This window comes from Tasmannia lanceolata, unplaced genomic scaffold, assembly GCF_043159265.1.
Source record: "Tasmannia lanceolata isolate RefF3 unplaced genomic scaffold, GAP_Taslan_0.1 ptg000034l, whole genome shotgun sequence".
In the NCBI taxonomy this organism is placed as follows: domain Eukaryota; kingdom Viridiplantae; phylum Streptophyta; class Magnoliopsida; order Canellales; family Winteraceae; genus Tasmannia; species Tasmannia lanceolata.
Genome location: NW_027518711.1, coordinates 1 through 114909, shown reverse-complemented (window position 1 = coordinate 114909; position 114909 = coordinate 1). Strand labels below are relative to the sequence as shown.

Genomic DNA, 114909 nt, shown 5'->3' with positions numbered 1-114909 from the left:
TGGTATAAAAAATCATAAACAAGTATCTAACAGCAACCAAAAATCTTGAAACATTCACAGGAGATTAGATCAAGTCTTAGTTACTTCTCATCCAAATTTCATCTTTAGAAACTCTATATATTTTTCAAAAATTAGTTTTTTCCAAAAATACACCTAGGATTAAATAAATTTTTAAACCCCTTAAATAAAATCCAAAATTCTTCAAAACATTCGTACTGTTTCAAAACCTCGAAAGTCTATTATGTTTAAATTTTTATTGATTTTTTTATCTGTTTTGACATCTTTTTAAATTCGATCTTTAGAATTTTACCTATTTAAGGGTAAAGTTCAAAAGGTCAAATCATTGTCAAAACGAAGTCAAAATTTTTGAAAATTCCAGATTTCTATACTTTTTAATACACAAAAGACTCAGAGATTGAAAAATTCAAGAAATTTCAAAGGTTTATTAAAGTTGCTTTGTAAAGTGGATTTAAACTCTCTTAATTTCAAAAATTGGATTTTATTATTAAAAAATAGATTTTCCAAGAAAAAATTTAAATTATGAAATAACTTAAACCTGACCTTATCTCCTCAAAACTTCACATGCAAACAATTTCATTTTCATAGCTTTTCAAAGAAAATCACAAATTCAATCCTATCATGCTTCTAATTTAAACTAGATGAAAAAGGGTTTTGGAAGACCAACTTTGCTAGCTCTCCTTGTCTCTAGGGTAAGTAATCATTGGATATACGCTTTGACTTAACCTTTTAATCGCAAAAAAAACCCCAAAGAATCATAAACTAGCCTCCAATATGTTGAATATATTGAATATGTGGAAGCACTTTGTGAAGAACCAAGTGGAAGAGATGAACACCAAGGCACACAAAACAATGGAACAATTTTCAAGATAGAGGAGAGAGAGGGATGAAAATTTCTATAGAAAAGCCAAAGGTTGTGCTTGCTTTGTTTTTATAGGAAAAGTTTGGGTTAAGAGAAAAATAGTAATTTCCCATGGGAGAGCTCTCATCTTTAGTTTCCAATTTGTGCTTTGACTTTCTCATTCTTTAATTTCCATATTGAACTTATTTCTAAACCATATTTCTTGCAGGCTAAGCAATGCTAAATTACACAATGGAGATTCTTCAAGATCAATCTAGAAGCCTTCTCACATAGGAAATTAGCTTTTATGAATGATTTTCGTCCAAAAATGATTGCTCGATGTTTGAACTCATTTTTGACTAATTTAGAAGTTGATTCAAGAAAAGTCATAAATTAAAAAGTTGTAGATCTTTTTGAGACGTTCGAAACAAGTATAATTGTAAAGTTTTTAGAGGAGAACGTAAAAAGTTATGACTATTTTAGTAACCTGATCATACAAACCCTTTCTAATTATAACTCTTCCTTTCTTTATTATTTTTTCAAAACAAATATGATGTCACCAACCACCTCATCCCATGTTGGACGTTTTTGCATGTGGCCTTCTCATGTAGGGCACCCACTTATGTGGCCGACCCACATGGGTGGGTCCACGTGGACCCCCACCTTGTGAGCTTTAGCTCAATGGGCCTTAAGACATGTATTTTGGATTTTTTTTAATGAAAATTCAATAAAATCCTTTAAATTTAAATTTTTTATTGATGAACCCAACCCATATGACATTTATGGTGCATCATCGACTTATGGTCGAACCATCCCCTTTAGAAAAAATAATTTTTCGGACCAAAATACCCCTATTCGAACATTACACATCCAAATGCGACCCAAAATACCCTCAAATTTGTTCACCCCTTAAAGGGGAAATTTAAAAATGGAAAGTTTTTGTGGTCAAACTTCAAAAATAGAAACTTTTAAAATTGGGTCCTTTTGATAGGCAATATTAAACATGATCATTTGGTACCTCCTGAAAATACCCAAAATGCCCTTGACACATAAAATTTTCAAGTCAAACGAAACCCTTGAGAAACTCTAAATTTAGCAGGCTTTCCAAAATTCATGAAATGATTTAAGATTCCTTAGACACACCCTAGAGGTCAAATGAAACTTATTGGAAATGACCAGATTACCCCTAAGGTACAGAATTTGGTGAAACTAGGGAAAATCCTTAGAAATTCTAAAAAGAACAGTTTTTTCAAAATTCATGGAATCGCTCAAGATTCTCAGACACAACTCGGGGTTCAAACGGGACACATCGGGATGACCAAAATACCACTGTAATGAAAAAATGGGCCCAAATGAGAGAAACCCTGAAATTTCTAAAAATAGCAGGTTTTTTCACTTGCTTGAAAACTTGTATTTTCATCTTCCAGATACCATGGGAACACCCTAGAAACCTTTAGGATTGCGAATCAACTTCCAAACACGTAAAATGAGATGAAATCTACCATAGAATGCATGGATGCCTAATCTATTGCGAAATATGGACTCGAGACTTGACAAACTACCGAATCTTTTGCTTTTTAAAGTGTAACAAAATGGGGGTGTCTACACCCAGAAGCTAAACCGAAGAAACAAAAGCACAGAAAAATAAGACCCGAATGGCTCCTCAAAATCAAGGACGAAGTAGAAAACCAGTTAAAAGCAGGATTTCTAGAGGTCGTCACATATCCCGAGTGGTTAGCAAACATTGTCCCAGTACCTAAGAAGGATGGAAGAGTGCGTTGTTGTGTCGATTTCAAAGATCTAAATAAACCTAGTCCAAAGGATGACTTTCCCTTGCCCCACATTAACGTTCTCGTCGATAGCATGACAGGTCATGCCTTACTCTCCTTTATGGATGGTTTCTCGGGGTACAACCAAATAAAGATGGCTCTAGAAGACAAGACCAAGACAGCGTTCACTACGCATTGGGGAACCTATTGCTACAAGGTAATGCCATTCGGTCTCAAAAATGCTAGTGCAACATATCAAAGGGCTGCAACTACCTTCTTTCATGACTTGATTCACAAGGAAGTAGAGGTATACGTTGATGACATGATTGTCGAAGCTAAGTATCAGACCATGTCCATACTCTGAGAAAATTCTTTAAAAGAATCGTAAAATATAAACTCTGACTTAACCCAAACAAGTGTGTTTTCGGAGTCATTTCTGGGAAACTGTTAGGTTTTCTCGTCAGCCACAGAGGAATCGAAGTAGATCCTGCCAAGTAGGGGTGGCTAGAACCGAACCAAACCCGAAGAACCGAACTGGAACCGAACTGTTTAAAAATACTTTGGGTCCTGTTCGGTTCCACTAATGAAGAACCGAACTTATTTGGTTCGGTTCCGGGTCTAATGTTCTTGGTTTGGTTCTGGAACCGAAGAACCGAACTTTTGAATATATATATATATATATATAATATTTTTTATATTTCTATTATACATATACTTATTAATATATATTACTTATAATATTAATAAGTAATAGTTAATACTATTCTTATAATAAGAAAGTAACTTATATTTATAACTTTAATTAAAAGTTTTTATAAATTATAATTAGTAATTACCCATTAGAACCGGAGAACCGGACCAGACCGAACTGATTATGTTCGGTCCGGTTCGGTTCGGTCCTACTATGTACTACGGTTCGGTTCGGTTCTTACGGTTCATGGAACCGGGAACCGAGAACCGAAAAAAAAAGTAACCAATGACCGAGAACCGAACCGGTTGGCCACCCCTACTGCCAAGGTCAAAGTGATCCAGAAGACGCCCTCTCCCCATACAGACAAAGAAATTAGAGGATTCTTGGGAAAAGTTCAGTACTTAAGCCGTTTCATCACTCAGCTTACCAGTACGTGCGAGCCAATCTTCAAGCTTCTGAAGAAAAATGTGTCCAAACAGTGGAACCCTGAATGTCAGCAAGCTTTTGAAAAGATCAAAGAATGTCTGTTATCGCCTCCAGTTTTATCACCAGCAGTCTTTGGGAGGCCTTTTCTCCTATATCTTTCAAACACGGATACGTCTCTCGGATGTATGTTGGGGCAAGAAGATCCAGAGACAAGAAAAAAATGACAGTTTATTACCTCAGTAAGAAATGTTAGATTATGAACCAAATTACACTCAACTGGAGAAAACTTGTCTAGCACTGGTGTGGGCCATTCAAAGGCTTAGACACTCCTTGCTATCACAAAGAATCTACCTCATGTCTCGTATGGATCCGATGAAGTATCTGTTCGAGAAACCAGCCCTCATTGGCAGAATCGCACGCTGGTTGTTGTTATTATCAAAATTTGACATCACATATGTCACCCAGAAGTCTGTTAAAGGCAGAATCATTGCAGAGCAGCTAGCTGATGCACCCACTGAAGATGCGGAATTAAGTCGTGAGTTTCTAGACGAAGGAATCATGACGATCAGAGATGTGCCTAGTCTTACAACATGGACCATGTACTTTGATGGAGCATCCAACTCGAAAGGCAAAGGGAACGGTATTGTCCTTATTTCACCTCAAGATGAGCACATACCAATCTCTATCAAATTAGACTTTGACTGCACCAGTAATGTGGCTGAGTATGAAGCCTGCATAGCCGATCTGGAAGCAGCCCTATCCTTGGAGGTACAAGACCGTGATGTATATGGAGATTCTCTGTTAATCATCTGTCAAATAAATGGAAAATGGCTCACCAAAGAGGATAAGTTGGTTCCATATCACACTTACCTTACGAGCTTGATGAAGAGTTTCCACAATATCAGCTTCACCTACATCTCTAGATTGAGAAACATGTTCGCTGATGTGCTAGCCACTCTTGCATCTATGGTTGATATCTCGGTTGGGGTTAAGGTCCGTCCTTTGGCAATAAAGCGACATGTCGTCCCGGCACACATACACATGGTTCAGATAGCGGCCAGATGTCCAGATGGAAAATCTTAGTATTTCGATATCAAAAATGTTATCTCCGGTAGGGGACACTCCCCAGAAGCCTCTTTAAAGGAAAGAAGAGCGTTACAGAAACTGGTGTCCATGTATGTCATTTGTGGAGGAGACCTCTACCGCAGGTCATTCGATGGAGTCTAGCTCCTTTGTGTTGATATAGATAGAGCCGCAGAAATCTTAGAAGATGTTCACTCCGGTGTCTGTGGTCCTCATATGAATGGCAAAATGTTAGCACGGAAGATCCTTCGTCTTGGTTACTTCTGGACTACCCTCGAAGCAGATTACTTTTCGTTTGTCAAAATATGTCACTTGTGTCAGATCCATGCTAACCTGATACATGTGCTGCCGTCGGAGCTTCACTCGCTCAAATCTCCATGGCCATTGTCAGTCTGGGGTGTTGACATCATTGGTAAGATCTCTCTCAAGTCATCCAGTGGGCACGAATACATACTTGTCGCATTCGATTACTTCACTAAATGGATCGAAGCATAGTCGAACACTTCAATATCATCAGCATCAGTCGCAAAATTCATCAGGGCCAACATCATCTGTAGATATGGAGTCCCTCACGAGATGATATCAGACAATGGTTCACATTTCAAGAAAGAAGTAGCATCGTTGTGTGCAGAATTCAGAATTAAACACCATAAGTCTTCTCCATACAGACCTTAGACTAATGGTGCTGTCGAAGCAGCTAATAAGAATATCAAGATTATTCTTCGGAAAATGACCCGATCGTACAAAGATTGGTCAAGTAAACTTCCGTTCGCACTTTGGGCATACAGAACATCTACCCGCACATCTACTGGAGCCACTCCTTTTTCACTCACATATGGCATGTAAGCTGTCCTACCCATCAAGTTGAAAATTCTGTCACTCAGAATCCTGATGGAAAGCGATCTACCAGAATCTGAATTGGCTCGTATTCGTCATCAAGAGTTGTGTCTGATGGATGAGAAAATGTTGAAAGCAGCGTACCATGTACAAGGCTATCAACGCAGATTAGAAAGAGCTTTCAACAAGAAGGTTTGAATCCGTGAACTCAGAGAAGGGGATATTGTCACTCCCCAAACCCCACCCTGGGCGTAGGACGTGGCAGCGCCGTACACCTGCAAGACAAGTCTCACAAATGCACAAGGCTACAAAGCAGATAACAGAAATAATCGGACATTCCATAACTAAATATCAAAGTTCAATTTAATGCGGATCCATCAGAGTCAAATCAAATCTCACCTCTCCCCCAAGGGTCAAAGCAAAAAATAAACGATACTGTCTTTGGGCTGCACAAGTAAAAAAGGGAATACATTCGGTCATTTTTTAGAAAGAAGGATTATGCTTTGGCTTATATCCAATTGTCACTATCCCTATTTTGGCTTCTTTCTCTATATTTTAGCAAGTAAATGCAAACCTTCTTTTATTCATACGTGAGAAATTGGCAACCTTTTTGGAAGTACTGACGTGCAATGTTCTTTTAGTTGGCAACATATATATGTGGCTTAGAGGTGGCAATAGAAAGTGGGACCTACTTTTGCCAATTTACAAGTTATTGACGTTTATACAAAAGGGTGGAAATGGCAACTTATTTTTTCCCAAGTAATGAAGATGGTAGTAGCTACCGACGATGTTTGATCTCTTGGGAAACTTCTTGTATTTAGCTTGCTAATATGGGCAGTTTTCTCTACTACTTTATATTGAAAGCCCAACTCTTAACCTCTCTTCCTCTCTCACTCTTTCATCTTATTTTGGTTCTCATAATACTTGGAATTTTCATCAACAAAGATCTCTCCCACTTGGAAATTTGGTTCAACACTATTCTTCTTCAAGTAACGGCACCGTCATATCTCTCGGCCAAGGATTCAATCATTGTGAAAAGACTAAGTGTTCTTTTATTTTTGTTCTTTCTTCCAAGAATTAGTTCAATGTATTTTTGTTTCAAATTCAATTAAAGTAGAGCTTTCTTTGTTTATTTAATGGCAATTACAATTCCCCTATCTATTTTCTTTCTTTCTTTCCCCTTCTCCATGAACAACTAAACCCTCTTACTCAGGATTTAGATGAAACCATGGGGAAGGAGAAAGATGATTAATTATAGTCAATGATATAAAATCACAATCATATATAAGGGTTTAGATTTGTTGGATCCCAATCACTCATGCCATTGGATTCCTTCCTTTCGTATGCGTAATTGTTGATGAACAAATATAAACGCTTATATAACTTTCGAAATTGGATAGTGTATATGATCAATTACTCATGGGTAATGACATCCATTGATCTTATTTCCCATTGACCGGATTTATCAAATACACTATACAATACAAACATTAGTTTGATTAATGATCCAATCACAATCCATGGTGGATTCTAACCCTAAGTACTCTTTAATATTGAATTAAGGTTTTTACACTATTCCAAATTACTTTCGCAGTTTTCCAATTTACTTAAGCCCTTAGAATTTTGATTTTCTAATTAGATTAGATAAGTAGTTAATAAAGATCATTAGAATTTTGGTACACTTTGCCTAAATTAAGATTTTCAAATCGCAATCTTATTTGTGTTCAATTCTTAGATTGTTTAGAATAAAAATTTATAGATATTGTTGGCTCCGAGGTACGTCCACGGAAATCCTGAGTAAATGCCAGGAAACATATATCATAGTTTATATTCTAAGTGATACAAGAATAGGATTCACAAACAAGATTTCTCTTCCCTGAGTTCGACCCGTGACTACACGCGATCCGTGCACTTGCGGTTATTTAATAAATCTAACAAGTTTTCGGCGCCGTTGCCGGGGAAGAGAGTTGCATTAGAATCTTAATTATTCGAAATGTTAGATTAGTAGTTATTTTTAGTTTAGTTATATTTTTGGTTTCTTGCCTATCCATCTCTCTTACTTGGTTTTCTTGTGTTTATGACCGTAGGTTGGGTGCAGAACTCTGCCAATCGACTAGAAAGAGCAAACCGGTTAGAGACGGGGGAAGACATCGAACCAAATCCAAATCAAGTAGTCATGGCGGAAGAACAAGAGCAGCCCAAGAGTTTGCGCGATCGCTTCTATCCGGCCCAAACCGCGCAACCTTCTTGCATTAGATTGCTGATTGCGCAGGGCAATAATTTTGAGCTAAAATCGCAATTTATCTCTTTGCTTCCTCATTTTCATGGCCTCCCTTCGGAGGATGCTTATTTATTTTTGTGTGAGTTTGAAGATGTATGTACTTTGATTAAGTTGCAACAACTTACCGATGATGCGGTAAAGTTGTGGTTTATTACGTTTTCACTCAAGGATGGAGCCAAAAAGTGGCTCTATGGCATACCAACTAACTCCATCACCACTTGGGAGGAGTTCGCCGTCGCTTTCCTTAAAAAGTTTTTTCCATTACATAAAACTAATAACCTTAGGAACGATATTTTACAATTTAAACAAAAGCCATTAGAGTCATTTTCTAAGTTTATGGAGAGGTTCAAAGACCTATTCCAAGAGTGTCCTTACCATGGAATTGATTTATGGCACTTATGCCAAATTGTTTATGAGGGTATAGATTACCAAACAAAGCAACTTCTTGAGTCCATGTGTCCTAATAGTTTTACATCTTTCATGGATGAGGCAGCAACATGGAACTTCTTACTTGATTTGGCGGAAAAAATAAGAGAGTGGGAATCCACTTCAAGCAAGGGATTTCTAATAGAGGGTGTCATGGCAAAAGAGGCCCATCTTGATAGCCTAATCAAAAGGCTAGAAGCAATAGTTGTCAAAGGACCTTCACAAGTCAATCAAATTGCACATATTGTTCCCATGTGTAATTGGTGTCGAGCCACGGACCATTTCATTGAAGAGTGTCCAATTCTTGCTAAATTTGGTAATTCTAATGAGAATGTGAGTGCTCTTTATGCTAATAATCCTTATTCTAGCACTTATAATCCAGGATGGAGAAATTATCCCAACTTTTCATGGAGTCATGGTGGGCCATCCAATTTCCAAGGCCAAGGCCAATTCGGCCAACCTAGGCCCACCTTCCCTCCCACTTTTGTTCGTCCATCACCTTCTCCTCCTACTTTTCAAAACCCCATTTTAAACAATGTCTCAAATCAGCCCCCTCCGGAATTTCAAAAATAAGGGGAGTCGGCACGAATTGCATCTTTAGAGAAGAGCATAGAACTCCTCACTAGTACCTTCATGACTAGCCAACACAACTTGGAGAAGCAAATCTCCCAACTCGCTACGGCCCTAAGTGAAAGCGAAAAAGGAAAGATGCCAAGTCAACCCATTCCTAACCCAAGGAATGTAGCCATGAATGGGGAATCAACAACCACAGGTGAATCAGTTGAATGCCATGCAATCTAGTTTGCCGCAGCAGGACCCTGCGAATCAATGTAATGCGGTTTATGCTTTGAGAAGTGGAAAATAATATCACAAAGAGGAGGTCAGCAGCGAACCTTCTAAAATTGCGCAAGATCTTCCAAAAGATGTAAGTGAAGAACCTCCCTCCACAGGCTCAGAAGAGGAGCCCAAACAGGTAAGTCCAGAAGAGGTAACTTCTCCCCCTGCACGAGATTTGATTCCTAAAGCTCATTTTCCAAGGAGACTTGCTAATAATAAAAAGGTAGATCAAATTGATAAAGTTTTGAATATTTTTAAACAAGTACATGTGAATATTCCTTTGCTTGATGCGATTTCCCAAGTCCCCACATATGCTAAAGTTTTGAAAGATCTATGTACACAAAAGAGAACAACGAATGTGCCCAAGAATGCTTTATTGGCCACAAACGTTAGTTTCATTTTGTCCCATCAAATGGTAGCAAAATATAAGGACCCGTGATGTCCCACTATATCATGTACTATTGGAAACACTCAAATTGATCATGCCTTGTTAGATTTGGGAGCTAGTGTAAACCTCATACCGTTTTCGGTTTTCAAGCAATTAGGACTAGGTGACCTCAAACCTACCACCGTCACACTCCAATTGGCGGATAGATCAATTAAAACACCAAAAGGTATGGTTGAGGATGTCCTAGTAAAAGTAGGCGAATTCTTATTTCCCGTGGATTTTGTGGTTTTGGACACGGAGCCGGTTGTTAATAACAAGGACCAAATCCATATCATTCTTGGTAGGCCGTTCCTTGCTACTAGCAATGCTCTCATTAATTGTAGAAATTGATTAATGAAATTGTCTTTTGGAAACACATCGGTTGATTTTAATGTCTTTAGATTGGGTAAGTAACCAAATTTTCATGAAGAAATCAATATGTTGCATTCCTTTCCTGACGAAATTGTTTCTAATTTTGAAATTGATTTTGATGCAGGATTCCAAGAATGCTTAGACGAACTAGGAAATGATGGAGATGATTTCTTCTCCAAAGCTTTTGCCATCCAAAACGTGGAGCCTGTGGGACCATTAGCAACATCTCTTCCAAAGCCATCAATTGAAGAGGCGCCACAACTGGAGTTGAAGCCTTTGCCTTCTCATTTACGTTATGCTTTTTTGGGTGACAATTGTACTTTGCCTGTAATAATTGCTGCGGACCTAACCTCCACTCAAGAGGAGGAACTCATTAAATTGCTAAAAGATACAAGGAAGCCATAGGTTGGACAATGGCCGACATCAAAGGAATTAGCCCATTCGATTGTGCAACATCACATCCATCTCATTGAGGGTGCCAAACCTTCAAGGGAACATCAAAGAAGGGCTAATCCTGTGATGAAGGAAGCCATCCAAAAAGAGATTTTAAAATGGTTAGATAATGGGATCATTTATCCCATCTCTGATAGCCAATGGGTGAGTCCCGTCCAAGTAGTGCCTAAGAAATCGGGAGTCACGGTTATACAATCCGCCACCAATGAGCTTATACCTACTCGTATTCAAACGAATTGGCGGGTTTGTATTGACTACCGAAAGCCTAATGCCGCTACTTTGAAGGATCACTTTCCTTTGCCTTTTATTGATCAAATGTTAGAAAGCTTAGCGGGTCATGAGTATTATTGCTTTCTTGATGGATATTCCGGTTATAACCAAATTCTCATAGCTCCTGAAGATCAAGAGAAAATGACATTCACATGCCCCTTTGGAACGATTGCTTATAGACGCATGCCTTTTGGCTTATGCAATGCTCCGACAACTTTTCAAAGATGCATGATGAGTAGCTTTTCTGACATGGTGGAGACCTTCTTAGAGGTTTTTATGAATGATTTTTCTATTCATGGCTCCACCTATGCCGAATGTTTACATCACTTAAAATTGGTCTTACAAAGGAGTAGAGAAAAGAACCTTGTCCTGAATTGGGAAAAGTGTAATTTTATGGTCAAAGAGGGCATCGTGTTAGGCCATGTGATTTCAAAAGGAGGTATTAAGGTTGATAAAGCCAAGGTGGACCTCATTGTCCATCTTCCACCGCCCAAAAGTGTGAAGGATATTCGATCATTTTTGGGCCATGCGGGCTTTAACCGGCGTTTTATAAAATATTTTTCTAAAATTGCTAGGCCTCTAACTAACTTGTTAGCAAAAGATTAAAAATTTGAGTTTTCCAAAGAATGCTTCGATTCTTTTGAGTGTTTAAAAAATGAGTTAACTAAAGCTCCTATCATTCAAGCACCCAATTGGACCGAACCGTTTGAAATTATGTGTGATGCTTCCGACTTTGCAATAAGAGCCGTGTTGGCTCAAAGATTCAATAAATTACCGCATGTAATCTATTATGCAAGTAGGACTCTCAATGATGCACAACTCAACTACACCACTACAGAAAAAGAATTCTTTGCGGTTGTGTTTGCATTAGAGAAGTTTCGGTCCTACTTGATTGGATCACATGTGATAATTTATACCGACCATTCGGTAATCAAGTATCTTGTTGGAAAGAAGGATGCTAAAGCTCGCTTCATTAGATGGGTTTTACTTCTTCAAGAGTTTGATTTGAAAATTAGAGATAAGAAAGGTTCGATAAACTTGGTTGCCAATCACTTGTCTAGACTTCCTAATGAAAAGAATGACGAAGGTCCAATTAATGAAAACTTCCCTGATGAGCAATTGTTTGCTATTTCTAGTGAGCCATGGTATGCGGATATTGTGAATTACTTGGTAACAGGTGCTACACCGGATCATTGGTCCAACCAAGACAAATATCGGTTTCACTCACAGGTAAAGTATTTCTTTTGGGATGATCCCTATTTGTTCAAAACTTATTCCGATCAGATTGTCCGACGATGTGTGCCCGATCATGAGCACCAATCGATTCTATCTTTTTGCCATGATCAAGCCTGTGGTGGCCACTTTAGTGCAAAGAAAACCGCGCACAAAGTTTTACAATGTGGTTTCTATTGGCCTAGTCTCTTTAGGGATTCTTTTGATTTTTGTCAAGCTTGTAGGTCATGTCAATCCTTAGGAAGAGTTACAAAGCGAAATATGATGCCCCTCAACCCGGTCTTAGTCGTAGGAATCTTCGATGTGTGGGGTATTGATTTTATGGGTCTGTTTCCCAACTCTTTTGGCAACTTGTATATTTTATTAGGTGTAGATTATGTGTCAAAAATGGATTGAAGTCATTGCTTGCAAATCTAATTACCACAAGGTGGTGGTCAAGTTTCTTAAAGAAAATATTTTTTCGCGCTTCGGTACACCTCGTGCCATCATTAGTGATAGGGGTAAGCACTTTTGTAATAGACCGTTTGAAGCTCTTATGAAGAAATATGGTATTACTCATAAGTTGGCCACCCCTTATCATCCTCAAACGAGTGGTCAAGTAGAGGTTTCAAATAGGCAAATTAAGTAAATTTTGGAGAAGACAGTAAAGCCAAACCGCAAAGATCGGTCAATTAGATTAGTGGATGCCTTGTGGGCTCATAGGACGACATTCAAGACTGATCTTGGTCAGTCTCCTTACCGCCTTGTGTATGGAAAAGCTTATCACCTCCCGGTTGAATTGGAACATAAAGCTTTTTGGGCTATTAAGAAACTAAATTTTGATTTGTCTGATGCAGGTAATCATAGAAGACTTCAACTTACCGAGTTGGAAGAGTTGCAGAATGATGCCTATGAGAATGCAAAAATCTACAAAGAGAAGACAAAAGCTTTTCATGACAAACATATTTTGAGAAAATCGTTTCAAGAGGGCGAAAAAGTGCTTCTCTACAATTCAAGATTGCATATCTTTTCAGGTAAGTTAAGATCCCATTGGGATGGACCATATGTGGTTAACAAAGTTTTCTCTCATGGTGCGGTTGAGGTTCTAAATCCAAGCAATGGTGAGATTTTTAAAGTTAATGGTCAACGTTTAAAGCCGTTTATTGAGTTGTCAAAGCCGAATATGGAAGAAGTCATGGATCTCCATGAACCTTCCTATTTGAATCCTACCTGAGGGAATATGGTACGTACCCTCATTTCTATTTTTAGTCCTCATGTTTTTATTTCTATTTTTGCATGCATTGAGGACAATGCATAATTCAAGTATTGGGGGTAGCTTTTAGAAACTTTCCTTTTCTAGTCTCTTCTATAATTTAAAGTTAGAAAGTTTCTTTTCTTTTTCTTTTTGGTATTTTTTCTCAGATTGGAAAGAACTTAGTATTCTTAGAAAAAAAGTTGTTTTCCTATTTTAAGAAAGAAAGTTAGTGGATATTTTAATTTTAGAATCCGAAAAATTTAGAAAGAATACTTTCCTTTCTTAGTTTTGTTTTCTTTTGAAATCTTGCTTTTAAAAGGATTTGAATAAGAAATAGAAGTAGAAACTTGTTTTTTATATGGTACAGTGAAAGTGGAAAGAAAGGTTGAAAAAAAATGCCATTTTAAGAAAGTTTACCTTTTGATTATAGTTTTGATTTGTAGCCTTTTTTACTTGAGCTATTAAGTCTGAAATGTTTTTATGCCTAGTTCCTTAAAGCCAACTGGCTTGAGAGCAACTCACTGAAAACTCCATACATGGATCAATTAGAAAGCTTAATAAATCAAAGCATTGCACGTAATCAAAGGTAAAGCTTGAACTCATATGCATCAATGTGTATGATATATGCAAAATCAAAAGATTAGTCGGACACTGCTAAGTAGCCTGGGTGTCTGGTGCATGCCCTGCATGTCATTCATGCCAAAAGCAGTAGAGGATTACAAAAAGTGAGTTATATTCTTGTAAAGTAATGGAAAAGTGGAAAGGATGGTAGACCATATAAGATTGCAATTTTTCTATTAAATTTCGAAATCAAATTTCTTTTATGGTACGATTACATTAGAGGCAAGTTTAAGGGAGCAAAGTAGGACAAATTCAAAAGAGGATTCCTTGATTAAAATATTTGTCTAATTTTCCAACTTAGGATGAGATGACAAAATTTAAGTATGGTGGTATCCTAGTTATTCTATTTTGAGTAATTTATCAAAGAAAATGATTAGAAATTTTTGGCTTTATTTTATAGTGAGATTTGGAAAGAAAAGTTTATTTTTAGAATTTTGTGTGTATATTCACTGCAAACACTCACGAGACAAAACTCGTCCACTAAGGTAACCTAGGAGTTTAAAGGCTTGCTGCACTTGCTAAGTGCAATCGTGATTCCTACGAAAGTGAGTTAGGTTGTTTTTGTTTAGTTTTTGTGTTTGTTTTAGTTTTTCTTCTTGTTTGCTTGAGGACAAGCAAAGCTCAAGTATGGGGGAATTTGATGAACACATTTATATGTGAAATTATAGGAGCATAAAGCATGTCTATTTTATGTTTAGAGCATTACTACAAAGGTATTTGTTTGTTTTTGGCGTTTCAGGAGTATTCCTAAATTTTCAAGGAAAATGGAGTTAATGAAAGGAAATTTCAAAGAAAATTTAAAGTTTGGAAAAGTCTTGGCCAAGATCCTTGTATGGAGTTGATTCACATAAAATTAATTCACACTTTTGGCCCATTAAATGAATGGTTTGGATCGTCCATGGAAATGAATTTTTTTGGCACAATTTATCCCATCAAGTGGACAGTTTTGATCACCCAAATAAGTGTACTGTCACACCATAGGGCTAGTCTAAATCATTCAAAAGATTGTTTTTCATAAAAGAGAAGGCTCCAAATTGATTAATTAAGCTTATTGAGGACATGTGTGGACCCACTACTGTTGGCATTTCTCATAAATTATGGAGTGGAGTTCGGTCAAATTTTGAAGTGGGGCCTACTAGCAGTTAACGTTTTGAATTTTGAGGGTATATAAATTTGTCCCAATCTGAAGTGGGATCCACCATTGTTTCATTCAAGCTAGGGTGCAGCCAGCAAGGATATAGTTGACTTTGTCTCTATCTTACAAGAATTATATTTGAAAGAGTATTAAAATAATTAAACCCAATGGAGAGAACTGCTATGCGGACCCACTTGGAATATCTCTTCACGCCCATGCATGTTCGGCTATCATTTTTCGGAATAGACAACAATAGTTTCTAAATTAACCTTGTTGCTATTACATGCACATGTCGGACCCACGTTTGGGATATGGAAACTTGGAAAATAATGCAATCACCTCCAAATTTCGTCCATGTATATTTTGGTTTCTTAGGTAGAATTTGCTTTACTTTGGGCTGCACAAGTAAAAAAGGGAACACATTCGGTCATTTTTTAGAAAGAAAGATTATGATTTGGCTTATATCCAATTATCACTATCCCTATTTTGGCTTCTTTCTCTATATTTTAGTAAGTAAATGCAAACCTCCTTTTATTCATACGTAGAAATTGGCAACCTTTTTGGAAGTACCGACGTGCAATGTTCTTTTAGTTGGAAACATATATGTGGCTTAGAGGTGGCAATAGAAAGTGGGACCTACTTTTGCCAATTTACAAGCTATTGACATTTATACAAAAGGGTGGAAATGGCAACTTATTCTTTCCCAAGTAATGAAGATGACAGCAGCTACCGACGATGTTTGATCTCTTGGGAAACTTCTTGTATTTAGCTTGCTAATATGGGCAGTTTTCTCTACTACTTTATATTGAGAGCCCAACTCTTAACCTCTCTTCCTCTCTCACTCTTTCATCTTATTTTGGTTCTCAAGTTTGTAATACTTGAAATTTTCATCAACAAAGATCTCTCCCACTTGGAAATTTGGTTCAACACTATTCTTCTTCAAGTTTATGTTTCGGCACCGTCATATATCTCGGCCAAGGATTCAATCATTGCGAAAAGACTAAGTGTTCTTTTATTTTTGTTCTTTCTTCCAAGAATTAGTTCAATGTATTTTTGTTTCAAATTCAATTAACGTAGAGCTTTCTTTGTTTATTTAATGGCAATCCCAATTCCCCTCTCTATTTTCTTTATTTCTTTCCCCTTTTCCATGAACAACTAAACCCACTTACTCAGGGTTTAGATGAAACCATGGGGAAGGAGAAAGATGATTAATTATAGTCAATGATATAAAATCACAATCATATATAAGGGTTTAGATTTGTTGGATCCCAATCACTCATGCCATTGGATTCCTTCCTTTCGTATGCGTAATTGTTGATGAACAAATATAAACGCTTATATAACTTTCGAAATTGGATAGTGTATATGGTCAATTACTCATGGGCAATGACATCCATTGATCTTATTCCCCATTGACCGGATTTATCAAATACACTATACAATACAAACATTGGTTTGATTAATGATCAAATCCCAACCCATGGTGGATTCTAACCCTAAGTACTCTTTTATATTGAATTAAGGTTTTTACACTATTCCAAATTACTTTCGCAATTTTCCAATTTACTTAAGCCCTTAGAATTTTGATTTTCTAATTAGATTAAATAAGTAGTTAATAAAGATCATTAGAATTTTGGTACACTTTGCCTACATTAAGATTTTCAAATCGCAATCTTATTTGTGTTCGATTCTTAGATTGTTTAGAATAAAAATTTATAGATATTGTTGGCTCCGAGGTACATCCACGGAAGTCCTGAGTAAATGCCAGGCAACATATATCATAGTTTATATTCTAAGGGATACAAGAATAGGATTCACAAACAAGATTTCTCTTCCCTGAGTTCGACCCGTGACTACACGCGATCCATGCACTTGCGGTTATTTAATAAATCTAACACTACAGATGCAAGAAACTTGAACACATCCGTCCGGATTGTCCATTCAATAATGAGCCTACTCCAAACAATCGATTCAAGAGGAGAGAAGGCAAGAAAGGAATGACCGCCACATGGGATGAAGAAAATGAAAGCGAATGTGAGCCGGATGATGGAGAAGATTGCATGATTGCAAGAAACGTGTGCTTCATGGCTTCAACAAATGACAATCAAGAAATAAGTACGTTAAATGATGTTATTACTTTAAAAGAAGTTCTTGATTCTTTACAAAATGCACATGATCAAATAGAAATTGAACTTGATAAGAATGCATCTCTTGAAAACTCTCTTTCTAGTTTGACAAAAGAATTTGATTGGTTAAAGAAAGATCATGATTTTCTAGAATAAAAAAATGAGAAATTTAAACTTGAAATTCATAATTTGAATGCTACCATCAAGAATTTGAATAAAAGTAGATAAGTGTTATCCATTGAAAACAACAAACTAAAGTATGAAATAGTGAATTATCTCACAAATATGATGATTTGAAGAAACTATTTGAAATGGTTGAGAATGATTCACTAAAACTTGATAGAATTGTTAACCTTCAAGATAGTCACATGATAAGAGTGGACTTGGACATAAATGGGATACTACAGTGTCAAACTATAAAAATAAATTTGTGAAAGCTTCTTCTAGTGGTACTAAAACTTGTTTTTATTGTGGTCTAGAAGGACATTATAGGGTTGCTTGCATGTATGCTAAACAAGACAAGATCAAATTAAATGCAAAAGTAACAACAAATGGACATAGCAAAGATTTGGATACCTAAGGGATCTCACTTGCCTATTCATATGTAGGTATGTCTTAGAAGCCACAATAAAAAGAACACATGGTACCTTGATAGTTGATGCTCTAGGCACATGAGTGGAAACCTCACTCAATTTGCATCCCTTTCACTCAAGGATGGTGGAGAAGTTACCTTTGGAGACGACAAGAAGGGAAAGATTAAAGGAGAAGGCATCATAGGTAACTCTACCTCACCCATTCATGATGTACTTTATGTTGTTGGCTTATCTCATAATCTTATTAGCATTAGTCAACTATGTGATAATGGGTTTGAAGTATTCTTCAACCCTGACAAATGCATTGTTAAAAATAAGATAGATGAAAATGTGCAATTCATAGGTTCTAGAGACAATAACATTTATACCATTGGGCTAAATGATCTTAGATTACAAAATGTAACATGTCTCAATGCCATTAGTGACGATTCTTGGCTATGGCATAGGAGATTGGGTCATGCCGGAATGGATCTCATTTTAACCCTCTCCTCAAAAGACATAGTTAGAGGTTTGCCTAAGCTTAAGTACACCAAAGATCACATTTGTAGAACTTGTCAATTAGGAAAACAATTAAAAAAATTCATTTGCCCCTAAAAATATGATCTCTACCACTTACCCCTTGTAACTCCTTCATATGGATCTCTTTGGACCAATGAAGACAAGTAGTTTAGGTGGAAAGAGGTATGTACTTGTTATTGTGAATGACTATTCACGATTTACATGGGTCATATTTCTAGCACATAAAGATGAAACCTATGAAATTTTTTCTAAGTTGTGTAATCAAGTCCAAAATGAGAAGGGTATAGCCATATCTTACATTAAAAGTGACTATGGAACGGAATTTGAAAATATACACTTTAACATTTATTGTAATGATCATGGCATCAAACACAACTTCTCAGCACCTAGGACACCTCAACAAAATGAGATTGGAGAAAGAAAGAACCAAACCCTTCAAGAAATGGCTAAAACAATGTTGTATGAGAATAATCTCTCTAGACATTTTTGGGCCGAGGCGGTTAGCACCGCTTGTTATATCATAAATAGGGTATATATGAGGCCAATTTCTAAGAAAACACCTTATGAGCTTTGGAAAAACTTGAAACCAAATATAAGCTGCTTTAGGGTGTTTGGTTGTAGATGCTACATCTTGAATATCAAAGACAACTTGCATAAATTTGATAAGAAGTCGCATGATGGCATATTCTTAGGGTATTCTACATATAGCAAAGCATCTAGAGTGTTTAATAGAAGAACCCTAATTGTAGAAAAATCCATGCATGTTACATTTGATGAGAGAGAGCCAACACCTCAAGAAATGCCACATGATGAGGATGAACCTATTGAAAATCCTTTGCCTAAAAAGGGTGTACCTCCCCAAGGAGCTACAAGTGACACATTGCCTATTGTGGAAGTTGAGAATGAAGAAAATGACTCATGACCTAGGGATAGGAGAATATTGGTAGATCATACGGAATCCCAAATCTTAGGTGATGCCACATCGCTGGTAAGAACTAGATCATACTATAGAAGTGTGGGTAACGAATTGGCATTCCTATCTGAATTGAAACCTAAGTCCATCAAGGAAGCCGAAAAGGATAAATATTGGTTGATGGCTATGCAAGAGGAATTGAATCAATTCGAAAGGAACAAAGTGTGGAGGTTAGTGCCTAGGCCTAGTGATCATCCAGTTATTGGCACAAGATGGGTGTATAGAAACAAAATGGATGAAAATGGAATAATCACTAGAAATAAAGCTAGGCTTGTAGCCCAAGGGTACAATCAGGAGGAAGGGATAGACTATGATGAGGCATTTGCTCTTGTTGCCCGTATGGAAACTATTAGGATACTTTTGGCATAGCTATCTCATAAAGGATTTAAATTATATCAAATGAATGTCAAAAGTGCCTCCCTAAATGGCTATATCTAAGAGGAAGTGTATGTTGAGCAACCTCCAGGTTTTGAAGACTACAAACATCCAAATCATATCTTCAAGCTTGATAAAGCTTTATATGGATTGAAGCAAGCTCCTAGAGCTTGGTATGAGAGACTTTGTGCCTTTCTAGTAGAGAAAGGTTTTGAGATGGGCAAAGTGGATAAAACATTGTTTATCAAAAGAGAAAATCAAGATATCCTCCTTGTCCTGATTTATGTAGATGACACCATCTGTGGCTCGACTAATCAAAGGATGTGTGATGAATTTGCAACCCTAATGAAAAATAAATTTGAAATGAGCATGATGGGTGAGTTAACTTACTTCTTTGGACTCCAAATCAAACAATACCAAAATGGAATATTTATAAATCAAGAAAAGTATACAAAGGAGTTAATGAAGAAGTATGGGATGGATAGCAGTAAGACATCGAGAATTCCAATGAGTACAGCTGCTAAGTTAGAAAAAGATGAATTTGACAAATCAGTAGACCAAAAGATGTATAGGGGTATGATAGGCAGTCTCCTCTATTTGACAGCCAGACATTATGTTTACTGTCTGTCTCTGTACTCGTTTTCAATTGGATCCAAAGGAGTCTCATCTATCTGCAGTCAAGAAGATCTTTAAGTACTTAAGAGAAACCCAAAGTCTGGGACTATGGTATGAAAGATCTAGTGACTTCACTCTCACTGGATATTCAGATGCAGACTTTGCTGGATGTAGAGTGAATAGAAAAAGCACTAGTGGGACTTGTCAATTCTTGGGCAAATCACTTGTTTCATGGTTTAGTAAGAAACAGAATTCAGTCGCCCTATCCACAACAGAAGCAGAATATGTGGCAGCTGGGGCTTGCTGTGCACAGTCATATGGATGAAAAGCACATTGATGGATTATGGAGTTAAATTGGAAAATATTCCCATCCAATGTGACAACACTGGTGCTATAAACTTGACAACTCTAGGAACAACCATATTGAGATTAGGCACCACTTCATTAGAGATCACTCACAAAAAAGGAACATTTGCTTAAAGTATATCAATACTGAGGAACAATTGGCTGACATTTTTACAAAACCCCTCAGTGATGATAGAATATGTTATATCAGAAGTGCCTTAAACATTTGGAGTACAGATCAAGTTAAAGAAATTGCCAGATAAATACTTTATGCCTTTCACCTGTTTATCTATATAGTATATATGTATCATCCTTGTTTGGTAGTATCTGCATGAATGAGATGACAAACCTTAAATCTTTAAAAGTCACTCAATTGGTACTCGTAGCCTTCTTAGTTCTCTAAGAGGGAGAGGTACTTTCACCTTAATTACAATACCTAACAATTTGGCATTGTGCCAGCATCTCAATCATGAATAGGTATATGTGCATTAATTGGCTATATACTCATATCATATGCATTTCTTCAAGGGGAGTTTAAACTGTATGAATCACTTGCTTATCATGATATGTTTACTTATTTTTTCTTTAGATTTAAAAAAAAAGACAAAAAAACAATAAAAAAAAAACACAAAAAAATAATGGTTGAAAGCTTAGTTTCCTAGCACTTGCTCTATACATTTTTGTTTCTCTCATTCAAAATCTTAAGGGGGAGTTTTATAGCTGATCAATATGAATCACTTATTGGATATATCCTTGTTCATGTATACGCTTAAACTTAATAAATTCTTCTTTTTGTCGATGACAAAAGGGGGAGAATTTTAAAAATTGATTATCTATTCATGTTCCATATGCACTATCTGTTTTCACTTGTTAAAATTCATTTATGCATATGTTGAGGGGGAGTATGTGCATTCACTTGCATCTTATGTCACTCCACACACCTCATAATCAATTTTGTTTGTCATCATAAAAAAGGAGGAGATTGTAAGCCCAATGGCTAATCTTCTTACCTTGTTTTGATGATTCTCAAACTAAATTAATTATGTTTTTAATATTAATCAATTTGCCTTGAAGTGTTACTTTAAGACAGGACAATCATGGAAGGAACCAACACACCACTTGATCGTGCTTGAAGATGTACCACACAGGAGTCAAAAGAGCTAGAGATCACATGGGCCAACTTACCTTGGAAGAACATTCAATGTGGATTTCTAAGCACACTTAAGCAAAGCAAGCACACAATAGAAGATTTATGAAGACCAAGACCAAAGAAAAGTGTAGTTATACTTAGACTTGTTGTACATCCTTTCTCTTTGGATTTCAAAGTCAAGGTAAGCTTTTCAAAATATGTTTTCAAAAAGACTAACACTCCCCGTATTAAACTTAATTGGTTAAGTGAATGTTTGTGTGGTGGACCAACATGTTTGGACCCCCATAACATTCCAATTTATCATATAAATATGAGTTCTAAAAGCCCAAAAGAAATCAGCAACAAAAAACTGGAAATATGTTGTTTATAGGCTTCTCGGAACTCCGAGATTTTTCTCGGAGCTCCGAGCTCGGAAATCCTAGATTTGTCTCGTACTCCGAGAAATGGTCCATGGATTAAATCTATTCTCTGGCCATTTTCTCGGAGCTCCGAGAATGGTTCTCGGAACTCCGAGAACGTCGCGACAACAAAGAAAATAGCCATTGTGTTTCAAACGGATAATTGATTTTTGGGGTGTTTTTGTTACCTCCACCCCCAAACTGTCATATATTGATGTGGGCTTATAATACACATGTAACTCTCTTGAATGATTTACCAACTATCCTAAGCATTCAAAAATACTTGGAAACCCTTTTGGCTTAAGATTTTTTTCTTCTCCACCAAACTTGCCTCGCACTTGCAAATCTTTTGAGTTTGGACTTAGGTTTTCTACTTGTTATCTTGGAGAGCATTCAAGGGGACTTCATTATGCATCGACCTCTAGAGGAAGGCATAGCAGTCTTCTTTCTATTCATTGTAAATGTGGTTAGGGCATCCTATTCTTAATACCCTAGGGAGAAGCGCTTAGAACTCTGCGAAGAAGGAGAGTCGATGTAAAGGTTGCAAGGGGATCCTCATTTAATACCCTTGGGATTGTAATCGCCTCGGAGCCGGGTATCGTGGAGGTCTCATATAGTGAAAATCCTTTAGGACGATCTCAAGAAGAGTGGAGTAGGGCTTTGCCCGAACTACTATACATTGGTGTGTTCTTTTCTCTTCTTTGCACATTCTTTGTTTTGAGTTTTGGTTGTGCATTGTGTAGTTTGATACTTCTTGAGCTAACAAAAAACTAAGCAAGAAAAGATAATTTGAATTAGGTTTAATATTTGAATTAAAATGAGATAAATTTTTGAGAAAATCAATTCACCCCCCTCTTGGTTCCCTAGACCTTAATTTCATATGATATAATCCCCTCTCCCTTATTTTTACTTTCTGTACAATCATTTTTCGTTTGATTTAAGTTAACCTTATCGTGAGTAGTTGCGAGTTCCATTTGAGCCGTAAACAACTTATAACACCAATCAGGTTAATTATCGTTTATTTTTGTTTTCTTTGGTAAATTCATTCCATTTACATTCGGAATTAAGCACAATCTAACAAGGGAAATAAGATCAAACCTTTTATTTTAAATCCTTCCAAAATGCCAATCTAAGTTAAGAGACCGGATTAAGCCGGTGTAAATACCCCCATTTTGTTGCACTTTGAAAAGTAAATGATTTAGTAGTTTCATTGAGTTTTGAGTCGGTCTTCCGCGTTAGGTCAAGCGTTCTTGCATTTTAGGTGTTTTGAAGTTGATTCGTAATCCTGAAGGTTTACAGGGGGTTCCGTTGATCTTTGAAAAATAAGAATTCGAGTTTCCAATCAAGTGAAAAAATCTGCTATTTTTAGAATTTCTTAGGATTTTCCCCATTTTGAGCATCTTGGGGGTATGTTGGTCATTTCTGATGTGTCTGAGATTATCCTGAAGGTATGACTGACGAGTCCTAGTTGATTCCAAGTATTTGAGAAAACCTGCTATTTTTAGAATCTCTCAGGGTTTTCCTCATTTTTATCATCTTAGGGATAATTTGGTCATTTCCAATAAATCCAAGATCATCTCGAGAGTATGGCTGAGAAGTCATTTCATAAACTTTGGGAGACCTGCTAAATTTAGATTTTTTAGTGTTTCTCCTATTTTTTGCACTTCAGGGGTATTTCGGCATTTTCCAGTATGATTCATTTGATCCCTACATCGTGTTTGAGAAATCTCGAGTCGTTTCATGAATTTTAGGAAACCTGCTATTTTTTAAATTTCTCAGGGTTTTCCTTATTTTTTAGCAAATTTTGCACCTCGAGGGTAATTTGGTCATTTCCAATGTGTTTCATTTGATCTCTAGAATGTGTCTAAGGAGTCATGAGTCATTTCGTGAATTTTGGAAAACCTGTTAAATTTGGAATTTCTCAAGGGTTTCCACTTGATTTGAAAATTTCATGTGTCGAGGGCATTTTGGGCATCTTTAGGAGATTCCAAGTGATCATGTTTGATATTACCCACCAAAAGAAGCAAACTAAAAAACTTTTTATTTTTTGGGTTTGACCATGAAGACTTTCTATTTTTAACTTTCCCCTTTGAGGGCAATCCTATTTAAGGTCATTTTAGTCGCCTTTGGGTGTGTAATGATCAAACAGGGGCATTTTGGTCCTAAAAATTATTTTTTCGACCATATGTCGAGGGTGTAGAATTGAAAAATTAATAGTAAATCATAATAAAAATCAATAATTTTTTTACAGTCAGCTTATTTTATGATCCTAATGTTACTGTAAAATTTTAAACTTAATTTGAATAGATTTGCTATGTGTTGCTTTATAAATCACCAATCTGGCCTCAAATTGATAAAATCCTTTAAAAATTGATTTTAATTCATGAAAATTTTCAAAACATCTAAACTTTTTAGTAAGAATGTAATTCTTAAACCATTTAAACAGAAGTCATAGATGTTAGTAGTTTTCTTTGGAATTTAGAGTATTAGGTTATTCTAAGTGCAAAGGTTGAATTCATAATCATTTATTAATTGCATCCATCTTGTATAGTCTAGGCATCTAAACTATAGCATGTTGTTGGCTTCTAGGTCTTCTGTCCACGGAAATCCTGAAAACATGCCGGCAACAAGGTGTTATAATTTATATGCTAAATTGTATAAGAGTGGAAAGCACAATTCCCTTCCATGAAGGCAACCTATGCATAAGAATATGTCAACCCTTAGAGCCTTAGGTTTCCCTTAAATTTTAGATATTAAAAACCCCTTTAAAAATAAAAAAAAAATCAGCAACTTAACAAATTAAGTTCATTTGATCCATGCTTCTGGAACTGTTGGATAACGGTATCACCTCGTAGGAACAATTAGAGTTGATTAAGAACACTTACGTTACGTTGTGTTCTAGGTTTTAGGTTGTCCTAGAGTTAGGAGTCCGCCTCATCACGACCGTTTGCTATGGATAGCAACTGTGTCTTAGATCTAGTTACACTAGTTAACTCATATCCTTATAGGACAAGCCTAGTTAACCTAAGATGTAGGTTCACCTGCATTAATTTAAGGAACGTTTTGCACTTAGATAGGACCATATAGCATCTTAGATGAAGTCCTAGGATAATAAAATATATTCAACTTGAACTAAATAATCTCTCTTAAACTGTTGAAACAGTCAATTCAGTCTAGATCCGTGTCCTAGATGTCTTAGGCATGTATCTTAGTTTAGGTCACCGACTATGATCGACTCTGATTCCAGTGAGGCTTGGATACGTAGGCAGCTTTGGATTCTTTGAATGGCATACCAAGCACGAGTCGACCCACCACAAATGGTGGGATTTTGTAGGTTAATTTTAACTAGTTTAATTAATTAAAATATATAAGATTTCCCACAAATTAGAATTTTAGGAGAACATTCACTTAGATTGAATCCAAACAAATCAAAAAATCAAGATACACATTTAGGAATTACATTGAAATTAGATTTTATGATGCATGTCACATAGTTCGCACATTAAAAGAGTTTAAATGAGCTATTTAAAAGAAATTCAAGCGAGTTAACTTTTGGAATTGAAGACCGGATTATCGGGCAAGAATGGTGCATGTGGTGGTAATTCTCCATACCTTCCATTCTCGTAATCAGGTACGAATCTAGACTTCTGGGACTGCAGATCATTGGAGTGTCACTTATGGGTCCTAGGTCCCTTACCTAGGTGGCGACTCTAGTCATTCTCTTTTGCGTGAAATTCGGATTGCTTTAGTGATCCCAAATTCACAGAAAAGATGAATTAAATCAATAACAAAAAGCATACGCCATTCGTGTGGGTACGAGAGACCAAGAGAGGGAGGCGGGTCGTGCCCCTCTTACGGGATCGGGTCTCAGAGACTAGCGACTCTGCTGGGGACCACCTAACTTCATTAAAATTTTAAAGGATAACTCATTTGATTTTATATTAATTTGCTCATGAAAACTCTATCTTATATCTTATATGCTTAATAGATTAGTTTGTCTGTTTTTCTTTATTTTCTCATCACTTTATACTGCAAACTTAATCTAACAAAATCTGAAGGCATCTTAGATTGCGCAAACTTTTTGCACACACTTACATCACTCGCATCCAAACCATGCATCTCACATACACACGTCCTATTTAGGAACCCAGAGTGTTATCTAGCATAGTTGACTGAGATTTCATCACTTGGTGCCTTTGTGTTAGAGACGCATTCTTGTAGACACCCCATTTTGACCGGACCCTAATAACCTTGGTTTGATTAAAACCATAGTAAACTAGTGTTTTAGTGTCCCATATTGTACTTTAGAGTAGCTTAGGATCTCATTTAGGTCCCTTTAAAATTTCGTCGAAATCCACCAAGAAATGGCAAATAAGACGAGCGTAGTTAGAATAGTAGTGTTGAAGAGGGGAATGTATTATCCAGGCTAGGGGGTTGTCTGGAAGAAATGAAATGTGAGTAATTTGCAGTGAAAGGGTTGTCCTGGGGCAACTAAAGGACCTGGGTTTATTTTCTAAATTTTCATTAAACACTTTTCTTGCAAACCGCCCAACCCATTCAAAACCAAGTTAAAATGTACTCAAAGGGGGTTATTAGACAACTTAAGGGACGACAAATTAGGGGATTTTTCTCTAAATAGAGGGCAAAGACCCTCATTTTTGCTAATCTAGGGTTTCCCTAATTTCTAACAAGAGAGAGAGAGAGAGAGAGAGAGAGAGAGAGAGGAAAAGAAAAGGGTTTTTCATCTTCTCTGATTCAATTCTTGCCAGATCTTGGTCAATTTGGCCAGATTTTTCATCTTGTTCACTTTGAAATTTTTGTTTTTCTTCCTCTGATCTTAGTTCAAGCTCTGTAGAAATCTCAATAGTCATAAAAACCTTTTTGCCTTATATGAAACCCTAGTTTTACACAGTTGAAGTTTAAACCTACGCCTTTACTCCATAGATTGAGAAATTTTGGATCTAAAATTGACTGTCTTTAATCATTAGCTTTGCGGTTTTAATAATCTTTGTTATCATCGACAAAATCTCTGGGGATTCAGCAAGATCAATAGTTTTTTGGAGCATTTTGAAGCAATTTTAAAAAAATAAAGAAGAAAGAAATAGTGCAGAGGAAGAAATTTTCATAGTTTTCTTCTCCGGCTAAAATCTCCGGCAAAACATTACCTTTTCTGGTTTATTCTCCAAAGTTCTGGTTGATTCCTTTCATTTCTATCATCTGGTCCAAGATCTGAATCAAAAAATTCTAGTCTGGAATTTTGCCTCATCAAGCTCCGATCAAATCCGCATTATTAGCAAGCCTGCAATTATCTTAAAGATAATAAAAGATTAAAATAGCATAGTCTCATTCAAGGTACTTTCACCTCTATTTTCTTTGATTAAAATGTTGGAATGAAATGAGAATTTATGTGTTTTATATGTTTTGAAAAGTGGATACAAACGTATGAATTCAAACAATTGTTTTTTTATGTCTGTGCTGTAAACTAATTCACATATGTATTCCTATGTTTTTTTTTTGGATTTATTAGCATTTAGCACTAATTTGTGGCTGATTTTTTACTTGAAAGAAAAGAGGGCTGGAATATGATTTTCTTTGATGTATGATTATCATTATAAGTTGATTGTTAGCTACTAGATATTTATCTTAATGTTTTTAGTTTATGACAAAATGCGTTAAGTCAAATTGTGTTGTTTTAATCTGTTAGTTGCCATGACTTGGACTTGATGAACCTTGTTGATTTGTTTGTATAGTTTGAGTTTTGAAAAATGGATCTAGAACAGTTCGATGTATGATTAGATCATTTTTCTTTTCGGATGAGTTCATATGTTTCATTTGTGTAGTTTGAGTTTAAAAAAATATGATTTTAGCACAATTTATCATATTTCCTGTCCAATTCTTTGTATAAGAGTGAATAGGTTGAGGTAATTTTGTTATTACAGGGAATATGTTAAAGGAAATACATGTTCAACTTGTGTCTATAAGAGTGTGAATGTGTGTATACGTGTGTATATGCATGAGTATATGCTTGTAGATGTATGTGTATGAGTATGTATATACACGTGTGTGTGTGTGTGTCAGTGAGAATGTATGTGTGTATATAAGTGTGTTTTTGTGTGTATGTGTGTGTGTGTGTGTGTTTGAGAATACCTCATGTTCTCGAGTCATTATTCTTGTTGTATGCCTAGCACTTAGGCTATGTCCTTTAGAAAGAGAGCATGCATATCCCCAAATCATAACTTCATGTCCTCATCATGAGTAAAAGGAAATGTAATGTTTTTCCAAAGTTTTTTTTTTTTAAAAGGGTTTGTTGCATATATTTCAGTAAAAATTTTTAGCTTCATATAGATATCATTTTCAATTGAATCAATGTAATGGTTACATTCTCTAGATGAGCAGGTGTATGATTTTTTTTTTAAAAAAAATGTTATATATGTTCATATTTCTTTAGTTGTTAGTTACTTATATGATGGCTTTGGTTATAACGCTATATATATTCATCTCATTATTTGCATGAGGTTCACAGGTCAGTTTGGACAATTGCACTATACACATGCTGTTTGTTACTTGTACAATAATCCGCTTGTTCTAAAATTGCCATGCACATGGTTTCACCATACAAAAGTAATATGACTAAAATAGATGCTTGTATGTTTAATATTTTTTGCTGAATGCCTTTTGTTTAATTTCTTAAATTAAGTAGAGGTGTTAATATTATTTTAGTTGAGAATGGCAGTCATAGTATAGGTGTGTATACTCCTTTCTTTAATTTTGTGTTAATAAGCTTGAAAGTGTAGTTCAAGCCTTTGCATGAGCCTATGATTACAAGGTTGTAGTGATCATGGTCAAAAGTTTGAGATAAGCTAGGTTTAAAAAATAGTGTTCACTAGTAAGACTCTTATTAATGTTGACATCATTTTTTTTTATGGCATAAGCTTAGCTTGTTATTGGTAGCCCTTATCATTTGTCCAAGAATTAAACAACTGAACTACCATAGGTTTTTATGACAAATCAATTATAAGCAACTGACCCCCCCTCTATTTAAAAAAAAAAATGTTTTCTCATATGCACAAAATAATTTTGTGTAAATGTACAAATATACCAGTACAATGTTTCATCAATAAGAAAATGAAAAGCTACTTTAAAACATCACCATACTTCAAAAATAAAATGATAGTTACTACTGACATGACTATGCTTCGATCAACAAAATAAGGGCTAACAATAACATCTCTATTTTAATGTTGACATCAGTTGCTTATAATTGATTTGTCATAAAAACCTATGGTAGTTCAGTTGTTTAATTCTTGCTTTGAGCTTAGAATTTTAGTTCATTATCTGTTTAGTATCATGTGGGAATTAGTCTCAATTTATGCTTAAGTCATAGCAGATTCTCCAATTAGTTCTGTTTGTGTTGATGGTCAGTTGTTGTAGCTTAAAATGTTCATAACAGAAGTCCTTCCATACATGCTAGTAATTTCATGTTGTGGTAAAACTTTCAAAGACCTAGCTGAATTGCTATCAGTACATGCATGATGGATTTTTCATCTTTAATTTTATGCGTCTCAATTTAATGTATTGCTTTCCCTCCTGTATGCCTATTATTGTATATGCCATTTAAAATACTGAATTACAACTGATAAGATAGGTAAAGTATTTTGAATACTGCTATTATTATTCATATGTTTTGATTCTTTATTGGTTATAGATCTTCAGTTTGAGTTTAAATAAGTACAAGGGTTAAAGAATGGCTTATAAAAGATTTCAATTGGAAGTTCATTTGAATTGCTATGGATGTTGTTATTAGAGGAAATAGTTTGTTTAATCTGAGATTACCTTATCTTCTATTATTCGAATGGCTTGCAAGAATCCCCAAGGGAGTTGCAGGAAATTTTTAGCAGACTTTTTAGAAATTAAAGACCAGTTGGTACAGTTGTGGAAACAAAGTCATGTTAATTTCATTTTTTCAGGGGTTGTTATAAGAGGTTTCATAACTATTACATATTGATGAATTCTTATAAGCCCGTTTAAAAAGAGAGAAAAGAACAGATTGAGTTTGTTCTAATATGGAGGTATAATATTGTAAATGTCAATGGTTTACCTTGTCCTTCTGTTTAGATGCTCTGCTCACACTTCTAGTTGGGGTTTTTACTCATGATATTCTCATCTTAGTATTAAGACTTTGAATGTAACAGTAGACAATTGAACCTACTTAATGTAGCAACTCATTTGTCGAGCATGCCTTACCATTATTATTTCATAACATGAGTATGCATGAAAGTGTGTTGTAGTGATGTGAAGTCTCTTTATGGTATACTAGTATAGAAATATGGTCAAATTATTGAACATTCATTAGCTTTATGGATGGTTTATGTACAGGTTGCTTCATTTACATATTCAGTAATATTCAATCAGATGAATACGTAATAGTATCAACAGTAGGTTTGGTTGAAAATGGCAGTGTAGATAATGACTGTAGAACGTTAGGCTTAGTACTATATTATGATCTTGTTAAGATCATTTTTCTGTTTGAAGTATCTTTATTTGTTCTCATAATCGATAGGTCATCTTATCATTGTCATATTCTTGTTAATTTATAAGGATAAATTTACACTCATTTTTTTAATAACAATACCATAACTTTTTTTTTCTCTGCCTTGAGGTGTCTTCAGGATAAGAGATCATTCTTTTACAGCCGTATTTTTAGTGTTTTAAATTTTCATTGGTTTTTATGTTATATCCCTTAGTTAGAAATCTATTCCCTACCAAGGGCCATGAAGGCGTTAGCCCAAGTCCATCCTTATAGGACTTGCTCGGTCCTAGTAGCCATCCCCCCTTTATTTTGTAGACTTTTCTTAGTCTTTTAGACACCTTTAGATATTAGTAGCCTTCTCATTGCAAGGGCAATGAAAGATTCATCTAGAGCCCTCACTAGGAGACACGCTATGTCTCATTAGGCCATGCTCCTTTGGAGACAAGCCTTGTTGTTTAGAGCCTACCCTTTGGGAGTTTACCTTATCCTCATTTATAGAACCATTTCCAAGTTGTATCCTAACTTATACCCCCTACTAGTTCGAGACCGACTTGGTCTATTAGTTGCCTTAGCCCTACTCATTCATTGCAAGAGCAATGATAAGGATACTTAGAGCCCACCTTTGTATATAGGAGACATGTCCAGTCTCATATACATCCCCTCATAAAGTGTTAGATGTGCTTTGACGTACTTGCATCCTTTTTAGTATTAATTATTTAGGAGTCTATTTCATAGACTGTTAGCTTGTCCTATGGCTTAGGAGTTAGTCCTTTATAGTCGTTGTCTACTTCTTTGTTATTAGAGCCTTGCTGGCTTAGGACCTTAGATCATTTCTCACTGTTCTTAGGACACTAGTTTACTTGTTGTGGATCGTCTCTTTGAGACACTAGTTGCTTGTTTGGGGTTTCCCCTTTAGATATAGGGCTTTGCCCTAGTTTGTGGTTGTGTTTGCGTGTTCCCTTTAAGAGTGAAAACATTTAAAGGTCCAAAAATATTAAAAAATTTTAAAATCCAAAACATATTGGAAGACTTTTAAACTCTAAAAACATTTGAAAATCAAAAACATTTGAAGACTTTAAAAAATCTAAAGTGTTGAGTTTATGAGTGTAGTTAGGAAGTTTGTTTCCGAACTATGTTGGCTTGATCCTCTTCACGAGGTACGTAGTGCAGCTAGGGATCTTTATCCCAAGTCCAGCCAAACTTTGTAAATAAATCATTTAAATTCTTTAAAAAGCACAAAAATCTTTAAAATCTTGTTTTTCAAAAGATCTTCCTCTAGAATTAGGAGTTTGTCCTAGATTGAGAGTTTTAGATATAGGAGTTTGTCTTTGATGTGTAGTGTGTTTTGTTTGTGTTTGTGTTAGAGTTAGGAGTTTGTCTAGCTAGAAATGCCTCCGTCCGGTCAGTTGGCGATTCACATCGCCGACTGATGACTAGGTCTAGGATGCGTTAGTGATCACATTATTTTTCTTAGGACACGCAGCCTAGTTACACATATGTTGTAGGAACCACCTGCATTAGCTTAGGGCTAACCTACATTTAGTTAGGGCATATAGGGTTCCTAAAATCCACAATCCACTAGAATTTAAATAATTGCACAAGAAGCTTTAATAACTAGTCCGGTTTTTTAGGTCGAGTCTAGGATAGAGGTCTAGATGTCTTAGACATCATAGCTTAGAATAGGTGCGAAGAACTACGTTGCTTTGATTCTCGTGGAGGCGGGGATACATAGGCGGCTCGAATGAATACCAGACCATCTGAAGAATCGGGCAAAAACGTTTAGAGTTTAGGGTTTGTTGTTAGCATTTTAGGGTTTAAGTATGTTATTTTGTATTATTTTTTGCATAGGTACATGCTAGTGTGTTTACTCTTTTCTTCTGGTTATCTTTATTTTTACACAGCCTCTGTGTTTACATACGCTTAGCTGTAGTGTTGAGGTATTTTCTCTATTGCTCTTTACCTGTTTAGATGTAATGATCTTATTCTTTACTGCTTTCTTTATTGCTATTTTACATGTTTAGTTGTAGCTCTTTACTGTTTTCTTTATTGTCATATCGCATGCTTAGCTGTAGTCTCTTTACTACTTTTCAGTTTTTTATTCTTGATTATATTGCTTAGCTGTAGTTCTTTCATTGTTTTATTATTTTTTTTAGCCTATCATATTTGTTATATACTACTTAGTTATAGCTGTGCATGCGTTTGTTACTGTTTTCTTAGATGTGATGATTAAGGATTAGATGTGTTGAGTTAGGATTTGGATGTTTGTTTTCTTTTACCCATCCCCGGGTCATGCATGTTTAGGTAGACGTCCTTCTAGGGGATATTTGTTCCCATTTCACATTATTTTTTCCCAAAACTCTTCATAGTTAATAATAAATGGCATAGGAGACCAAGTGCTTACACTCGGACGAATTGGGGGTGCTCTTCAGACCTTCTCCATTAGTAATCAGGCATGGACCCATATATATTTCTGGTTATCCATTGTACAGAGGATTTTATTTTTTGGGTTCCATGGTCGTATACCATGGATGGCGACTCTGAGTTTGTTTAGATACGTCTCGAATTTGGACTTGTTCCGGAATCGAGAGGTATATCATTTATGTCACCACTCGTGCTATGCTATGAGGGTGGCATCTGTTTTGAGGGTTCCTTGGTAGAGCTCTCTTTCATGTGGATGATCTAGAGGATGTGGGGGCTAGTCCCCTATCTCTCTCGGATCGGGGTCCACAATTCTACTCTTAGCCTAGTACCTTTATGGTGCGTAAACGGATCTACTTGTTTAAGTACTGATATGCCGGACACTGGCACAGTATATCGAACACGGATTCATGCTAAGGGAACTCTTGGCCTTCCCCCTGGATTACCCCACACTTGCATATAGTACGAACATGCGTGCATCACGTGTGTGAGCCTATATTAGGATATCCTACCCATTTGTGTCTAGATTAGGCCATAGTCCATCTTTCAATGGCTACGATCGGTTTTAAGTACACAAATAAAGTCAGGAGTCGAGATCCTTTCTCCACTCCGGTAGATTTGGATTATGATTGATGCCTTCAGGTAACACCAATAAGATGTAAGAAGATTAAAAGCTTTCCCTTTGGGATTAGGATATAAATTTCATCTTTCCTAAGATCTCATAGGATTAGTTCCTTCTTAATCTACCCGTTGAGTCCAATCTTAAGCAATTTCGCTTAATCTTTTGATCATGCTTCTATCGTTTTTCTCTTATGAAATTCAATCATGTCTTCATTCCTTCTATTAATTAGCAGGAAGTGTGTCTAGATCCTATAATTATGTAATCCTGATCCTCCTTTTGAAATGATCTGATCTTTCTTGTATGCTTGTCTCTTCTTACTCAAGGGGTGACCTTTTTCAAGATTACTTTACTAAACTCCTCAGAGTTTATTCTCATGATCCTTAAACTATGGGCATTCCCCAGCACGGTTGTGCCATCATTGTTATGTCTCAGTCATTAGGGTTTCATTCTATCATCCCAATTGCTTGCTTAGCCCATAATCATCTTACAGTCATTGAATAGAAAGCACTCCTTGAATGTCAAGCTTACGCCTCGTGTTCATTGTTTCTATTTCAAGAAGTTGACACCATAGATTAACCCACTTCTGGGGTTCGAATTTCTTCACAGCTGGAGAGAAGATCTGTTTCTCCACCGCCCTCTGTGATAACCCCAGCATCTTCACCTTCTTTTCTGTCCCCACCAGTGGCAGAGAACTCAGATAACCCTTCACTCATTTCCATTACTGATACTCTTGCATTGGTTCTCAAAGCAATTGCAAGAGCTTAAAGAAGATAATCAATACATCGAGGCTAAACTGCATGAGAAATTTGGTTCAACCGTTGTTACTTCTAAAGACAAAGGTCCTAGCTTCCTCGATACATTGGAGCCATCACAAAATCCAATGGCTATGAGAATGTGAGAGATGATTATGAATCTCTCTAGACAAATGGCCTCGCTAACACAAGAATTTCATCCAATGAAGCAGGAAACGCAGACGAATTATTCCCAATCTCAGGACTCCGACCACCAGGGTGATAGAGCACAAAGTTTTGTTATATGGAGCTCGGTCGGTCAAAGGTCAAAAGAACCTCTCAGGCCTCTAACTCATGAACATGACCACAGAGAATCATTCAAAAAACCAAGAAGGGAATTCATCAACCTCTCCAAACCAGATCCGATAATTGAACTCAGTAGTAGCAGCAGCAGTGGCAGTGATTCAGATGACAAAGGAAAATTGGATGTAGTGTTGCTAGATGGATTCCTCGATCCTTGTCATCAGAAGAACCAATGAAATATTATTAGAATCATCAATGCGTTGTAAACGCTGCAAGCCTTACCTCCACGGGTCAAAAAATCAAAGAGGTCGCAGCATATGGGGCGCAGCATATGGGGCTTATACCAAAGGCGATTTTGCTTCAAAACATATCAAGGAGCCTACACCAGCTCAGATTCTCAAAATAAGTGATATATCGAGTACTAACCAATCGCAAAACCCGATGGTATTCAAATACGATCAGTCAGGGGCTACACCTAAGCAAAAGCTCAATAAGGAATTTACCCCTCTCCAGTTTCCACCGTCTGTCATATTACAACGAGAATTGGCTTTAGGCAATATTTATTTACCTCCCATTAAACGTCCTCATAATCCACTCCCCAAGACATGGAGGGCGCAGGATTACTGTGATATTCACTGAGGACAGGGGCATAGCACTGATCAATGCATAACTTTGAGGCATGTAATTCAAAAATTGGTTGATGAACGTAGGCTAGCATGCCAACAAGCGCCGAATATTTTAGATAATCCCATGCAGAACCATGTCGTGTCGCCTACCAATCTCAATGCTTAGAAGGCCCTATATTTGAGAAGCACCGGTCCAGGTGCTGTGAAGAAGAATCAGAAGTTGAGAATACTAGACATGAATCAACTTTCGTCAGGCCTCCAAAGCCAGACAGTTGCAGCAGTTGCAATTTTAGTCCTTCACTCTTTTATTAAGTCGAGTCATCATGGTTAGTCTAGTTATTGAGTCAAGTCTTACAATTCTACAGTTCGAGGTCAATGCCTAGTCCAGGCAAGTTGTCTTTTGCTTTTCCTTTCATTTTGAGAGTTGTGAATTCTGAGCATGTTCAGGGTAGGTCATTTGATGTAATAGCCTTTCTTTAAATAAAATTTCAGTACCAATAGCTCCTTTGTGTTTATTTCTCAAGTATGCTTCTGATCTTGATAACAATAACAATAAGACTCCCTCCTCAAATGAGGAAGAAATTGATGAAACTCCACTTGATTCACAGCAATTGCTTGAACAAAAGGAGGAGCGTCGATCCCAACCTTTCAAGGAAGAAATTAAAATGATAAGCATTGGCACTAAAACTTTAATCCAGTAAATGCCAATTGGAAATGCATTACCCCCCAAAAGAGCGCAAATAATTAATAAAATTATTTCGAGGATAACAGGATTGTCTAGAAGCGCTATAACCGATACCAAGTGCAAGACATAGATAGAAAGCTAACGAGAATGAAGGAAGTGAGACATATGCTATACAAGGGACATGGATTGGAAACAACTTTCATATCTCTAGTCAATGACCTTGGTTGCCAAATTCATAATATGAAGCCGACAAATTCAAGATAGAAAAGTTCAGAGCAAGTATTGAAAAGCGATCGTCAAATATCAAGAGTTAGTGATTCATGGATGAAGGATGATAGAGAAAGAGTTCGCTCCATCAAAGTCAAAAAGCATATATCAGAATCTTGAAAGAAGAAGACCCATTATCTCTTACCTGAAAATGTCGTCAAACTCTGTGAAAAAAAAAAACAAAGAGAATTTATCAACCTAGATCAACTTCAAACCTGAACATTGGAAGGCCTCTTTCAGCCGAACAAATCTCAAACTCATGACCCAGTGTGAAAAAAATACTCTTTTTGTAAACCCCTTTGAGCCTGAATAATATTTTCTTTGAAAACCCATTATACTAGGGGCATCCACCCTGAACTACGCAAGACCTGATCCCTACACTGGTGGTACGTAGGCAGCCCGGTCAAGCCGAGTTCGGTCGTTTCAAAAGAAATAATTCAATCGTTCAAAAAGAAAAAGAAAAAGTCTATCAATCAGAGAAAAAGAAATCAATCGAAAAAACAAGAGTGAAAAAAAATCAATCGAAAATGAGAGAAAAAATATAGTAAAAAAAAAGAGAAAAGAAAATTCAATCTACCTTCAAACTAGGGGCATTCGCCCTAAACTACGCGCGATCTGATTCCTACACTGGGATACGTAGGCAACCTGTTTACAGGTTCGGTCGAAATCTTTGCAAAGCCAAAGCTGAAGAAGAAACAAAGAAAATAACGGAGTTTGAAGATCTACCAGACTAAAAACCTGAAAGGGCGGTCTAGGCAAAATTTAATATCATTCCCTGCTAAGTTGAAAATCTGAAAGGCCGGCTTAGGCTAAAGTTAAGAAGATAGCCTGCTGAGTTGAAAATCCAAAAGGGCGACTCAGGCAAAGGTTAAGGCTAACACGGTCCGCCAAGTTAAAAACCCTGAAGAGGTGACTTGGTCACGGTAAGAGAATCATTATGCGAAGGCTACAACCAGTATCAAGACTGAAGATTGAAAGGAAGTTCAAGCGAGTTCACGTTACGTCCTAGAAACTGGGGACATTGAAACCAAGCAATCCTAGGAATGCTAATCAAATCCTTGAGGCTTTACCGTTTTAAGGAAGAAGTCCAGTGTTTATCAATTGAGAAACTACTCTTTGAAAGGATAGACTTACAAAATAAAATGTTAACTAAATCAAAAGCATCACTATGTTTGTCAGTATATTTAGTTAATCTTTGTTACTCTAAGATTCATCTTTTCAGAGTTCCTCAGTCCTTTGAATAGTGTCTTTTACCCCAATTTCCTCTTTAAGAAGAGTCAATCGCCGTCCTTGTGTCCAAATGACGCAACTATCTCGGAGAAAGAGGCCCGGTGTCGTCAGTTCCCTACGATGGTACCCGAGCCAAGTTAATCCTGAATGATAGACTTCGAGAATCTAGTCAAAGAGCTTCATTCCAAAGAAGATCAACTCAGAAGCATTCAGAAGTAGAAACATCAGAAAGTGCAGTTTATATAAGAAGACCATGGCCCAGAAAGGCACCTAAAAGCTTACAAGAGCCTTGGATGCAATTGTGGTTGAGCCAGATTCTCAGAAAGATGAACCATTAAAATTCTGAATTTTCTTCCAGTTAGTTGAATACTATCTTGGTCAAGAAATGTTTATCTAAACACCTGTCAAAGGAAAAATTCCACTTTCCAATTTCAATATCCAAGAGAGCCATTATTCTAGGTTACAATATCCGGGTATTTAGATCAAGGTTTCAGTTATCAAAATCCCCAGCAGAAAATACTAACAGTCTCTTTGCAAAAAAAAAAAAAAATCTTGTCGAAGCTTCCTGAAGGCGTTCCTAAACCATTCTCGTTAGTCATACTTCATGGTTCTTAAGGTTTATTGTCTCGTCACCCCTCGAAGTCCTAGTGTCAATGTCTTCATCGGGCACGATCTTTATCGTCCCCGATTTCATCCTTCACTAGTTTCAAGAAACTAAAGTTCATCAAATTCAACTTCGCATCAAATTCAAGTTCATGAAAAAACTCCAAATTCTTCATTATCGAATTCATCAATTCATCTCAACCGAAGTTGTCTCATTTTTCGAGTCCATTTGTGAATGGCCTCGTATCCTCTTTAAGCCCGTTTGTGAACGGTTTCTCATTTTCCGAGTCCATTTGTGAATGGTCTCGTATCCTCATTGAGCCCGTTTGTGAATGATGTCTCATTTTCTGAGTCTCTCTTTTCGGAAAAGGCTGACTTGATTTGAGCGGAGCTCGGGTACTGTGACCATAACAATGGTCATGATAAGAATATCTTCGTACCAGAAGATGGGTTTATTTGGGCAGAGCTCCGCCGCTTTTGACCATAACAGAGGTCGGGGAAGATCTATCTCTATGTAGAGAGATAGATTAAAAAGGAAATTTTGACCTTGATGGTTGGGACAAATCTATGGATAGACTTATTCAGGCAGAGCTTTGCCGTCTTGACCATAATGATGGTCAGGACAGGGCTAGACTCGAAAAGCAATAGAGCCTAATAAGGCTGAGATCAAGACGGTCTGGACAATTCTACCCCTATGTGAAGGGACAGATTTATTTGAGCAGAGCTCCGCCATTTTGACCATAATGATGGTCAGGACGGGTCTAAACTCAGTAAATAGTAGAGCCTAATGAGGCTGTGACCGGGTTGGTCAGGATTGGAAGATGATTGAGGGGTTGCAATAACCTTTAAAAGATGGTACCAGAATGAGGGTCTTTTGGATAAGCGTGTTAACCGTAAGAGGAACATTCCTCCAGGGTACAATAGTTGCTTATCCAAGGAATGTGATAATATGGGTTTGCAAATACGACTCTGGACAAAACTAAAGGTTAGGAAATAACCTCTAATCTGAGCTGCGACCGTTTGCGCATCGGGCTAGGGTAATGACATCCCTAACAAGAAATGGCAACCCGGGGACACCTTTCTAGATTCGTTCGACATGCCCGAGATGGGCAAAAGGTTTAGTGTAATCCTATTTTGGAAGACGTTCACATCTCTCGAGAGTAACTGGTAGGCTTTGCCACTCTAAGCTCAGCATGCCATATGCGAGCATGGTAACATCTACGTGCCTATGCTGGGCTTATGCATTGTGATGAAGGCTTGAAGGTTCCTCTTGCCGAAGTGATTAAACAACCCTTGCCATGTGTGCCCCAGCGCGGCGGGAAGTTTAATACATCATCGTTTTAATGCCACCACAAGGGCGACGTGCAAAGAGGTGGTGCTTTCACATCAAATGGAGGCGAGACCAGCGGCACTCGGGTGATGAAATCCCAAATGTTACTGAATTCGTTCCAAGTGCTAGTCACTCCCGAGGGTAATAGGTATGCAAATGGGTGATGAAATCCCAAATGGTGTGTGCGTGTTTGCAAAAAATAAATGGGCAAACCAAGGTGTCTCCCATGGCATTTTTGCGCAATTGGCGGCTGCGGTAATTTTGAGCATTGGCTCTTGCAATCCCTGTAGAACAAGCATATGATACTGGAAAGTAAATCTAACACTTGTTTTATTTCGCACGTTAGGATGCGTCCGCAACTTGCGAAGTGTTCGCAACTTGCGGATACTCCTAAAGGCTACATCAGGTTAAGGATAACCCTAATAAAGGCGGAAAAAGCCAAGTTATTTAGTTGAATTTTTGAAAATGCCAAGTCAATTCAGAGCTATAACCTTTTTTTAAATTTTCAATAAATAAGTCTGCTGAAAGAAATTATCATGTTTTTCCCCAACAGAGTCACTAGTCTGTGGGAGCAGGTATTTTCCCTCGCGCGTAGGACGCCAGGGGATCACCAAATCGGGTTTTCTCGAGAGTGTATATTTGATCTGTGGTTTTTTGCGGACTCGGGACCGAAATTCTAACTTCGCAAGAAAGAGAAACTCAAAGTCGCCACCTAGGTCAGGCCCTAGGACCCATGCCTGTTCTTCTAAGGAAATGAGTAACAGTATTCGAATTTTGTTAGAGGATTAGTAACCAAAGGGGTTCTTTTTCTCTGAGCCTAGAACCTTATATGTTGCTCTGTTTGTTTAAGACATGGTCCTTACAGATAACTGGGTAAGGGTTATGGTTACAATCGGGGAAAAGATGTTAGGCACTCCTCTTGCCCGGACAAATCCGGTCTCTTAACTTAGATTGGCATTTTTTGAAGGATTTAACAAGGATAACTTATCTTTTTATCCTTTACTTAGGTTATACTTAATTCTAGGATGTAAATAAAGGTGAATTTACAAAAAGACCAAAAATAAGCTGTAGTTATCCTGATCGATGTCGTAAGTTGTATACAGATCTCTGAAGATCTCGCAGCTACTCACGATCAGGTTAACTTAAAACAAATGAAAAAAGACAGCGCAAAAAGAAAGGTAGAGGGATTTATAGTATAAAATCTGGGCAACGGGAGCCGAGATCTTATAATGTCACCGCCTCGTACCTTACATTGTAAAGAAAATTACAGAAAGTAAAAGAAAGGTAGAGGGATTTATATTATAAAATTCGGGCAACGGGAGCTGGGATCTTTTAATGTCACCACCTCATACCTTACTTTGTAAAGGAAATTACATAGAGTAAAAGAAAGGCAGAAGGATTTATACTATAAAATTCGGGCAACGGGAGCCGTGATCTTATATTGTCACCACCTCGTACCTTTCTTTGTAAAGAAAATTACATAAAGCGGTTAAATAAATGTAATTTTAACAAAAGCTGAGGTGGAATAGGCAGAGTAGCTGAACTATTTTTGAAAGGGAGGGTTCCAAGGCTGCGGAGATTTCAGCGGCGTAACGATGCTGTGTTGATGAAGAGACTTTGGATTTGCCGTGATTTCGGCAGAACAACGGTGCTATTTAGATAATAGGACATCGGGTTCTCCGAAATTTGGCAGCACAACAGCGCTGTGTTGGCGAAGGGGCTTCGAGTTTTGCCGAGATTCCGGCAGAAAAACGGCGCTATTTTGATAATAGGTCCTGGAGTTCTCTGAAATTCGGCAGCGCAACGGCATTGTATTGACGAAGGGGCTTCGGGTTTGCCGAGATTTCAGCAGAACAACGGCGCTATTTTGAGGATGTCACTCTGAACCTTCAGAATTTCGGCAAAATGCCGACGCCCAGTGTGAGCTATCCAGAGTTTCTCTACTTTCTCTCTTCTAGAAACAAATATACTAGGGTTTTTTAGAATTCAAAAGGGGATTTGGACTTGGCTGGCCAGAGGGGGTTGAACCAGGGGTTCGACTGAACACAAAAGGAGGGAGAGAGAGGGAAAATCAACCAAAAAAAAACTCTCCTTAACCCTTACCCCCCCCCCTTTTTATAGGTTTGGGGGGGGGGGTAAAATTTGTTCATTTCGACCAAATTTTGCTAGGCGAAATTGTGATGTCAACTAGATGACATCACATTTTAAAAGGCGCGACGTTTCGTCTTTTTCTCGTCTCGATAAATGTGATTTTTGTCTTTTATGGGTGAGTTTCGAATGTTCGTAACTCCTTCGATTGAATTCCGAATCACACGCAGTCAGATCCATTGGGCTTTGTTCACTTGTTTTCCCGCTGCAGGAAAAGAATCTGACGTGGCAAAATGGAAAGGATTGGAAATGAAACTGTGATTTTCCCTCGCTTTCTCGTTGTTCACTTGCCCAGAAAGCTAGGGAAAATATGCAAGAAACTTGTTTTCTCGCTGTTCACTTGCCCAGAAAGCAAGGGAAAATATGCAGAAAATCATATTAAACATATTTTTCACCAGTTATTTTTTGCAACAGAAGCTTTCACGGAACTCCGTTGATACCCACGGAGTTCCATGAAATATTTTTTCCGACATAGCTTTCGCGGAACTCCATGGGTATCCACGGAGTTCCGTAAAAGCTTCTGCCGGAAAAAAATAGTAAAATACAATGAAAAAAAACATATTCTTGGGCATTACTTGCTATCACATAAACAACATGTACATAGTATGATCTACCAACAGAAATTAAACATAAGTTATAACATTTCCAACTAATTCATACACCAAAAATATAGATAAACATCACATAGTTCATATATAAACGATTCAACAAAAAATAGATAAACATCACATAGCCAAACGGCACATTCGGCCCAGAATGCGCCCCAAGATCTCCACTCGATCCATCTCATCCAGAGAAGGAGAGGCCTCAGCTTCCTTGTGATGCCCGTGCAGGCACACATAAGCATCAATGAGCTCACCTCTGGCAAAACCATCAATGTTCAGCACAACATCTTTGAGGTCAGGGAGGCTATGTACCTCACCAGTAGTAATTTTGGCAACATCAACCATTTTAATGCCCAGTCTGCATATAAAACCATAATGTGAGTCAACATACCTCATAAACAAGTGAAAAAATGTCTAAAATGCTAATTTCATAGGTACTAACCCCACACCAATGGCTAACCCTAAAAATTAAGGAACACTGTGGATGTCCTCTTCACGCTTGTCTTTCAAATGCTCCTCAAGGCGCTCATTATATGCATTCAAGGATGCTTCTGCCTCCTTCCTTGTGGCATAGGAGCGATAAGATGCTCCACTATACTTGTTCACTTTAAGGTGACAGTCTGCCCAACTGTCGAATATGCCCACCTGTCGTCCCTTGAAAACCACATAAAACTTATCCTTCGCCATTACCCGGTACCACAAAACAACACATACATAGTTGCAACAATAAATGATAGATAAAAAACATTTACTTAGACCCATAAAACCCATCCACCCAAAAAGAGCATTCAACAACACATACATAGTTCCATAAAACCCATCCATTAAAAAGAGATACAATGATGCACTAACAAACCCATACACCCAAAATATAGGAATAACAATTCCATCAAACCCATACTAACAAACTCATCAAACATCACATAGTTATAAGAATTCCATCAAAAGTAGGTCATATATAAACTGTTCAACGAAAATACCCAACAACCCAAAAAACCATCCAACCATAAAAGCTACTCATAACTGCATAAGCAAGCACCGCAGAATGAGCCCCAACATCTCCACTCAGTCCATCTCGTCCAGAGAAAGGAAGGCCTCAGCTTCCTTGTGATGCCCATGCAAGTAGACATAAGCATCAATGAGCTCACCTCTGGGGAGACCACCAATGTTCAGCACGGCATCTTTAAGGTCAGGGAGGTTGTGCACCTCAGCAGTAGAAATTATGGCATCAGCAACCCTATTAATGCCAGAAGACACAACCTGCAACTCTGATAGAACTGCAGCATTAGGATGCTTCTTTGACTTCTTCCCACCACTAGCAGAAGTTGGGCCCCTGATAGTAGAGGAGTCACTAAAGCCCATGCTAATATCTACGGCAGGTGTAGATGCAGAAGTTGTAGCACGAGGCAGAGTACGGAGGAAGCTGTCGTCCATACCATCGAGCCTAACCGGAAGGGTCGATGAAGAAGCACCCAGTGTGTCTTGCGTCGCGTGAGTGGGGTCCGCTCTCCTATCTATCACCTCCTCCCCATGTGTGTAATCATCATCGCAGACAACTTTCATCTCTTCGTAGAGTGGATACCGTTTCAAAAAGTACCTCTGGTGTTCTGGATGCAACTACAAAAAATAATTGTCATTGTCACGAAGAGATGATTTAAACACGTAACTTATAAATGACATGCAGCGATATACGAAAAAAAATTATTACCTTCAAGTAATCATTCTTCACTTCTTCGTCAACCGATACCTTGTAAAAGGTTTCATCCCAGCCAAAGCCACTGAGGTTAATAATGGAGCTCAGAATCCTGTTGTAGACACGCCCATTTTGCTACGCTTTGAAAAGCAAGAGATTCGAAAGTTTCATCAAGTCTTGAGTCGGTCTTCCGCATTAGATTAGGTATTCTTGCATTTTTCAGGAGTTTTGAAGTTGATTCGCAATCCTAAAAGTCTCTAGGGGGTTCCATTGGCCTCCGAAAAATGAAAATTTAAGTTTCCGATCAAGTAGGAAAACCTGCTATTTTTGAAATTTCTCAGGGTTTTCCTTATTTTTCATCAATTTTTGCACTACATGGGTATTTTGGTCATTTCCAGTGTGTCCCATTTGACCCCCAAGTTGTGTCTAAGAAATCTTGAGTGATTACATGAATTTTTAAAAAACCTTCTAAATTTAGAACTTCTCAAGGGTTTCACTTAATTTGAAAATTTTATGAGACAAGAGCATTTTGGGCATTTTCAGGGGATTCCAAGTGATCCTGTTTGATATCACCCACTAAAAGGAGCCAACTTAAAAACTTTCTATTTTAGAAGTTTGATCATGAAGACTTTTCATTTTTAACTTTCTCCTTCAAGGGCAATTCGGTTTGAGGACATTTTGGTCACTTTTTTATGTGTTGATCAAACGAGGTTATTTGGCAAAAATGATTTTTCCAAGGGGTGAATGAGGTTAGGCCATGTGTGTAGGACCCACCATGTACATCACATGGTGTGGGCCCACCATTATAAATTTTGAATTATTCTTTGAAATGGGTTGGATTTCATAAAAGATGAGAAAGAGAAAATGGCTAATATGGTCAGGTTACTAAAACGGCCATAACTTTTTAACCACGGATCCAAAAAAATTTGTAGTTGTACTTGTTCGAAACGTCTCGAGAAGCGCTATAACTTTCTAGTTTACAACGTCTCATGATTCTTCCATAAAACAAGTCACAAATGAGCTTTAAAATCAGGCAGTCATTGGGATTGGAATTCTATCCCACTAAAATTGTCATAACTCTTCAACCGATTTGCCAAATTTAAAGTGTAAATATGCATTGGAAAGGTCTTTCAAAGGGCTACAACTTTGTATTTTACGACACTTTTCCTAATTCTGCCTCTAAATAGGTCAAAAATGAGCTCCAACGTTGGGCAGTCCTTTTTGGACGGAAATATTTCATAAAAGTGTGTGTTTCCCATATGTGAAAGCTTCTAGAATAATCTTGAAAGATCTATTTTGGTATAATTAGAATGGAATTCTTGCTTAGCAAGTAATCCTAATTAGAAAACAACTCTATTTTAGAAAGTAAAGAAAAGAAAGAAGGAAAAATATTGGAAACTTACTAAATATGGAGTCCTCACAAGGAAACTTCTTATTCAATTCAAACTCTTGATTTTCTAAATAAACAACACACCAAACCTTAGATGGGGAGCTTGTAAAAATGTCCAACTTGACCTCCTTCTTGGAAAAACGTCCCATCTTGATTGGGGTGTGGAGATCACCTTCTTCAAAGTTCGATATTATTTCTTCCATCCTTCTAAATTCAAGATATTGGAGATTATTGGATTGCTTTTCGGGATTTTTCTAACGTTTATAAGGGTGTGACAAAGCGAATGTCCCTGATTTACACACCCTAGAGACAAGGATTTGCGATCAACGGTAGGTGTTCTTTTTCTTTTCAATCTTAGGTTTAGAAAAACATGTTAGATTAGATTTTTAGTTTTCTTTGGTTTCATGATGCTTATGGATGTGTTTCTAATTGAATTTTTGATATAATCTAATATGAATCATATTCTTTTTAAATCCAAATTATTGCTGAAAAATAGTTTTTCTTGATTTAAAATCAATTTTCTATCAAATTTCTTTCGATATAGGTTTAAACTCGATTTTTAAAGCAAGTGGTTTCAATTAATGGTTTTTTCCAAACCTGATTTTTTCTGAGATTAAAACTTAATTAAAAACTTCTGAAAACTAAAATTTCAAGCCAAGTTTGATTCGTTTTGACGCCGATTTCACTCTTCGAGCAGTTGCCTAGAAAATGGGGATTTTTCGAAGAAAAAATCAAATAGACAGCAAAACAAGTTGGAATTGGCTGCAATTTTGACTCCAGTAGTTTTTATTATTTCTAGGTCACTCAAAAAAAATTGATATTTTTTTATTTAATTTAATACCTTAAAAATTTATTTTAAAATTGAGTAAATTATTAAAAATACCAAACAAATTTGAAAAGCAACGAAACTTTCCAGATCAATATTTTAAACATACTTGGAGGTTTTGATGAATTGTTTTTTTTAAAACTCAATTTTCTTCATGGGTTTCCATTCAAAGCATCGTTCTACGTGCGATTAGGGTTTTCCATGTAAAACTGAGATTTTTTAAAAAAATTCTTTTCAAACCAGTTATTTATGTCACTGGGATGATGTAGAAAATTTTAATTAATTTTCACAAAGTTCTGATTTAGATTTCGAATTTTTATAGTATTTTGAGTTTAAAGTTCTTAGGAAATCATTGATATTTCATTAAAAATTGAGTTTTTAAAAATCTACTGATTTTAAAAGGCTAAAATTTGGAAAAAAAATAATATGATTCATATTTGATCATCTCTGAATTTTTCATGATTTTAGGATTACAGTAATTAATTTTTTGTTATTTTTCTTTCAAAACAGCCAGATTTTATTAGATTTAGCAAATCATAATAAAATTTCGTGAAATTTTCACAGTAGAATTTTAATATTATTATTGAATTACTGTAAAATTTTGAACTGATTTTGTGCACGTTTACAATGTGATGTTTTGTAATGTTAACAACCTGGCCTGATTTTGATTAAATCATTAAAAATTCATTTTAACTCTAAAAGTCGTGAAAAATTTCAGAATATCATAACTTTTTAGAATAAATGTAATCCTTAAGTTCCTGGAACAGAAACCTTAAAAATCATTAATTTCTTTCATAACTTACTATTCTAGGTCATCTTAAATGTGAGGGTTATATTCATAATCGTTTCTTCATTGTGATCGAACCTGGACTTTTTAGCATCTAAATTTAAATATATTGTTGGCTCCGAGGTCTTTGTCCACGAAAATCTTAAGAAAATGTCAGGCAACAGTATATCATAATTTATTTGCCGAACTGTGTAAGGGTAGAAAGCATGATTCCCTTTCATGGATTCAACCCAAGAATGAAAATAGCCAACTCTTAGAGCCTTAGATCTTTCCTAAATTCTAGATGTCAGGAACCCTTAAATGACGAAAAATCATTAACTTAGTAACTTGGATTAGTCTAACCCATATTCAAATCAATTTTAGAACCATTGGATCACGGTCCCACCTCGTAGGAGCCTTTAAACCCCCTTTAGGAACACTTACGTCACATTGAGTTCTAGGTCTTAGGGAGTCCTAGAGTTAGGAATCTAGTCAGCCTCATCACGATCGATTGCTATTATTAGCAACTAAGCCATAGATTAGGTTTCACTAATTAACCCATTTTTCCTATAGGACATGTCCAGTTAACCTAGGATGTAGGGCCCACCTGCATTAGTCTAGGGAGCGTCTAACACTTAGATATGATCATATAGCATCTTAGATGAAGTCTTAGGATAATAAAACGTAATCAACTTGAACTAATTAATTTCTCTCAAAATTGTTGAAACAGTCTGTCCAGTCTAGATCGGTGTCCTAGATGAGTTAGGCATGTAGCTTAGTTTAGGCCACCGAACTACGTCAACTCTGATCCCAGTGAGGCTTGGGTACATAGGCAGCTTGGATGCTAGGATGGCATTCCATGCAAGAGTCGGCCCTACACACTTCAGTAGAGTTTTTAGGGTTTTATTTTGTTTATTTCTTTATCATTATTCAAACCTTAAATCAAATTGATCAAATTACTTAGGATTTTCCCTAAAATTAGATTCTAGAAGAACCTTCACATATATCGAATTCAACACAATTTAAGAGAATCAAAAGCCCATCTAGGAATCACATCGAGATTAGATTTTAGGTTGCATGTCACGTAGATTACATCAAAAGAGTTTAAATGGGCCTTTTAAAAGAAATTCAAGAGAGTTAACATTTGGAATTGAAGACCGGATTATCGGGTAAAAATGGTGCATGTGGTGGTAATTCCCCATACATTCAATTCTCGTAATCAGGTAACAAATCTAGACTTCTGGGACCGCAGATCATTGCAGTGTCAGTTATGGGTCCTAGGTCTCTTACCTTGGTGGTGACTTTGACTATTCTCTTTTGGGTGAAATTCGGATGGCTTTAGTGATCCCAAATTCACAAAAAAGATGACTTATATTAATAATAAAAAGAGCACACGCCATTCGAGTGGGTATGAGAGACCAAGAGGGAGGTGGGTCGCGCCCCCCCTCGCGGGATCGGGTTCCACACCTGGAGGTTGTTTTCAGTGTCTTTAACCGATTCTTGACATTATCTTTATTCAAGGTCTTGTTCAGGACAGTAGACACTTCTTGCGCAACAGCATTGTAATCACAGTCCTTGAACCCGGCAACAATCTTCTGCCCCTCAGCTATCTAATTGTTAAAGGCTGCCAAGAGAACCCCATCCATAGTTCCATTCCACGAGACATTCCCCTTCTTTTAGGTCGTACCTGCACTTGTTGCCATCCCGCCTGCAAATTTCTGAAAGCCTTCATATAAAAAATATTCAATCAAAGAAGTATAGATAACCAGTACTAATGCAAACATAGAACTAACATTAACCAATACTAATGCAAACAGGCATCTCCCTCTTAATGTGGTTGTGGATGCAGCAACAGGCCAACACTATGTCGATCTGCTTAGAATATGAGTACATGGTGCTGAATTTAATGTGTTGAATCGCTTCTTCAAGACACCAAAAGTTCGATCGATTACATTCCTAGCTGAAGAATGCCTTTGATTATACAACTCCTCGGGTTTTCTAGGTCTGCAGCCTCTAATCTGATTAAGATGGTAACCAATACCTCGGATTTGAGTTATAAATTAGGACATGCACGGATATCCGGCATCACCAAGGTAAAACTTTCCTACAATCAAACAAAGGATTATACTCAAATTTTATAACCCACGAGAACCGCATCGATACAAACGGAATAATAAGCTAACTGTTACTTGGCAAAATAGGAATCCCGTTTGGCTTTGATATGGCAAATGCTAACACCCTTGAGTCTGATGCCGACCCCTCTCACTCAGCGAGGACGTACGTAAACTTGAGGTCAAAGTCGCAACAAGCTAACACATTTTGGAATGGGAAGTGCTTACGACAAATATATCTTTTTTGAATATCTTGAGATACTTTTGCATGGATGTGTGTCCCGTCAATTGCACTGATACAATCCTATAATATAGACATTCAGATGTCAACCATCAGTGTAAACATACCGGCCACAATTACTAACAACCTAACAGTCGAAATGCATAGCTATCGTAAACGTACCTTAAAGTAAGGCATAAAATTAGGTTATCAAGGATTGCCCGTGGTGTCTCCCTTGATGGACGTAATATGAACATGTCTTGCAGAATGAGAACAGCATCGAGAACCTTATTAAAATACTTTGAAACAGTTGCCCCTGACCTTCTTGTGGTTGCTCTAACAGTACGATTCCTTTCGTTGTGTGCAATCACACTTAAAAAAATAGCCACTTGTTCCTCAACGGTGCAGTGAATTGTGTCTTTCAGTAATGTCGTGTTTCTAAAAAGGCCCACGAAGGTGCGGAAGCACCGGACATCCATACGAAGAAAAGCAACACAATGGTTCTCTGCATGCGTGATACATCTAACAAAAGTCCTACGGGTTAAGTTCCCGCTTTCTAAGGGGCTCTGGTAATATTCTGCTCAAGGCATATTCGAACTCTAAGCGTAACTACGGCCGCCGCAGAGATTACTAGAGCTGCAACTCGAAGGATAAATATTCGCCTATCTGCTGGTTGTCGAGGCATGATGGTAGCCCTACCAAATACTAAAAAAACACATAATTGAAGATAAGAACCCAACAACAAAAAACAACATAGAAGTCAGAAGCATTGGAACAAAACATCCACAACAATTGAAAAACCACCCACAACCACCCAACAACCACCAAAGCTCCAAACAACCATCAAACACCCAACTACCATTGAAACAAAACCATTGGAACAACCATCAAAACTACATATCCACACATTCAGGCCAATTGCTCAAGCAATACACCACCCAAAATCATAACTCCATTCATAACACCCTCCTTCATAAACACTACAACTGTCAATCAATCGAGCATCACCACCCCAAATCCACCACCAGAAATCGAAAATTAACAGATGAACAAATACCCCCCATCAGAAAGAAATATTGATCCATTTAGAAAACCCACATCTTAAACAAAAAAAATTGGAAACCATAAAAATTCAGAAATATTGATCCATTCAAACAACCATAGATCCATTCAGAAAACCCACATCGTAAACAAAAATATTGATTCACAGGCAACTAAATAAACCCACATCTTAAACAAAATTATTGATTCACACACAACCATAGATCCATTTAGTAAACCCACATCTTAAACAAAAAAATTGATTCAAACAACTGTTCGTCGGAAAATGGCAAAACTGAACCGTATGGTGGATTTCTGGACTAATTGGCTTACATGGTTGGAAAGTATACTCGAATACGAATCCAACGCATCAAGAATCATCGAATTAGGAGATATGATATTTCAAAGTTTGGAAAAAGTTGCTGGAATTTAGGAAATTAATTCCAAAAATTAATTTGGAATTTTGTTTCTCCACCCCAAACGATTTGAAAAGCTTATAACCCAGGCATAGACTTTTCTAATAATGTCTTAGGATGTATGTAGCATGATCAGATCCTTGAGAAACCATTCGAGTAACTATATCTCACTCAAGGTTACTCGAAAGGTCATGCTATCCAAATTGTGTTCCTGGTATGGAACAATTTTATTTTTCACAAATTAAAAGATCTTATTTTCGCGCAAAACTTTGTACGCTGATTTATTAGAGCATATAAAAAGGTTTTATGATGTTTCTAATTAAAATCAGAATGGTTGTGTGTTAATCAAAATTGAATTAACCTTATTAAAAACGCACAAAGACTAGGAACCTCGGATAACCGGGATAAATGTCCGGACTCACAGTGGATCACTGCATGATCTATCTTTGGTTCGTTAGCCTCCTAATTTATTCCCTACTTAGCTCTGATACCACTTGTTAAATTGGATGTAAAACCCTGAGCAAAAACTATACACGTTGCGGAAGAATAAACCATGTAGAACAAAAATTTAGTGAACGTGGCTCCAATAGTTGATGTTCGTGACCATTGATTTGACCTTTTTCAAGATGTATTTATTGCTTTATGGGGATTGACCTACCTTCCTTTTGTCTTTTAGTGGACGTGGCTCCAATAGTTGATGTCCGTTTTTTTTTCTCACAAAACGGATTCCCGTTTTCCTAGCAGTACTTAAATAAATATTAAACTATGAAATGATACTTTCACTCCTCTTGTTTGTCTTTTTCTTCATTTTCAGGAAAAGACGAACAAAAGGGTTGGAAATGCTAAGAAAGGGAGCGGTAATATCATTCCTTATAGGGGTGGACATGGGTCGGATCTAACCCGAAGAACCGAACCGAACCGGCCTATTCGGTTCGGTTCGGTTCTAAATTTTTGTGGTTCGGTTCCGGTTTCATTTTTTGGGAACCGACATTAGCCGGTTCGGTTCTTGGTTTGGGGTCTTGGGACCTAGAACCGAACCGAACCGGTCCGGTTCACAGTTCTTTATATTTTAAAAAACTAACATTTAACAAAAATTTTAGAAAGGGCAGTGATGTTCCCTCCCAGACGGATAAAATCACACCCTACCCCCCCCCCCCCCGGGCTTTATTTTAACGTTTTGACTTTTGCATTTTTACCGAATAAAAAACTAATAAAGGCACCCGTTTTAACTTTTAACTTACGTAAAGGGAGGAGAAAATTTGAAACCCTAGATTGCTATTTGCTAAAGAAGTGAAAAGCAAACCCTGATCTCATCTCTCTTTGTCTCCCTTCCCATGTCTCTCAACTATTCAAGCATTAAGATTTAAAGAGAAGAAGAACAAGAAAGCCCACTGCTTTTTTCTCTTTCATTGCAAGGTATGGATTTTTTCTATTTCTTTTATGTTTTTTTTCTCACAAAAAACGTGAAAGGGGTGATTACTTGGGCCTGTTTGTTTTGGATTTTGAAAATCGAATGTGATTCGGTTCGGTTGTCACTTGTGAGCCCTACGATTATTTGGGCCCTGTTATTATTGGATTTTGAGAATCAAATGTGAGTCCTTTAATCAGTTCAAAAGAACAGGGCCTAAAGATTATGAATAGGGCCTTTAATCAAACGAACATGGCCTTAATCAAACGAAGATTTTTGGATGCCGGAAAGATTTACTTGGGCCCTGTTATTTTTTGTTGCCGAGAAGATTTTGATTTGGATTTCTCACATTTGCAACCCTTTTTGCATTGCTATTGGGATCAGGATCAAATTCTTGGATTTTCAATTCAGCTCTTTTTGCACTGTGAATTGGGTAAACCCAGAACCGAACCGATCGAGTTCGGTTCTGGTTCGGTTCGGTTCTGTGGAACCATGGTTCGGTTCCGGTTCCCAAATTTGGGAACCGATAGGGGATCGGTTCGGTTATGGGGGTACCCCAAAACCGAACCGAACCGACCCATGTCCACCCCTAATTCCTTATTCAAATAAATATGAAAACAATGTAAATGATATTATGGGATGTGAGATTGCAGGAAAGCCGAATCACCCGGCTGATCAGTCTAGATCATGCTGGATCACTTGAGCGGGCCGGTTCACAGCCTCTCTCATTTTGATCCATGTCATGGTTTTGGTCTCCGAAACAATTAGCAACTTCATAGTTGGCAAAAAACATTAGGTTGACTCGGTAACCACCCGAATTGACAGCTTTAATCATGACTCAGATTAATCACAACACTCAACTCATAATAATAAAAAAGGGATTTTCTAGCATCCATCGAGGCATTTCGTGGTGGGCTGTTGCATGTTAGAGCAGCCACTTGTGAATGAAGACAAAATCTGCTGAAAAGCGAGCCTGTGTGGCTGCTCTCACCTGCAACGGCCAATCCACGAAAAAAAAAAAAAAATTCATTCCGGTAGGAATTTTTTTTGTTTTTCTGATGAGTAAGCCGTGGTTTGGCGGGACCCCTACCAGTTTATTAGGTAACACAACATATATTACATTCGTGGCTACCATCCCTACCTCAAAAATACATATGGGAGCAAACAGCTTGGGAAACCCATGAACATGACTGAAAACTAACAAAATAAAGGAAAATATAAGAGCTGACTGGGAACTAGGCAGCCCAGGATACTTTCTTCTTTTGAATTACTTACCGACGCTCTTTGTCGATCCCCATCTCATCTACAGCAGAGGATTTTGCAGAATTGCTAGGTTTCTTGTGAGCAATCTCCCCTTCTTCAGCTTGCTTCCCCAGTTCCTGCTTCAGTATTTGTGGCCTCATTTTCAGAATTAGAGCTTCCTTTTTCAGAGATGCTGCTTTCGCTGGTGAGGGAGTCTGTGTGTCTGGAAGAGGTGTATCTTCCATATCTGAGTCCTCCCCTGTGGTTGAGTCTAGCATTGAGAATCTGTTCTTCAGAGGAGGTGTTCTTTGGATGAGGCCTCTTTGGAGGGTTCTTTTCTTTGTCTAGAGACTGCATCTTACCCTTTGGTTTGATTTCCATAACCCATTCGGGTTTTGCCTCCGGATGTTTAGGGGCATCTTCTCTTTCTTCTGGCTCGGTTTGGTCTGGTTTTATGTGGATAATTGGCTGATACACCTTTGAATCGAGAAGCAGAGTCTGACTCAGTTCAAGAACTCAACACACCAAAGAGAGTCGAGCTTCAAAGAGACAGGGGTAGCCCAAGTGGTTGTTTGACTATGTAACCAACTGTATTAACCAAGAAGGTTAATACCGTTGTAAGAGTTGTTAGAAACTTAGAACTATAGTTAGTTGGTAATTATTGTGGTAACTGAATTGGGTTAACGATTGTAACAGATCCATCATTAGTATAAATGTACCGAGATAGTCTGATAGAGAATAATAGAAATTACTCAATCAATTTTCTTCTCTCGACTTCTCTTCTTCTTCTTTTCCTCATTCCTTAGAACAGGGTATTAGCAGTACTCTGTAAAACAAGAAGTATCATTTGGTGCTTTCATTGAGAGTAATAATTCACGGCGGAGGCGACTCAATCTCGGAAAAACTCCCAATCGGATGTGGCGGCGGAAAAATTCTCCGCTCAAATGGTTCTTTTGCAGAAACAAATGCGTGAAGATTTCATGGCTATCCTTCTTCCGATGCAACAAAAATTAGACAAATTGTCTTCGGAATTGGAATCCAGCAAAAACCAATTCAATTCTACCTCTTTTTCTAACCATGACGAGTTGAATTCTACTCTTCTTCCTACCTTATCTTCGAAACACATCAAGCTTGAATTTCCGAAGTTTAATGGAGAGATCTGACCGCGTGGCTTTTTAGAGTTACACAATTCTTCTCTTTTCATCAGATTCCAGAGAATCAGAAACGTCCAATGGTTTCTTTCCATATGGAAGATCCAGCTTCTAGTTGGTTTCAATGGATGTCTAATAGCAATCATTTGCGTTCTTGGCAAGAATTTGAATCCGCACTCAAATATCGTTTTGGTCCTTCTCCTTTCGACGATCCGCAAGGTGCGTTATCAAAATCACCTCAAACTGTCTGTTCTTGATTATCAAGCTAAATTTGAAGAATTATCAAATAAAGTCTATGGTCTTTCTGGTCAATTCTTGAAAAGCTATTTTATTTCTGGGCTTAAACCTGAGATTCAACGAGAGGTAATAGCACATCAACCATACGGAGTGCATCAGGCAATCGGTCTTGCTCGTTTACAGGAAGACAAAATTGCTGAATCTCGTCGGACGGCTCGACCATGGAATTCTAATTTGGGAACTCAACCCTCAGTGTTAGGCCCTGCTCCTACTCCTTACAACAAAAAAAACTTCAACAATTCTCCCTTTTCTACTTCCAATTCCACTATACCATCATTCAAACCCTCTTCTTCTGTTGCCCATCCAAGTACCTCGAAAATTCTAATCAAGAAATTGTCTTATGCTGAAATGCAATCAAGGAGAGAAAAGGGGCTCTGTTTTAATTGTGATGAAAAATTTCTCTTGGGTCACAAGTGCAAAAATCAGATGTCCTTGTTGCTTTTAGAAAGTGAAAATAGTGAAGATGACCTGTTTAATTCGGTAGAATCTGAACTCCAGCCAGAGTTTGTGAATGGTTCATCAGAGCTTACTATTAGTTTTCATGCATTAATGGGTTTCAATGTGTCAAAAACGCTGAGGTTAGAAGGTGTTATTGCCAATCATATACTTCAAGTATTAGTTGATGGAGGCAGTACTCATAATTTCATTAAAGAAAGAGTCGCTAAATTCTTGGGATTACCTATTAATCACTCCCCTCATTTTAAGGTTCAAGTTGGTAATGGCCAATTTCTGACTTGCCAAGGAATGTGTTCCAACATTCCAATTCACATCCAACACCATTATTTCTCTACAGATCTCTTTGTTCTTTCTTTATAAAGGGCAGATGTGATTTTGGGCGTTCAATGGAACCAGCATTTAGGCCCTGTTACCACCGATTCTAATTCCTTAACTATGGCATTTGTATGGCAAGGGAAACCAGTTCATTTCCAAGGGCTTAAAGATAAGCAATCGGATATTATCTCGCCAACACAGTTGCATAAATTGGCGGATAATGGGGGGTTAGAATCGTGTTTCATGTTATTACCTGCGTCCAAGAGAGTCAAGCTTCAAAGAGACAGGGGTAGCCCAAGTGGTTGTCTGACTATGTAACCAAGAAGTAGAAAGGTCATTTTCAAGAAGGTTAATACAGTAGTAAGAGTGGTTAGAACTATAGTTAGTTGGTAATTATTGTGGTAACTGAATTGGGTTAATGGTTGTAACAGATCCATCATTAGTATAAATGTACCGAGATAGTCTGATAGAGAATAATAGAAATTACTCAATCAATTTTCTTCTCTCAACTTCTCTTCTTCTTATTTTCCTCATTCCTTAGAACAGGGTATTAGCAGTACTCTGTAAAACAATAAGTATCATTGGCCTACATTCTAGGTAAGTTTTATGGGTTTTTGTTTTTTCTTTTTCTTTTCGGGCTAGCTTCGTTGGAATGACTATAGTTTTGGCATCTGGAGAACGAGGATGGTTTCCATTCGTAGACAATTTGTTGGGTTAGGATGCCATTCGGGATTTGGATGGCGATCATTTCAAGGAGGGGAGCTCTGCTTCTATTTCTACGCACAGGCGAGCGTAGCTGAGTCTTGAGCCTTCCGAGGTTTGGGATCCAATGCAGAGTTGGGTTGCCGATTTTGCTAACCCCTTTCAGATTCCAGAATTGAAGGGGTCTCAAACAACCAATTACTCCGAAAGCTTAAGTTGCTGGAGATAGCGTTCTTTAATCTTTTATACTTTAACACCCCCCCTTCACATTTGGCCCCCACTTTTTAGGGTTGGCCTACACGTGGCACATGACACCTCTCTTTTGGGTTGGCCATTACATGAGGATTTTTTAATATTAAGGAGTTTGGAAACCAGGTCATTTGCTCTGATACAATGTCAAACAACCAATTACTCCAAAAGCTTAAGCTGCTGGAGATGGCGTTATTTAATCTTTCATACTTTAACGAGGGGACCTAGGAGCGGGATCCAGATGGGAACTAAGGTGAGGTTAAGCCCCTCCAGAGTAGTAATGTTGTCTCCCAGCGTAGGAATGTTGGGTATCGGTCTTGTTTATTTTTTGTGGCTTTTCATGCCTTGTGATGTTTGTAAGGTTTTGCCTTGTCATGAATATTTTGGTGGTTAGGAAAATTTGCAAAAAAAGTTGTTTCTGGTGATGTATAGGGAGCACGAAGCACGAACTCACTGCTTAAGTAAAATTCTTGAATGGCAATTAAAAATTATTCTCCAGGTTACTTGCCATTTTCGCCTTTACAAGGGTTTCTGTCGGACAAAACTTTGGATTTAGAGAGGCCGAGACAAGAGCTTTGGACATGAAGCTTCTTAGATTCATAGGCTTTTTTTAAATGGATTCGTAGGCTTTTGTTAAGGTTCAAGTTATGGTTTGGTCTCTTCAAATGATGGAGAAAAGAGAAAGTCTAGTTCTTTGCAGGGCTGTTTGGATGAAAAGAGGGTGTATAAACTTCCTTCGTTCTTGGAAATAGCCTAGAGAGTGTTTCCCAACTGGTTAAAAGGTCAAAATGGGAGGTATAAGGACGGTTTCCCAACTGGTTAAAAGGTCAAAATTGGAGGAATAAGGACGGGAAGGGGCGAATCTATCAGCGCCCAATAAGAAATGCTATTTGGTGAGATTGTCCAATAAAGGTGCTTTTGTAGCTGATTTTTTGCAAGGGACGAACAAAACAGGCTTCATACGAGCATCAAAGCTCAGCAGCAAAAGTTGACGTAGGTGGGCAGAGTTTCTAGCTTTGACTGCAAGAGCAATGTAAAATTTTCATTTCACAAGTAAATACCTTATAAATGTAAACATTTGTACCGCTTTTAAATATCTTACACGTGAAAAAAAAACCTAGCTCACTCTTTTTTCTACCTATCAAAATTTAGTCATACCCGCATGTATTTTTTGCATGAACAATGTGTTTGGAATAATTTCTACAAACCTAGGTATATTAGATTCAGCCCATAAAGAGGATACAATGCACCAGTTCTAGAATGACTCATTCGGGACAATATTTTGCAATTTTGGCGAGGTATGTTCTGTTTTCTTTATAGGGCAGAGTGAATGTCACCAGCCTGTAAATCAGCAAAGAAACCCAATTTGGCACAAACGGAGGCATAGCTGTTCACTTTAACAAAGTCTATTTCAAATAGGTATTCAGTCTACCCTTGGAATTGGAACTGACAGAAAGAAAACAGGGATCTCAAAGTCGAATGAGACAGCCATGTTCATCCACCAATCTCACAAGTTAGTAATCTCAGTAGAATCACTGTCAAGGAAGAGCAACAAACACCATCTCCTCTATAAAAATTATAGCACCCAAATTGTTCTAATATACTCTTCATAATACAGATAACGAGGAATCATGGGTTCATATCATATTTTGGAAATGGATTAAATGAGACAAGTAGTTGAGCTAAGTGACTAAGAGTAAAAATGAGCTTATGAATGGGAGATCAAACTATTCAAACCAAGAATCACTTTCAATATAAATCAGTAAACCTCAGTTTGTGCACAATTGGTAGTAGTAGAGAGTATGAAGTAGCTTATTGCAGATAATAGCTGTTAATTATTTTTCATTGACAACAACACACCAACAGTTATTTCATAAGAGAAAAGACAGTTGGTAGATTACATGGAATAGATATTACGAAGTGCATGGTAAACTCAGTGGTCCCAGTGTCCGCTTTATTTATTCTTCTTCCTCAGCTTCCTCCAGCCAATTAACAAAAGGCTCCAAAGCTTTAACGAAAGTTTGCCTGCAGCATTTCACAAAAAGATCGAGTATGGAATCAAACTGCATTACCGGGTCAGAAATATACAAGGCAAGATATAACACTCTTCGGGATTTCTAATTGGCAAAAGCAAGAAATCAAAGCATGTAATGACTGAAGAATTTACATATTGGTCAATTTCTGCTGGTGGAATTGCAAAAATGTCAGAAGCCTTAAGCTCCAACAAGCACACCCGCATATGCATGCAACAACGTATGCAAAGTGGAACTACTCGTGTTATAAAATAGCATATGGTCCAACAAGAACATCCCTACTCACTGCTGGAATTTCAAACTTAGGGAGGTGACACAAAATCGTTCACTATGAGGACACCTTAACTAGAAGGGCTAAGAAATTTGTTATAAACAGTTCCAGCACAAGTAAAAGTGGGTGTCACTCCTCACTTCTACAACGGTTTCAAAAGATCATTTTTTTTCAGTTTATAAGGTCATTCAAATTCGAGCAACCCCAAATATTACCATAGGAGAATGATATCTAAATGAATTAATCACCAAGAGAAGAAAATAAAATGCGGCTACCGAACTTGCATACCTGCCCTTTGGGTTTGTTCCTTTACGGAACCAGAGAAGAATAGTATCTTCTGCCAGCACATCCTGGTAATAAAGTGACTTTATGATTTCTGGAAACAATTTCATGAGTTTGGCATCCTCGTAGCATTGGATCTGAACTTTATAAATGAGTTCAAGCTCCAATTTCCCATTTGTACAGTAAGAATTTAAGAGTTTGGCCCATGTTTTCACCTGCAAATAAAGGGCACAAACAGGAAATGTCACAGCTTTGAAATCAGCAACCATATGCAAATGAACGCGTCTTGGACAACTCAAAACCATACGTGCGTACACCTACATTATACATGATATAAAAGGATTATAACATGTGGTCCCTTTCTGTGACAAAAAGGTAATAAATGGATGAATTATTTATGAAAAATAGATGTGTGGTCCATTGCCTCTTTGCCATCTCAAGAAAAGGCAGAAATCATGCATGGATCATTAATTCTGGAGCAACGAATCATAACCTAATAAGAAATGGTGCAAATCATGTTAATTGAATGAATTATTTATGAAAAAATAAATAAAAAGAAAAGACCTCCATTATCCTCCCAGTCTACTCCTCCAAACTAGGTAAAAGGCTACAATCAATACCAGACAAAACTCCTCAATAGCAAAATTATTCCCATGTATCAAGTCCCCAGAGATACTCATGGATCTACAATGAATTTTTATTTTTCCTTGAGAGAGCACCGCTTAAGATGGTTTGGACATATCCAACGTAGGCCTTTGGATGCTCCGGTGAGAAGAGGCGACTCGTGCCAAATTGATGGAGTAAGAAGAGATAGGGGCAGACCGAAAACAACTTGGGTAGAAACATTGAGGAAAGACTTGATAGCTAGGAACATAACAGAAAACATGACCTTGGATAGGATAGAATAGAAGAAAATTATCCACATAGAAGAACCCAACTAGAACCAGGATAAGAGCCGGGTAGATTCCTTTTACCTTCTTCATGAATCTTTTCTAAAGGATTCATTTAGCCGACCCAACTAGTTTGGGACAAAGGCTTTGTTGAGTTGAGTAAGAACAGCAAGCAACAAGACACACTCGCATGGTCAAATTCCAAATCTAAATATCATTCATGTCAACTACCTCAACGAGATTCCATGGCTTCAAGGAAATCTTGAATGACCTATTGTTTTCATTCTCCAACAGCTCTACATGTTGATGATACAAGTGCAACTAAGTTAATAGTGGCAGTCATTCCATTCTTGCGGAAAAACTGGCATTGACTGATGATGGTGCACAATAATATATTGAGAGTATTTCTTCTCATAAGCTGCCATAAACCTTCCAAATCTCTTACTAGAAGAGACTGCCTCCATGGTCAAATGCTCTGATAGCATCTATGCCATGTGGAAAGAAATGCAGTGCTTTAATATTGTGCCTATCCCAGTGATATTCTTGTTGGTGAAAGTACCTTAAGAAATGCCACGTCATGAAACTCCCCATGTAATTGATGGGACCCAACCTTGTTAGTGCTTTAGTTTTATTATTTACCAGTGATAACAATAATAACGTTAATTTATTCAAAAAATGAAGAAGAATATGAGGGATAGAGAACCAAAGACAAGAAACAATGTAGCAGAACAGTCCATCATAAAAGTGATTAAAAACAAGCAACTAAATGGAACCGACCCCTCATAGCAAAGTCATCAAGGCAAAAGACCTACAAATACTAAGCTAAAGTAGTTCACAAACCCCCTCTCTTGCTATTCCATCTGCTTCACCATTTGACTCAATTAGTATGGATATAAGTGACATGGATAACCTTGCATCAACCAATGATAGCCTCAATACTTTTAGACAGCCTCCATGGGAAAGAAACATTGCTTCTCATTTACCAGATCACATTGAGCCCCCTTCAATCACCACTAGTTTCATATCTTGCTAAAAGAAAAGGGGGGGAAAGCCTCGTAGAAAGGCAAAAGAGAGAAGCACAAGAGAATACCAGCCAATCCGACTTTTTCCACTGATTCAGTTACCTCATTCTGAAAGCTTATACAATCCAAGATTATCCTAACAACAACAAAGAAGCTTTGGTTAGAGGCAGCAAGGATAGGAATTGTCAAAAGTTCCAAGGGAGAAACTTTGGAAATTCTCTAATTGACAGCATTTATCAAACTTATTGGGCTAAATTCCCTAGTACCCTCTATATTTCTAACATTGGGAACCAAGGCTACAAACAAAATTTGCGTTAAAAGCCTCTAAAGTTTGATGTTATAAGAAAATCAATCCAACAACTGCAATATATTTTTGTTCTCCCAAAATTCCTGATAGAGTAAAAATCAAGGAGAAACCATTAGGACCATGACATCCTTCAAAAAAATAAACATTAGGAACTTGATAAAGGGCTGAGTTCCATGCTAGAGAGGACTGATTTCCAAGAAGTCATACTCATTTGGCATGAAGATGAAGGTGGAGAGTTTTGATAAGAATGGGTGTCATTATCAAATTAGGTATTAAATTGCCTTGGGTGCCATTATCAAAATTAGCCCAAGTGTTTTTGACACTTCACCCATTCAAGTGCACATGGGTTCACATACCTATTATTTTCGTTGAAATTTTTTTATGGAGTCCTGGTTAAGTATCTAAAATGGACTAGTTGCTTTAACGCTGTTATTCGAGTCTTAAAATGAGTCTAGCTTAGGCTAGGGATTAGTTCTTGCAACAACAGGACGCTTTTACTTCTCTATGTAATGTAAGGTCTATGGCCCTTTTGAGATATGATTTGATAGCTTTGGTGTTTCCACACCAAGGAGAAGAATCCAGGCACGGATTCCCACTGGTTTTCTTCCTCTCTTCTTCTCCTCAACCCCTCCAAATCCGTATCAGTTACCTGCCACTCGCTGCCAGCAGCGATCCCCAACCTCAAAACACCGTCACTCGATCCCCTCACCTACAACTGCTAGCTGTCTACTTACCTACAACCATCCACTACCTACACATCAGTAGAGAAATTCCTTCTTGAACCCGACTGCCCAGAACTCCATCCCATCAAACCACCAAGAACACTCCTTTGTTCCCCTGCACTTGCACGACCAGTAAACACTTCCTCTACCTCCAAATTTCACCCACGGAACCCTGCAACTACCATTCTTTTCTCTCCTTTGCCCTATACCTATCAACAACCTCACTTACTCCCGGTGCATTGCATCAAACCTGCACCACCCATCATTAAATTTCAGGCCGTGAACCTTTCTCAGGTTCAAGAAACCTTGCCAACCTCAAACCTGCCAATTCAAGCACCCCTAAAGCACAACTCCTATTCATCAACCTTCTATTAGCACATCCTAACAAAATCAAACCCTGCAGTCCTTTTTAAATGAACTGAACCTGCACCTAATCCAAAAAACTACCATCAAAACATCTATGAATTTTTCTAACACCCTACAGCCAGTTACTGTTGACTGTAAGACATCTCTAGCCTACCATACCCAACAGCCCTGCAAAACCTTGTTATAGTCTGAACCCCAATAAAACCTCCAGTCTCATTCCCTATACCCAGTCAGTCCTTAATTCCTTACTGCAGAATATTTACAGTCCTTCCATATTTAATTTAACCCAATACCAGTCCCTCTTACACTCATTACTAGTCCCTAAACTTTACTTATGGAGTACAAACCCCAATCAATCCCTTTCCTAACCTATTACCATCTAAGTTAACATTAAACCTCACGAACCCCTCTCAGTCAGTTGTCCTACGTCAATTGCTATCAAAGAAAGGTTTCTACTACGGCTACTAGAAGTGGTAGGAGTTACTAACAATAACCATCGTCAAATTTGGAGTTAGCAGAGATGATTCACAATATATTGCACATCATGAAGCAAAAACTAGGAAGGCTTATGAACCCTCCTATTCCTGGGCATGACCCCGTTGCAGAAACAGATAATCTGATTGAACGCAAGACCGATCATGATAGTGCCCAAATGCTAACCAACGCGCTTATCTTTGAGGCGGTGATTATTGGGACCGACCTAGAAGTGGTTAAGGAGATCGAGAGTATGATATCCCCAAATGAGTCTGCATAGAAGCACCTGACTTCGGAATTCAAATCAGCCGCCATGCAATCTTCAAGTAAAGTACCTGAGCTCGGCTGCAAACAAATATTAACTAATGATGGGAACCACATGTAAGTGAAATTTAGGTGGGCAACTTCAAATTAATGATAGGAGGATAGAGGGTGGCAATCTATCTATAGCAGAGTCTCCATGATTATTTTAAGAACGAAATAAGGGACTAGGGACCAGTGAGAAAAAGGCCCACATGAAAGGGTTTTTCAGCACACCTTCAATCTTCTGCATTTAGAAAACATAGATGGCAAGGATTTCTAGTTCTATCTTGAGAGTTGGGATGTAGGGAGGAGCTTAAAGTTTTCATCATTGGATGCTATGGATGCCTCTGGCTGGAGGCATCTTAGTTGCTTTGGACGGGGTGTTGTTTGCTCTAAGGAGCTCATTGGTGTCTAGATGGTCTCAATCCGTATCATGGGGTTGGTGGACGATAGGGCGTGGATCTTCTATACAATTTATGGGCCCGATATTGCTAATTTATGCAATGAGATGTAGGTGTGGTTGGTCTCTCTCTCTCTCTCTCTCTCTCTCTCTCTCTCTCTCTCTCTCTCTCTATATATATATATATATATATATATATATATATATATATGGGAAACTTTTTCTACGCGATACCTCAGATAAGTTATCTGAGCAAGAGCTCAAAAAAACATGTGGGCCCACATTATTTGGATGATCCAAAGCATTCATTTGGATAGTCCAAAGATAGATAGAGTGTGCACAAAAAATCTGTTCCACAGGATTATCCTAACCCTTCGATTTGTGGAGGTTAAAGTGGACGGGTATAAACCTCCAAAATTCGAAAGGTTAGGATGATCCTATAGAGCTGATTTTTTGGGCACACCCTATCTATGTAAGGGCCTATCAAATGAATACTTTGGATCATCCAAACAATGTGGACCCACATGATTTTTTGACCTCTTGCTCAGATAACTTATCTGAGGTATCACGCAGAAAACGTTTCCCCATATCTGAAGTATGTGCAGCTGCACATACTTCATTTCCTCATATATATATATATATATATATATATATATATATATATATATATGAGCAATGATAGATACAAGGGACCCCTTGCATAAAAAGCCAAAAAAGGGCTCTTCATTAGATCCACGTCATTTTCAGTTACAATTTAAAATTGGTTGAAAAAGTAAAATCAGTTACATTTGATGATGTGGATCCAATCAATAGCCCTTTTTGGCTCTTTATGCAAGGGCTCCCTTGTATCTATCATTGCTCTCTCTCTCTCTCTCTCTCTCTCTCTCTCTCTCTCTCTCTCTCTCTCTATATATATATATATATATATATATATATATATGAGAAAAGAGCTCCTACACCCTAGTGTAGATAAGTTATCTACACCCTACGCTTAAAATACAGTGGGGACAATATTGTTTGGGTGATCCAAAGCATTCATTTGATGGGCCCTCACATAGATAGGGTGTGCCCAAAAATCAGCTCCATAGGATCTTCCTAACCCTTCAAACTATGGAGGCAAACAATGGACAGATTTGTGAAGGTTTATACATGTCCATTTTTACCTCCACAAACCATAGGGTTGGGATGATCCTATGGAGCTGATTTTTTGGGCACACCCTATCTATGTGAGGGCCCATCAAATGAATGCTTTGGATCACCCAAACAATGTGGCCCCCACTGTATTTTAAGCTCGGTTGTAGATAAGTTATCTCTCTCTCTCTCTCTCTCTCATATATATATATATATAGAGTGAGGAAAGTGTTGGTGAGCTTAAGCGCCGAATCACATTGGGGCCTACTTTGTTAGGATGATCCAATGCATTCATTTGAAAGGCCCTTACATAGATGGGGTGTGTACCAAAAATCAGCTCCATAGGATCATCCTAACCCATCCATTTGTGGAGGTCAAAATGGACAGACATTATTTGTCCACAAATCTGCCCATTTTTGTCCTCCACAAATGGAGGGGTTAGGATGATCCTATGGAGCTGATTTTTGGTACACACCCTATCTATGATAGGGCCTTGCAAATGAATGGTTTTTTATCACCACAGAAAATGTGGGACCCATGTGATTGGGGCGCTTAAGCTCACCAACACTTTCCTCATATATATATATATATATATGAGGTTGTTCTTGCACAAGTGTGAGGGTAAGCTTACCTGCACACAAGTGCAGAAACAGGGTGGAGGCCCACATTTTTGGGGGGTCCAAAGCACTCACTTGAAAGGCCCTTCCATGGATAGGGTGTGGCCCGAAAATCAGCCACATTGGATCATCCTAACCCTGCCATTTGTAGAGGGGAAAAATGGGCAGAAACATGGACACACGGTGTCGGTCCATCCCCCCCCCCCCCCCCCCCCAAACAACCTTTGATTGGGTTAGGATGATCCAATGGGGCTAATTTTTGGGCCACACCCTATCCAAGGAAGGGCCTTCCAAATGAATGGTTTTGATCCCCCCCCCGCCAAAAAATGTGGGCCCCCACCCTGTTTCTGCACTCGTGCGCAGGTAACTTACCTGCACACTTGTGCAGGAACAACCCTCTCTCTCTCTCTCTCTCTCTCTCTCTCTCTCTCTCTCTCTCTCTCTATATATATATATATATATATATATATATATACTTACCTGCACACTTGTGCAGGAACAACTCTCTCTCTCTCTCTCTCTCTCTCTCTCTCTCTCTCTCTCTCTATATATATATATATATATATATATATATACTTACCTGCACACTTGTGCAGGAACAGCCCTCTCTCTCTCTCTCTCTCTCTCTCTCTCTCTCTCTCTATATATATATATATATATATATATATATATATATATATATATATATATATGATTTATGAACACGGACACGAGTGTCGACACTGACACAGAGTGTCGAACACGGCAAACCCCCAAAATTTAAAAACAGAGACACGGCTAGAATAGAAAGTATATTTAATCATAATTTGTCAATATGGATTCGTGTGTCGAATTCCGACACATATATGAGTTGTCTGACATTAAAACATCTAAAAATCTAGAAAAGGTGACATGTATACACACAAAATTATTGATTATTACACAAACACATGTCCACACGCCCTCATTAACTCTACACTCCTAGCAATACATTTAAAAGTGTCCAAAGGAGTGTCGGCACGTGTGGACATGCGTGTCATATCGGACACGGCAAGAAACTGAAGGAAGGTTATCCCCTTCCGGTAAGATCGTTATGCGCAACGGAACAAAAATCGCATAGAATTTTAAATTTTTCTTTTGATCTTGCTTTTGCCCAAGATCCTAGAGTCTAGATTAGTTAATTAAGTTAATCAAACAAAAATAAATACCTCTTTGAAGAAGAAATCAAGGAATCACGCTGCTTGATCTACTCCTCGAACAGTTGCGATCATTCTAAACGCCGCGGACCCCGCAAGTTGAACTAATGGATTCTTTTTCTTTGCTTAGACTATTGTGGATGTGAATAACTCTTATTCACCTATTTAAGGTCTGATCTAATCAATACCTTTGTTGTAGAGAATAGAGAAATTGATTTGAAGCCTTTCTCTTTGAAACTAGTTCAATTGGAAGAGACATAAAGACAGAGAGAGATGGAAAACTATTTTTCCAAAGGGGGAACAAGGGAGAACGAATTTTTTAGTATTCCACACTTGAAATTTTGTTCTCCCCTCTCTCCTTTATATAAGTAGAGTTTTGGTTTGATACATCCTTGTTTCTCTCTCCCAATTCCAATCTAATTGTGAAACCAACTTAAATTGAGACTTCTTGAGTGAATGGGACTCTCAAACCTCCAAGGCTGTGTGAGGACACTCAAGATACATGGGAGAACGTGTATGGAGGCCTCCCTCCAGCCCTTGTGGCCTTATCTCATAAGAGTTGGTATTGGAAACAAATTGCTTGCTTTGTAGATCCTACAATTTAGCAATTCTTATCCAACAAAGAGTTTGAGTGCAACTCAAAGTCCTTGAGCAATTGGGACTCTTTTCCCCAGGTCTCCAACTGATTTAAGAGTGTTGTGGGCTCCACAAACCTTATCCAAATGTGTAGTCCTATCCCATATTTCCCAATTCCGTTCCAATTCCGCAACTTTTGCAAAATCGATTTGGGAATAACTATCATCATTTGGATTACACATTATTCTGATAATTATTAATCAAATTAATAATACATAATAATGTATATTAATTAATTAATTAATTAATTAATAATTTAATCGATTAATAACTCAATCTAATGGGAGTTATTTCGGCTCCAATTTGTCTTCAAAAAATTCTCTTACTGTCTTTTGTTAATTTCTTAACAAAGACATGTGTATATATACATATATATATATATATATATATATATATAATATCCACATTAATCTAACAGATCATATCCGTCCGTGCAATTACATAAAATGCGGAACCCTGATCCAATTGGATGTTACCGGGTCATTCGAGTTGTGAGTGGGATCATCGCAGGGATCCGACAGTCAATCCTGCAGAACCCTATGTGGGCCCCACTGCGATCTCGCTCTGTAGTTAAACTACACTCGTATTAGGTCAGTGGCCTCCATCGAGACGTAACCTTGAAGATGATCGTCAGATCATCTTACCCTAATCACATCATGTATGTGCAAATCCTTTCTTCGTAACCACATCTACTGAGTTGAGTCATATGGGAGGTGGACACCATTTACCCTTGGCCCACTCTTGGTATACCATTTTGATCAAGCGGTGTTCGGCATCCAAATGCATTTGCAAAATCCTTTGAAAACAATTCAATGTTTCATAAAATTTTCCGATAAACATTTTATCAAATCCATCTGGCCAGGCTATTTAATAGGCCTACGGCTCTAACAAAATTGTAGATGTCAATCCTTAAATTTTAGGGTGAAGAATCCCTTGTTGAGTATCACTATTGGTCTCGAGGGTTTGCTCTACGATATAGCTCTATTCGGATGTGACTCTAAAATAGAATCACTATAAGATAGACTAAGACACACCATTTACCCTTGGTCCACTCTTGGTATACCATTTTGATCAAGCGGTGTTCGGTATCTAAATGCATTTGTAAAATCCTTTGAAAACAATTCAATTTTTCATAAAAAATTTTCGATAAACATTTTATCAAATCCATCTGGCCAGGCTATTTAATAGGCCTACCGCTCGATGTCAATTCTTAAATTTTAGGGCGAAGAATCCCTTGTTGAGTATCACTATTGGTCTCGAGGGTTTGCTCTAGGATATAACTCTATCCGAATGTGACTCTAAAATAGAATCACTATAAGATAAACTAAGACCCTAGAACGGGCGGACAGACCAATAAGACTCCTCAGGTCTAAGGACATGTGAAAGGGTCCTGTCTGGAAGAACAACTTTATACTTTCTTGTTCACAAGTTGTTCTTTATTTGATCCGGTTCGGTTACGCGATCCAATCGTCGCACCCACTCTTCTTGCTTAAGGTCCACCACCCAGATGACCGAGATAAGTCACTTCACGTCACGTGCATGTAGGCAAGACTGGTGCTAATTGTATACAGAAAGAGATGTCCAGTCTCTTTCCCAACTAGGAACTATTAAGGCTTGCATAGAACCGAGATGTCATATCTTCTTGCTCCCTTGAATCTGTGAATCCTTTGAACATGGCATTTCTACTATGCTACCTAAGGACGAACACGTATCTATAAACAAGCACATCACACACATTCATTATTATAATTACCCATTCATGTCATGAAATAAACCTTTATTAATTTATAAATGTCATTCTGCTGGCTTTTCAGGGCATATAGTCTAACAGAAACGTGTGTCAGCAATAAATCTTAAGTGTCAACGAAATCATAGATATATATATATATATATAAATATACTCTCTCTCTCTCTCTCTCTCTCTCTCTCTATATATATATATATATATATATATATATAGAGTTAAGTGAAGCTACACGTATGTGTAGCTAACTTAGCTACACCGACTGCTTAAAATACAGTGGGCCCACATTATTTGGGTGATCCAAACCATTCATTTGATAGGCCCTCACATTGATAGGGTGTGCCCAAAAAATCAGCTCCATAGGATCATCCCAACCCTTCAAACTGTGAAGGCAAAAATTGATAGATTTGTGAAGGTTTTTACACGTCCAATTTTGCCTCCACAAATCGTTGGGTTGGGATGATCCTATGGAGCTGATTTTTTGGGCACACCCTATCTATGTGAGGGCCCATCAAATGAATGGTTTGCATCACCCAAACAATGTGGGGCCCACTGTATTTTAAGCCGTTGGTGTAGCTAAGTTAGCTACAAGTATGTGTAGCTACACTTTTCTCATATATATATATATATGTGTGTGTGTGTGTGTGTGGGGGGGGGGGGGGGGGGGGGGGTGGGTAGGTGGGAGGGAGGAGGTGAGAAAGCTTTGATGTCACTCGTTTAATGATAAGAGTATTTTTGTAATCTCATCTCTTCTAGCATGCATGCTTTTTTGTAGTTTTGGAGGAATAAATGAGCTGGTTGATTAATCATTGATGGGTGCCTGCTTCAATTGGGAAAGAAATCAAAACATAAGTGGTTTGGATGTGTTCCTGATTTGTCCTTTGTAGTGTGCTTCATTCCGGGGATTGTGCAGATGGCTCTGCCTGAACCAATTTCGGATCATTGTCTGATCCTTTTGAACTTGACGATTGGGTCATGGAGACACTCTCTGTAACAATTTGAGTCCATGGAGCTCGAGGAGCCAAACTTGAAGGAGAAATTGGTTTCTTGATGGAATGACGCCTCAGATCACGAGTCTATGGATGTTTGTTTGGACCAAAGAGTTAAATCTAAGTTAAGGCAGTGGGCCAGAGAAGAGAAAGAGGTGATGGGTAATAGGAACTTTGACATCTGAATGAAGATTAATGAGCATGACAGAAAGAGAGTGGGCCTTTGTCGGAAGGTGACTTGGTGAATAGGGTCGGTTTTTAAGAGGAAAATAATCAGAATATATTACAAGAGGAGTTGGGTGGAGGGAACGTTTGAGATTTAAATGGTCAGGGCGTGGGGGTGTGTGTGTAAAATAGTGCTTACTTCAATGGCATCGCAAGTGCGAGAAGGAGAACTGATATGATCCAATCTTTGGTTACAAATGGGGATTGATACAAAGGTCGGGATAGTATCTCTGAGAAGATATTGTCGTTTTACCAGTAGTTGAATTCCACCAATATTAGATCCCTTCACACTTCCATGGGGATTGATTTTAGGTAGCTTCATGAGGCTTCTAGAGATGGTATTGATTGTCAATTCAGCGAAGAGGAAATGCGGCTTTACCAGTAATTGAATTCAACCAATATTAGACCCCTTCACACTTCCATGAGGATTATTTTAGGTAGCTTCATCAGGCTTCTAGAGATGGTCTTGATTGTCAATTCAGTGAAGAGGAAATGTGGATCACTCTCTTTCCTTTAAAGGGTTCAAAGATGGTTTTCGTTTTGCATTTTAGCAAACTTACTAGAAGTTGATTAAACGAGATTTGTGAGTTCTTTGATGTGTTCAATGACAGCATATCTCTTGATACAGGCACTGGTTCACCTTTATTTTGCTCATCCTCGGGAAGGATGGGGCAGAATGCTTGTCTAATTTTCGCCCTATCAGTCTGATGGGTAATGCGTACAAGATTCTTGAGGTGGTCTTGTCTAACAGGGTTAAGGAAGGTATCGGCATGTTAGATTTTGAAGTTTCAATGTGTGTTTACCCAAGATAGACATATCTAGGATGGAGCATTGATCAAGAAATTGAATGAAGTTCTATCATAGGAGTGGGATACGGGAGTTCTTTGTAAAGTAGATATTAAGAAAGATTACAACAGAGTGGAATGGCGATGGCTGAACAATGTTTCGGTTAGGACCGGATTTGGAAAGGTATTGAAGGAGCTAGATGAGATGTGTACTTCATCACTTTGTGTTTGGTGCTGGTCAATGAGTTTCCCCAAGGGTTTTCTTCCAGACCTCTAGGGGGCTCTGTCAGGGAGACCCCCTGTCTCCCTTCCATTTTTACTATTATGGCTGATACTCTAAGCAGGATGTTGGACAAGGCTACCGCTTACGAGCTTATTGGGGGCTTTAGGGTGAAGCCAGAGGAAACAAAAACCACTCATCTTCACTATGCAGATGATACCATTCTGTAGTGACGAGGAGAGGAAAATAAAGAATCTCAATATGTCCGTTTTTAAATGCCCCTATATGTCCATTTTTATATGCCTCGACAGGGTGGCCAAGCACATTGAACAGACAGAAATTTTCAATGGGATGATTCTGAATGAAGGATGGAAAGATGCCTGCTAATCAAAATTTATAGGACTGTGCATGAGAAATCTTAGGTGATGAATAGGACCCTTCCATGCAAGTGACTTTGGAGATTCCAATGTCACAAATATCATTCTCGGGAATTTCTCAGCAAGGTAAAATCTTGGGCTATATTAAGTTTTTTTTTTCGGGTTTATAACAGGAAAAAATGGTAAAAATAAAATAATTTAAATATATAAAATTTTAAATTTTTTTTAAAATATTTTTGAAAATATATAATAAAGTCGCGATATATTTTCTTGCCAATTTTCTTCTATTCTTTTTCTTCTTCTCCTCGCTGGAGGTCAGCAACTTATTCTGTGGTTGCTCGCACGAAGAGAGGGACGTGACAAGATTTTTTCGTAGGAAAGTTCATGGGTTACGTATTTTTAGTTGACTAGGTTTAGGTTTTAATGTTTTTACGCGAGAGGTATTTTTTAAGTTGACAAAAATTTATAATAAAGTAGCGAATTTTTCAAAAATTCCAACTTTTTTAACTCAAGCAGTATTTTCTTTGTTATCGTGTTTTATATGCTATTTTAAGGTTTAGTAAAAAATTAAGGATTTTATCGCGAGATTTTCAAAATATCGGCGAATTTTTGCTATAGGGTTCAGGGAGGATAGAGAGCATTTTTAGACGAAGGTGATTGCCAAAAAATAAGGAATTAACTTTGGGGAAGTGAAATATCCGTGCCTTTTTTATCACTAGGGACACCCAGCAACGTTGTACGTGGCAATCAGCCCCCTTGAATCCTTCTGATGTGAAATACATCAGCCCCTCTGCAGTCATTGACACACTGCTGCTGGGTGTCCCAAGTAATCAAAAGGGACGGATATATCACTTCCCTTAACTTTGGAGATTGGTACCCTCTTGATGAATAGAGAGATATCATGAATGGCTGAGCACTTTTCCAAAGAGGAATTAGGTTCGGACCTTGTTTGGGAAACAATCAAATCTAGACAGGCATTTGGCATGGTCAGGGGACTCTAAAAGATGAATTTTCCAACTTAATTCTTGCCGGCTTCAGAATGTGAATGCTCTATTAAAGATTCTTTCCTTAAGAGAAAATAACAGAGTTAATTGGTGGATTAAGTTCTACAGAAACTTCTTTGACGGAGAGATCAACGACGGGGTTGCCAATTTAGTCTGACTTTTATTAAGCGAAATGGAGAATTTGGACTTAGAATACGGATGGAGCCTTCTCTGTTCATTCTTTCTACCATCATCTTCTACCAGAGTTGTCTTCTTCGCCAACCAACAGAGCTTGGAGAATTGCAAGCAGCCCCTAAAGTTTGTGGCTTTGCCTAAACAGCTTAACTCAACAAAAATCCGCACGCTGGATCACTTTTGGAGCCGCAGGATGATCGGCATACACCTTGAGCCAGGCGAGATTGTCGATAATTTATTCATCCACTGGAGGTTTACGAGCGCTGCATGGGCCTTTGTTCTTCAGTTTTTTGCTATCATGTGGGTGTTCCCAGATTGCATCGACAAACTTTTTGAGTGGTCATAAGCTCCCTGGCTATTAAGGAGATGGAAACTTTGGTACCTTGCTCGCTGGGTTATCTGGAAGGAAAGGAACAAAACTAAATATAATTTGAATTAGCAAATTCTCTTTGATTTTTTTTTACCATTCAAAAAACAAAAAAACCCAACATCGCAAGACTCCGGAACGAATCAGATCTGAGTATACAAGCAACCAACCAAGGAAGACGTACGAACTAGGAACTACATAGTCCCGGAGCCCACAACAATAAGGGGAAAATATAGGGAATAGACTTCAGACCACCAGAAGAGGAGGGGCAACAAGGGAGAAACCCCAAAAAAGATGGGTTTCAACTAGAATAGGAAGGGGTGTTGGGTGCGGCGCCAAGGGGAGACCCAAACAGTGGGTTTGGGAGGGTGAGGCAACAAGGGGTAGTGGAGTTGTGTTGTGGGAGGGAATGCAGCAGTAGGGTTTTTGGGTTTTTGGGTTTTGGGAGGTGGGCGAAAGAAGTGGGACGGATCATTTGGGTTTCGGGATAGGGTAGGGGTGGGTGGAAATAAACGTGAAAGAGGAAAGGGTGGCGGCAAGGTGGAGTGGGGAAAGGGGCACAACAAAAGGAGGGGGAGGCACGACTAGGGTTAGGCGTAGGGCCGGCTAGGGTTAGGGTTATGTTTTTTATGTTGTTGTTGTTGTTGCACCACTACGGAATCAGAACTCGGAGCTCAAATACCAGGTTCGACGTAACCTAGTTTCCATGGAAGAAGTGGAAGAGAAGAGGAGAGAAGTGAGGGAGAAAATGAGAGTCAGTAAAATAACCTCTCACATAATATGATATATATGTGTGTGTGACTACTAGGGTTACATATGTAAAGACCGAAATTCCCTTCTTTTTTTCTTTTTTTTTTGAATGGTAAAGACCGAAATACCCTTCTAACATATCCAATAGGAGTTTTGTGACTTTTGTCTACCATTGTTCATTGGGATGCTACCCTTTGGTTGATACGGAAGGAAAGGAAAAACTGAATGTTTTACGCCACGTCTAAAAGAGTGTGATCTATCCAGGAGGACATTTTGTCAGCCATTGTTCATTGGGAGGCCTAACTTCCACGGCATCTTTAAATTCTCCATCAAACGTTCTTGGGATGAGGTCTCGCTTCGCAAATCCAATGTTGATAAACCTTTTAAGGTGCCCCCAAGCTTCTTCAAGCTGAATTTTGATGGCTCTAGTTTGTGGAATTGGTGCTTCGCTAAAGTAAAGGATTGTTTTATTACTTAGTCACAAATATGGATGATATATTGGAAAAGAAACTCATAAAAAATCATGTGTTTTTACTAGAAGTGAAACCCCTGATTAAAATGTGATATTTATTTTCAAAAAAAAGAACACATTTTATTGGGATTTTCTCACAATATTTGTGCTTTTCTCTCCCAGGATAAAAAATTTGAGAACACAAAACACCCTTAACGCGACATTTAACTTTTCATCCCTTTTCACTCAAAACCCCTTATGCGCAGAAAACCCACCTAACCCTAACCGTAAGCCCTACTCACAAACTTGATTCGGAACAAAAAGAACTAGCTGAACAAGAAGGCGAGCTACCTTGAGGAAAGTTTTTTAAAAAATAAATCTCTTATTTTTCTTCATTTTCCCCTTGAATTATTCTTATGTATTTGCAGAGGAAGACAACGAAGAAGCAGAAGGTGAGGGTTTTCTTTTTTAACAAAACCAAGCAATATTTAAAGAATAAATAAAATTTCCATAGAATTTCAACATCACAAGGGAAAAAACTTAGATAAATAAGAGATAATGTGATAAAAAAAACTGCCTTGGACATACTTAAGTGACTACCATGATCACTTCACAAAACCAAGGCCACATTCATAGCCTAAAGATAATAATTTGAAAAAAAATTGAAAAGAAATCTAAGAAAACAGAAAATTATAAGAAATCTAAGAAAACAGAAAATTATTAGTTTCTTTCTGCAACAGCATAATATACGAACTATACTTTATGTGGTTGACCACAAAATGTAGAACATTAGCAAACAGTGTAAAACAACAACTTTGAAGACTGGATCTAAGTATCATGTAAAACATCGAGCTACACAATGAAAATGTGAATAACTCCATTTTGAATCTCTTTCATTTATTGAATCATTGATAAGAATTAATCAATCAAGTTTCATTCAAATTAATTATTTTGACCAACTGTACCAAAAAAATCAGGAAGGGGATATGTACAGAATAGAGAGGTTCCACCCGCCCAAGTAAAGAACTTGTTTTTTTTTCTTTTTCAAAAAAAAAAAGACAATACTAACCCAACTCATGGGTGGCTCAAGATAATATAATTGGGGAACATGATGGATATCTACAAATATGGTATATACGATTTCACAGTTACCTGACGGAGGGCCGCATTAGCATTCTGCTGCTGATTTTTCCCAGACCACTGAACAGCGTCCATTATAACATCCCACAAGATGCGCACAACCTCAAGATCAGGTAGCTTAGCATCCCTCACACGCTGCTTCACCGTCTCTATGACTTCAGATATATCAGCCTCCTCAGCTATCTGGGCCGTCAATGCCAACTTCATCTCCTTCAGTTTCACCTCAAATATTTTCTTCTCATTGTATTCAACAAGGGCTACCAGGCCTTCCTTGCTGCACAACATATAAAGTCCAAGGGAACAATGGGCTTCAGCTTTACCATTTAATGAAAACAGGACAAATAATTAACTCCGGGTAGAAATGAAATCCAGAGACTGAATAGTACTTAACCAGCACTTGCAACCCAAGTGAGATCCTTGGAAATTTTAAAATCCAACTATGACATGGACAGATATTACCCTGATTTTCTAACCTTAACTGTCCTTCATATAATTGTTAAGAAACTGACAGAGAAGAAACCATAACAGTATTCAGCATGCACATGCCAGCCATCTTCGCAATCATAATGATCCTTGATAATTTCCAGTAAACATGATAAAAAAACTTAACGCTATCAATGAGAGAAATAATAAGTAACAGCCGTTATTAATTTTCACGATGAAAACATAGAATATTTTTGTTTCAGTCACTTTCTTGGGTGCTGGATAATTATTCAAACAACTTTCATTTTTGCAACTTGACAAACATCAGGATTTCATGTATGTGCAACAACTGTAGTGTCATATTTCTATTAGTCGTGATTTTTTTTTTCAACAATTTAGGCAGAGTATGGTATTTTAAATTTTTTTACTAAAAGTAAATGCATAACCATTGAAAGAAAACACCCACGTGAAATGCTCAGCAAAACCTTCAGCAGAACGCTTTGCAGTAGGGAAGAACTCCATGAGATTGTCCTCCATTTTACCCCGCTTTAGGAGCGATATAAGATCATCAAGACTATTATCAATAAGATATTCCTTGAAAAAATCTGTTATGAATGAAAGCACTATCCCCTTGCCCACAAGATTGTCCTTGAGCAGAGGCTGGAAAACTGTCTCTGGTGGAAGCCCCGACAACTTCTGAGAGAATGTAAGGGCTGAGAAAATCGCAAGCTTCTTCCTCTCATTCTCCTCAAAGAGCTCCAATGACTGTAGGAACCTCCGCATAACATTTTCAAGATTCTTTATCAGGAACGGCCTCCGACGCAAGATCTTTTGTATGTAGAGTACAGATGGCAAAATAGCTTCGCGTCTTGGTTCACAATCTATAACAGAATAAGTATGGCGCTCCCCTTCATCAGACTTTGTTGTGCCTGGTTGAGTGCGCCCTCCTATGAAAACCACCTGCAGTTATTATAAAACGAATTAGATATTTGCTAATGAAGAAAAATAGAACAAAATCACGATTAAGCTACTTGACAATGAATGTTTCCAGAAAAGCAAGGAAATGATAAGAATTTGATGTGTGTATAGTTCATACGTAACATCAAAGATTGTTTCATGTGCTCCCATCTGGGCCCATTGTTTTTTTTCCAGAATGGTCTGGGCCCATTGTTAAAATCTTAAATTTCGCAATTTAAATCATAATAAATGAATCAATTTGTACATAAAAATAAAGATATATTCAACTGCAATGCATTCAGATGCAATATCTGTACTTTGAGAATAGCTGGGAGGATTTATAGGTGAAAGTATTGCAGTTTCTTTGACCCCACTTATATTTATTTGACCCCACTTATATTTAAAATTGTTAGCTAGATGGCATTATATATTTTGCTGTTCGTGAGTAAGCCCCAGGCAGCCGTTGAATATTTGAAGAATTGGTCTTTCTTGTTGTTTGATAAGCCAAGAGGTATATCAATGAAGGGCTTTCACTTCAGCTCTTCCAGGGCTTCAAGATTTCAAAGTTGAACCGACGGCTGAAGTGTGAGAAGAATCACAATAATGGTGACTTAATAGGTGAGATGTCGTGAGCTATTGGATATCAAGGTTGACATAACATTTAAATATTCCAGAACCATTATATAGGGTCCAATGAGGAGGAAACGTGGACCTTATCATGACATTAACCCTATTTAGGAGCTTAGGCATTCTTAAGTTAAAACTTTGGCCTGAGTTGAATTCCTAATGCAGATTTCGAGGGAGCTAGAATTGATAGTGTAATGGTGAGCTAGCCTTTCAGAGTCCCCAAGGTCAAACATTCGAATGAGTAGAGGTTCAAGAGCCCCAAGGAGGACAAAAGAAAACACTCATTGTACTATTTACTGGCCATCTTACAAAAGGAACACAATGCACCCAATGTCGTCAGGTGAGCAATCAATATGGCAGACTTTATGGATATCATGGCTTAATTTTTTTGCCAGAACATGGTCATTTCGGTCAGCTAACCTCAAAATAAAACATGCCTAACATTTTCAAGAATATTTCAGCTAACCTCGAAATAAAACAAGCCTCACAATTTCAAGAATATTTCAACCAAAACATTCGAAATTGACTCAGTTCGGCCCAACTTTTTCATTTCCTGAAACCAAGTTTTAACCACAAGTAGACACAAGGACTTTATGGACGAGATGTCTGGTAGATGTCAGGCGTTCTCTACTTTCCGAGATTCCATCGTAACCTTTTTTTCATATCATCCGTTAAAAATCGATTCTGGCCTACTCCAAAATGAAACATTTCCAACATTTTCCTTAATCTTTTTCTTTTTTTGAAAAATGACAAATTATATTTATACCATGAAAGATTACATTGGGGACCAAAGGTCCCGCCTTGCATTTACATAGTATTATGGCAAGGAGCATGCTCCTGAACCATCAAAAGAAATAAGTAAAAAGTAATCCTAAATACATCAAGATAGAGTATAGCTCATCCAACCTGTCAATTCAAACTGCTCCTTACAAAAATACAGACCCCATGACAACCCCAATCAGAAGCTATTTCCATACCTTCTCCCCAATTAATCAAAAAGAATGCTTCATCTCTCTGAATCGTCGAGGGACGAATACATGTAGGAAGGGGTATCTCCCAAAAAACTGTAGTCTCTCAAGATAAGGTGAGTCAGATTCGATACAACGACTCTACTGCTTCGGAGTAGTACCTAGGATAACCCTGCCTAAGAAGTTGAAGCTTGAGTGAAGATCTTCATCATTCCATACGCTTACTTCCTCTAAAAAACTCATCCAGACGAACTTAAACAAAGCAAAACAACTTAGAGGAGGGGAACACAAAATCTCTATCAAACCTAATCTAAACCTTCCACGCTAAACTTCCTCCTACGTCCTCTTCCGAGCATTTTAAACAGGCTTCTTTAAACTACTAAATAATCAACACCAAAGTTTTCCTTCCTTTAATCCGAAACTCACAGCAGAAGTTTATGAAAATTCCGAGTTGGGATAAGAACTTACTGTCTAGTCCCCCTCCCCAGTCTTCTTTTCAGTTGCTCTCACTTTTTTCTTCCTTGTCTCTTTCCGCCAGTGCTAGAAACATGTTTTTGGTGGCCCCCAAGTCTTCATCATACTCAATTCGAAAAACGTCCCCCATTGTTAGCAAATCATTGAATTCTTCCAAAAACAATCCACGACTTCCTGGGTCTTCTGAGCTATCGTCAATCCGCTTATCCTTACCTTTAGAGTCCCCACTAAATCGTGGTAATTCCCCAGCTCGCTGATCAACTTCCTGCCCCAACACTTCCAAGGGGTCAGGAGCCTCAATAATCGGCCGATCTCGACTATTCTCCAAATCCCTAATTACGGCCTTTTTTCCTCCTTCCAAAGGCGCCGACGAGTTCGTCTCTCCTTTTCTAAAACTTTACTGAACATTGGGAGGTCGAGGAGAGGTATATGCAATTCTTTATCACTTGTCATCTCAGAGGAGTTGGGATCGCTGCTGAGATTGCTAGAGGATTCTTTCCAAATGTGTGCCCATCGCTTTTTCAACGGGCTAAGGGAAACCTCGCATGGGGTGGGAGATTCCTTCCTTGCCACTTTTTCATTATAGCGAAGGTCTTTCAGGAGTTCAAGATCACCAGCCTCGAAGGAAAATTCCTGATTGTTGTCACCCTGAGTAGCTTCCTTCTCTGGCATAGCTGGGTCAGTGAAGTTGTCAAAATTTCGAAAGAGCTTTTGAGAGTCAGCAACAAGTCTTCTCTTTCTGTGATCTTCTTTTCTAAAAATACCTTTGAGTTTCCTTGTAAAAACAAAGAGACCACCTCGGGTAGCTAACACCCGAGCTTCCGGATTAGAATTTCTACGGGTACAATACCTTTCCCTATACGTAAGCGTTTGTCCTTGGGGTTTTTGACTTCCTTATTAAATCTGTTTTCTATTTTAAGGCCCTTTTCTCCTTTTCTGAGATCAAAATGCAGTTGTCAGCTGTCAACATTTTCCTGAATCTTTGAACTAAAACATTCCTAAAGAACTCAGTCCGTCCCACCTAAGGGATACACTGAGACCAGGTTTTAATAACAGGTGGAGATAATCAGACTTTATGGACGAGACAACTGATATATGTCATATATTTTCTACATCTTTCCATGTTAAAATCATAATTTTTGTGAGGCAAAGTAGATGTATCGTGTGCTAGGACCAATATTTTTTAAACAGTAAAGGAATATTTTGTTAAAGAAGAAAAAGATACATAATGAAAAAATAACCATAACCAAGACAGACATTAACATCAAAAAACAGGTTCAATCACAGTTTACCAACCAAAACGCCATTAAAAAAAAATAAAAATGAAAACATTAACATTAAAGAAAAGGAATTGAGTGGACACGACTAATGAGTCCCTTCCTCCCCCTTTCTCCTAATGAATCAAACTCCAGTTCAAAATTCTCTATAATATATTGAACAAATAATTGGAATTTACAATATACAGTGCTCCAACTAGCCTACCAACCTCCACGGAAATATAAGCACCGTCAAATCACACTCAACAAATCTACTTTGACATAAACAAACACAAATTCGGTAATAAGATTATCAATCCTTCTCTTAAAAAAAGAATCCCTGCTTCACTATAACCATTTAACTGCAATAGACCGAAGAATACCAGTTTTGTCTCCATTGCATTATCCCGTTTAGACGCCAACCGTTGGTTGCCTAAAGAACATCAATCAGCCTTGAGGTTAAGGAGCTAACCGAAGGAGTTCTTTGTATGCTATTAAGAACGTACAGAGACCTTCACAGTCCAATTAAAAGGCAGATGGCCCTATTAGGTCATGTAATAGACCAAGTTCATGTAACAAACCACAGCCTACTAGAGGCCAAATAAGGATATTGACCCCATCAGTGAATTGTAGGACTAACATGAGAACAGAGCAATAAGACTCCATTTCCATACCCTTAAGTCACTACCATCCTTACGAACATTGAACCAAGCTTAGAACTAAACAACTTCAAGTTCAAACAGACAGAGAAAACAAATAAGTGGTTAACTTTAAAACGAACATTAAAACATTTTATTTTATTGAACAATAAAGACAACTCATGTCTTCTCATATGTTTATATTAAAATGCTATGCCAAAAGGTATTTTCTGCAAGAAAAAAAGACAAATAAAAAATGGGTAATTCACACCCGTATCACATTGGTCGTGAGCATAACCAGTAACCGGGTTCTACTTATTAGAAAAAGAACGTTCAGGGGTAGGGGCCCTCTTAGCCCTTATTAGTTCTCTTGCTATCCCTCCATCTCTTTTCTCTCTCGTTTTTATTGACTCCGTGCGTATGTTGCGGTGATTCAAGATTCATAATAGTAGCTGCAGTACAATCCCACACACCCTCCTCTGTGACGCTGCTGGTCATGCTATATTACAAGCGCGCGGGGGGGGGGGGGGTGGCTGGAAAATCCATGTTGTGTTGTGCAGTGTTTAGAAGCGAGGCTTCAAAGAAAAATGAAGCTTCCAATTTGGATTGCACTTAGATGATGCCACAAAAGCCTAGAGTTTTACGGATATGTGAAGCAAAATCCCATCCGATGGGATTTTGCTTATTGGAGTTTTCGGGATTAAAGAAAGTAACTGTAACGACCAACCCTTTCATTGGGTTTGTATATTAAAAGTTTGATAATTCCACCCCAAATTTTAATAAAGTGGGTGTGACTAAATTACACAAATAAGTGTATTACACTAAGTGTTAGTTTAGGGGTATTTTAGACTTGTAAAGTTAAATTGGAATTCACTTTTAAGCCTCCAATTGATAGCCGTATCCCAACCTCCAAAATAATAGGCATGCTCCACTAAATTCTCCCAAAAATAGTATCGTGATTTCAAATCCCTAAAATGTAGGTACATTCCCATATTTTCTCAAAATTTGGTCGTATATCCATCTTTCCCAGAAGTATACCCCCCCATTCCAACTTTGGAATGCGTACAGCAAAATCGTCTCTCTCCCCTTTTTGGGCATCCCATGCGGGCCCACAAATTATATATATATATATATATATATATATATATATATATAGAGAGAGAGAGAGAGGAAAGTGTTGGTGAGCTTAAGCTCACCAAACTTATGGTGAGCTTAAGCGCCCCAATCACATCGGTCCCACATTTTCTGTGGTGATCCAAACCATTCATTTGCAAGGCCCTATCATAGATAGGGTGTGTACCAAAAATCAGCTCCATAGGATCATCCTAACCCCTCCATTTGTGGAGGACAAAATGGGCAGATTTGTGGACAAATAATGTCTGTCCATTTTGACCTCCACAAATGGACGGGTTAGGATGATCCTATGGAGCTGATTTTTGGTACACACCCCATCTATGTAAGGGCCTTTCAAATGAATGCTTTTGGATCATCCTAACAAAGTAGGCCCCAATGTGATTGGGCGCTTAAGCTCACCATAAGTTTGGTGATCTTAAGCTCACCAACACTTTCCTCATATATATATATATATATATATATATATATATATATATATATATATATATATATATATATATATATATATATATATATATATTACATGAGAAAACGGTTCCTACACACTTGTGTAGATAAGTTATCTACACACTAGCTTAAAATACAATGGGGGCCCACATTATTTGGGTGATCCAAACCATTCATTTTAAAGGCTTCACATAGATAGGGTGTCCACGAAAAATCAGATCCATAGGATCATCCCAACCCTACGATTTGTGGAGGTAAAATGGACGTCTTTAAACCTTTAGAAATTAGTCCATTTTTTGCCTCCACAGTTTGAATGGTTAGGATGATCCTATAGATCTGATTTTTTGTGGACACCCTATATATATGAGGGCCTTAAAAATGAATGGTTTGGATCACCTAAATAATGTGGGCCCCCACTATATTTTAAGCTGGTGTGTAGATAACTTATCTACACAAGTGTGTAGGAACCATTCTCTCATATTGTAACGACCCGATTTCCATGACCGGATCGCTACAAGCAAACACCTGTCAGAATACTTATATTTTTTTTTTTCTTTTCCTTAAACCATATATGAAAATTAAATAGCCATCGCTCTTCATTGTAAGAATGCAAGATCTTTTTTCTCTCTATTTTTGACAGATTATAATCAATTTTGTATGATAATCAATTCCAGAATTTCTTGTTTTCTGTTGGTTCTTGAATTCTATCTTCATAAATTACATTTTATGCGTTCTTTTCATCCTAACCAAAATTCGTTTTCTGCTTATGATCTAATCACATTATTGTCATGGAGATTTAAAGTAAGATCAGACCTGCTTTCTAAGGTCAGAACCTGAACCTAATTGCAAGTTCCAAATGCTTCTGACAGCAAAGTTCAGTAGCTGAACCTGCGGCCATAACCAAGTGTTCAAGTACATTTGCTCCATGTTCTTTGCTCAATCTTCAACAAAACTTCCACCAACCCTCATCTGAGATTTCCTCATTCATAGATCTATCAGATTTGTAAATAATTTGCATAGATCTGGTCTAATTCCACAGATCAACAACTTTCTCTGTTAGATTGCAATAAAAGAAAAAACCCGCAAACAATGTATTCAACTCTCGGTTTCTTTTGGAGTTTCAAAACTTTTTTTGTTTTGGTTTGAATTCGGACATTAGCTGAGAAAAAACACGGTTGAAAGGTTAGCGACATCTCATAACCAGATTCTACAATTACTTGAATCCATTTCCAATCACTTGAGCTCTCAGCTGAAATTCCAGAGATTCCTGAAGCAAATTGATACTCCACTGGCATGAAATTCAAGAATTTTGATCTTTAGCTCTTTCAAACATCAGCACTTCAAGATTCTGAATGAACTTTGGATCTTAACCAAAGATGTGCCACAGAATCTACAATTCTTGAGCGAGATTTTTGCTTTAATGTCATGGGATACTCAGGACTAAAGTCACACTGCGGAAATACGATTACTCTGTGTTTAAATTGGAACTCCAGTCCTTTTTCCATTTTCTTCACGTCAATTACATTTTGTAATTTGCTGAGAACGATTTGGATCTACTAATTCACAGTTCTCTCAACAGTTTTCCAATTTGAGTCAAAGGAACAAAACAATGATCGTATTTCCAGGCGGTTCACTAACAATGTGCAGAACTATCCTTGTCCTCGATTGGGGCTAGAATTCTAAAATCTGATAGGATTTTTCAGATCTACTCCTATATTCTAGCTTCCTGTAGATATTAAGATCTGTCTTTCATGTCACTAGGTGTTTGATGTGATTAACACATTATAGATGGACTTTCTTGCTTATGTGACTGTTTTTAAGTATGTATTTGTGCTTATTCTAGCATTTCCCGAAGTTTCATCTTAAAATTTTATCATTTGCATATGTTTCCATTTGTGCTGCATGGATTCTTTGCCCCCCTATGCCGACTCCGTGTCGACATGTTTCGACATGCGTTTCTGTTAGGGGTTCCATGCAAAAGCATATATCCCACCTCGGACAAATGAAATGGATGTGAGTGGTTTATAAGGGAATGGGCACCCTCTCCTTAATGGCTAGCTTTTGAGGGTGAGTTCCACCCGGGTCACAACAAGTTGTATCAAAGCTAGGGCGTGGTAACTCCGTTGTTGCCTCCGAGGACGGAAATGTCCTTCGGGGAAGATCTCGAAACCCCAGTGTGCCTTCTAGGATGGTGAAGTTCCCTCGGAGAAGATCTTGTGGTTCCCATGTTGCCGCGAGTGGAGGGGCGAGATTGTCCACGTTGCTTCCGCGTGGAGGGGGGAGATTGTTGGGGGTTCCACGCAAAAGCATATATCCTACATCGGAAAAATGAAATGGACGTGAGTGGGTTATAAGGAAATGGGCAACCTCTCCTTAACGGCTAGCTTTTGATGGTGAGTTCTACGCAAGCCTAAACAGTTTCAAACATGGATTCGCGGGTAACACAACTGGATTCTTGTCGTAGCCGTGTTCGACTCGAGTCATGTTTTGCAGGCGAAACTGACACATCTTCTCTCTTTTAAAATGTGAATCGTGTATATTTCCCCTTTAAATGCATTTTCTTCTTAAAAAATTTTAATAAAAGCACAGCCAACCATCTCTTAATAAAAAATTTAGCGCCCCGATAGGGGTGCGCATTATTCGGTTCGGTTCCAAGTTGTTTCGGTTTGGTTATCGTTACCTTTTGTATCATATTTCGGTGTTCGGGTTCAGTTTCGGTTTTGGGCAAAAATATTTCGGTTTGACCGAATAACTGAAAGTATAGAAATGATGCGACTATTTTCGGACTCATGAGTGAAATATGCTGTAAGCGCTATACTGTCAGTTCTGCCAGACATTGAAAAGATAGCCTAACATAAAGTAACCATTTTTAATTAAAAAAACTTATTTTCCTAAATGCCAACTGTCACCAACTTCTCCTTTGACTAGAAAACGGCAAACTCTTTGCAGCCACTAACATGGGGTTCTGAGCTCTGTTCTATGTGCGCCCCATCACAATCATGACTCCCTTCAAATACCCATAATACCACCGACTATCTGAAGCCTTTATACATACATTAAAGGCTAGTTTCGTCATTAAGAAAAAGCTGTTTTTCGGAATCTGTTCTCGCAAGTCTATCTGTTGGATTTGCGTATCGTGGCAAGATGCTCATACAGTTTTGAAGAAAACAGAGAGAGAGAGAGAGAGAGAGAGAGAGACAAATCGATTCACATCGCCGGAATGTCAAGAACCGGCGTGTTTTTCCGGCGATCGAGGCTGGAGCTGATGGAAAATGCTTTCCTTGGCCTTCTCCATCTCAAGAACTTCACGTTTTTGCTGTTGATGATGGTGTCATCGATCAAAAGGTGATCCAACGGTTGTTAAAGATCTCTGCATATAAAGGTGCCTATTTTTTTTAGATTTTTTTCTTCTAATCTTTAAATTGTTAAAATGAATTAGAACAGATCTGACCGTTGGTTTATTATAGTGGGATTAGATCGAGAGAAAGGTTCCCTTGGATTTGACGTAAGAAAATTATTTAGGGTGTTCATTATTCGGTTTTAACCGAACAACAGAAATATTTATTCGGTTTCGGTTTACAGATTTAGATAACCGAATTTTTTCGGTTAGTCTTGTTCGGTCAAATCGGTTCAATTAATAACCGAATGAAGAGCCCTACGCACCAACCCTCTACCCTCAAATTTTTCATATATATAAATTTAAATATTTAAAATTTATTGATTATTTTATTTAATAAAAATTATCGAAACCATAAATCCTACTTTTTGGGGTTTGCCGAATCCAACACCTTGAATCCATGTTGAATCACGACACCTGAATCCGAATCCTCACCACAAGTTTCATAAATTTCTGTGCTTTTACAAGATTTCCACCACAATTACCAACCGAAGCAAAATGTTTCCGTTTCCATGTTGCCAAAACCAAAACCGAAATTGAAAACTTTTTGGTTGAGCCTCTAGCTCAATTGGTAAGGATTCGTTCTTCAACCTTTGACGTCAAAGTTCAATCCCAGCTTGCCAACTAAAAAAAATACATACAACTCTCAAATCCTCCCGATTAGAATTTGTACTTCAAGGTTTCAAGTTTCAATACACATTTCGGCCATGACGGAAATGGAAAAATGTCAGTTTCGGATGAAAATTTCAGTAGAAATATTGTAAAATAATGGAAACAGGTGGAAACATATGCAAATGATAGACATTTAAGATGACACTTCAGGAAGTGCTACAAGAAGCTCTACAAAATCAAAAACCATCACAGAATTACAAAAACCCATCCAGAATGGTTTAATAACATCAAACACCTAGTGGCACGCATTTTCGCGCATGTATGATAATTAAATATACCAGATTTCACATATTCATGCAAATATTTATACATAATACATGCACTGCATTTCACATGTAATTCATATAATTAAATTATGTGATAATTGTTATTAATATTCCAACTGATTAACACCCCCCCGCCCCCTCCAAAAAAAAAAACACTCAATTACGAATTAAGATAAATGGTGCATTGGGCATCCTCTTCCATAGTATGTTTCCTTTTGGCACCAAGACTTTCCAGTTTTGACATACATACACCACAAGTTGTAACAAAAACATGCAATCTCAAAATATGTTAAAATCCCCCCCACGCACGCACCCACACCCAAAATCTTATAAGTACCCTCACTATGTAGGGAAAGGTGATCCATCATTAAATATTCCTGTTTACCAAGGATGCGTTTACTACGGAAAGAACTTTTTTTTTTAGCATGTCACACATATTTATCTTCACCACACAAGCAATCATTACAAGAGTGGGATTAAAAAAATTCTAGTGCTAAAAAGCAACCAAACATGGGATGGGACGAAAATTTTACTAAAACTTCCTAGGACAAAAATTTTACTGGCAACCAAACGGAGCCTAAGGCTCTGTTCACTTCTTTTCCCCGGAAAGGAAAGGAAAGGATTTCGTTTTCCTTTCCTTTCCAGGTCACATGGCAGAAGGAAAAGGAATCCAGAAGAAAAGGCTTCGTTTTCCCTGGAAAGCCTCTTTCCGATATATTTAATCGGAAAGCAAATCTCAAGTAACAAGGAAAAAGTCAATTTCCACGTCATTTTTAGCTTTTAAATAAGAAATTCCACATCTGATAATAGTTTTCCCTGGAAAAGAAGTGAACACAGAAATTCTATCTTGTCAGGGAAAAAAAAGGTTGTTTTCCAGGGAAAACAACACCAGGGAAAAGAAGTGAACAGAGCCTAAGGGAAAGGTATGCTCTTCCTATCCAAGGATTCTACTAAAAACTAGTGACTAAACATACATAAGGCCCAACTCATAGAATTTGTTTATATTGACCTCTACCAGTATCAAGTATAGAGTCGAAAAGGTGTAGCTTATACACAACTCACACAACCAGATATCTTCCCAAACCCAATCCACTCCCACGCACCCTCACGACCACTGAAAAAAAAGAGCCTAATTATCGATTTAAAGGACTCCATAAAGAGACCAAATAGACTCTCGTATTCCAAATCCTTCCGAAAGTAGGGTTCCTAAAGTCCCATCCACACCAACGTACAATAGAATTGTCCCCAATAATCTTTTCCCAAGGCACTTTTTTTCTTTTGAGGACTTCCATAGGCAATTTTTCAAAAGACCCATGTTCCTAATTTTAATGTTGAAAATTCCAAATGCTACTTTGGCTTTTGATTCAAATACTTCTTTCCAAGATTTTTGCACTCCTCCTTCCCATAAGAATAAGGAATACCCCTTGGACCCTCTGATACATTCTCTTGGATAAGTGTAATGACTGTGATTATCTTCTCTTTCAAAACCCTAAGATTTGGGCCTTTGGATCAGTGGATCTATTTTCAAGGGTGGGGATCAACGATCCATCGTTGATCAACCCTTGATCTTAAATTTTAATCACTCTTTTCCCTTCGATTTGCTTGGATCCATAGATCTTAGAATCTATGGCTATTGAAAGTTATATCTAAATTCTCTAATTGAGAGAAGAAAATAAGTCTTGTAAAAAAATAATTTCCGTGGAAAATATCACTTAAAAGGTGGAAAAATTTTTGTATTAAAAGTGGAGGGAAGAAACCCACGTTTTTCCTTGTATGGAAAAACGTGCACATGGTGTGGGTCCACCTAAAAAACTTCTCAATGATCCATTGAATATTGTATACTTTGCTTTTAATTAGTAATAGCATTTCAAAAGTCAAAACTACTATATATATATATAATTACGGTAAGTAACAATGATTGTATGATAAATAAGTTAAGAATGTTGGAAGGGAAAGTTTCTTTTTTCTTTTTGGAGATTTGATTTCCACTTTAAAAGGAATCTTGTACTCCTCTTTTGGTATGATAGACTTACTTATGTAAAATTCAAAATCTCAAAATTTTAGGAGATTTCTTAAAAGATAAGATCTTGTAAAATTTTTGGAAAATGAGCAATCAAATCCCAACAATAGTAGTCATTGGGAAATCAAGGGATTTGATTGTGAGCAACTACCATATCTCTTTCACTCTCTTTTATATATTGCCTATATTACATAGTAGTCATTGGGAAATCAAGGGATTTGATTGAGCAACTACCATATCTCTTTCACTCTCTTTTATATAAAACCACAACAATGAAGAGAAGAATATAAGAAACTTGGGCTCTCTCCCACATCCAAATTTCTGGACGCCCAAGTGAGAGAGAGAAGAAGAAGAGCTTTACTCTTGATTCTCTTTATACCTTGATCCATCCAAGTAAGTACCCTTATTTCTTTCTTTGTCTTATAGTGTTTTCTTGGTCCCAAAACGGACCAGATATATACCCTGTCAATGTATGTTTTATAAGTCTCAAAACGATCCAGATTTATACCCTGTCAATGTATGTTTTATAGGTCCCAAAACGGTCCAGATTTATACCCTGTTAATGTATGTTTTATAGGTCTCAAAACGGTCCAGATTTATACCCTGTCAATGTATGTTTTATAGGTCCCAAAACGAACCAGATTTATACCCTGTCAATGTATGTTTTATAGGTCCCAAAACGGACCAGATTTATACCCTGTCAATGTATGATGTTTTATAGGTCTCAAAACGGACCAGATTTATACCCTGTTAATGTATGTTCTATAGGTCCCAAAACGGATCAGATTTAACACTGCTTTTGTGTGTTATTGTTGGTCCCAAAATGGACCAAATTAAGCGTTGTTTTGTATGTATTTTCCGTCCCAAAACGGGACAGCAACTTAATGTTTTCTCATATGTGTTTTCCGTCCCAAAACGGGACAACAACTTAATATTTTCACGTATGTATTCTCCGTCCCAAAACGGGACAGCAACTTAATATTTTCGCGTATGTATTTTTCGTCCCAAAACGGGACAGCAACTTAATGTTTTCACATATGTACTTTCCGTCCCAAAACGGGACAGCAGTATAGTGTCTCAGTATGGGTGTTTTTACGCCCAATACTGCCAGCAATATGATGTTTTGATGTACGAGTTTTATGCCTTTAAACAAGGCAGCTATTAGTGTTTTTGAGTGTGACGGTTTGCTCGAACAAGGCAGCAATATGGTGTATGCGTAAGTCCCACTACGGGACAGGATCAAGATTAATTAGTGTACAAATTTTTAGCAACTTGAACCTAGTCTAAACTACCATTCTCTACACTCAACTATGTGACTTCAGGATCGTTGCACTCTACTCTCTAAACAGGAGCCATCTCATCCTACTGCGTTTGTAAGATTAAGGCAGGTGATAGCTAACTTTGCTCGTATGGCTTTCAATTCATGCAACAAGAATGGTGAAGTATCTAAATTTTTATGGTTTTCTAAACTATTCTATGAGGAATGAAATTTTGTCTCTTGTATTACATGTTGGAAATGAATCTGATTTCTAATAAGGAATTATCAGTTTAATTGTTTTTATCACATGAAATAACTTGGAAGTCGTATGGAAACGTAAGAAATATCCAAAGAGGAAATGGGAAAGGGTGATGGGAAACCATTGAGTTATCCCCGTAAACAAAGGTATACAACTTGGGGGAACCGCGCACCTCCTAGTTGATGTCGGAATCCTACGGAGACCAAGAGTCCCTAGGCGGTATGATCTAACGTAATAAGTCCACGCGGAGTCGACCGTGTCGGCAAGGGCAACAAGCTAGTGGGAGCTGGAGTGCCCTGGGTTTAAATAAAATTGTTATGATAAGAATGTGGTAGATTTATAATTGATCCTAATGTCATTGAATTATTCTCTTTCAGTTATTAGTACATTTGATTATCTTAAATGATTTTTCTATTCAGTTGCAGAAGATTTTGGTAAAATATTATTTTGAAAAATTTCAATTGTCTTATCTATAATATAGATCTTGATATGTTGTTTTAAATTGAATTCTTATACTGGTTCAGTTTCTATCATCCTGCTGACCCAATTTTCTCCCCAGGACTAGAGAATTCTAATGAGGGTGCTTAAGGAAGACGATACCCTTCGTCAATACTTTGAATTTATTTTAAATTGGCTAGTTTGAGACTTCACTTAATTGAGTAAATTGATTTTTAGTTCAAGTTATTGTAAGGTGACATTCTTGATATTGGAATAAGAGCTATGGCTATTTAATTTTCATATATGGTTTTAAAAAAATATGAGTATTTTGACAGGTGTTGCTTGTAGCGATTCGGTCATGGAAACCGGGTCGTTACAATAAGGGTGTTCATTATTCGGTTATAACCGAAATAACAGACCGAACCGAATTGGTTTGGTTATTTCAGTTCGGTTATGCTGAGAATCGGTTCAGTTTCGGTTCCTAATTCTACAACTTGCGGTTTTCGGTTTCGGTTTCGGGTTTCGTAAAATAAAATTCGGTTTAACCGAACGAGAAAAACAAGTGGGTGCGAAATATCCTACAGGGGGTGCGAATTATCAATTTATCATCGCCCTTTTTTATAATTATGTGTGGGGCCTGTATAGACTAATAGACTATAGTCTAAATGTCTAATCATCAATTTATCATCGCACGAGAGAGAGGAGAGCCGAGACTCGAGAAGCAAGAGGAATGCTTTTGACTGGGGGTGTTCACTATTCGGTTTTAACCGAACCAACCGAAATGTTCATTTAGTTTTGTTTCTTTCGGTTTTTAGAAAATTCGGTTTCGAATGCTTAATCTAGGTAACCGAAATTGGATTGGTTATTTCGATCGGTTCAGTTATAACCGAATGAACATCCCTACTCTTGGATATTTCAAATAGTGACGTGAAATAAAACAAAGATTCGATAGGATTGCTTTTAAAGGGTTATCATATATCAAACATCAAAGAAAAGAGGATGCATAAAAAATGAAAAAAAATGCAAACATTAAAAAATGACACATGTGCCTCTTTTATTACTGTAATGATCCGGTTCCATAACCAACGTCGCTAACAGCAAAAGAATGAGAAAATCCAAAATCACATAATTTAAAAAAAAAAAACAATAATCTGATTAAAGAAACTAAAGGAAAAGCATTCTTATTCCAAATATCAACTGTCTATTACACTTGAATTGAATAAAAATAAAAATAAAATCCACAATTATTAAAAGCAACTGAAACATCTAAACTACTAAAGCATAAATAACCAACTAGAGAATGTGCCTATGTCGTCATGCCCCAAACTACTACGAATGCTCTCATCCCAAATGTTGCCTAAATTTGTTCTTTTGTGAAAGTGCTATCAGGTTCCTCCTCTATCATATCACCTATGAAATCTGTTAGGGGAAACTAAGTTAGCAGCAAGATCATTTGACCGAAAAGTGTAATAAAAGTACAACACAGATAATTGCATTTGAAAGATAAAATTTCTCAAAACTCACTTAATGAAGAGGGACAATAGAAAGAATAACCTATGAAGATGCCAAATTATATATACGATAACACGATGAGGAGTCCTATGAAAGATATGTCTCAACATAGCATAAGCTACCTAGGGATCTAGAAGTACGATGGGAATCATATCATCTCAGTAAGTCATATGGGTCCACTAGCTCTTCATAATTATATACACGATGGGAATCCTCACATACCCGTCGATTGATAGTCACGCGTAGTTCTATGACCTTCTCGTACTTTAGTACGAGGCCAATACAAAACATCGTATATATAGATTATGGCCTAAAATAAAAAGTCCTACCACACGATTTTTTACGGGAATAATCATTGAATTCAATGGTATAAGTAAAATGTAGCATATGCATTAGCAATAGAGGTGAGACGTAAACAACATAAGAAATACAATCCTCAAAACAATATCATAGTTATAGCTAAAATTACAAGTTTCAGTCATCGCTTACCTTTGATTCCTCGGGTGCAACGAAAAGTGAAAAAATATAGCTCTAAGGATCAACTAGGAAGAAACCTGTAATATTTCATGATAAAGGGCATAAATTATTTATTCTAATATTATCTATGCTTCTTTAGTTTTAGTTAATTATACTTGTTTAAGTGGGAGTGTTATTATTATAAAAAAAATATTATTACCAAAATGGCTCGTGGACTTTCAAAGTGTAAAAGTAAAGGGAATTTATCAAAGTGTTCAAAGGCTTCTTAAGGGAAGTGATATATCCGCCCCTTTTGATTACTAGGAACACCCAGCAGCAGTGTATCAATGACTGCAGAAGGGCTGATGTACTTCACGTCAGAAGGATTAAATGGGGTTGATTGCCACGTACACTTGCCCTGGGTGTCCCAACTAATAAAAAGGCGTGGAACACTTTGATAATTGCACACTGCCTATGTTGACACTACCATGTTTTAATAATTGCACACCCCTCAACAAAAACTATTGTACTTGCACTACCAGTTTTAGATAAGTGCACTAACTTCCCTTGTCTTTTATTTAGCATACAAACCTCTTTCTTTCAGGAATTGTAACATCTTTTGGCAGCTCCTAAAATAATAAAAGATGTAGAGTGCAAATATCAAAATATGGTTGTCATTATCATTCCTTTAAGGCACCCTTAATTTAGCAACAAAGAACTTAAATAACTACGAAGCCTTTGAACACTTTAATAAATTCCCTCCACTTTTTCACTTTGAAAACCCACGAGCCTTTGGTAACGACATTTTTTATAATAATAATACTCCCTCTTAAATAAGTATATTTAACAAATAAAACTAAAGAAGAATATATAATATTAGAATAAATAATTTATGCCCTTTGTCATGAAATATTACAAGTTTCTTCCTGGTTGAACCTTAGAGTTATATTTTTTCACTATTCGTTGCACTCGAGGAATCAAAGGCAAATAATGACTGAAAATTGTAATCTTAGCTATAACTATGATATTGTTTTGAGGATTATATTTCTTATGTTATTCACGTCTCACCTCTATTGCTCATGCGTATGCTACATTTTACTTATACCAATGAATTCAATGATTATTCCCATAAAATTTGTGTGGTAGGACTTTTTATTTTATGACGTAATCTATACACACGATATTTTGTATTGCCCTCGTACTAAAGTACGAGAAGGTTATAGAACTAAGTGTGGCTACCTATTGACGGGTACGTGAGGATTCCCATCGTGTATATAATTATAAGGAGCTAGTGAACCCTATGACCTACTGAGATGATATGATTATCATTGTAATTCTAGATACCTAGGTAGCTTATGCTATGTTGATGCATATCTTTTATTGGACTCCTCATCGTGTTATCGTATCTATAATTTGGCATCTTCATAGGTTGTTATTCTTTCTATTGTTCATCTTCATTAAGTGTAAGTCATGAGAAATTCTATCTTTCAAATGCAATTATCTATGTTGTACTTTTATTACACTTTTCAGTCAAATGACAATGCTGCTAACTTAGTTTCCCCGGCCAGATTTCATAGGTGATATGATAGAAGAGGAACCTGATAGTGCTTTCGCGGATATATGAATTTAAGCAACATTCAGGATAGGAGAGCATTCGTAGTAGTTTTGAGCATGACGACATAGTTAAGTCCCTTAGTTGGTTATTTCTACTTTAGAAGTTTAGATGTTTCAGTTGTTTTTAGTAATTGTAGATTTTATTTTCATTTTTATTCAATTCAAGTGTAAGAGATAATTGATATTTGGAATAAAAATGATTTTTCTTTAGTTTCTTTAATCAAACTATTGTTTTTAAAAAAAAAACTATGTGAAAAGGCTTTTCTCATTCTTTTGCTGGTAGCGACCTTGGTTATGGAATCAGGTTGTTACAATTACCTTTGTCGCTAAGAAATGCATCGACTCTCATGCTAAGACTAAGAGTGGTAGGGGATTCTACGCAAGATTGACATGTAGAATGCCTACGCCTATGATCATGTGGATTGGGACTTCCTTGATTAAATGTTCAATCGCATTGCGTTTGGTATTATATAGAGAGATTGGATGAGATGTTGCTACTTCGTGGCTCGAAACTCAGTTTTGGTCAATAGGTTCCACAAAGGTTGATTCAGGGGACTGTGTGCCCCTTGGCAAGGAGACCCTCTCTCCTCGTTCATATTCACCATAACAACAGAATCCATACCTCTTGAGGGTTTTAGAGTGGATGAGTTGGAGCTCAAGATCTCCCACGTACAATATGTGAAGACACTTCAATTTATTACAAGTCATTTATAGCCCAAGGGAACAACACGAAGGTTTTTTTAAGTTCTGCGAAGCAACATCAAGACAACGCATCAGCTTCCTCAAGATGGTGTTTATGGGTGTCTGGTTTCCGAGGATGATCTACACTGATTTGCCCACACTATTAGCTATGGAATTGATGACCTTCCATCTTAGTTTGCCTCTCTGCATGGGCCGCCCAGCCAAGTCCCTTTGGACGCAATCATCAGAAGATTTGAATGTAAGTTGTTGTCCTGGATTGGAAGAAGGCTGACCTTTCTCTTAGGATAAAATCACGCTGATTAAATCCTTCTTGATTAATTTGTCAATCTGTTTTTCATCTCTTTACAGTGCCCAGCCAGTGTGATCAACAAGATAGACTCCGTCCCGAACTTCACGTTGAATGATAGGGAAGAAGCACAAAAATACCACCTTGTTGATTGGAAGGTGGTTTGCAAATCCTGGAAGTAAGGTTTCTTGAAGAGTAGGAGCCCAGAGCATAACCAATGCCTTTGCTTGGGAAGTGGATCAAGAGATTCAAAGTGGAGAAGAAGTAATTGTTGAGAGAGAATATAGAGAGGAAGTATAGAGTGGATTTAGAGAGCTGGGTGTTGACGGTAGTACCTCTAGATCTAAAGGATGGAGAGATATTGTCAACAAAAGGGAAGTTTTAACGTCTGGCATTCGCAGTTGTTTCCTCATACAATTAGTGTTTCTATCCACAAGGATGCAAGTGTACAAGACTCCTAATTCTTGGTGTGATTTACAGAGTCAATAAAAACTCCTTTGACTCTCATAAGTTATGATCGCGTCAACCGCGTTCTTGGCCGCATCCATGCCAAGTCTGCAAGGATTTTTCTTGGCTGTGCTCCGCGTCATATCCGCATTTTTAAACACTATAATACGCACATAATACCGGTGCAATCTAGCTAGACATTCATAGAGTGTCCATAATATCAAATTGCCTAAAGATCGATGCATATCAACCAATGTATAACATATACAAATCGGAAAATGGCAGTGGAAGCATGAACTTAAAAGTACGAAGGAAACGCCATTAAATGTGTTAGAACTTCATTTGCCTATTATGTAGTAGTACGTAACGTCATAGAATTTCTTGTAAATCGATCACAAGTACAATATTTTAAATGCACGCAATGCACTAAATGCTTGTTAAGATTTAAATGTATTGATATTGTGAGCAAAAGGGCAAAGCATAATTGCAAAAAATGGACATAACAGAAAATTCCCAAAAATGAACTAAGCTTGCTAACATGCTTTCCTGAAAAAATGAACTTTAACACCCAATTGTGATTATCCATGCTTCACTTCACTCCAGATTGCACTTGCATGCAAAAAAGAATAGCATGCAGACAGCCAAATGTTTACGAAGAAGAAAACAAAAGGTCATGGTTAAACTTGAAAAATATGTCACTAGTTGTAGAGATGTAGTCATTTGGCATATGATGCCTGAGATCTAGTTGTGTTTCTCCTTTTTTCTTCTTCTCTCATTCTTTTTGTTCTTTTTTTCTCTTTCCTCAGTTGTATGTCAGTTTTGGTTTTCCATTTTTAAATAAATTGCTTATTGAAAAAAAAGGTAACTACATTGTAAATGAAAGTCATTATGTTGCATGGCACGGTCCTATTGGAATGTAAGAGGAAGCAAATATCCTTGCTTGGAGGGCTACAATGGCTAATGTGGAAAAAATGAATATGGAACTACTAGGGATTGAGCCTCTAGCACAATGGTCAAGGTTTTGGCCGTCAACCTTGAGGAAAGAGATTTGATCCCAGCTTAGCTACCAAAAAGAAATGGCACTACATACAGAAATGTAGTCATTTGGCATGCGATGCCAGAGTTATAGTTTTTTTCCTTTTTTAAAAAAATGTAAATTTAAATAAAAAACAAAAGAGGCAAAACCCAAACAAAAGGGAAGCAACTATGAAACCCCGCCGCCATTTGGCATGCGATGAGAGAGTTATAGTTTTTTTTTCCTATATTTAAATGTAAGATTTAATTAAAAACAAAAGAGGGCAAACCCCATACTAAAAGGGAGGCAACAATGAAACCCCACCGCCAAAAACACCTACAAATAGGGCATTTCATGCACATTTCTTAGATCATTATAAGTACCCAGAAAATTTGCTAACTTGTATCTCCTTAATTCAAAGATTTTGATAATTTCTTTACTTCAAAAGATTTAATCCCAACCACATAGCCACGAGTCATAATCTCCCAATCCATAGCATGAGCTACATCAAGGAGCCTACATAGACAAGAATCAAATTATTATCAGAATCCAAGAAGACACCCACTCTGAACTTCGACCCCATTGATAATGCTCACTTTATCATTCAAAAAATGAAGTTAAGCTTAAGACACCCACGCCAGGGGGTGTGGCCCGAGAGTCATGAGGCAGGGGAGGAAGAAAGTAACCATTAGAAATTGAGATCCTGTCAGATATCTTGAAGCTTAACTTCTGAGAATGTTTAGTTTTACAGGCATACTAGAAAACTTGCACAGTAATTGTGTTAATTAGATGGCCAAGACTTTTAGATTTTTTTATTAAAGATGTGATCATCTCTTTCCATATAAATTATCCAGATGCAGGACGAGAATAGGATTTTCTATAAACATTGGAGTCTTTTGTAGACAACCAGATGGCCCTGCAATTGCCAAAATTCAAGAATGGACTAAAATGACCCTAGAATAGGGCTGATCTGGAACAACCTGAATAAAAAACTCCAGAATAAGACTATTGTCAACACAGTGGAAGTGGGATCACAACCACAACACTCAGCCAAGCTTCAAGAACATTTGGAAGAACAGTCTCAGCAGCTTTTCCTATAATATTTCCTATATTTTTCGCAGCAAGGTCGAATAGAAAAGGAGATAATTAGGTCACCCTGCCTGAGACTTCTAGAGGGATAAAAGAAGCCAAATTGGAAGCCATTGAAAAGGATAGAAAAAGAGATGGACCAATGTATCCATTTTCTCTATTTAATGCCATATCCCTTTATCTCTGGAGTCCATTGGCCTAAGCACTACTCAATTCTGTCATAAACCTTCTCCCTTTTCTTTTTTCCTTTTTTTTGTCATTTTTCTCTTTCCTTGGTTGAATGCCTCATTGGAGTTTCCTTAATATACTAGTTCAAAAGAAAGAAATAAAAAACAAAATCAAAATGCAACGGTGACGCAAACGAAAGCCGTTATTTTGCATGACACGGACTTATTGGGATGTATAGAAACCAATAAATACCATTGATTGGAGTGCTAAAATTTGTTGATACAGATAATAGGTCTGAAATGCTTCAATAGCTGTCTTTCAAATTTCAACCCGTGATTATTCTCATTTTGAACCCAAGAAGTGAAGCTGTTGACGTGATAGGTCAGAATTACCAAGTTCTTCTTAACAATATGTCAGCACTGCATTAGCCCTTCCACAAACAAATGAAAATCATGATCTATACATTACACATCAGCAAAGTATGTCAGAAATGAAACAAAAAGGGAACCAACAGTCCACACATAACATGTGAATTTACAAGTTCAGGCTCACGGAGAAGATGGTGATAAATATTGCAAATGCAAGAGAAATAAAATTGAACAATGAAGAAAGGATTGGATGTGCTTACCTCGAAAAAGGAATCACCATATCTTGAGAAGTTAAGATCCGAAGATTCGATGCTCTTGGCAACAAGTTCCTAATATGGCAAATTCATCAGGATATTTCAGGTTATAAAAATAACTCAAATGCGGAAGATAGACTTGATTTTTCCCCAAAATGTCAATGATGCACCAGCAGATTGCTAAGCAAATAATAACTGAAAGTTACCAAAATATGAGAAGAAAACTTACCAGATCACCAGAATTGTCCAAGTAAATTTGAACCACTGCATCTGCAAACGTTGCAGGGTCCAAAGGAGCTGCTATATTCCGTTTGCGGGTCTTAATCCGCGTGCCACTGAATAAACAGAATATAAGTAAATAAATACTGCTTTGATGATGGAAAAAAAAGCAAAAACTAAAAGCATATAGCTACACAGTGCAACCGTAGAAGATATTTATCTATCCATCCATAATCCTACATACTGTTTTCAACCAAAAGAGCGTCACAGGTATATTCAATTGATAATATATAGTAATCATTCAGCATATAAATATCAGACAAACCATGAGAAAAGCTATTGCAATAACACTATGCAGCATGTCAACTAGCAGTTTCTGTCACAATAGAATAAAATGAAGTAATCTGCATTCGACCGATGACTTGAAGATTTTCCTCTACTCAACAGTTATAAAAGAAAATACATTTAATAACACCAGAAAGAGCCAAAAAGACCACATAACTAGCCCAAAGAAACTGGCACAAAAAACTAGAAGTTCAACTACAACACTTCCAATATGTAGCCAACCAGTCCATAGCAAATAAATTGTGTCAGGTAGATATGTGAGAAGCAAAAAAAAAGCCACCAACAAAAGCAAGTGAAAATAGCAAACAAGCATGCAGCTGCTAACCTCCACCTAGGAGCAGCTCCCTCCATAGTCCAATAGATCATATTCAAAAAATCGCTTCCGTACAACAATCTTTCCTCAGCAAAGGAATAAAAATATCTATGATTTAGTCGACACTTTGAATTTATTGTTGACATGCGTCTTGACACCAACAAACATGTTTACCTTATTTATTATTAACTCTTTTTTAATTAATATGTGATATGCATCTTGAGACCAACACACATGTCGACATGTATCGACACTCCATTCGACACTTGTAAACATACTGCTAGCAATGTCAAAGCTTAATATGTGTGCCTCGACACATTTTTGTATTGTGTCAAGAGTGAAATAGTGTTTCGTAATTGAAACTTATTGAAATGCAAGTGTGGCAACCCAAGAGTGGGGGTGAATTGGTTATTTAAAAATTCTTGGCATAATTAAGAGGATTATTAAGATTAATTTGCTAATTAAGCACTAATTAATCTAGTCCTTGTTCAAATAAGCAAGATAGTGAAAGCTAGGGTTTAGATGTTACTTTAACTTTTATATGCCCTAACCCTTGTTCAATAAAACATAAATACAAGTAAAGGTTAGAGTTTACCAAATCATCAATGTGCAAAGGAAAGGAGAAGAAAGAAGCCACGCCACAAGGAACACACAACTTTTATAGTTGTTCGGTCTATCACAAGACCTACTCCACTCTTCCAAGTTTACCTCCTTGGGTGCTCCACTAAAGGTGAGATTCTTCAATGGCGAATCTCCAAGCCGTACTCCACCTTCTCCAATCTCCAAAGGGAACACACTCTTTCTACACGAAGCCTTGCAAGGGGACACTCCCTCTTACACCGGATTCACCTTTGTTACCGGGCCAAATCCAAGACCCTCAATACAATAAAGAACTAAAAATGAAAACTCTCTTTGCCTCTTGATAGGGGGGTTACAAATACTTAAGCTCACAAACACTCCAAGGAAATATACAAAAGTAAAGCCTATGGAGTTCCTCTTGATAGAATGTAAAAATACAAGTTCAAAGAGGTTAAACTTTTGATATCAAGGTTTTAGCTCAAAAGGATAGGATTTAATCTTTCAAAAATGTTCAAAAGCTTTGTTAGATAAGTTTTGACAGTGTATATATAGTGTATTTGAAAATATGACCGTTTGGGGGCAAAACAGTAAAAAACTATGTTGAAAAAGTCAAGCCCTAACGGCTAGTTTGCCAGACCGGCGCGGTCGACCGAGCTACGGCGGTCGCCCACCCTTATCGGGCTCTCTTTTTTTATTTTCAAATTTCTTACCGTCGCGGTCGACCGGCCCATGGCGGTCGCCCGGCGAGGGCTACCTGTTTGATTAAAAATTTCGCTCAAAAACCTATCCGGGGTCGACCGGCCCATGGGGTCGCCGGCCCAAACCATGCTGGAATGGTTCTGTTTCAACATAACCATTTTCGCGGTCGCCCGGATTACCCGACCGGCCCGCTATTTGAAGCCAAGTGCTGGATTTTCAGCCTTGCTTCCACGGTCGCCCGGGAAACTCTGGATGTGACCGGCCCTATATAAAATTCCTTTTTAACGTATAAAAATCAGGGGCTTTGGGCCATGGTCTTTGGGCTTTAGTCCTAGGTTTTTAAACACATTTTTGGATGTGTGTATGGTTTTCAAAGATATAAAAAGTTAAGTATGAAAACTATTTGAAAACCTTTTGAAAGTGCAATTAACATAAAATCAAGAGGACTCTAAATACATTCTAAAAAGTATATCATTGAGTCTTCTTGGAATGCCTTCGCTCCTTGGCACTTTCTTGGACTTTTTTGACTTGCGAGTAAACATCTTGAACTTGACTTGGCTCTTGTGACTCACTCCAATCTTCAAGACATGTTGAGAGGTACATGAGGTGTCACCATGTTGGTTCATCTCCAAGCTTCTTCTTGACACTTGCTAAGAACTTGTGGGATCTTCATCTCAAGCTTCTTGACTTGAACATCCTCCAATGATGATGTCTTCTCTGTGAATGCAAGCTCTTTTATCGTTGTGTGTGTGGATCCGCAAGCCATGTGTTGGATGAGTTGTGTAATGGCGATATGACGTATCAAATTCCTGTATAGAACACAACACCTCGAAGCAACACATTAGTCCATAAATGCTAATCAATTTGGGTTTGCTAGCATCAAAACAAGAAGGTAAGGTAAATGGTTGAACACATGGGAACCCTTGGGCTTACACTTATGCTTACCGCATTTATTATTAACTCTTCTTTAATTAATATGTGATATAATCCCCTTCCCCTAAACCTAAAACCCAAAACAAACTTTTCTTCCAATGTTATTTTCATTGTATCCTAATGTTCTCCGATTATCGTTGCAGATTGGAGTCTCGTTACCTCTTGTTTGTTTTAGACTTTTCGTTGCTTAATCCTAAGATATATTAGTTTGTTAAATGAATATCACTTTTATCTGGTCATAAATTCTGATTAGTATTCAGTAATTTTATATGTATGTGAGTGTGCGGACGTGTCTCAGCTTCTAGATTTTTAGTGGTTGCGGTGTCAGACACCTTGTATCCATGTCAAGACTCGACTTGTGAGTCTATGTCCATAGATCATAGAAGAAAAGAAACCAGGAGCACATCCACACGCTATACCACAATAAGGACCACGCCACTGCCCTGCAAAGACCAAAACAATCTGACTATAACTATACTAATCAAGAATAATTCATCAAAGCCCAATGGATATAGAAAAGCCTTCACTACTCCATCAAAGGCAAGGTTCAAGCAATCTTTTGTGCATAAGGATAGGGAGCCAGCCAGACCTAGTTACGACTTAGACTTAGGAGTCCCTTCCAGTTTACAATATTCCTAATAACATAATGCAAGTGTAGAGCCCCTCCATCACGTCCAAAAGAAAAATGGTTCGCCATCATTGCTGTTAGGTATCAAACTGTCCCTCCCAAAAAGCCCAAGACAGTGCCAGATAAGTTAAAGATTAAAATCAAAACTCACAAAGGCATGAAGAGTTCTCACACCTCCAACCCCCAGACCCCTAAAGCCCAAGACAGTGCCAGATAAGTTAAAGATAAAAATAAACCATCAAAGGCAAGGTTCAAGCAATCTTTTCGTGTATATGGATAGGGAGCCAGCCAGACCTAGTTAGGACTTAGACTTAGGAGTCCCTTCCAGCTTACAGTTTACACTATTCCCAATAACATAATGCAAGTGTAGAGCCCGTCCAAAATAAAAATGGTTCGCCATCATTGCTGTTAGGTATCAAACTGTCCCTCCCAAAAAGCCCAAGACATTGTCTAATAAGTTAAAGATTAAAATCAAAACTCAAAAAGGCATGAAGAGTTCTCACACCTCCAAACCCAGACCCCTAAAGCCCAAGACAGTGCCAGATAAGTTAAAGATAAAAATCAAAAGTCACTAAGGCATAAAGAGTTCACAGACACTCTTTTCTCGTTGATAGGCAAGGGGACTTATTTTTTCTCATAAGTAAGCCACCTCTTGGATTTCCATCCACAAACTATCTTGTCCTGAAAAAGGCTAAGGCCTCCACAATCCCATTTGTGGATACGCATATAGCTCTGTACCTTTTCCAAACCATATCAAAATATTGTACATGTAAATATATTCAGACGCCTATTACAATATTTGCTAATACATAGTTTTCTTTCTTCTATTACCATACATTCAAGATCTCATAAACAACAAGAATATACACCTATAAATAGGCAGTAAGCCACAATTCTGCAGAGGGAATAATATGGGTATGATTTGAGGCCAAGAATGAGAATGATATGGCAGAATGGGCACATCAATATCGTAATTACTAGGTACTGACATTTCATTGTCTATCTGGCTGCAAATGTGGATAAACAACCATTCCCTAATGTGTGGGTGCTACTGCCACTTCCCTGTGTGTGTTCTTTAAAGAAACAGATCAAAAGCAAATGGACAACCATGGGTTAAAGCTCCAATTGGAATTATAAATACACTTTTGTGTTGAGCAATATCAGGAAAATAAGCAGACATCAGGGTAGCTAGAAACTACATAATCACAATGGTACCTAGCATGTATCAACTCGGCAATGAAATCAAAATATAAGACCAAGCAACACTTTCTGTAACCACGAAGACTTTTTTACAGCTTAGTGAATCATGTTGGCAAAAATGATAAGCAAGGATAACATGTTGAACATGTTAACTAGGCAGAAACATACACATCCCTTTCTGCAGATAAAAAACTTCAACTAAACAGAAGTGTTTAGCCACGGAAAAAAAAACTAAAATTTGGCTACCCAGATTTTGAAGAAATATGGAAAAGTGTAACAATTTCAAACGGTAGGAACACGGGCATAAAAAAAGTCAAAAAAAAAAAAAAATCAAAATTAGCATAAATAGTATCCACCAGCTAAAAGTCAAACCAAGCCAGACTTCCAAAGCATTGACATCTCAATAAAATATACCACAAATTATCACCCAATGAAAGTAACCACTAGTAAAAGAGAAAACTACTGGTGGTGCAACTAATTGTATAACAAAATAGTGCATCAATCAGATAGCATATATATATATATATATATATATATATATATATATATATATATGAGGAAAATGATTGTGAGCTTGAAGCTCATAAAGCTTATATGAGCTTGAGGGCCCAAACACATGTGGGCCCACATTGTTAGGATGATCCAAAGCATTCATTTGAAAGGCCCTTACATAGATAGGGTGTGTACAAAAAATCGGCTCCATAGGATCATCCTAACCCATCCAAAACTGGAGGGCAAAATGGACAGACACCGTTTGCCACAAATCTGCCCATTTTTGCCCTCCGCTTTTTGAGGGGATAGGATGATCCAATGGAGCTGGTTTTTGGTACACACCCTATCTATGATGGGGCCTTGCAAATGAATGGTTTGGGTCACCACAAAAAATGTGGGACCCATGTGTTTGGGCCCTCAAGCTCATATAAGCTATATGAGCTTCAAGCTCACAATCATTTTCCTCTATATATATATATATATAAAATAACAACGAATCGAATGAAGCGAGGAAAAAAAAACATACCCAAGAGTGGGTCTCTCCTTTGAGCTGCATACAAACACAAAATAAAAACAAAAATTTTAAAAGGGTCAATATATTCTTAAAGAATAATAAATTCCAAGTTCAAATGCAACAAAGTACCAAAAATTTCCATCCTAAATTACCCAATCATGATAAAGGATAGATAATACACAAAGGCCTAGTTTGGATCGCAGGAAAAACATTTCTTGAGGAAAGTGTTTTCCTAGGAAATTTTTTTTCAACAATTTAGAAGGAAGTGATAAATTTTAGGGATATCCCTATAAATTAAAGGTCCTCGTAAATAAAACCCTAACTATAGTCATTCAAGATACATTTTTTCACAAGTAATCAAACATTGGAAGATCATGAAATTTTGAAAAAGTTTTTCTTTTCCAAAGTTTTCCAGAAAACTCTTGCAAACCAAACAGGGCCAAAAGGAACCGATCAAAACGAATCAGAAAACACTCGAACATCCCAACTGACTTCGAAGCAACAAAGCAACATAGAAAAAGGGGGAAATATCTCTTTAATAAAAAAAAGGAAACATAAAACATGGAATTTAACAAAAAGAAAGAGTGCAGATCCAAGCAAAATTAGGTAAAAAGGGATCTCTCGGGCATACAAAGAAACCAAGGGGGTGGCCCAGGGAAAAAACCCTAAAAACGCCGCCTTTTATTCCTTTTTTTTTTATGAAGACCCGCAAGAAGAAGAAATCGTGACCTGAGATATCAGTAAATAGAAAGATGGGATCGATTACCTCATAAACCAAGACCGAGAGGAATCTGAGAAGAAGAGTGGTTGCGTTGCGGAGAAGAACAGAGAGAGAGAGAGAGAGAGAGAGAGAGATCTTTAATCTAGTGCAAAATAAATAGATGGACCGAAGGAGATATTTTACTCACTGTTTATTTCGCTTTCCGAAGCGAAACGGAGACAAATATCTGAAGTCGCGAAATTCAACTAAAATAAAGAGAGATGCCACTATATTGGGAGATGATATTTTCACCCCCTCTCCGGTACGCATTCGCCCCACTTATTTGAAGTCAAATCAGGTGATCAGATGGGCGAATGCGTACTACAGGGGGTGAAAATATCAACCCCGATGTTTCCCTTCATTTAATTAGAAACCACGTGGAATCTTTCACATCACCGAGTCGCTTTTCCACAATGGAATATATTCGTCTCCGAGAAAAGTACAAAAAAAGTGGGCTAATGTTTAGAGTAATTACGGATTGTGGGCTTCTTTTAAAACAATAACCTTGATACGCTTCTGACATCGACAAAGTCCTCTTTTTTTCATTACTGCCTATTAAATTGGCACACTTTACGAGAATTCTTTTGGTTCGTTTGAAAGGGTATTTGACCCGAAAGAACCTTGAGTTCTTTTCTATATAGGCCGTCGGAAATAACTAGAGACGGATGGATACTTGACACGTGTTAGAAAACTTAAACTTTTTGGAACGCTAACGTTATTGAATACTTTAGTGAGCAGCGTTATCTTTTCTTACTTCTGTTTTGGCTTAGAATCGTTTCCCTTCTCTTTTGGTCCTCATTATTAACGCCGGCTTACCCCATTATTTAACGCCGGCTTACCCATTAATTACGCCGGCGTACCCATGAATTCTGCTAACGTACACCCTATTTCCGCCGGCATACCCCATTATTTACGACGGCGTACCCATTATTTCTCTTTTGGCTTAGAATATTTTCCCTTCTCTTTTGGTCCTCATTATTTACGCCGGCTTATCCCATTATTTATGCTTTCCGCCGGCTTACTCCATTATTTCAGCCGGCATACCCATTATTTCTCTTTTGGCTTAAAATCTTTTCCCTTCTCTTTTGGTCCTCATTATTTACGCCGACTTATCCCATTATTTATGCTTTCCGCCGGCTTACTCCATTATTTCAGCCGGCATACCCATTATTTCTCTTTTGGCTTAAAATATTTTTCCTTCTCTTTTGGTCCTTATTATTTACGCTGGCTTACCCCATTATTTACACCGGCGTACCCATTATTTCTCTTTTGGCTTAGAATCTTTTCCCTTCTCTTTTGATCCTCATTATTTACGTCGGCTTACCTATTATTTACGCTTTCCGCCGGTGTACCCCTTTATTTCCGCCGGTGTACACCCTATTTCCACTTACACCCTATTTCCGTCGGCGTACCCCTTAATATTTCGGCGGCGTTCTCAGCCAAAAGAGACATGAGAAATAATAAAATATTCAATAACATCGTCGTTCTAAGCCAAAAGAGGCGTATTCAATAATGTTACCTGTAAATACCCGAAATATGCCTCCCTTTAAAATTCGTCCCCCTTGAGAATGAAGCGTAATTTTGTCATTAGAGTTGCATTAGAATTAGGGCTTCTATAGAAAAGTCTATAAATACAACTTTAAGAGAGATTAAGAACCCTAAACCGTCTTTGCAGCCTTAAGAGAAGGTCTACGAGGAGAAAGAGAGGAAGAACACGATTCACGAAGAGAGAACGCGAATCAAGGTAAGATTTGTGTTCTACAGAAGATTTAACATGTTAAGAACACTAAAATAAGGATTAAAGTATTTAAAAGATATGATTTGAGATCGATATGACTTAGAATATGAACCCTTTGACTGATCTTGGATTCCATGGGTTTGGTATCGCCCTTCGATCCCCATAGAACCCAAGATCTGGCCTTTATGTCATAGAATTTTAGTTTTATAAAGCTTAACCTAAAAGATTAGATTATTTTACAATAATTATTCGCACCGATTCGGAGCGTGAAATTGATTTAGGTGGATTCCTCTCGTCGATACGAGTCCAACAGATCCGACCACGTGCGAATCGGAGCTAAAACGAAAAAGTTATAGTCCGTTGAAGTTTTGGGAAAATCGGGACGAATCTGAAATTTTCGCAAAAACTAGTCACGAATAGTGTTGAATAGTGTCGGGCGTCCGATGAATAGTAAACTGAGAACCCGAGAGTGTGACACAAGTCTCAGAGGCGTCCGATGAATAGTGATGCGGGCGTCAGATGAATAGTGTCGGACTTCCGAACCCAGTGAAAATTTTGTAGTATTTTTCTTAATTTTGGGAGGTTTTAACCACTGCTTTGGCTACTATCTTAGGCCTATTTATTGATATGAATGCCATTGTTTGGGATAGGTATTGTGCCCTAGAAATTTTTGAAGGGATGTATAGTAGCCATTCGAGGTACATAATTTCGTACTACTTTAGTGCCGCGATTTACCTTTCGAATACTATGCCATTGTTGATTGTGAATCCCGAACTCTCTGAATCTTTGGAGCCATTGATAAACTTTAGACTTGACTTGGGTCTTGCACACTAATTCCGTTATTGTTTGAAATCTAGTGAATCTTATGGCAAAGAGACTTACATTGAATGCTTTTCCCAATATATGAAACTTTTGTGAAAACCCACTTGTGATTCCTTCACACTTATGAGCTTTGACCACTGTGTGACCATCTACATTGACAACCTTATGAAAAATCCATTTGAATTACTATCTTTGAATGTCGTATGAACTTTATTGAACCCTATTATTTAGTATATATTTCAGATCGAATAATTTGGAGTTGTGAAACCCCTTTTCAATTTTTCTAACTATATGAATCTTTGAACTATCAGACATCCTCTACTATATGAATCCACTTTGGAACTAATGTGAGACACCACTTTGAACTTTGAACACCTTTCTTTGAACTGTGTGAACTTTGAACACCCGTTGAGAGGCTTATGCTATGTGAACTCAGAAAAAGACCCCTGTCAGTGGGGCACAGGCTTTTGCCTATATGTGAACATAAGAACTATGATCCCGCCAATGGGGTATAAACGTTGGCTCTGTCGACAGGTATGTGAACCCAGGAACCAGTTCCAACACCGTGGGCGGTCGATATAAGCAATAACACGCTTTTTGGACCCGTGAGCAGTCGAGGTGAAAATAACTTGCTCTGTGGACTCGTGCGCAGTCGGGGTGAAAATAACTTGCTTTGTGGGCTCGTGAGCAGTTGGGGTGAAAATAACTTGCTTTGTGGACCCATGGGCAGTCGGGGTGAAAATAACTTGCTTTTTGGACTAAGCCGATGATTAGCCATGCATATATGAGTTTCCCTTCTGTGACCCTCAGAACTTGTGACTCCCTTCGTGGTGACATTATGAGACATCTTTTATGAGCTTTGCTTCTAAGCTATTGCTCTTGTGATTAGCCATGCCTTGTGTAGCTTGTACCTACTTTATTCATTATTAGCCTTTGATCTTTTGAACAATGTTACTCTTTAGTTGTGACACTTTGACCTATGCCTTTATGAACCTTACTCCTCAGTATTGAACTTGTGTTAATTACTTCACTTGTGGCTTAAATCCTTTTCATTTAGTTGTGAACCTTTCCTTTGTAGCATGCAATGACTCCACTTTTGTAGTGCGTTATTATGTACTAAGCTTTTCAGCTGACTGTGGTTATATTAACATTTTCAGAGTTTGATCCTCGTGGAGTCGGCGAGGAGGCGCGGAAGTGATATCTGATTTTGGATTTTTGTTATCTTTCAGTACTTTACATTCTTTAGACAATGAGTATTGTTAGGATTATTGAGACTGTGTCATTTGATTCCGTTACTTTGATTTTATGGGATATTGGGTTAGATGAGAGATTTGGAAAGAAATTGAGATTTGATCATTGGATGAACGAAATTTATTTAAATTTGATTATTTAGATTATTGCAGAAGGTTTTGATATTTGCTTTGCTAGCCTTGTACACTTGTGAAGCTTGCTTTGCAGGTGTACGGCGCTGTCGCACCCTTAAGCCTTGTGTTGTGAATATGTATGTGTATGTGTGTGGCTTGGGGGCGTGTCATTACCTTTATAAACCAAAACAGAAGTGAGGACCAAAAGCGAAGTGAAAAGATAGAAGCGAACCCAAAGCCAAAATAGACGTATTCAATAACGATACCGTTCTCAGCCAAAAGAGAAGTGCAAAAGATAATGATTGACTTTGGGTTGTCAGAGTTCCAAAAAGTTTTTCAACACGTGTTATTTCCGATGGCCAAGTTATTTCCAACGGCCAAGATATTTCCTACGTCCAAGATAGAAACGAACCCAACGTTCTTTCGGTTCAAATACACATTCATACGAACCAAAAGAAGTCTCGTGAAGCGCGCCAATTTAATAGGCAGTAATGAAAAATGAAGTTGAATGACGTCTCTGTCGATGTCAGAAGGGTATCAGGGTCTTTTTCCAACCTGATTTTGAAGATTAGCCCCTTTTTTGTTATTGTTTTAAAAGGTGCCCACAATCCGTAATTACTCCAAACATCAGTCCGCATTCCGTACTTTTCTCTTCGTCTCCCTTTATTTCTCCGGCTTCCTCCCCAAGCCACCCCCTTGTAGTGTTAAAGGAGCAGTCATAATAATTACTCTAGATGGGTGGCCCGGGGAGGAAGGGTGTTGTGTGCGTATTTCTCTCTATTCGTGGTAAATAAAGTCCACATGGACTAGCAGTTGTTGGAGTCTGTTAGATGGTTATGTCTTAGGTGTTGTGTTAAGGTAGTGGTGTAGAACGTCGAGTCTGTTGAGGGTATGTGGTTGAGTCTTTTACTTTGTTGGTAGTTATGTAGGATCTATGTATATTAACTGTTAATGTTAATGAAAATTCAGCAGTTGTTATCTAAAATTTCATATTATATTGGAGGTTGGTTCTCCTCGAATTGAACAAACTCTATCTCTTTCTTCTTCCTTCTTGTTCAAAATTGCTCCTAAGAAGAATCAAGGCAGAGGCAGGGGCTGTGGTTATAACAATTTGGTATCAAAGCAGGACTACACCATGACTGGGAACCCGCCAGAAAACCTTGCTCAAGAGCTTCTGTAAATCAGGGAGAGATCCGAACGACAAGATCAAACTCTTGATGCTATTATGCACCGACTCGCTGCATTGGATGCCAAGCTTGAGTTCGTGGATGAATCTCCTAGGAGGGCTGATCATTTCGGTGTCCGGAACGACAACCGAATGGGATGACCTGACACTGGTGAATCCTATGCTAGCTCTGTAGAGGGCATTCATACTAGCTCAATTAAACTGGATTTTCCCATCTACGAAGGAGGAGATCCGTCGGGCTAGATTTATTGTGCAAAACGGTTTTTCTCGTATCACAACACAGCCGAAGAGCAGAAGGTGACACTTGCTTCGTTCCACCTCCAAGGTGAAGCACTTCAGTAATTCCGTTGGTACGAGAGGACCCAAGGAAATCTCTCTTGGTTGCAGCGTACCAATGCTCTCGATACACGGTTCGGTCCAACTGAATACAAAGATTCTAAGGGTAGACTATGTTATCGGGGTGACAAAAATTGGCAGCCTGGACATCGCTGCAAGGCGCCACGCCTCTACCTTTTCGACAGGTATTGGGATGAAGGAGGGTGTGAAGTAGTGCAGGTTGTGAAAGAATCCCAGCACGAACAGGTTCAGGAGGAGCCACCTGAGATCTCCTTCCAGGCTATTATCGGATCTAATACTCCTCAAACCATGCGTGTGGTGGGCCAGGTTTGTCAGAAGCCTATTTTTATCTTGGTGGACTCCGAGAGCACGCATAACTTCATCGATCCCACAACTGTCCGTCGAGTCGGTCTCCAACTAGATGAAGCAGATAAATTTCAAGTTATGGTGGCTAACGGAGACAAATTGACTAGTGAGGGTAAGTACACAGACGCAGCTATTAATATACAAGGCTTGCCTATCACTTCCGATTTCTTTGTCTTGCCTTTAGGAGGTTGTGATATCGTTTTAGGCGCACATTGGCTACAAACACTTGGCCCGATTCTTTAGGATTTTGCCAAAATGTGGATGAAATTTACTGTCAATGGCAATGAGCACATCATCAAAGGACAGTCAGCCTCGGCAATGATGGTGGTTGGGGAGACCAAGATGGAGCAGTCAATGAAGAAGGGCAGTAAAGGAGTAGTCTTGCAGTTGCGTAGCATACATAAAATGCCAAAAATTGGTGCATTGCACCCTGATACATAGCAAGTACTTAATGAGTTCAACGATGTATTCGATGAACCTAAGTGGCTTCCTCCTTCTCGTCCATATGATCATTGCATTACCTTAGAGCCCAACAGCCAACCTGTGAGTGTGAGGCCTTACAGATACCCACACTATCAGAAGAATGAGATTAAGCTCTTAGTCCAAGAAATGTTAGCATCCGGTATCATTAGACCAATTGCCAGCCCATATTCATCACCGGTGATTTTAGTGCGCAAGACTGACGGGAGTTGGAGACTATGTATTGACTATCGGGCACTCAACCAACAAACGGTGAAAGATAAGTACCCTATACCTGTTGTTGATGAATTATTGGATGAGTTGTTTGGATCTTGTTACTATTCAAAGTTGGATTTAAGGTCCGGGTATCGCCAAATCCAGGTCCATAAGGAAGATGTCCCCAAAACAGCCTTTAGAACTCATGAGATGTCCCAAAAACAACCTTTAAAACTCATGAGGGACACTATGAGTTATTGGTAATGCCATTCGGCCTTGCCAACGCCCCATCCACTTTTCAAGGCCTGATGAATGATATTTTTAGACCTCATCTACGACAATTTATATTATTATTTTTCGATGATATATTGGTTTATAGTAAAACTTGGTTGGAGCACTTGCAGCATCTCAAAACTACCCTCTCCATCCTTCGACAACACCAACTGTATGCCAAATTATCCAAATGCAGGTTTGGGTGTCAGAAGATTGATTACTTGGGGCATTTTATTTCCAGAAAGGGTGTCGTTGTGGATCCTACTAAGGTTGAGTGCATGCTCGAGTGGCCACTACGGTCTACTCCAACATCTTTACGTGGTTTCCTTGGATTGATAGGTTATTACCATAAATTCATCAAGGATTATCGTAAGATTGCTGCTCCCCTTACATCAATGCTAAAAAAGAACAACTTCACATGGACTGAAGAAGCTAATCTTGCTTTTAATGAGCTGAAAGGGGCCATGTCACAACCTCCCGTGTTAGCACTATCGGATTTCTCACAACCATTTGTAGTTGAATGTGATGCATCTAGACGAGGCGTCGAAGCTGTTTTGATGCAGTCTTGTCAGCCTATAGCCTTCCTCGATCAAGCCTTGAAAGGTAAGCATTTATCGCTCTCAACTTATGAAAAGGAACTTTTGGCGCTTACAATTGCCGTGCAGAAATGGAGGCCCTATCTTCTTGGCCAGCAGTTCATCATAAGGACTGATCAAAAGAGTTTAAAGTACCTCCTTGAGCAGCATATAGCCAGGACATCACAACAAAAATGGCTCGTCAAATTGCTCGGTTATCAGTACCAAATCGAGTACAAGAAAAGGAAGGAGAATGTTGTTGCCGATGCTGTTTCACGGAGGACTAATGATACTTCTTTACAAGCTCTGTCTACTCCAATGCCCACTTGGGTAGATGACATCAAAGCTATGAACCAAACAGAAGGTCACATCATAGAGTTAACTGCAAAAATCAATGACGGACATCTGGATTCAAGCAAGTATATTTTACGTGATGGCATCCTATTTTACAAGGGCAGGATCTATGTTAGCTCAGCATCACCATTACGGTTCCTTATTCTTAAAGAGTCACATGACGCGCCTACAGCTAGACATTTGGGTTATCACAACACCTTGAAAAGAGTCCGAAGCTCATTTTATCGAGTAGGACTTTGTGGCGATGCGAAGAAATACATTCGTGAGTGTGACATTTGTCAAAGGCAAAAGGCAGAGAACACATCTTCAGCTGGGCTGCTACAATCACTCCCATTCCGGATAGGGTCTGGACTGACATTTATATGGATTTCATAGAGGGACTTCCCCTCTCCCATAGAAAATCAGTCATATATGTGGTAGTGGACAGATTATCAAAGTACGCACACTTCATCGCTTTGGGGCATCCTTACTCAGTTGTACTAGTGGCACAGGCCTTCATCAACATTGTTTTCAAATTACATGGCTTACCAAACTCTGTTGTAAGCGATCGTGATCCGGTCTTCATTAGTTCTTTTTGGAAGAAAGCATGGCACAAGGTTGCCTTTGTTGGTTGAACAAGGGATTCAAGCGCAATGGAAGAAGCCGTTGAAACCATAGAAACAACAATTTTACTTTGTTCTTAATTGCAGCAAACCTAGATTACTAGATTCATGTCGGTGATTAAGTAAAAATACATAAGGAATAGAAATAGAAATAGTACTAATCGACTATCCAACTGATACTCTCTGCTTTATTCACTTCCCGTCTGGCTTATACCCTGTCCTCGAAAGTGGAAGTAGTGGCTCTCTCTAATCATGGCAGCCAACAGAGGATTCTGTATCTAATCTAGAAGAAAGATCGATGGAAAAGTAAACTGGAGATCGAAAGGAAGAAACTTTTCTGGACTTTTGTTCAAGCACTAGAACGAGAAGAGGAAAACATTTTTGACTCTTTTTTCTCTAGAAGTCCAAAAAGATTTTGCAAAAGGTAAAACTGAGCCAAAACGTTTTCTTCTTCTCCTTTTATAACTTTTCAATTTTGGATAATAATTGAATAATAAAATAATATTATCTTTAAGAGTCATGTAGTTTCTTCCCACTTTCTCTCATATCTGGATTACAATTGATCTATGTGGCCAGCAAAATTCAAGGATTTAAAATTCAAACAATCAGAATTGATTTAATCCATTGGCCAACAGGATTTAAGAATTCAACAGCAAATCAAATTGGCTAATATGATTAAAACTTTTAATCAACCAATCTGATTAATAAACCATTTAAAAACACTAATTTCAATAATAAAAACAGTTAAAATAAAAAATCCTGAAATTACAGAAATAATCAGAAAGCAGTCTGAAGTTTCTAAAATATCCTGAAAGCTGTCTGTCTTATCTGAAATTACCAGAAAACCACCCAGTCTTGCAGGAAATAACCTGAAATACCGTGTCATATCTGAAATTAATAGAAAGCACCTTGTTTTGCTAGAATTAACCAGAAAGGACCCAATTTTACTTGAAATAACAAAAAAATACACTGAAATGGCTAAAAATGCCTGAAAATACCTATAAAAACATGAAAATAGTTAAAACATATAGAAAAATTCTTGTAAGTCATCTAAAAAATACATAAAAGATATAAAACACTTAAGGTTAAATAAATTTTCATATTAAAAGTTACCCAACAAACTTTAAAAGATTCAACAAATCCAGAAAAACTTGATAATCATAAGAGCTATTGGATTCAAAACCCTTTAGGAACCTTTAGGATCATTTAGGCATTAGGTTAGTTGAACCATAGCTTTCCAAACCTTAGCAGAATATTAGTTAACCCTAAATCCTTAGGTCGAGCCTAGTCGAATCCAGGAATTTAGGTCCCTTGCATTAGTTTTAGGATTTATGTAGTTGCATTAGTTAGATCTTATATGAACCTTCACTCACTCAAGCACTCACAACCATTCTCAAGCTTTGATCACAGTCATAGTCCATAGGCTAGGCACTGAAACATCTTAGGTAGGCACCTTAGGATTCTGAAATACGTGATGGCTTGATCCTTGATGTTCAAGGTACATAGG

General features: G+C 37.7%; 2 protein-coding genes and 1 non-coding gene across 3 annotated transcripts; 1 reads left to right on the top strand and 2 right to left on the bottom strand.

Annotated features, from left to right (window-relative positions):
- Window positions 1-3991: 3991 nt before the first annotated feature.
- LOC143859573 (uncharacterized) lies at window positions 3992-4828 on the top strand. Its single transcript, XM_077370225.1, has one exon. It carries the CDS (start codon window positions 3992-3994, stop codon window positions 4826-4828), a length of 837 nt encoding a protein of 278 aa, XP_077226340.1.
- Window positions 4829-8222: 3394 nt separating this feature from the next.
- Window positions 8223-8329, bottom strand: LOC143859586 (small nucleolar RNA R71). The gene has a single exon (XR_013239307.1). It is a non-coding gene; the product is annotated as a small nucleolar RNA R71 (small nucleolar RNA).
- A 49828-nt stretch (window positions 8330-58157) lies between these two features.
- LOC143859572 (uncharacterized) lies at window positions 58158-105256 on the bottom strand. The gene is made up of 8 exons (XM_077370224.1): window positions 105118-105256; window positions 104364-104387; window positions 98659-98764; window positions 98436-98504; window positions 76174-76667; window positions 75297-75558; window positions 59022-59230; window positions 58158-58454 (listed from the first exon to the last, which is right to left on the bottom strand). The coding sequence occupies exons 1-8, from the start codon at window positions 105120-105122 to the stop codon at window positions 58388-58390; spliced, it is 1236 nt and encodes a 411-aa protein (XP_077226339.1). The 5' UTR covers window positions 105123-105256; the 3' UTR covers window positions 58158-58387.
- Window positions 105257-114909: the final 9653 nt, after the last annotated feature.

Bases quoted from the DNA above. Each gene is read 5' to 3' on its own strand.
- LOC143859573 (XM_077370225.1), top strand. From the start codon at position 3,992: ATGTTAGATTATGAACCAAATTACACTCAACTGGAGAAAACTTGTCTA.
- LOC143859572 (XM_077370224.1), bottom strand. The intron at 98,765-104,363 runs GTATGTTTTTTT...CTGTTTATTCAG, and splicing joins AAGGAGAGACCCACTCTTGG to TGGCACGCGGATTAAGACCC. The intron at 59,231-75,296 runs GTAACTGTGAAA...CTTTATTTGCAG, and splicing joins CTAATGCGGCCCTCCGTCAG to GTGAAAACATGGGCCAAACT.